This window comes from Sciurus vulgaris, assembly GCF_902686455.1.
Source record: "Sciurus vulgaris genome assembly, chromosome: 12".
Taxonomy (NCBI): Eukaryota; Metazoa; Chordata; class Mammalia; order Rodentia; family Sciuridae; genus Sciurus; species Sciurus vulgaris.
This window is the reverse complement of record NC_136473.1, coordinates 7,589,104-7,733,282: the sequence shown is the minus strand read 5'-3', so window position 1 is coordinate 7,733,282 and position 144,179 is coordinate 7,589,104. Positions and strand designations below refer to the sequence as shown.

The 144,179-nt window shown below is 39.5% G+C and overlaps 1 protein-coding gene across 2 annotated transcripts; it reads right to left on the bottom strand.

The window, feature by feature from the left end:
- Window positions 1-68,595: 68,595 nt before the first annotated feature.
- On the bottom strand, window positions 68,596-138,970 carry WDR37 (WD repeat domain 37). Of its 2 annotated transcripts, none has more exons than XM_079107807.1 (14): window positions 137,213-138,970; window positions 127,638-127,815; window positions 122,580-122,676; window positions 119,965-120,060; window positions 119,591-119,655; window positions 115,941-116,076; window positions 114,525-114,596; window positions 112,236-112,280; window positions 109,936-110,012; window positions 98,751-98,991; window positions 97,431-97,572; window positions 78,701-78,835; window positions 78,074-78,188; window positions 68,596-71,571 (listed from the first exon to the last, which is right to left on the bottom strand). In XM_079107807.1, exons 2-14 carry the CDS (start codon window positions 127,773-127,775, stop codon window positions 71,440-71,442), a joined length of 1,491 nt encoding a protein of 496 aa, XP_078963933.1. In that variant the 5' UTR covers window positions 127,776-127,815; window positions 137,213-138,970; the 3' UTR covers window positions 68,596-71,439. The 2 variants fall into 2 exon arrangements, with proteins under 2 accessions (XP_078963933.1, XP_078963932.1); XM_079107806.1 differs by lacking the exon at window positions 137,213-138,970 and adding an exon at window positions 136,639-137,200 and having other exon boundaries at window positions 68,597-71,571.
- Between the last annotated feature and the right edge of the window lie 5,209 nt (window positions 138,971-144,179).

Sequence of the window (144,179 nt, the reverse complement as noted above, 5' to 3'; positions counted from 1 at the left end):
CTTGAGCTGATGCACACAGCAGGTTGATGCTCAGGTGGGGACTCTCCCAGCCTCTTCTCATGACACCTTGACTGCAGGGGTTTGCCACCATCTTTTTAGACTCCTGGAACACATCCATTCAATCTGACCTCCCACCAAAAGATTCAGATGGCCACATTTCTGGAAATTTAGACCCAACAGTATCAACCCTGCAGGGAAAGGTACACCGTACCAAACCCTGGTGAAAGGAAGTTCTTATTTCCCAACTCATCATTTTAAACTGAAAGTTGGAGAGATGAAGTAACCTTTAAAAATGAATATAAAATTATCTGGATTCTAGTGCCTCTTTTCATGCAGACACTAGATTTCTATCACTCTGCAGTATATGCATCAGTTTAAAAAAAAAAACTTTCCCAGCAGTGCCCAATTAATTTTCAGCATTTTTTAAGCAAAATGAACTTAATAGTCATTCTTAATTGAAGGTTGTACATAAAGAGCATGATTGAATGGCAATATTCTACCAATGGATGTACATTTGTAATATTTGTAAAAAATACAAAACCTTAAAATATGAATTTACATATGTTAATTTGCCTCTAAGTTCTGTAAATTGCATTTCAGTGATATCTGATAAGTGAATGTTTCTGTTAAGTGAATAAAAATATCAAGTAAAATTGTTCTTTCCTGGGTTGTGGGGCCTTTTTCATCAAGCAGAGTTCCAGGGGTCTCTGAAACCCTAGGATGTATAGATTTAGCTAGAGTGCAATGAATGTTGGCCCACTCTAAAGAAAAGCAAATTCAGCTCTCAGAGATTTTTCTTTTTGTAACAGTTATGTCAGTCAGCAGACTATGCAAGAATGACAATTACTAGCTCAGATGTTACCCTATGGATGTAATGTAATGAACTAACTAAATTATCACAGAACTCAGAATGAAAAGACTTACCTTTGAGCCTTGAATCAGCACCTCATTAATGGTGTAAAATGAATCACTTCACACACAACTTTACACCTCCGTGTTCTCACTGTCAAGTGTGGGAAATAAGATTTACCCTAAAACTTCACAGGATTGCCAGGGGGAATTGATTAAATCAACATGTTACAATGTTTTGAGAAGCTAAGACACTATGAATATTTAATATGCTCTAAGTTCTCCACCCAAATTTACCATAACATATGAAGTATAGGTGCAACTGATAATTTCCCTGTAAATTTTAAGCCAGATGGATAAGAGAAAAACCCCAAACATCACTTGGGTATGTTGATCATCTCAACTCTGCATGCACTAAATGTTCCAGAATTCAGTTGAGCATTAGCCCAATAACATATTTGCTCCTTTCCAGTGATATAAGTTTTGGACACAGGTATATCTAGAATGGTAGATAAGTTCGCTGACTGAAGGGAATTTGATTTTCTTATGTCAGTCTAGGAATGCACAAAATTATAAGTATGCTGCACATAGATCTGTATACTATATTAGAAGTAATCACAGATAAGTTTTCTTGTTTGAAAGTATTCCTCTCATCCATCAAAATTTCAGACACAAAAGAATCTGAAATTCTACCACACATTCCCTTCAATACAGAGTGAGGATTTCCTCCATTTTTTTTTTTAATCTATAGTTATTTCCCATTAACCACAATTATGTTTATCTCAAAGGAGAGCACATGAGATCTCAGGCAGAAGGTAGAGGTAGGAGTGTGGGATCTGACAAATTCCCTTCATCCTCAGAAGGGGGCAGTTGCTCTTTGTTGAATATTAGTGTTCTAGAAAGCTTCTTAGTTTTTAAGTCTGATAGTAAATTATTCCTAATACAGGGGATAATTAGGGGCCAGGGTTATTAATAGGAAGTAAAGGAGAAATGAAGTATCAATAAGGTTCAAGGCAAATCTCAAAGGCACCTAAGTTGTGATCTGCCTCAGAAGTCATCTGGTTTGAATTATCAAGCTTTGAGAATCTGAGCATCTGGGACAAGGATTATTTATTAGCCAAAGGAGACAAAAGTCTCCAAACTAATCTTTTAAGGCCTCCCAGAATTGATTCACAGGGTTGGTACTCAACGTCTGCTGTCACTCACAGAGGACCCCCTCCTAAGGAAAAAACATCCATCGTTCTTGGAAAGGACTGGCCTGATTCTTGGTAACCTCTTTCAACTTGATGGTCCTACATATATCCCCAAGCCATTCTTCAAACCACTCAAGTCCCTGCCTAGCCGAGCCTGGAGGACAGCCTCATTTCCTGTGGCATTTTTCTTTCTTCTTGGGAATTTTTTTTAAGGCATGAAACATGAAGTTTATGATATATTGTCTTAGTAAAAGGTTTCATCTAAGTGCGTGTTCCCAAGGAAAGTAACTAGAGTCGACTCTGATTCTTAAAATTTGATAGGTGTGCATGAGGGTTGAAGGACAAAGTGGCCACAGCCGTGGTTTTAAAGCCTTATGATTGATCACACCCTTGTCCACGGTGGAGCTATTAAATCAGGTTCCCTGAGTCAGGTTTAACTGGATGACAGAAATACACTCTTCTGAGTGTTTCAGAAAGCCACTGCTCTTAAAGGGCCAGTTTCCAAAGAGTCTTTTTAATGACCAAGATGAAGCCCAAACAAAAACCAAGGATAATAATGATGGCAACAAATACTGACTTACCCTAAAGCAGTCACCCTAGCCCTCCAGAATTATAAATTACTTGACTGACCCTAAAATAGAGTTCACTAAGAACGTCAGTAGTTACAGCCCCCCAATCACTCGAAGTCAGGTTTGCTATAAGAGAATTTTGACTAATGTCCTATGCTCAGCTTTGGGAAATAACCTAATGAACTCTTCAAAGACAGATGATTTGGCTCTGTGAGGAAGTAGGCTCAGCGTGAGATCATTGAATTGTGATGTCTTTCAAAATCAGAAGGTGGTACACCTAGTCCTTGCTCTACAGTTCAGTAAGTTCTGCGACCTGGGTTAAGTAACAGTACTTTTTCAGGGACTTCAAATATAAAATGGAGTAATCCCCTATAGAATGATAGTAAAGATTGAACCAGATAAAGTGAAAACTCCATTATACTGAATGATGTACAAATATCAGTTGCTTTACTTCAGAGACATTGAGCACAGTGGGCAGGTGTCTCAGGTGAGTGAGCTGCTTTCAAGGACTGCTCCACTTACAGACACTGCAATTTTAACGATGAGAGAAATATAGCTTCCCAACATTAGAAAGTATTGGGGCATGGAAAAAGGAACTGGATAGGTAGTCCCCAAGAACAAGGTGATGCAATTTTTATGGAAAAGATGATCAATTGTGTAAAAATATTTTTTAAAGAGGAATATGAAGACTTTGAAAAGATCATTAACAGCCAAGAGTATGTCTGTGAACATTAAAGGAAAAATGTCATCAGAAGATTAGAAGCAGTATTTTGACACAGGAGGTAAGGTGAAGTTATTACCAGGCAACAGAGATGGTAAGCATAGATGGTTGGTTAGGAGACTTAACTAGAAAAGAAAAAGGGAGCTGGAGTCCTCAGTTGAAGAAGAGTACTGTCAACAAAGGGCTTCTGAGCATACAGGGTGCACGGTGGAATGCGGGGTGCTTGGCATAGGGAGCTGAGGGAGCCCAACAGGGACAACCAGCACCCTCGGGGGGAGCACAGAGGGAGACTCCAGAGCTGGCCTCAGCATGGTCATTGCTTCTGCTTCTAGACTCACCTCGCCCTGGACACAGTGCAGGTGTCATTATAATAGAAACGTTCTGAGAGTTTCTGCAAGAGAGTAAACTCCACCAGGGCAACAATTTGGGGCTGCTGGTTTTGTTGTGTTAATTTATTTGTTTGTTTGTTTACTGATGTGTCCATGGCACCTAGCATTCAGTTGTGTTCAATAAATAGTTGTATAAGCATTTCTTCTGATGAGGAGGGGAACAATGTGGGGTGTGGAATCAGGACTTGAGAAAGAGAAGGGAAATTCTCTTCAGGCACCCAGCACAAATGCAAACTTTAACGGTCTTTTAAATTCAGATAACACGGCAGACCCCATTTGTAAACAAGCACATTCCAATCTGAAGAGGGTTGTTCTTGCAAATGCCTGCACATTTCCCTCTCTCTCTCTCTCTCTCTCTCTCTCTCTTTTTCCCTCTCTCTCTTTCCCTCTCATTCACAACCTAATTTCATCTTACAATTGCATAAAAAAATCAAGCCACTGCTCTGAAAAGGGCCCTGCTTTAAAAAGTACCTGCTCACACCTATCTCCACCCATTCCATTCCACAAACACAAACACAGAAGCCTGTTGAACAACATCACATTTCTTTTATGCCTCTTAAATTACACTAAGTAGATGAATGTCCTTTATAGCCAGACCCCTGCCACCAGCTAATGTGGCTATGTCATGCCCCAGCAGTCAACTGACACCTCCACAGAAGTCAGTGTGTCCCCAAAGCCTGCCCATTAGGCCTGTTGGATCATGACCATCAGTTCCCCTTTGTGGGTCACATGGTCTCCACAACACGTGATTAGTGACAGAGCCCCCTAAAACCTTCGTGCGGCTCAATCAGAGTCCCCAGACCACAAGAGTCTCCATGTACTCAGCAGGAGCCAAGAGAGGTTCAGATTTCAGTCCCTTCAAAGTCCTGCCAGATAAACCAGGAAACTCCATTGTCAAAATGGAGCCCCGGGTTTAATGAAGTAATTGACTACTTTTTGAGCAATGGCAATTTGAGGTTGGACATACGATTTCTCTGCTCTCCCCATAGTCTATGACATAACAGGCTTCATTATTTTCAATTTTGGTCATCTGAAATGATTGAATTTAAAAAATTGTAAAAATTCTTCAGCAAATGTGCCTGATAACTATCAAGAGAAACTGCCAGAGTCAGAAGTTTTTAGTCAGTTTAAGGCCTGCAGACCTTCCTAAGCTACACAGGTAGACTTAATCTATGTTTGCTCGTATGATTATCTATCCCTAAGTAACAGAAGTATAGAGATCTCTACTAAACACAGGTTATACCAATAAAGGGATATTTTACAAAAATTAGATGACATTAAGTAGCTTAACTATATTTTCTGGGGACATCTATGACATTAAGAGTTAAATGTTGTGTTTACATTCCTGATAACCTGGACAATGTTAAAATCCCCAAATAAAGACCTTGTCCTCTCCAGCCTTTGCTAGGCCTAGTTATGGGAACAATTTCTCAGTTCTTCCACCTCCTGGTGAGAGATTGACTTCTGTCATTTTCATGATACTCAGTGGCATGTTTCAGATGCTGCAACATTTACTTTGTACTAATCTCATTTCAGTACTCATGTCTTTTTGTTCTTCTATCATAGAAGCACCCACCCCCCAGATGACTTTACAACCTGCTCTTCCCCAACCAGACTTCTACCTTGGACCCCTCAATTGACCCGATTTTTAAAAAAGGAACTCCAAACTGCTTGCCCCACGCCACCCACTTCCAGCTCGAAGAAGCCAGAGCGGTCATCGACACCCTTCCCCAGCAGCATGGAGTTCCTAAGATTAGAGGGGGGAATGACGCCAAAACTGGGGACAGGCAGTTAGTATAGAAATAGGGGATTGGGTCAAATCAAGGAAATGGAGGCCATAAAGTCATCTGCCTCTGGAAGTTGGAGACTGCCCCTAGAAGAATGGAATGTCAAGGATCTCTGGAGGCCATTGATTACCAAATTTACCTGCCTTTATCAAGGACTGCAAACAAGGGGCTGCTAATTGGTGCCCCCTGGGCCCTTAGCTGTCTGAATCACCTTGGCTCTCCCCCTGCCCGTGGCTTTTCACTTAATGCAAAACCAGGCATAGTCATGTAGGCAGGAAGGAGAGATAAGGGGGGAAAGAACTGGAGAACAAAAGAGAATTTAACCTATAAAAGATGTAGGGTGCTCTCACTTCTTGGGACTTTTAGAACATCAGCCATGGCCCCCTTCTTCCTGCCGGGAGAAGTCTATATTATTACCTTTAAATAAAACCTGCTTAATATGCTTGCCTTGGAAAAAAAAATAAATTGTAAGGTGCTCTGCAATGTTGAGGACCAATAGTTGGCAGGAAAGTGGTCGGCCAGCCACCCAGGAAGGTTCAAAGGTACAAAAGCAAAGAACCTTGGGCCAGGTGACTGTCCTGGGTGGCTCCTTCAGCATGAGGTTTTGGTCACCACCACATTTCAAAAACTGGATGCTCTGTCCACTTTCCAGGTGGTATTAGACATGGAAAGAGACATGAATTGTCTTTTAGAAAATAAAGTATTTCATCCCTAAGGAGTCAAACCCCAAGAGTTCCACACACCTTGTGCTTTTTGCTCTAGCAGTGCTCACCTGTGAATGGAGTTGAGCATCCCAGTTACCCGGCTCATGCTGTTCCTACACATCACATTAGTCAGGGGTATCTAGAGACACAGAGCCAGCAAGGCAGGTGGATATTATATAAAGGGAGAGAGATTTACTTACAGAAATTGGTTCACACAACGGTGGAGGCTTGCTCCATCCCAAATCTGCAGGACAAAGCAGCAGGTTGAAGACCCAGAAAAGAGGTGCGGTTTGAATCCAGTGGTTGTATGCAACAGAAGTCCCTTTTCTTTGGAGACCTCAGTCTTTGCTCCTTTCGGGCCTTAAACTGATTGGATGAGGCCCATTGACTTCATGGATGGCAATCTGCTTTACTCAAAGTCTATCATTTAAATTGCCAGCCTCAACCAGAAACACTTTAACAGAAATATGAATAAAAATGTGTGACCAAAAATCTGGGCAGTCAGATTGGCACATAAAATTAACTATCACACATATGAAAGGCCCTTCCTTGCCTACTCAGCCTTCATGCTCACTGGAAGGTATTACACACTCAAGAATGGCCCTAAGAAGTATACTACACAGATGGGATTCTACTATTGGATCACTCTCTGGCAAGCTGGCTTAAAAGGACTCCCTGACTAGTGGCAGGAGTATTGATGTTTCCCAGTGCTGCTATTAATATTTTGGCCAGATGGGAACTGAACAAGATAACAGGGGAAGAAGATGCACTTCTTGGTGCAATATCTACGGCATTTGAGCAATAATTCAAAGACTGCTGGATTCGGTGATTATTTCTGGGTACCACTGATGCCTTGAAGAGAGACAATTATGGAGTAGGATAATAAATAATAAATTTAAAGCAAAGTGCAACTATCAGAGAGCTTCTTTGGTAGTCATTTCAACAAATGCTCACCTCCTGCAGCTGAAAGATAGACAGAGCTGGAACCAGGCACAGAAATTAGCTTGCTGAATTCAGAGGAAGCTAAATTTAATAGAAGTAACACTCCTATCTCCAAATTAGGAAGAAGTGGGATCCTAAGACATGAGATGGTATATCTGGTTAGATTCACTTAAGAACTTTGGGACCCTGGCTTACCCTGAGCCATCAGGGCCTGAGGAAATGGCCTATTTGCTGGAAGACTAGGTGGAAGCCTCAAATGATTATGTGCCTTACAAAACACTCCTAACTCCCCAGCTACTAGATGAATAACCAAGGTCGAAATTTCATACAGAAGAACCCAATAAGGAAGGAAAGGGATCATATGCCAGAGAAATAATAGGACCCTACAAGTATGTGCCAGCAGGAACTGGGAGCAAATGCCTGGAAGTGGACTCTGAGAACACTACACTACCAGGTGGAATGTAGAGTTGCATAAAGAGATGTCTTCCACAAGAAGGGGACTCTTCCATGTTTCAGGCTCTAACACCTTGTGTATTATTCAGAGTTCTCCAGAGAAATAGTCAATGGGATGTGAATGGACAGAGACAGAGAAAGATTACAAGAAATTGACTAACATGATAAGGGAGGTGGCAAAGTCTAAATCTGCAGAGTAGACCAGTAGACTGGAAACCCAGGAAGAGAGTTGAATCCAAAGACCATCTGGAGGTAGAATTCCCTGTTCTTGGGGAAATTCAGTCTTTTTTCTTTCAGGCTCTTCAGCTAATTAGATTATGAAAAATAATCTACTTTACTCAGCCTACTGATTTAAATGTTGGTCTTACCTTAAATAGGGTAAAAACTCATGCAATATCTAGATGGGTGTTTGACCAAAAGTTGAATACCATAGCCCAACCCAGGTAACACATAAAATTAACCACCACCCACCCTGACAGGAGCCACCTAAGAGATAGTTCAAATGAGTGGAAGAGTTGTCTTGGAAGATTAGGAAAAGCACAGGTGTCAATTAAATGAAGCAAAGACACCGGGACTAACATAGAAGACTATGGAGAAAATGGTCCAATATAGCTCAGATTGATACTAAGAGATGCTGGACTGAATCACTGCATAAAAATGGACTGACTTGCTCCTTCGCAAGGTTCTGGAGACATGTCATTTACCAAGGCAATAAGGTATGTTGTCTGTGGCTGTCCTCTAGAGGCTAGGGATGATGGTGGGGAATACTGTTACGGAGTTGCCTCCTGAAACACCTGTCCCCAAACTTGCTGTGCATTAAAATCACCTGACTCCCACTCTCAGATTTTCTGACTTCAGGGTATAGGTCAGAGTTTCTCAAGCTCAGCACTACTAATATTTGGAAATATATAATTCTTTGTTGGGGAGAGGACAATCCTGTGCACTAAAGGATATTGAGCAGCACACAATATCAGTAGCATCTCCCTCCTTTGTTTTGACTCTCAAAGATGTCTCCAGACATTGTCAAATGTGCCCCCAGATAGTTGAATTACCCACGGAGGAGAATCAATAGGGTAGGTACAACTTAGCCTTCTAGATTCTTTTTTTTTTTTTTTTTTTGAGGGGAGGGGTACCAGGTATTGAACTCAGTGGCACTCAACCACATCCCCAGCCCTCTTTTGTATTTTATTTAGAGACAGGGTCTCACTGAGTTGCTTAGCACCTTCCTGTAGCTGAGGCTGGCTTTGAACTTGGGATCCTCCTGTCTGGGTCTTCCAAGCTGCTGGGATTACAGGCATGCACAGCGCACCCAGCACCTTCTAGATTTTGTAAGGCTCTTCAGGTAATTCTAACTTGTAGTAAAATTTGAGAACCACTATCTAGAAGAAATGGCAATGGTAGAATCCTGGAAGAGAAGAGTTGGAGTCCAGTTGGCAGCAGGAGATTATCAGAAAAAAGGATAGTATAACTGTTGTGATGGGCATCCATGAGCACCGGACTATGAGGATCTGCACTGATGGCTCACAGAATGTGCTGTTCATAGAAGAATAGATGGTCAGTCACTGAGGATATCGTTCAATATCAATAACAGAAAGGATGAAGAATGAATAAGCAGAAGACTAAGGTCAACCACCCGAAGGAAAGTCATGATTTCCCCCATAGTATCCAGCTTTGAGGTAGCTCTCAGATATAGAAACCATCAACTGAACATCTCAGAATGAAGTGGTGCATTCAACATCTGTCATAAGCTTTGCCAGAGTGTGCAGGTAACTTCACATACAGGTGAGCTATTCTCCCATAACATCACTGCGGTTGCCCAAGAGCCTAACACTGTCTACCTGTAACCTCCTTGGGGGTTCCCAATGACCAATTGATCAAAGAGGGAAAAGGCTGTGCTTGGTTCCCAGATGAGGTGACTTGGTACATGGAAGCAAACCACAACTGGACTTCTCTGCTCCACAACACCACTTAGGGGCAGCATAGAGAAACTTCAGGCAGTGAACCTGGTAATTCACATAGTTTGGAGAGAAAATTGACCCAAGGTAAGAATACATGCAGATTCATAAGCAATAACAAATGACTCACCTGGTTGGTGAAGGGCCTAGTAGGAGAAAGGTTGGAAGTTCAAGGACAAGGAGATATGGAGAAAAGCCAAGCGGGCAGGCCTGCAGGAGCAGGCACAAAGTGTGACTTCGTGTATTTGATGGTGATGGCCACCAGAGAGCATGCACTGCAGACAGAATGACTCAGATAGTGGGCTTCAGCTACCCTGTGTCCTCTGATATCCCAGGGCATGCCCAAGGATCTCATGGACAAAGTAGCCATGGTGTGGAGGTGGAGGCTATGTATGGACACTTAGCATAGCTTGCTCTCATCCAAGCTGGTCCAGTTACTGCTGATGCTGTATCCTCAAACCTGACAGAAGAAGAGCCCAATGATCTTGCCCTGGTTGTGCTCCATTCTTAAAAGAGAACAATGAGTTGGTTGGTGACAAATTGTCTCCATCAGGACACTTCTTCCCTGGTTCATCTGCAAATGTAAGTTTGCCTTTCCTGGTGTTGTACCTTAGCCAAAACCCTACTCAGGTACACAAAGTACATGATCTGACAAATATAGCATCACCTCAGACCAAGAGACCTGGTTTACATCAAAGAGAGTATGACAGTGAGACATATCTGACCATACAGAGCGGTGAAATGGATTCTTTCCTTACTGTTGTTTTTATGTTTAATTATACATGACAGTTGAGTGTGTTTTGACATATCATACACACATGGAGTATAACTTCCCATTTTTGTGGTCATGTATTTGTAAATGAACATAGGAAAGTGATGTCTGATTCACTCTACTGTCATTTCCATTCCCATCCTCGTCTCTTTCCCCCACTCCCTCCTGACCAATTGGGTGAACTTCCATTCCTCCCCCTCACCACCACCTATTGTGAATCAGCATCCACATATCAGCGAGAACATTTGACCTTTGGTTTTGGGGATTGGCATATTTCACCATTTACCTGCAAATGACATAATTTCATTCATTTTTAAGGTTGAGTAATATTCCATTGTGTATATGTACCACATTTTCTTTATCCATTCATCTGTTGAAGAGTATCTAGGTTGGTTCCACAATCTAGCTATTGTGAACTGAGCTGCTATAAACATTAATGTGGCTGCATCACTGTGGTATACTGATTTTAAGACCTTTGGGTATAAATTGAGGAGTGGGATAACTGGGTCAAATGGTGGTTCCATTCCAAGTTTTCTGAGGAATCTCCACACTGCTTTCCAGAATGGCTGCACCAATTTGCATTCCCACCAGCAATGTATGAGTGTACCTTTTCCCCACATCCTCACCAACATGTATTGTTACTTGTGTTCTTGATAATCGCCAGCGAAATGGATTCTTGAAGATGCAGCTGAGGCACCGTGGGGTCACTCCCCAGAGGGGTGAGATCCTGTCATTCTGGGTTTATTACATACTATAAACTGATGGCCATCATATGGTCTGTGTCCCCACTGGCTGTAAAATACAATCCTGGAGACCAACTGGTGGAAGTAGGAGTGGATCCATTCCCGTAATTCCCTTTCACACCTAGAGAGTCTGTGCCTCTCAACCTGCAACTCCAGGGAGGCACATCAGCCAGTGGACACAGTAAGAGACACTGTTCTTAAAGCAGCTGCTGCTGTTGGGTCCCTAAGGGCTCTTTGTGCCCGTGGACCAGCAGAGCAAAGGAGGTGACTGTATTGGCATCAGGAACTGACCCTTGACCCTAATCACTGGGAAGCACATGCTGGGATCAAGGAGGAGTGTCTTCTGCCACTTAGATGTCTCCTGGGGCAACATGTGCTGCCTCGCTTTGTGGCATCAACAGCATGGACAGCGGCTGCCCACAGAGAGGAGCACCTGGAACGAGTGATGGCGGAGGGAGACGCCGGCCATCAGGTCCCACTGCAGGACGGACCGCAGCAGTGGGAGCTTCCGCCATCCTCTGGACAGTCCTCTGGAAAGTTTCCCGGAACTGGTGGCCAACGAGAATCCTTGAGAGGCGACACCCACGCGGAGGGCGGTCCTGTGAGGAACAGGCGCCAGCAGGCCGAGGGGTGGACTGGGTGGACGCTGCTTTGACCCACTGAGACCCCTCAGCGAGCTGGCGCCCCGCTCCAGGGGCTGCCCTCTCCCCAGGCGGACGGCACCACCTCTCCGCCCCGTCCCACAGGGGAGCCCCGGACCCATGGAGGCTGAAGCAGAGGACCAAAGGCTGACGCTCTGGCCTTAGGGGCACAATTCTTGCTCCCGATCTCCCCCGAGGATCAGGCTGGAACTGCCTCCCGTGCTTTCCTCGGTTCCTTTGTTCTGAGAGCATTTGTCCCCCGTGGCAAGGAGACCCCCACCCCCACTGCAGAACACAAGGACTTCGAAGGGGCTGCCCTTCCCAAATTAATGTGTAGGGCAAGGGCCAAAGAATAAAGCTTATGGTGGTAGCGAGGCTGGCGTGGCCTCCAGCTGCCCTCCCCGGGCCGCTGATGTCTTAACCTCCTCACAAAGACCCCAACTCTCCGTTCTTTCTGGCTGAAGCCTCCTGTGAAGGGAAGAGTTTAGCTTCTCATTGCATGAATTTAACACAGCCATTAAGCTTCTTCACAGGAATATCAAAGACGGAGTTCCTGGTATTTTCTTTGCCTTATGAAGAACTATTTTGCATTTCAAAGGAAAGAGCACTAAGCTGTAAGCTCGCTGGAAAGACAGGGGCTCCTAAATGGCTGGCGTGGTCTCATCAAATCCGAGTCAACTGCGGCAATCCAAACAGCAGAGCGAGATCCCTGGGCTGAGACCCAGTTTGCCTGCACTCTGCTGGCTTGAGTTTTGTTCAGAATCACACCACGTGGTTTTCGTTGTCACTGACCTGGACCTATCCCCGATGTTTGCCTGAGTTGACTTTCTTCTAACGAATGAAGGCTGTCGTCACCGAGACAAAGGCATCAGAAAGACCCATGTCCACTACGCGGCTCTCAGCAAACTCTCTGACTCCCCAGGAACTCCAATTCTTCATCTTTTGTAGTAGATGGACATTTGTATCTGTTCCTAGTAGAATAAAAATACCTACATTGAAGAATCATTATGAAGATCCAATAAGATAACGTATGTAAAAGGCTAAGTCAGCTCTCAATAAATAGCAATGGTAATGATAGTAGTTATTAAATGAGCAAATATATAAAGCATGAGTGAACATATAAGGCACAAATAATTGACATGTGTTTGCGGGACAAGTGAAGCTGAGGAAATACTTCCCCTGAGAGGCAGCTCACTGATTGAGCCGTCATTACTCAATGTTAGGAGGAAAACCCTGCCTAGGGTCCAGGCTTACAATTGTCCTGCTTTGAATAGGCTGCACGCCAAAATGTGGAATGGTGTCACCTAACCACGGGATGATGTCATCCTGGGACCCAAATCTAAGAGCACTGCTGGAGAACCTGAGTACACCAGAGATTTTGAAAAGGAGTCGGAGTCCTGCCTTGGTGGGTAGGAGCAAAAACTAAAAAAAGTTCGAGTTACAGTAAAAGTAAAGACAAGGATTCAGTCATGGTATAACCCACCCTAAGCAGGTTGGCTGCCCTGGCTGAGCAAGCCAGGCCGATGCCAGCAGCTACGTTATCCGCTGAGGCTTAACCACATGGGGAAGCAGCATTTCTCCACCTTCTAAGAAGTGTCCAACTACCCTCTTTGTTGTCATCAAAGAACTTTTATTGAGCACTGAAGGAGAGTGCTGTGCAAAGAGAACAATAAAACAGGCAGAGCTCCCATTATCCTGCAGCCTGCCATGTTCCACAGGAAAGGCTAGTCGACCTCTCTGGACAGATGCTGGTCCGCATCTGTAGTAGGAGAGGACCGCTCCATTCAAGGCCCTTAAATCCAAAATAAGCACCAAGAATCTGCAGCAAATGCCTTCCTACACAAAAGTCAGGGCACAAAGAGGGACTCAACCCACGTTTACAGCACATACAGTCTCCTCCCTTGAGAAACCTCAGACTAATCAAGGGAATAAAGAGCCACTCTGGTCTCTCCTTTTCCCATTTCTAGTCTGCAACTTATTATCCTTAAACTAAATCTCCCAAACACCCGAAGTCAGAATGTGCAAAGTTGCAACCACGATGCTTAAAATCCTGGCACGTGGCAGGGGAAGCAGAGTCATGCCATCCTCTCTAAATCCAGAATGTGTTCTCGTTCAGGGAGAAATGCTGTCTTATCAGCTGTGCCTCCCTAGCGCCAGTTCTCCCCAGGCCCCGTCACCTCCCATCTACCCTCTACATCTATACTTTGCCTGCTCGAAACATTTCATATAAGTGGGATCTTGCAATACATGGTTTTTTGTGTGTGGCTTCTACTAAGTATGCCAGAATGCTCTAGAATCCATCCATGTTCTGGAAGGTATCAGTACTTCATTTTTTTTCTTTCTCAGTAACATTCCTTTGGGATGATGCCACACATTTTGTTTTCCCACTCATCAGTTGATGGAGTGGCTGTTCCCACTTTTTGAAAATCAGGAATAACGCTGATGAAAACATTCACGTACAAGCTTTTGAAAAGGCATGTGTTTTCCTTTCTCTTGAGTATGTACCTAGCAGTGGAACTTCTAGGTCGACTAGTAATCCTATTTTTAACCATTTAAGAAACTGCAAAGTCTTCTGAAGTGGTTGCATCATGTGACACTTCCACCAGCAATGCATGAGCATTCCTGTTTCTCTACATCTCTGTCAATACTCGTTTATTATTATTATTATTATTGACATCTAGTGGGTGTAAAATAGTGTCTCATGTTTTGATTTGCAGTTCTCTAGTGACTAATGACATTGAGCATTTTGTGTACTTATGTGCTGCTTCTGTATCTTTATCTTTTGGTCATTCTTTGTTATTTGTCCTTTTATTGTTGATTTACAAGATTTCTTTATATATGCTGGATACTACTCCTCTACTAGATATATTACAAAACCAGTAAATATTTCCTCCCATTCTGTGCCCTGCTGTTTCACTTTCTTGATAACCTCTTTTGAAGCCTGAAAATAGTTAACTTTGCTGAAATCCAGTTTATTTTTCTTTTTTGTTTCTTCTGTTTTTTCTTTCACATCTGAGAAAGTATTGCCTAACCCAAGGTCAAGAACATTTACTCCTATGCCTATGTCTCCTCCTAAGAGTTCCACAGTATTACCTTTCATATTTGTAATCCATTTTAAGATCACCTTTTGTGTATGAAATGAGTTTGGGATCCAGCTTCATTCACCACTGAATGGCCTTGGCATCTTTGTTGAAAATCAATGCACTATAAATGTAAGAAATTATTTCTGTTCTCTCAATTCTATTATATTGATCTCTCTGTCTATTCTTACACCAGTGCCACTATTTTTGTTATTGTAGCATTGTAGTGACCTTCGAGATCAGGAAGACTGAATCCTCCAATTCTGTTTGTTTTTTTGAAATTATTTGACTTTTCTGGATCCCTTGTAATTGCAAAAGTATTTTGAAATCAGCTCATCAGTTTCTGGAAACAGGCCAGCTATAATTTTGATAGAGACTGCATTGAATTTATACATAAATTTGAAGAATATTGCCATCGTAACAATACTAATTCCTCCAATTCATGAACATGGTATGTCTTTTCATTTCTTTGGTTGTTGTTTAATTTCCGTCAGCAATACTTTATAGTTTTCAACGTCTAATTTTGTATCTCTTTTATTAAATTTATTCCTTAGCAGTATTTTTGAAGCTATTACAAATGTAATTGTTTTCTTAATTTAATTTTTTGATTGTCCAAAACAAGTGCATATAAATACAATAAACTTTTGAATATTTACCTTGTATATTGAACTTGCTGTAGCAGTTTCTTGGTATGGCTTCCTGAGTATTTTCCATATACACTGAGTGCAGTGGCACATGCCTGTAATTCCAGTGGCTCAGGGGACTGAGGCAGGAGGATCACAAGTTTAAAGCTAGCAACTTAGTGAAACCCTGTCTCAGAGTAAAAAATAAAATGGGCTGGGCTGGGGATGTGGATTGGTTCAATCCCTGATGCCAAAAAAAAAAAAAAATACACACACATTTTCTATGTACAAGGTCACATCTCTGTAAACAGAAATCATTTTACTTCTACCTTTCTAATATGAATGTCCTTTACTTATTTTTCTTGCCTAGCTTCCCTGATAAGAACCTATAGTACGATATTGAATAAAAGTGGTAAAAACAGACATATTTATTTTGTTCCAAATCCTGGATAAAATCTAATAAAAATGGACAACATTTCTGAACAGAACATTTACCAGCGAAAATATATGGTTAGCAAATAGGCACATGAAATGATGATCAACATCACTTGTCATTAGGCTAATGCAAATTGAAACTATAATGAGATACTGCTACATAACTATTAGAGTGACTGCAGTTCAAAGGGGAAAAAAATAACATCAAATGCTTCAGAGGTGAAAAAACAACAGAAATTCTCACTCATCACTGATGCAAATGCAAAGTGGCACAGTCACCTTGGAAGACGGTTTGAGAGTTTCTCTTAAAGTTAAAGGTAGAGTTTTACTACCCATAACTCTCACACATAGGTGTTCATCCATGTGAACTGAAAAAAAAAAAATAATGAAAGCACAAAAATATACAGACAAATATTTATAACAGCTTTACTCAAAATTACCAAAATATGGAAACAATCAAGATGTCCTTCAACAGATGAATGGATAAACATTTACATTTACACAATGGAATGAGATACTTACCTAACCTTTCTTTGTCAGAGTTTTCTTATCTACAATATTGAGATAATGACTATAATTAATCATCCTCCGCAGGATTAAGTGAAGATTGTCAATGAGGTTAATATATGAAACACTTGGAACAATGCCTGACCTGTTTATCAGAGAGGGAAAAAACCTGCTGATGCACAGAACACAGGTAGATCTCAACTCTATTTTCCTAAGTGAAATATGTCAGACCCAAAAGGTTATGTTTTTGTGTAATTCCAATGATATGACAAAGTGGAAAGGGCAAAATCAAGAGGGAAAAATACAGAAGAGTGGTTCCTGGGACATGGAGAAAATAACATGGGAATTTTTAGGCTGATGGAACTGTACTGGGGTGTTGGACATATGCATCTATGCATTTGTAGAAACCATAGAACTTTGCGTTGTAAAGAGTAAAACTTAATAAATGCAAAATTAAAATGAAATCCCAATATGGAGGTAGAATCTGAAAAATAAATCTAGCAGGATTATAAAGGTATGACATAACCTCACTATAGAGAATGAATAAGAAGTAGACACTGACCAGGGTAAATGTTGGTATTTTTACTGAATGTGGAAGAGAAAAATAAATATACATAAATATTAAACTCTAGTCTATATGTTTGTTCAAAACAGATTTAATAATCCTGAATGAGTTTACACCTATACTAGAGTTGGACAAATAAGTAAATAAATGGTATATATTGGAGCTAGATCTCTCAATGCCATAGAAAAAAGTTTCAAATAAACAGGGAATAACATTGGGATATACCCTGGAGTAATGGCTTAGAGTCAGATACATCTATTTAAATGTCCATTTAGTTAATATCATCTATTTAGTTAATAGATGATAGATATGTGTGTGTAATCATACATATATATCTTGTGGGTCTGTGTCCACATTCCTGACATAGAACTCCTACATTCCTTATAATTTCCTGAGTGATAAAGGTGATAGAGCATCTTTTGTTATGATATTTGGTTCTTGTACAAGGTTTCTAAAACTCTAAGAATTTTCTAAGTGATTGGAATAAACATTGTTACTTACATTAATTCCTTTCAATCACAGGTGAGACTGTACTAATAATATGACATGGGGTGAGACCCTTACATAGCCTCAGGCTGGGGCTGGTCCCCAGAAAGACCAAAGGATTACAGAATTAGGGGACTGATACTTCCAGTCCCACCCACCGGCCTCCAGGAAACAGGGGAAGGTGGCCAGAGACCAAGCTTTATTAAAACTCTTGGACAATGAGATTCAATGAATTTCCAGGTTGATGAAAGCATTCAAGTTCCCTCGTGGGATGTGCCTGGACTCCACAGGAATAGAAGCTCCTGGACCCAAGATCATTTAGACCTCTCCGCACTACCTCTTCTCTGGCTGTTCATGTGTATACTTGTAATATCTTTTATAATAAACCAGTCAGGCTAGGTAAAGTAATTCTATGAACCTTTCTAACAAATATTTAGAGACCCATAGTGGAAACCCAATGTTTCCAGGAATTAGATCCTGTTGGATAGTATTAGAACTGAATTAAATAATACCTGGTTGATGTCCACTGAAGTATTGCTTGTTGTGAAGGGAAAAAACTACACATCTGGTCACAGAAATGTTTGTATTGAGTGAGGGGAAAAAACTGTTTTTTCTTTAGCAATAAGCACACAAGCACCTGGATTTTGGTTTCTAAATATCATTCTTCAGTGAAGGGAAAACAATATTTACCATGATTCTTTAGTGAATTGACTGACTCAAGAGCAGAGACAAGGAAAATAACTTTGGTGGTCCTAGAATACCTTACTGTACCAGAAGGTAAGAAAGCATCAGCACACATGCACACACATAATGGTGGGTGTATGTCCAGGGGTAGAGAAGACAACCTGAAGGAGTTCCCAGTGGCCAAAGCTGGAACAATTTGAGAAACCCAAAAAATAATGTAGTACTATATCATGACCCAAAGTACAATATAAATACACACATCCATACTTACATACATACACACATCTATACTTATATAACTAAAATAAAGGGTGAGGGAAGAGATAGATCTTTCTTAGAAAAGATTTCCAATAAAATAAGAAGATAATTCTTTCCTGTAGAAGGTGGAGCTGAATCTTTACCCTACCCACTACCTGAGGATGGGCTAGACTTAATGAATAATTTCCAAAGAACAGATTATGAAATGGAAAACTAGTAATTATAGAGTGGAGAGACCTAGCTGATATCACATTAGCCCAGGTTAGTATCACCAGTGGTAAGACATGTCAATAGGATGTAGCAAGCATGCAGCACTCTTCCAAAAACCCATAACCCCTATGTGAATGTGAGAAATATATCAAAGAAATCCAAAGTGATTGACCTCATAGAAAATAGAGGAGCAATACTCTTAAAAACTGTCAAGGCCATGAAAAATGAACAGAGAAACTGTCAGAGACCAGAAGAGACTTGGGAGACATGACAACTAAGTGCAGTGTGGGATCTTGGATAAGGACCTGGGACAGAAAAACATAGATGGAAAACTTGCAAACCCAAATCAAGTATGGAGTTTGGTTATTACTAATGTGCTCTTGTCAATCTGTTAATGTTGGAAAATGTACCCTGGTCACAAAGGATGTCAACACCACTGAAAACTAGGTGACAGATACACAAAATCCCCTCTATGTATTATATTCTTGAATTTGCTGTATGTCTAAAATTACTCCAGAATAAGTAATGCGTGACAAATGAAGTCGGGAACTATAGCTCATGCCTGTAATCCCAGCAGCTTGAGAGGCTGAGGCAGGAGGATCCCAAGTTCAAAGCCACCTCGGCAATGGCGAGGTGCTAAGCTAATCATCAAACCCTGTCTCTAATTAAACCAAAAATAGGGCTGGGGATGTGGTTCAGTGCCCAAGTGCCCTGAGTTCAATCCCCAATACACAAAAAAAAGTATGAAAAATGAAAACAAGACTTTAGCCTATTTAACAATTCAAAATCAATACAAAATCAATTTTATTTCTCTGTGAGCAACAAATAGTAAGAATTTTTTAACTTTTGAAATGCCATGTACATATGCATCAAAAATATGAAGCACCTAAGAGTACCTCTAACAATATGTGTTGAATATCATTATGAAGGAAATTATAAAACTTTATTTAAATGGGATGGATTCAAACTAAAAAGTTTTTTTCTCAGCAAAGCATACAATCAATAACGTGAAAAGAGAGCCTACAGAGCGGGAGAAAATCCTTTGCACATGCACTTCAGATAGAGTACTTATCTCCAAAATTTATAAAGAACTTATAAAACTTTATACCAAAAATACAAAGAACCTAATCAATAAATGGGCCAAGGAACTGGACAAACAGAAGAAGATACACAGGCAATTAATAAATATATGAAATATATATGAAAAAGTGTTCAACATCTCTAGTAATTAGAGAAATGCAAATTAAAACAACTCTAAGATTTCTTCTTACTCCAACTAGAATGGCTTTTATCAAGAACAATAATAGATGTTGGCATGGATGTGGGGGAAAAGGCACACTCATACATTGCTGGTGGAGTTGCGAATTGGTGCAGCCACTCTGGAAAGCGGTCTGAAGATTCCTCAGAAAACTTGGAATGGACCCACCTTTTAACCCAGTTATCCCACTCCTCAGTTTATACTCAAAGGACTTAAAATTAACATACTTCAGTAACTCAGCTACATCAAAGTTTATAGCAGCTCAATTCACAATAGCTAGAATGCAGAACCAACCTAGGTGCCCTGCAACAGATGAATGGATATAAAAACTGTGTATACATACACAATGGAATATTATTCAGCCACAAAGAAGAATCATATTATGATTCATATCATAATCATATCATAATCATATTATGGCATTTGCAGATAAATGGATGGAATTGGAGAATATCATGCTAAGTAAAATAAGCTAATCCAAAAAAAAAACCAAAGGCCAAATTGTTTTCCCGTATAAGTGGATGATGATACATAATGGGGGTGGGAAGGTGGGGGGTGAGAGAAGAATGGAGGAACTTTAGATTACGTAGAGGGAAATGAGAGGGAGGAAGGGGTGGGGGTATGAAAGATCGTGGACTGAGACAGACATCATTACCCTATGTGCATGTACGATTGCACGAGTGTTATGAATCTACATCATGTACAAGCATAGAAACGAAAAGTTGTACCCCATTTTTGCACAATGAATCAAAATGCAGTCTGTACAAATAAAAAAAACTTTATTGAGAAATATTTAAAATAAAAAGATCTAAATAAAGTTATCCCAAGTTAACATATTAGAACACTTTTTATTTTAAAATGCCACTACTCTCCAAATTGATTTCTAGACTCAGTGGAATGCAAATCAAAAATCCCATTAGACTTTTCTTTTCCTTTAACTCTGGGCATGCCTTATTAGAAATCACGATCTATTAAATTCAATTAATTAAGACATTAACAGAGGAATTAACAATGAAACAGAATAGGAAGCCCAGACATGGATGGGATATTCGGACACTTGATAAATGACAGAGGTGGAATTATATAGATCGTTGATGCTGGGACAATTAAATATTCATATAGAAAAAAACAAAATTTTATCCCTTCCAACTTCCCACCATATACAAAAGTCAATTCCTATTGTGTTGGTCAGTTTTCCATACTATGACAAATACAGAGACAATCAACTTGTAAAGAGGAATGGTCTATTTTGCCTCAGTGTTGGAGGTTCTAGTCTATAAGCAGTTGACCCCGGGGCTGTTGGGCCTGTGTCGAGGCAGTATACCATGGTGAGAACACAGAGTGGAGCAAACCGCTCACTGCATGGCCAGGAGGCAAGAGCAGGAGCACGGGGCCAGGGCCACACAGGCCCCTGGAGGGCACAGCCAATGACCTAAGGACCTCCCACAAGAGCCTGCCTCCTGAAGGTTCCTCCCTACCAATAGTGCCATCTGCGAACAATGTCTTGGACACATGGGCCTTTGAGGACACTCGAGATCCAAACTGTCACACCTGTATGAATGTTTTCACAAGATGAAATACAGCTCTACCTCACCAACCTTGGAGAAGGAAGGATTTCCTAAATAAAACCTCTAAAAGATTGATAAATTTGACTACATTCGAATTTTGTGAATCTCTAGAATGCAAAAGGTATTCACAACATATATAACTGACAAAGGAGTTCCTATGGATCCAGGAAAACCAAAGACAACCGGATAGGACCCAGAAAACAGAACGTAAAACAGTATGATATTTCACAACCAGGGAAATGGTCAACGAAGACATGACACCTTACTGATGACCAGGGAAATAGAAATTAAAAGCCACAATGAAATCTCATTATGCAGTCATCGGCTTGGCAAATATTTGACGGTCTGAAAATACCAAGTGTGAGCGAAGATGTCAAATGTGAGGAACTTTCCTACACGTCTGGTGGAATGTAACCTGGCCAACCACTTGGAAAGCTAGTTTGGCATAATTCACAGGACCGGCCACCTCGTTGATCCAGTGCAAAGTGAAAATGCAGGTCCCCTATTGAGAAAGAGTCAGAAAATAAAGAGAGCAACAGTAGCACATTGAATCAAGGGAGGCACCCTATTGATGGCACAGACCGTGTGCCCAGGAAGTCAGGTTTGATTGCAAACTCCTGACAACCCAGCAGTTCAGTGTCTGGGTAGATACCCAAAAGAAATTCTGTACATGCACAGCCGTAGACTTGTGCACTGCTCATAATAGTGAACCAGTAGTGACTGGTCGCCAAAGTCACCTCTCCCAGGGGAGCCAAGCCTCCAGGAGTCTGTCTCTGTCTCTGTCTCTGCCACACCAACCCCCTGCATTCGATGGGGCAGGCCTTGTGACAACAATATGGTGGGTGGAGATCTGTGTGACCACAGAGGTGAGTTCGTCCAGAGCCTTCTGAGTCTTCTGGAAGACTCCAACGGTCAGGGTCCTCCTCCTAACCAGGCATCATCCCATCAAAGGCCCAAGTCAGGAAATCATATGGTCCCTATTTTCCTTCACTGCCCCAGGGCTCCTGATGACATCCTGCATCCCTCCAGGTCAGTGAAGGAGGAAGCCTTATTGTCATCTCAGGAGCTGTTGTCCTTTTAGTATTATTTCATATCTAAAACAACAGCACTCATCACACATTATATATATCCTGTGGCACGTGGCTACTTACAACAGAAGGTCTAGAGTCTAGCCACCTGCATTCACGGGGACTCCCCACCTGTAACTTAGGTGATGACTTACTCAGTCCATACTTTATTCTTCAATCACAATAAGGTCATTTAAGTGCCTACTCACAGAGACAGGGAAAGTGCTCAAATCTGCACCTGGCCACCAAGTTAGCAGTCAGCAAGTATCAGCCATGCTCTGTGAGCTGACCTCCTGGACGTCCTTTGGAGTGCTATGACCCGATTGTGCCTGCACACACTCTCTTAAGCAACAGGGTTTTGTTAACAGAGCCCTCTGCAGCACAACCGTCTTTTGGCAATACTTGGGTGTTGTGCTCTCTGAACAAGGAAGAATTAAAGAGCCGTTGGAGATAGACGGTCTCCATAACAAGCCCAGAGCCACGGGGCTGCTTCCTGTCAACCTGACCCTCTGTCAGGGACCATAGGGTTAGGGCCTGGGAACACCGAGCCCCTGGATCACCCCGAGTGGCTTCCCACACCTCCTGGATGGCACACAAAGCAACCTGGTCTCATACAACAGCTGACTCCACACTGAGTCATTTCTCAAAATAAAGCAAAGTGTCAGGTTGGGTTTCAGAAATTCCCCGACAGTCACAGCAAAGGAAAAACCAAGCCCAGGGGCTCCCACAGGTGTGGGAAGGAGGCCAGAATGGAAGATGTGTACAGTCAGAGCCAGGACATCCTGAAGGTTGAAATTAACCACCAGATGGTCCCAGAAGCTCATTTTCCTCACTCAACCAACACAAGTGGAAATTGTGCAACCTCATGAAGCAAAAAAAAAAAAATGAGCATCTTATGTAGTTTGAGAGTTTAATTGAACATACATTAAGCACCTATCACATATGAGATACAGGGGTACATAGGGATAGAGATGGATAAGCAATTCTGCCCTCAGGTAGCAAGTGTCCCAGTGCAGAGAACGGTCCAGCACGGTGTGCAGAGTACAGGAAGATGGAGAAGAAGCCCAGCCCCTGTCCATTTATCTGCAGAGCTGATGTCTCTGTGGCTAGCGGTTCCCCATATAGAAGGAAAGGGGAGCCTCACAGCTTTTGCTAGGACAGACCAGATAAATCAGTGTCCCAAAGGGCTCGTGTTGGGCTCATTTGTATATGTAAAAACCACCAGCTCCTGAGAAGACCCTGAGATGTTTTAGATGTCAATAAGCAACATCACCACATGAGACCCAGAGGACACTGTAAAACGAGAATCGTCTTAAAGACCTGTAACCTCTTCCCAGTAGACCCTGTTTAATTCTCCCCCTTTCTAAATATTATGACCTTTCTACACCCAGTGATTTTTTTCCCTAAATGCTCTGAGCCTCCTTGCGTAGACCCTGTAGCCACTTCCCAATCTCCTTCAGACTCACCATTTAAATCAAACACCAAGGTGACCAGCGAAGTCTGCGTGGGAGGAATCAGAGGCGGCAAAGCGCAGGAAGAGAATGGGGACAGAGACCGGTGCCAGATGATGGGGGCCGGGGACTGAGCCCGTGCTACTCTGGATATGTTCAGAAATTTCCATAATAAGAAGTTTAAAGAGGAGAGAAAAGAAAAGAAAGTGACCCCTATTGCTGTCCTTGAGCCTTGAGAGTCCAAGTGTTTATCGGGCTATCTTCTTTCTTGCAGAGAAGATCTAAGGCAAGATGGCCTGTGTCTGAGGGGACAGAAAACAGAGGGGGAGGGTCGAGGGGCTGCTCGGCTGTAGTGAGAGAAGGAAGAGGCCCAGGGCTGAGAGAGGAGAGGGGAGGAGAGGACAGAAGACTCGCCATGGGAAAGAGGACTTCACTGAATTTCCACATTGAATGTGTGTTTCAGTCCCTCCTCTGAACCCACTAGGAAGCCTTCTCGTTTTACTCATCTGTGAGTGTTTTTGAAGCCTGATCTCTGTTAGGGGTGTGTGTGTGCGTGTGTGATATGTGTTTTGTACATGTATACAAGTGTTGCACTGCCTGTGTATACACCTGTGTGTGTACTATGTGAGGTGTGTGCATGTGTGTGTGTGTGTGTGTGTGCACGTGTGTGTCCTGGATTTAGCCAACCAGAGGCACCGAGAGGGCAGGTTCCGGGGCAGGTGGTCAGGGTGCCCGTCCCCACGCCTTCTCGCTGGCTTCCTCCTGCCTTGTTACTCCCTCCAGGTCCTCAGCACCATCTCTCCCCTGCTTTTCTTCTCTCCCCAAATACCCACAGTGCCACAGCTGTGGACCTGGTCAGTTTCACCAAACCCTTCCCACGTCTCGTTTGCCCCTCGGTCACCCACCACCGGGGGGCTCTCCTTCCCTCAGGGCCTTCCCTGACCCTGACCTCCCCCAGCCACATTCCTACCCATCCTGCTGGCGGCAGCTCAGTTCCCTCTGTCCACAGTGGGGCTCCAGACCACACGGAGGATGGGCACTATCCAGCCTCCAGGGGCCCTGGCTGCTGTTTTGGTTTAGACTTTTGTGCCAAGTATGGTTTCTTAGAGGTGAAGAACGTGGTGCCTTTTCTGGGTCTCCTGGAATAAACACCCCTGTGGGCATACGGCAATGTTCTGTGTTGGAGAGAAGAGGAAAGAGTCTCGGAATAAAACAGGCTTGGAAACTGATCCTCTCTCTGCCATTTTCTAGCTGTCATTTTTAAATTCTATTTGACTTCCTTAAGTTGGTTGTCATTCATACAATCAGGTTGATGTTGATGATAATTACTACGATGCCTGCCTCCCGGACAGACCCTGAGGATGAAAGAGACGGTTCTGGAAAGCAGACTATGTAGAAAGCAGTTAGTGCGTAAACCAAAAAGAACTAGTACCGAAAAATGCTGGCTGAAATAGCCCTCCCAACACCAGTCCAGGGCTCCACATCCACACCTAATTCTGTCACTTTTTAGTGACATGATTTTGGCCAAAGTTGTTCGCCTCTCTCTGAGCCTCCTTTTCTCATCTCTAAAATGGGGTTGACATCATGGTCAAACGAACCACCATATGGAAATTATAAAATGTAATGAGCTACACAACAATTAACCGGCAACAGGCATTGTATTCAGTGTATTGTTGTGTATCCCAGCAACATCCGAAGAGCATGCCCCTCCGTAGGCTGGTGGACTACGTGTCAGGGGCATGGCATTAGCACCGATAAACTCTGACACTTACTCCAGCCGTGTGGTCACAAGCACGTTCTTTGTCTTTCTGTTTCCTCCTCCATAAGATAGGAGCACGTATGGACCCTGCCTGGTGAAGGTTTGGAAGAACCCTACTGAAAACACTGAGCCCAGCATGGACACACTCAGGGCTGAATTAATGTTTCCACTGATGCATTTTGATGAGGAGGAGAAGTGAGAGACCCCAGAGCCCCTGCACTTTGGGGAACTGGTGACCTTGGTCACTGGACAACCAGGGAGGACCACAAGAGTCAAAGCTGCCTTCCTCCTGCTTCTACTTGGTCCCCCTGTGAGGCCAGCTGCTCACACCTCGAGATAAATCAGCAAGATCCAAACGATGCTGCTCTCTTCTGGAAACTGCTGGAAACTGCACAGTTCATGTGAACACGATGTATCTTTAAATGAAAGATGAAGGTGACGGCCTGTCTTATAAACCAGTACATTCCTGTAGATATAATTCTCCCCAAAACCAAAATATAAATTTGGACACACTCTGAGCTATACACAGTGTGGGTCACCCATCACTCAGGTGGACCAGCCAAGGAGAAAGAGCCTGGCCCATTTAGGATATGCTCAAAACCCACCTCCCACCACTACGGAACCTGCTCCAAGATCTCAGCTCTTCCAGGCCTAATCAGACAGTGAAGATTTGAAAGAGGGACAAAAAAACCTATGGAGAGTATATTCAGCCAAGTTTTACATGTTTCTGTGTTGAGACATGGTTTCAGCTGCTTTAGCAAACAACAGAGAGAGGCTTATTACTCTCCCCTGGAACAGCGTGAAGACATGTGTGGTGTTGGAGGGGAGAGGAAGGTTGGAAGTACACCATGTTCCTGTTTTGGACTCATGCGCTCACTGTCTCACTAAGGCATGCTGGGAACACAGACAAACATAGACATTTGATAATGAAGACAGAAGGCTGGACATCAGGGGACAGGCAAAGGGTTTCCACAGTGGGAACTGACCTGGGGTGCCAGAGGACTGCCCTCCTGCCCACTGCCATGTCAAAAGCCCGGTCCCCACCTCTGCTTCCCACAATGATTCACTCAGGTTCAAATTAACACACCTTTCCTTTCCCTGCTGTCCTGGACCCTCTGAGGCAGGATATCATGTTCTGATAAGCCTGGTAAAGAGTAAGCCCTCAAATCCTATTTTTAAAATAAATGCATAAAGTCATATAAAGCCAAAGGAAAGGCAGTCTTCTCAGTGCTGTCTTTAACAATTTCTTCAGCTCACCTGCCCCAGAGACCCATTATGAGATCAAAGAAAGCTACGCCAGAAAGCACTTAGCAAACCGCCCAGGCACACAATCTCATTGTGCACCCCACACAACCCCCAAGGGGTGCTGCAGACGTGCCAGTACAGAGCTCTTGCATGCTAGCATCTCTGCCAGACCGTGCCAGCCACGCCTATTCTACAAACCTAACTCGGCACCTACTCACAGAGTCCTTGGGGCCCAGAGTATGCTCATGTCATTCTGCAAATCAAAGCATTTAAAACTATCACTCTATGTAAATATGCCCCCCTTATCCGACCGCATCAAATAATACCTCTTACTAATTAAATAACAGCACCTCTCTTGTAGGGTGTTTGAGAGACTAGAAATAAAGTATACAAAACGTCTGATAGGTAATAGTCATTAATAAATAATACTTATTAATTAATTTATCTGTGCCCAATAACTCATTATTGATAGTGGTGTGGATTAAGAAGACCTCATTTCAGAAGGGTATAATTTTATTTCAAGTGGGTATAATTTTACATACATTTGTCTCACCTCTAGATAGTGATTTACCTGAAAGCAAGGAAACTATTTTTCTCAGGGCCTTAATATGTAATTTTCAAATCAATGGGCATACACTTTGTCTACATAATCAAAATTTATAGTAGGCTCCTCAAGTTAAAAGGATTTTTATTGGTGCTTATTAATTATACAGAATGGTGGATTTTATTTCTGCATATTCGTGCATACACACAATTTGATGAGTTTCACTCCAAAATACTTCCTCCACCCCTCCCACATCCCTTCCCTTCAGCCCCTGCCTCTACCCTGCTGATCTCCCTTCTGATTACATAGGGTCCCTTTTTTCTCTCTCTCTCTTTTTCTTCTATTTTCCACATATTGTGAAAACATCCAGGATTTTTCTTTGAGTCTGACGTATTTCACTCAAAATTATGATCTCCAGTTCCATTCATTTTCCTGCAATAAATTTGTTCTTCTTCCTGGCTGAATATAACTCCATCGCACATATATGCCACATATTCTATATCCATACCTCTGTTGACAGACACCTTTGCTGATTCATAACGTGGCTGTTGTGAATTGTGCTACTATAAACAAGGGTATGCATGTATCTCTAAAATAAGCTGACTTTAGTTCTTTGGGATAAAATACCAAGGAGTGGTATAGCTGTTCATGTGGTAGATCTATTTTCAGTTCTTTGAGGAACTTCTGTACTGATTTTCACTGTGACTTCACTAATTTAGATTCCACCAAGAGTGGATGAGAATTTCCTTTTCTCTGTATCCTCATTTATTATTATTGCATTCTAGATGATTCTCATTCAAGCTGAAGTGAGATGGAACCTCAGGGTAATTTTGATCTGCACTATCCTGATGACTAAAGAGGTTGAACATTTTTTCATACAATTGTTGGTCACTGCACTTCTTATTTTGAGGATTCTGTTGGGTTCATTTCCTGAGTTATTGGTTGGGTTGTTTGACTTTTGGATACTGAAGTTTTTCAGTTCTTCATGTATTCGGGATTTTAGTTCCTCTCTCAAAGGCTAGAGGGTAAGGATTCTCTCGCATTCTGTCCGTTTGCCCTTCATTCTGTTGTTCAAACTCTTTGTATTTGTATAGTTTCCATATTTCTCCTTGTTGATGATTCTAATTTCATTCATTTCATTATTATTAAAAATGCAAAAAATTATTTATTTTCTATTTACTAAGACTCACTCCATCGCTTAATATATGATCAGTTTTGAAGAAAGTCCCATGAGCAGCTGAAAAGAAAGTATATTCATTTTTTTGGGTAAAATATAATGTAGATGTCTGTTAAATCCAATTAATCTATACAGGTTTAAATCTGATGTGTACTTGATTTACTCTCTGGATGATCTATTAGTGAGAAAGGTATATCAAATTATCTCACATTTATTGTATTGGGGGGGGTCTTTATATCTAGTAATGTTTGTTTTAGGAAAATGAGTCCAAAAACTTCGGAGCATAAATACTTAACAACAATTAAGTATTATTAAGTTAATAATTAAGTATCAACAATTCTTGTTGAACCGTTTTCTTTACCAACATGTAATGACCTTGTCTCTTTTGACTCATATTGGCTTGAAGTCTGCTTTGTCTGATATGTGAGTGACTTGCTTTCAGATTTCATTTTCTGTACTTCACTTTGGGTATACAAATGCCTTTGCAGCTGAGGTGTGTTTCTTGGAGATAACCTACAATTGGGTCTAGTTTTATAATTCAATCTGCCAAACTGTCTTTTAATCGAAGAATTAAGACTGTTTACATTCAGTGTTATTATAGAGAGGCATGTGTTACTTTCTGTCACTTTATTTTATTTCTGTATAAATAAGTATTTGAATTGTTCCTAATTCTCATTTGGTTATTATTTTTCTAAAGTGGTTCATGCTTTCCCATGTTTTTATCTTCCTCTGTTGCATGTAGGACTTCCTTAAATATCTTCTGCAGGGCTGGCTTAGTAATCATGAACTCTTTTAGTTGCTTATCTTGAAAGTTTTTCTTGTATTTTTCTCCTTTGATTTTGAAGAAAAGATTTGTGAGATATAGTAATCTAAGTTGGTGATTGTTTTCTTTTATAGCTTGAAATACATTATTCCTTGCCTTCCTGGCCTTTAGAGTTTCTTCTAAGTAATCTATTGCTATTCTGCAGGTTTGACTTCATAAGTGATTTGGTATTTTTATCTTGCAGCTTTTAAAAATTTTTATTTGTTCTGAATTTTTGGCATTTTAGCTACAATATGTTGGGAAGAAGTTCTTTCCTGGTCCTGTCTATTTGGAGTTGTAAAAGCTTTCAGTACTTCCATGACCATCTCTTTCTCAAGATTAGGGAAATTTTCTGATTTTATTTTCCTGGATGCGTTTTCTATGTCATTACTCTGTATCCCCTCATCTTCCTCCAAGCTTCTGATTCTTAAGTTTGGTGTTTTCACATTGTTCTTGCATATTCTGTTCATACTTTTTTTTTCTTTATTACTGTCTAAGGGCTCTAATTCCTTCATCTTATCTTCCAGCCTTGATCTTCTTTCTTCTGCTCGATCCAGTCTTTAGTGAGACTCTCTCCACTGAGTTTTTTTATTTGATTGGGTTTTTCATTTCAAAGATTCCTAAATGGTTCTTTTTCAGAATCTCTGTCTCTATTGAAATGCATTTTCATAGTGTGCATTTTCTCCCTTAGTTCATTCCTTGACTTTTCATTTTAACAATCTACTTTTTATTTTTTGTATTGGATATTGAGCCCAGTGATGCTTTACTACCGAGCTCCATCCCGAGTCCCTTTCTTATTTTTTATTTTGAGACAGGGTCTTGCTAAGTTGCTCAGGGACTCACTAAGGTACTGAGATCGACCTTGAACTTGAGATCCTCCTGCCTCAACTTCCCAAGTTGCTGGGACTAGAGTTGGATGCCACCATACCTGGTCACTTTTTGAATTCTTTTTCCAGCATTTTCTTTACTTTAGTATTTCTGGGTTTAGCTGTTGGGGAGTTTTAAAGTTTTAAAGGCATTTTATTGTCTTGTTTTCTTGTGTTATCTGTTTCCATGTTGAAATTTGCTCTTCTTTTGGAATGGATATCTCTACTACTGTTATGGTAGGGTCTTTTAGTGAGCTGCTTTCTCTTTACAATGTCTTCCAGGCAGAGGGTTTATCTCAGCCTCAAAGTGTTCATTCAACGTCTATGTTCAATCCCCAGATCTGCTCTGAGAGGAGAAAATAACCGTCAGTAACAGCTACAGCTTGAAAGCAAACCATATATCAACACACAATAAAAAGCTACTGAAAATGTTCTCTACCGCTCCTTTAACCAAAGAGAAGGAAAGGGAAGTGATTATATAGAATAAACTGAAGATTAGGTGATAAAGTAAAAACAATATTAAACTATATGGAAAATAGAGGGAAAGGGGACAGAAAGGAAGAGAAGAGGAACAAAGCAGGAGCAGGAGAAGAAGGGGAAAAAACCAAAAAGAGGAAGAAAGAAAAGGGAGGAGAGGAAATACAAATGAGAGAGTAGGAAAAAAACCTAACTACAAAAATTTTAAATACTTAAAATTATATAAACATATGAAATAACAAGTAGTGATGGGAAACCAAACAAACCAACATAGAAGACAACACAGGTGAAATTAAAAACATTTATGAATGTTAACCCTAAAAGCTTTAAGGATTTTGGTCTATGATTTCAAATGGGAAACCATTTACAAACGTGGGGAAGACAGTGAGCACAGTAGGTTGGAAGGAATGAAGATCAGGGATTTGTTTATGAACTAAATTTGAATTTATGTTACATTTATGTATTCAAAAGGAAATGGTGAGGATGGAGTCAGATATCAGAAGAAATACAGGGCTAGAGACTGAAATTTGGGAGTTTTGTTAAATCTTCCTGCATCCTTTAAGATACAGCTCAAAAATTACTCTGTGAAGTCACTTTACCAGATAAAATTAATTTCATTTTGTTTTCTTTTATAGTACTTGTCACAATCTAACTTACATTAAAAAACATTTTAAGTATACCTGTCTTTCCCATCCGGAGATATGAGAAGAACAATGTCTCTCTTACCGTTTCAACAAGTGTTTTCTACTGTATATTACATATGGTGAATAAACAGTAAAGACGAACTTGACTCGTAAAAGAAAAAAAACATTCATGAAAAAGTCGGAAGATCTCCTTGTCGAATATTTAACACGTAGACCCTTCTCTCTGGTGCTTCAGTATTGGAACAGCCAGGTTCAAAGGCAGGGCCAACATGCAAGCCCTGGCTGTATGTCCTCTGACTCTGGGCGTGGAGGTGGTGTCTGCTGAGCCCCGCTCTGCCCTGGGGAGGGTGGCATGTCTGTTCTTTCTCACATCTAGATCAGGCTCCCGCTTCCAAAAACCACATGGAGCTCAGAACAATTTTAGGGAAGAAAAGTTTATTTGAAGGCTCACAGTTTCAGAGGTCTCTGTTCATAGAAGGTGGACTCCATTCCTCAGGGCTGGAGGTGAGGCAGAACATCATGGTGGAAGAGTGTGGCAGAGGGAAGCGGCTCGCACGATGATCAGAGAGCAGACAGAAGGAAGTCTCCACTTACCAGATACGATTATATACCCAAAGCCACGCCCTGATTCCACCTCCTCCAGCCACGCCCCAACACTTCAGTTCCCACTCAGTTACTCCCTATCACGGGATTAATTCACTGACTGGGTTCAGGCTCTCACAACCCAATCATTTCTCCTATGAACCTTCCTGCACTGTCTCACATGTGAGCTATTGAGGAACTCCTCACATCCAAGCCATAACCCTGCGAGTTTTCAGTGCACAAGAAGTGCTGGTCACCCAGGCAGTGGTGTGCACCCTGCTCTGATCCCTCCACCAACCAGCAGTGTCATTGCATCAATCATTCAGATGGCTCGCCACCAGGTTCCTGCATGGCATTCTCTGCTAAGATCTCTAGGGGACGTGAAGATGCAGAGGAATTATGTTTCCCTAAGGTGCAGGTTTAGGGAACACGGCTTAGGGAGCCCCAACAAGATGCTCCCTGCCCCAGTTCTCCACTGATAATTGACAGACGCAGAATCCTTCTCATGCAGCTTCCCACTGCGCAACTGCGGATGAGTTAAATTCAGACAGACTTCCCCTCCTGTCACTGCTTCCCTAACAATCCTATCGGATATGCCTCTCTCACTCTCCCTGTGTGTGACCCCTCTGCCTGACCTGCCTTGGATTCAGAACTAATGCAATCTTTCTCACCCTCTGTTCCAGCAACCAGAATCTGAGTCTCGCAAGTCTCTGACAGCCCACTAGCAAACCTCAGCACTAAACTGGAGAGGAACAGGGATGTGCAGCCTGTGTCTACACCACCATCTTCCCAGCCTGTTGAAAAGGACTTTTTTTAAATACCTTCTCTTCTGGGGGCAGGGGGAGAATAAGAAGTCTGAGAATATTGATTGTGCTTTCCTGGTTCTTGGTAATGAGGTAAGGTATCTACAGATCTTAGATTATTGTTATCAACACAACCAGCTCACCATGCTTATCAAACCCTTAGCAGAGGATCAACATGCATAACAACACAGATGTCCCTCGGCCAAGGAACCTGAGCCCCAGCATCAAGAGAATGATGTACCTCCTCTTCAGAAAACCCAGCACAGGAAATTCTAAGTGACTCAGTATCTAAAAGCACAAAGGTTTAGGGCTAAACTCCAGTTGAATCCTATCATTATTTAATAAACAGGTGAATGCTTTTCTTATCAAAGAAAACTTTTCAGTAATAATTCCACACCATTGCTCCTAAGGTATGTGAGTACATTTAAGGCAAGGTTTCATCTTCTGTGATACCAAATATAAACCATATTTTATGAAATTGTCTTGTGCATAAAATGAGACCTTCTCATATTTTGAATAGCCCAATGATTATTGGAGAAATTCCTATCCTAAGAAAATAGCAAAACCAATCCAACTGGGGAGACACCTGCCAGTAGACAGAGATTATAGAGTAATTCTTTTGTGAGCCTAAAGAGAAATACAGATCACATGGGAGATAGGCAATAATATAAAAATAAATGTTTAAATATGATAGATAAATAAATCATGATGCATGCCAAAGCCGAAATACCACTTCATGTTTTATCACAATATTCCACGGTAGAGGAAAGTGTTCCTGTTCTGTTGTCAAATGGAAAAGTGTGTTTCCATTGAAGATACCCAACTAATGATACTCAGCTGTCATCAGTGTTTTTGAGTGAGGGGTTTGTGGATGGCATTTTTAAAACTCAGACATTTTGCACTTATAATTATGAAAATTAATTATTTTTTAAATAATTGATGCCAACTTTAGTTGTGAGAGTGATTAGCCTAATATTCCAATACAATGCAATAATAAAGAACATTAATGAAGGCATTTCCCTTTTTAAGATGAAAGTAGTTGTCTTTGGAAATATTTCTTCTCTCCTACTCAGGGGTCTTCGTGAACCCCTTTCGTGTGAAAGGAGATTGCACTGGAGCTGACCTCCATGAATGACCTCTCTTGCCCTCCTTGCTGCTGTCACACTGTGGTGCACCCGCTTTTGATTCCATGGGAATTCACTTAAGGGGCTTGATGAGATTTCATTTTCCTGGTTAAAAACACCAGCGCTGTTCCCACATGGGACCAAAGCTCTTGGGAAGCTGTCTCATGGTGTCCCAGATGCCACACTTCCCTGAGCCGACAGCCAGACATCACCTCGTGCGTAATGGGTCAGTTCACAACTGGAGAACATGTCTCAGTGACTTAGTCAAGACCCAGTTCATAGGAAGCTGCCCTGAGCCACCAACCAGAAGAGGGAATGCTATTGGGAGGTGTTGGGGAGAAAGAGGCTGGGGTGCCCTTCACCAAGTCTGAATTATTCCGTGTGCACAAATCTTGAACTTTGAGTGATCGGCAGGGGAGACAAGGTTGGAAATCAGACCTGAACTTCAACCTTGACCATTCAGCTTGCCAGCTGTGTGCATATATGGTGCACGACATAGTAGTAAGAGTGAATGAAAATGAATCCCACCCTTGAGTGATATTTATTTTGAACTAAAACTTACCAGTTTCTTGACCACAAACTAGGCAACTGCTACCCACTTTGCTTTTAAACCTTACAATTTTAGGAAGTAGATATTTGGGACCCTTCATCATAAATGAGAAAACTAAGCCTTTGTGAGCTTTTAACTAAGCCTTTGCGAGCTTAAATAACTTGCCTGACCTGTCACAGCTACGAAGTTTGAGCGCTTGACTGCCATTCATATGCATTTCGGCTCTCTCCAGAGCAGCAAAGGACTTGGGGCATGTTATGGTTTAGATCTGTAATGTTCCCCCAGAATTCATGTGTTCAAAGTATGGTCCCCTCTGCAGCAATGTTCAGAGGTGGAGCTTTTAGTTAACGATTGGATCATAAGGGCTCCAGTCTCATCAGCCGACTAACTCATTCACTAGATAGACTAGTAGGAGGTGGGAAGAAGCAGATCACTGGAGACAAGCCCTGGAAGGATTTAAGTTTTCCCCAGCCTCCCCATACCATCTCTTTCTGGCTGCCATGAGCTGAGCAGACAGAAAGGTAGCATGCTCTACCATGCTATGATGTTCTGACTCACCTCAGGCCCAGGAAATGGAGCTGGCCAACCATGGGCTGAATCCTCTGAAACTGTGAGCCAAAATAAATCTTTCTTCCTCTAACTAGTTCTTGTCAGGTACTTTGGTCATGGCAATGAAAAGCTAACACAGGTGCATGAATGTTTTCTTTAACATGAGGTTCTTCCAACCATCCACTGAGAATCTATGGTTCTTCCAACAATGGCTCTGAAAGCTTCTTGATTTTATAACCACAGCTTCCATCCGGAAGTCAAAGAAATACATGACATTTGGGGCCTCTGGTCAATATCAAGGAACATGTTGAGGTGTGAAATATTGTGACTACTCTGTATTGATGTGACACGGTGCCACGTGCCCCTGAGGAACACAGCGCTCGTGTTTGAGTGATATGGGGCACATCCACTCCTAAGAATTAGTTTGGGACCCTAAGTGGAAAACAAGAAAATGTTTACCTACCTCAAACTTTGTCATGTATAGAGAAAATATATATGTACATATGTCTATATATATGGATATATGTGTGTGTATGTATATAATTTCTGTCTAAGAAATTTTTTAATTTTTAATTTTTTTTAATTTTTAATTTAATTTTCACCTTCACAAGACAGGTCACTTCGGAGAAGCAGAGCCTACAATGACTCTACTCTCTGAGTTATTGATGACATTCCATGTTCATTAGTACAATCATACATAACTCTTAGGAAAGGTCTTAAAAATATCATGCATATGTGTGATATCATCAAACACATTAAAAAATGGATACTTTCCCAACAATTCAATTTATTAGACTGTGGAAATAATTTGCTAACCAAGCCAAGGGCAGAAAAATGCATGTGGACTAATGATCCAGATGTCACCCTTACATCATCACCGCTCATAAATGCCTACCATTGGTCAGAGATGCTAGGTGAGAAAGTGCCATCCACCAACTCATACCAACCACAGCTATTGTTAACACACCACACGCAAGCCTTGCAATGAAGCAGTCCCCTAGCTGGTCTAGTTAGATCACCTCTAGCATCCAGAATCTACCTTTGCCATTCAAATCTCAGCACCCATCCCCATTCCTATTTGCAGTCTGATGTCTTGAGGAATTTCCTTTCCCACATCCTTTATTGATTTGATGTGACCATTTCTTGTCATAGAAGTCAGGAGATCTAGATAGACCCTCCCTCTCCTTCAGCTAGGAGAGAGGTGGGCATGTGGATCAATCTGTAAGACACTTCAGAAACTTATCATCTTAAGCTGAGGATACAAGGAAACACCAACTAAGTGATTTCTGCTGAGCAATCTTGACATAGTATCCAGTTTCTTAGTCTCTGAAAGTGCTTGAGTTCTTTCATAACAGTCAACATGTCTGGAGATTCTGTGAGACCCTGATATCCTACCAACATATTCCCTCTGATGATCCACAAGTCAGTGTCTGTTGTTTACATCTGGAAACCCCAATGATCAACAACCCACAGCCTGTTCAAGAACTGAAAGTAACATCATTAACCTACCAAGGCCTCCACCACAGGTGGAAGGTCTTCCAGACAGAGCTGTGCTGGATTTGAGAGGTCTTTTCTCTTCAACAGAACTAGGCTTCAAATTTGTGCGTAAATGGAATAGACACTGGACAATGCAGTTGAAGAAAATGGACACCACAAATCTTCACATACGGTGTTTGAGAAAAATATCAGTCATCAAAGTTGTAAGAGTGTTTTCCTTTTAGAAAATTCAGAAGCAGCAAAATCACTCTGGAACAAAAATGTCAGCAATACACAAAGAACACTGAACAACTTGCAAGTTAGCTGAAGTCAACACAGTTTCCTCAGTACATACGCATTCCCTCTTTCACATCAATTCTTTAAAAATTGTTAGAAAATGAATATAGGCTCATCCCAAAGAGCTGCAATACAAGCCAAGTGACATTAAAACTCAGAGGTCTTAATAGGAGATTTCAGTTTTGCTCATTTCCATTTCTTGAAGTGTGAGTCCATCATGGTTCATCAAAGCAATGGCCCACAGGCTCCTCAAGCCCTTGGAAAAACAAAACTCTCTGTAACATGTGTATTTCCTATTTCCTGTCTGCTCAGTATCACCCCTATTCCAGCCCCCCACCCAAAGCATACTGTTATGATTTGGATCTAGAAAAGTCCTCTAAAAGGCTCAAGTGTCAGGCAATGTAGCAGTGTTCACAGGCAGAAAGATTCGATGGTGAGGACCATGACATCATCAGTGGATGAATTCATTTGATGTATTAGTAATTTGAATGGACTACTGGGTGGAAACTGTAGACAGATGGATGCGGCTGGAAAAGGTAGATCACTAAGGATGTGGTCTTAGAAACTCTATCTGTTCCCTGGCTCCACCCTCCCCACTCCCCAGTCTCTCTGTTCCCCAGCTTTCTACTGACACACCTTCCACCATGATGTTCTGCCTTGGAGCTGGCCACCCATGAACTGAACCTCTGACACTGCAAGCTGAAATAATTCTTTCCTCCTCTAAATTGTTCTTGTCAGTTATTTTGATCACAGTGGCAAAAAGCCAACTAATACACATATATTATCCCCAAATAATCCAAATATTCCCAGAGAAAAACAAAACAAGTTTCATCTTTCTGCTCACCCCCAAGAATTCACTGGAGCCCACATACTACCAGGCTTCAAATGGGGGCTCTTGGTTGTCCACCTAGTTGTCTTAGAAATATCTGCATAGAAGGAAGGCACCAGTACCTGGTCATCTAAGAAATCAGAAGTTGCCGGTGTTCACAGTGCTATCGAAGCCAAGGAGACATTTTCATACATGCAAACCTTCATACAGCTTCCTCTGCAAACACGTGGTGAGCACTCACTGAAACTCCTGCTCTACCTCCAAGCCGCTGAATGTGTTTTCTTATTTCCTTTTATTTATTTCCTTATTTTTGTAACAAGTCAACCAGGTATAATAGCAAATTGATTTTTATTGAGGCAGCTCAATTGCATGCTAGCTAAACTCCCATACCTTCCCACTATTTGGAACATCAGAGTCTTCCTCCTTAAAGATGTGATCTGAGATTTGAAAGTCTTATCTCTCATCAGCATCCTAACTGGATTTAATTGTTCTGGAAGCAAGTAGCCCAAATAGACACAGTCTTCTGAAAAGGTAACCGTGGGTACTGAAAAGCAAAGCCAAAGGGTACTGTGGCTGCTCCCAGTACAGGGGACATCTCTGGAAAACAGCCCTTGACTTCACTAAATGTGGGTGGCAGCATTGGTCTTACCCTTTGTCTTGCTCCAGTTCTCCCACAAGCAGGTCCTGAGCCAAGGGTTTTGGTGCAAAGAATTTACTGAGAACTGCTCTCAAGGAAAGAAAATGGTCAAGAATTGGGGGAAGAAAGGAAAAGAAACAAACCAGGTAAGAGAGTCACCTGTGCACCTAAATATAACCATCTGCCAAAGTGCCAGCAGACCGGCTGTCAGCAGAGGTGGTAAGCAACTTCCTGGAACGGTCCTTACATGGAGTATACGTGTAATGTTTGGAGTAGCTAGAGCCATCTTGAACCATGAGATGGCCCTGGAAACAGAAGTTAGATTTAAAACTTAGAAAAAAGAAAATCTGCCTTCCAGACTTCATAGAGTTCACACTAGGCCTTGGTAGATCACTTCCAAACTTAAATATGAGAGAGAAATAAATTTCCACTTTTAAATCAGTCACCTGAAGGTCTCATTAAAATTCAGATTCTCATAAAAGAACCCCAGATTGGGACTGGGACCATCCATCTCTAAAAAGTCCCCAGGTAATGCTAATGCCTGAAGTGTAGGCCACACTTTGAACAGCAAGGGATTAAGCTGCTCTACTTGGGGTTTTCCATCATTCACCACTGAAACTAATCCCGACTAATTAAAACATATTTTCTCACTTGAGCGAGAAATAAATTTCTATCTTCTTTCAATCCCTTCAACTTGAGATCTCTCCATTAAACCTCAAAAAAATTAATATGCCGCATTTCCACCTAATTTCATTTAGGACACAAATGAAAAATAGAATCGCACAACTCTTTGGAAATTGAGCTCCATCATCATGGCTCAGCTCATGAGGGGACATTGAGAAAGACTGAGGTTTGGTGGTGATAGGATGGTGACTCCCAGGCGTTCCCATATTTTAAAAATCAAGAGTCCCACACAAGATTTGCGGGATTTACTGCATGCAGTTTGCCCTCGGCTGCACCAGTGCGTGCAGCCTGGGAAAGGAAGGGACTCTGGGCGTTTTCTCGGGGAGTCTGCGTTCCCTCTCTCACAGGGCTAAGCGTGCAGGCTGGCTCGGGGCGTGCGGCGCTCTCCTGAGGACCCTCAGGCTGTGACCACCGGGCGGACGCCAGTGCACTGACTGAGGCCGGAGTGGCGGCCGGGCGGCGGGAGCGCAGCGCAGAAAGCAAGAGGGGCGCTCGCCGCTCCTCCGCAGCGAGCCTCTTGCAAACACTCTCTTGCCCGCGGAGCTGAAGGCTCGCTGAGCTTCCGCCTCCACGGGCTGGGCTGCTTTGATGCCGAGGAAGGCCGAGGGTTTGTCTGGCTGGTGGCATCGGGCACTCTGCTCCGAGGATTTTAATTGGGTCGTTTCTAAACACACAGCCCTGGGCTCGCTAGAGGCGCAGCAGAGGCTTTCTTCTCGGGTTCGGCGGCGGCTGCTGGCAACTAGATGTTTAGAAAACCAAACTCTTCGGAGAATTATAAAGTGAGAACTGGGGACTTCGGCTGCAGGAGTCGCTGCTGTGTGTGTTTGCTGGCGAGATTGAAAGGACGGACCCGAGAAGGCTAAGGACCCAGCGGCCGCAGCTGCTGCGCACGCCTGCTTGTTCCACTGCCTGCAAATGCAAACGCCTATTTTGAGCCCAAATGAAAAAAGTTTTAAATATCTTTCTACGAGTAGGGAGAACGGTTTTGTCTTGTTTTGTTTTTTTCTTACCAAGTGTATTTTGGTTAGCAGATTGAACTGGTTTTTTTTTTTTTTTTTTTTACTTTTGAACATCGCTGAAGTCTTTCAACCTGCTTATTACTTTTTCATGTACTTTAATTAATATGTTCTTTTAACGATTATCCAAAGAGACTCCAAAACCCTCTTTCATAAGTGAAGCACCAAGACGAGGTTAACACGAGCCTCTTCTTGTGCATGTTACTGTACTTTAGCAAAAACTTAAAGAAAATGGAACTTCTACCTCTGCGCAGGCCACATTAAACCTAAGGCCGCCTGTCCAGGTGGGATGCAGTTCCTCACTTCTGTGCCTAAGGGAGTCAACAAAGGGCACCTCTGTTCTCACAGATGGTTGGGAAATGAACCACCAGCCATGTGCCACATAGATTTCAATCCAATATCTGGAAAAATGAACTCTTTATCTTTCATTTTTCTTCCCAAGAACAGTGCTTTTCAGTTTCTTCCAGGTTACTTCCCCTTCCTGGAGTCTCCATTTCCGACATTTCCTTCTCAGAGCATTTTGCAGATACACACTCAACAGTTCAGTTTTAATATGTCCCTTTTGTGGTGTTTGCTAAATACTCCCACCATGGGATGGTCGAGATGGGGACATGCACGCACTGCTCTGGCTTCCGGGGCCTGGCTCCTTCTACTCAGGAACTCCCACCCAGGAAGCTCACCAGTTTCCCTTTGGGATGCTCCCCATCTAGAAGAGAAGAATGAGAAGAGGGAAAAAGTTCAAGAAAGGATAATCTCTCAGGATCTCTGCCTGAGGCTCAGGGTTGCTTACTTAGATATGTGTATCAACAGATAACAGAAGGGGACTTTCTCTCCAGAAGGCTTTCCATATGGACAGCCGGTCTGTACTCAGAAACTGGCACTCCCCCCACCCCTTACAGCAGGAGAACAGGCAGGAGCTTACACATACACACAAATAAACTGATCACAACATCAAAGTTTTGCAAATCAGCGTCAACTCAAAGGCACCTCTTTTCTACATTCATGCTTGGAAGAAGCATTTGTTACACATCACATCATAAAAATGATCTCATATTTATGGGGGAAAAATCATCAGACGCAGCAAAAATGCTTTTCAGGGCTCAAAAGCAAAAACCAAGCTGCTGTTTGACGAATTTGTTCTGTGCTTCTAAATACGATGTAGAAAAAGTTAATGAATGAGGTCCAGGTAAGCCTGGGGGGTTTCTTTAAATCAGGGCATCAAAAGTCACAGCACATTCCCTGCAGTTTTAAGAGAGATTGTTGATGGACATATTTCAAAGCAAACAACATCACTGCCCTGACAGGCCAATTATATTACCTTACAGTGCCTACAGGCACATAAATTATACACTAACATGTTTTAACCTACTCCTAAGAAAGCAAATGTGGACCCGGGATGCTCTGGCGTCCGCTGGCACGCTCTGCCCCCTGGTGAGCTCTCCGGAATCTGCATCCCCAAGCTCAGCAGCCCCGAGCAGCTAGAGACCCAAACAGATGAGCTCAGAAGATGGAGGGGGGCACGGGTTCACGCGACTCTTAGAGTTCGAGGGGAGACGTCAGTGGTCCAAAATGACAGGTATTTAAGGCATCTTCAGAGAAACCGAAGCCGATTGAAAACAAGAGCCCAGAAAATTGGCAGGATGTGGCTGGGTAGGGAGGAGGGACGTTGTTAGAATCAGGGAGGTTTCCACACGACAAGGAGGCATCCAGCTTGGGAATCGGAACAGAAAGAAGCAGAAACAAGAGGCGACGTCACCAGCAGATTACTGGAGGGCTGAGGAGACATTCTGTTCATCTGTAACATTTTAAAACGACAAGAGAAGAGTTTATTCATTTCTCTTTGGGCTCTGTCTTCCCCAATAGACAGCTGGTCTGGTACTCAAATGTCACACGGTGTGAGGGTGACATCAGGAATCCAATAAAGTGCCTCAGGAAGCGTTAGAAATCTATGAAACTTCCAAACAACAAAAGAATCCAATCAGGTGTTTTGTCCCCCCACCCCCCAGTTTTCTGAATATTGCAGCCAAAGTCTGAACAAAGTACGAAAGGAACCCACTCAACCCCATCTCCATCTATTTCCACTTCCTGCAGTTACAGGCCCTGGATGATTGCCAAGCCGCTGCCTCAAAATGCAAGTCCTTATTTAGATTCACATTTTCAGATAAATTATTTTTGCATGAACTACTCTCCCTTGAAAACTGACATTTCAGTCAAGAGAAAGTCAAATGAAATTATAAGCAGTCTTGTAAATTCTCTCAGTTTTTGGAGAGACCTCCCCACAGATATTGTTTGCAACAAAAACTCTATTTTGTGACTCTAATGTTTCTGATGTATTAGCAAGAAGTCCAGAAATCTCAGTCTAAGAGACACTGAAATTGAGACCCAGAGAACAACTTGTTCCTGCTAAACAACTTTTGTCTCTTTTGAGGGGAAAATGAAACAGGACTAAGGCTGGCAAGTACAGTTTTAGACACTTGTTGAAGATTAAAAGTGGAAAACAAGAAGCTTATTACAAAACTGGTGGCAGCTAAAATGTCACACACAGAGAGGTTAAAATGACACTGATATTTGCAAACATGACACAAATAATGTAGTTCACACCACGGCCATGGAAAGAAAATTATTTAGAAAGGATTGTGTAAAATTTATACCAGCTTCAATGGTCAAAATAACAGCCCCTCTCAGATTTCCTCATCCTAACCCCCAGATCCTGCAAGTTTCCTAAGACACATGGGGAAGGAGGTGACAGAGTCAAGGGGGTGGGGGCAGAGGGTAAGGTGCTAATCCACTGGTCTTAGAATAAGGGATTGTCCTGCATTGTCCCAGTGGGTCCAATAAAATCTCCAGGGTCTTTAAAGTGGAAGAGGGAGCAGAAGAAGTAAGGGAGAGGCTGAACCCCGTGGAGAGATGCAACAACCCTGACTTCAAATCTGGAGGGAGGACCTCTGGTCCATAGGACTTTCCTGGCCCTAGAAAGTAGAAAAAGCGGGAATCAGTTTCTCTAGAGCCTTCAGAAAGGAACTCAACACTGCCAGCACCTTGATTTTAGCCCAGTGACCCCCCTGTTGGACTCCCAACTCACAAAATTGTGAAATAGTGTTGTTTTAAGCCACTACGTGCCCGGTAATTTGCGACAGTAGCAATGGAAAAATAATGCATGGACTTTCACAAAATTATAGCTTCGCCTGTTTGTCAGGGAGTCCTTAAACTACCACCCTGATGTGGAGACAGGAAAAGGTGAAATATATAGAAAAGTTCAAAATACTGACTTTTTGACTAATGGTAATACATTTGCCCAAAGTTTGGTCCAATGGAAATTTTACAGTATATTTCATTTCTCCATCCCTTGATTAGTGTCTTTGAAGATGCACAGAAGTAGAATTTCATCAGTCCAACTTGAGGCAAATGATCATTTATTCTGCACAGGATTTAGCATCGCCTGACCTGTCTCTGTTAACACTGAGCTGGTAAAACATCCAGAGCCATATGTGGGGAAAAAACGTGAGAACGCAAGGAGTGAAAAAGGAGCAAGAAGAAAAAGAATGCCAGAGAACACAGGAGAAGAGCGGGGGGGGCCACAGAGAACAGAGGAGAATGGCAACGATGTTTCAGCAACAGGATGTTCAGACATAGAAATAAAAGAGTCTAGAGACACCCGAGCAGAAGATCAACAGAAATGCAGAGAGGCAGACGTGTTATTCCCACCCAGACCATGTCCTGCCCTGTGCCCACCCCAGCCCTGTCTCCCAGGGGGCAGAGAGGGTGAACAAAAAGGAGGCACAGGCAGCTAGGCGGGGCGGAGAGCACGGACGCAATGGCCACTGGGTTGGCCTTCTCCACCCTAGGCACCTACGTGAGTAAAGTGATCTACTACACAGCCAGACTGGGAGTTTCTTTAAAAAGAACTTGAAAATAAAGTGCAATTCTGAATCTCTCCCTCCTTCACTAGAAGTCTTCAGATATGACTAAACCATCAGTGGATGAACATATATAGAAAACGTGGTCCATGTACACATGGGATTTTATTCAGCCATGAAGAAAATGGATGGAACTAGAGATCATCCTATTCAGTGAAATAAGTCAGACTCAGAAAGTCAAGGGTCGTACGTCTTCTCTCACTGGCAGAAGCTAGAGAGGAAAAAGGAAAAGGTGGGTTGTATCTCATGGAAATCAAAGGGAGATCAGTAGAGGAAAGGAACTAAGGGCAGGGAGGCAGGGAGGGAGGGGAAGTGCTGGGGACTGATATTGTTACATTGTGTGCATGTACAAATATGTACCGACAAACCCCATCAATATGTACAACTATAATGCACTGGGAAAAATATGGACTGAAGCCAACATCATTTTCTATACCTAATATGTGTCTGCATTCACAAACAAAGCAATTTCCTTTTTACCCCAAATAAGCAGGAAGAAAAACCAAGATCTAAAATGTTTTGTCTTCTATAAGTATTTCCACCTGAGTTTAAACTACATTTATCAAGCATTGAACGCTGGGATGACCACTGAGAAACCAAAGTTTCTTTTCATTCCTCTTTGGTCTCTGATTTGCAAAAATAGAAATTACTCCAGTGGAAGAATAAGGTCAGTTATCTCTTTAATGCTGGCATTCTTAATCGTTAATATGTTTTTTTAGAAATACATTAAACTTTCTGGACTCTATGATTTATTCTGTATAACATTTACGACTACCAGACGTGCCATGACTATTATATCTCTGAAATTTGTCCAACTTCCTAATCGATCATCAGGAGCAACACACTGAGTCCCCTCATGCCATTTCCCATCAGCAGAAGTGCCTGTGTACTGAGGTTTGGAGAAATTGGATTTGGGTGGTTGGGAATTTGTGATTCACCCAGTGCCAAAGCCAACTTTCTAAAGTTTCTAAATGGGACAGAAGCCAAATGGTTGTACAAATTTAACTGCTCATTGTGTGATTTCAGTTGCCCAGTGAAGAAACTGTGAAATTTCATGTGTGTGTGTGTGTGTGTGTGTGTGTTGACCACAGGTAGAAATTGAGTGAGACTTCTTATCAAGTTATAATTTAGGAAATTTAGGAAATGAATATTGGAAAGACATTCTATCTTTATTCCTTATGGGGCTTTTAATTTTTTTTTTTTTTTTTTTTTTTTTTTTTTGCTGTGCTGGGGATTGGACCCAGGGCCTTGTGCTTGCAAAGCAAGCACTTTACCAACTGAGCTATCTCCCCAGCTCAACTTTTAATTTTTTGAGGAGAGAATCATTGTTCTGTGTCCACCTGTGGTGTGTTAATCTGGTTGCCAGCATCTGACTCCCCTCTGAAATCTGGAAAGTCCCCACTCCAGTGTGAGTGTGTGAACACCCCCAAGCTTGGGCCAGCTGTGGGTGTGCTCCGTTAGCAGTTGTGAGGTTATGAGGAGCAGTGATCTTGACCAACAGTGACAGTCGGGAGTATATAAATCCACAGAAATGCATAAATTGCAGATATGGAATTTGATCGATACATCGGAGTACATACTGAGCAATCAATAATGGTAGAATTTATACCTGGTAAAAGTTCTACGCTCTGTTCTCACAACGCCTTTAAAGCTGAACAACACCCCACTCCCTAAGACATTTCTGCTGTTCACATGGGCAGCTCTCACTATCTAATGATGGCCCTGTTGAGTCAAGAACGGAGAGGAAACTCTTGAGACAGTCATCAGTGTTCCTGGCTCGAGGACATTTGGGTAGAAGGACATTGGGGCCCATGTCTAGCTGAAGGGTTGGTGTGCACACAGCTTACGCCCTCTCCTTCTCTGGACAATGTCCTTCTTCACGTTTCTTTCCTCATTTCTCAGGAGGCCATGAACAAAACTGGATGATTAAAGAACCCAGATCTTTTTTTGACGCATCAGTTCAGTTTGCAACTCGGCAAACCACCTGCTGAACCATTTCAAACTAGACCCATCTTTTATTTTCCTCAAACTCCTGAACTGAAACATGAGGAAAATTTCATAATCTGAAATGCAGCTTGTTCTTTGAAGCTTCTGACATAAAGGACAAGCAGTGTGTCATTTGCAAACAACCCATGTGGCCGTACTTTCTGGAATATATCTACTCGGTGCCATGGCAGACTCGGCAGTAGGAATGGTATTAACTGTTCCCTCCCCACCCGCAGCTCATGAGGCCCGGGGTACTTGACCAAATTCTGATGTCATGGAGACGTGGCGGTTTCCCTTCATGCCCCAGATAGATGCCGGAACACCACGCACTCTTGGTTCCCGGCAAGCTTGCCTCGCGAAGGGACTTCCCAGACGGAAGCTCCACAGACTGCGCCTCTGGGTTGTGTCCTCTCTGCCTCCTTGAGACATGCTGGGTTTTCCCATGACAGACCCTCGTCACTGGTGCTCCCCAGGGAAGATGTCTTCGGAGGGTACAGGACACCCAGCACTCTTCACCAGCCTCCCCCGCTGGGCTAGGCCACCTCATTCTCTGATCCTCTTCGGCTTCTTTTCTCATTGGACTCCCGCCCTCTCTCTTGTCCCCTCCATCTCCAGACACTCCTCCCAGGACACTCTGGGGGTTTCCAGGGTCTCCTCCCCAGCTCTTTCCCCCTTTAATTCGTGAAGACCTTTGTTATCATTATTATTTGGTTTTGTTGGTTTTTTGCCAGGACTGCAGATGGATCTGAGGGCTGCTCAACCACTGAGCTACATTCCCAGCCTTACACATTTAACTTGTTATTTATTTAATTACTTCAGACATAGAGTCACTAAGTTGCCCGGGCTGGCCTCAAACTTGCTACCCTTCTGCCTCAGCCTCCCGAGTAGCTGGGATTACAGGCCTGCACCACCATGTACAGCTCCCAAAGGCCTTTGCAAGTTCAACCATGAAGCTCCTTGTCCCACTGAGTGTACCTTCTGGTAAAATGTGGATCGGTTCCCACTGCACACTCATCCTGGAAGGCAGCCCAATATCCTCCTCCAGGAGTGTAAGCCCAGTGGAGATGTACAAAGAACAGCCTCACCCAAAGCTCCACTGGGCTTACACTCCTGGAGGAGGAGATTGGGTGAATTATTTCAATACACCACAGGCAGGCAATGAAACAGGGTGAGGGCAGAGAGGCATCTGCAGTTGGAAGCACAGAGGAAAAGCCCAGGGTGTGTTGTAGTCAACTTTTGCATTGCTGTGACCAAAATACACAACAAGAACAACTTAGAAGGGAAGCTTATTTGGGGCTCAGAGTTTCAGAGGTCTCAGTCCATAAATGATCAACTCCATTGTTCGGGGTCCACGGTGAGGCAGCACGTCATGGGGGAAGGACACTGTGGGGGGAAGCTGCTCCCCTCATGGCAGCAAAGAAGCAGAGAGAGAGAAGAAGGGGCCAGAGGGAAGACGCACCCTTCCAGGGCACTTCCTAAGTTACTACCCAGGCTGTCAAACTCAGATGGACCCATTAGATCACAGCTCTCAAAATCTAATCTTTTCACCTCTGAATATTCCTGCACTAATGGGAGATTTGGGGACACCTGTCCAACCATAAGAGGGTGCCTGTCATGTGTGTGCGCATGCATGCTTAAGTGGTTGTATGTACATATGTGTGTACATAGTTGTACAGGGGTGTGCTTGTTTGTGCATGTGCCGTGTATGTATTCATGTGCTCTGTGTAGGCATGTGTTCATGTGTGTGCTTGTGCACACTTACATGTGCATTGTGTGGTGTGTTATGTGTGTGTAAGTGTGTGGGCATGTGTGTGCTTGTCTGTATCCACATGTGTGCATGTGTCAAGCATTTGCACTGTGTGTTCTTGCATGTGTGTGTGTGTCGTCCACGTGCGTGCACGTATGTTAGAGGGGAAATCAGGAGGACATGGATATCCGAGGATGGATGGGGAGGGAAGCGGCCGTGGGGAGGGAGCTTGAGGACAAAGCAGAAAAATCTATCATGCCTAGGCGTCCCCTGCAGAGCCGCCCACCAGTCCAGGCCCGGCCTCTCCACTGCACCCAGGCTCCCGAGACCAGTTAGAATGTGTCTCCTGTCGGGAGGATCAGTGGTCTCAGAATGGCAGAGATGGTGGAAAACAGCTCCTCTTTCCTTATCTCTCCCTCTTCCACAAAGAGAGGCTGCCGCAGCCACTCCATCTAACAATAGATCAGTCCTCCCACCAGGCACTGATTTGCAGAAAGGGCTAATGTGCAGATTAGAAATGGACACTGCAGAGGGAAGCAATTTCCACCCTGCGATATTTGAAAACACTGATCACTGCCATAGTAACCTACTCCCTGCCTCTCAGCTTTCTTTAGCTGTGGTCTTTGCAGCCGTTTATTGTGGCCAAGAGGTTAAGACAGCGTAACTTTCTAAAGCTAGGCAGAAACGTGGCCAGGACACTTCAGGGGAGTTTAATGCTTCCGAATTTAAAGGGCTATGGATGCAATTGTGTGTGTGTGTGTGTGTGTGTGTGTGTGAGAGATAGGGACTAAACTCAGCACCCAAGCACTCTGCCATTGAGCCCTCAGCCCCGAGCATGTTAAATGTTGTCATAAAAGCTAAGTAGTAGAAATATGGATTTTTATTGTAAAAGTCTTTCAATTCTCCTGTAGGCTTGAATTTTTTCATAATAAAAGGCTGTAGGCAAATGGCTTTTGACATAGCCAGCACTTGTCATTCAGGACATCTGAGATATGGGGGTGCAGGGCTCAGCATAGAAGTAGGCTCATCTAGAACGTATTCAGCATGTGTTTCACAGAATGCAAGCTCAGGATCCTACAGGAGCAGCAGGTAACAAGACTGAGCAAAGTGGGCACAGGAAGCCAAACTGACCTCAGTCCTGGCTCAGCTGTCCACACAGGGAAGACCCGCTTCCACTCCAACTAATTGGCTAAGGTGGGTAGATATGCTGGCCCTTTTTGGTCTGGCATTATAATATTTAAAAGAAAAGGCAAAAATATGAATTGCAGACTTTCAGTTTCATATATATTCATTACATTTAAAAGTTAATTAAAAAAAAAAAAAGTGTATGTTGTCTGAAGGCATCCTTGGTGGCAGCAGTCACCGGGATGCTAGCAAACCTCTTTCCTTATAAACCTGCTGGGATGACTGTTCCACCCACCACCTGGGGAGAGCTGTTCCGGTCATATGCCCTTTCCTGACAGCCTTAAGCCCTCTCTCCAGGTGACCCAATTGGCCTATCTAATCTTCAGAAGAGCTGCACAGTTTTTTAGGAATTTTACATCCCCTAGGTATTAATTAGTTGGATGGAATTTTGCTGGATTTCTCCTTCCTAGCACATCTGAAAATCTTTGAAATAAGGAATATGACCGCAAGCTGGCAAAGTAACAGAAAATACATACTGCTTCACAACTATATCAAACATTAAATGAGTTCACCGTGTATAGATTCTGAAAATTCCTGGACAATTTCAAGCCCAGGGCCTTCTGTGTCACCCAAAACCACAACATTGTCCCCTTTCCTGAGTAGTAATGAAACAACTAGAGAAGTGTTAACTGAATATCGGGAGGGGTGACAGCGTTATCCTCCCTTGTTTGAAGTACTCTGAAGTCCATGTGTTTCTGACAGGTGCCTTTAAAAAATCCACAAGGAAAAAACGGATTGAAGCTAATAGTAACAATAAAAGCCTAGGACTTCTTTTTAAAATGACAGCATTAACATCTCTTGGAAAAGAGCAATAACAAACAGATGGAACAGTTTCAAATCCAAAAGCAAGATGGTAGATTTAAACATACCCATATGAATAATCCCACTACATGTAAACAGTCTTCGCTCTGCAATTCAAAGGCAACAAAGCACTACGATGAATTATAAAAAATATAAAGCCAAACAACAATATCTTGATTAAGAAATGCACTGTACACATACAGACACAAATGGTGACATACAAGGATGAGAGAAATTATGTCATATGAATCCTGCCACAAGAAAGCCAGAGTCAAACTATCAATGTCAGATGAAGTGTACTTCAGGAGAAAGAATACCTCCGGGGATGAAGAAGCAGATTTCACGAAGAAGTTCACTGCACACTAATAAAGGATCAATTGATCAAGAGAACATTATAATCCCAAAAGTTTATGCACCTAATAACAAAACTTCAAAATACAAGGAGAAAAAATAAACCGTAAGGATAGACAAGTTCACAATTACATTTTCTTTCTCAATAACTGATAGAACGAACTGAACAAAAATCTGGACACAGACATTGGTCTTCACTATCAACCAACTTCACTGAATTGATGTTTACATAATCTTACAAGTGACCACAGTAGAATACATATTCTTTCAAATGCACACAAAGCATTAACCAAAAGAGGCTAGGGCTGTAAAAGAAGAAGACTCAAGTCCTCCGAAGGACTTACAGTGTAAAAAAAAAAAAACATTAGAAGCCAATAACAGAAAGATGTTTGGGCAATTCCTCATATTTAGAAGCTAAATAACACACTTCTAAAAAGTCAAAGAAAAGCCAAAAGTTAGAAAGTATTGTGTGACGTGGATGAAAATTGTAACACATCATGTCAAAATTTGTCAGATGCTGCTAAGAACTTAACATTTTAGCACTAAAGCTGGACGTGGTGGTACATGCCTGTAATCCCAGCGACTTGGGAGGCTGAAGCAGGAGGATCACGAACCTAAAGCCAGCCTCAGCAAAATTGTAGCACTAAGCAACTCAGTGAGACGCTGTCTCTAAATAAAATACAAAATAGGGCTGGGGATGTGGCTCAGTGGTTGAGTGCCCAAGTTCAATCCCTAGTACCCAAAAAAAAAAAAAAAAAAAAAATTATAACATTAAATGCCAAGAACAGGAAAAAGGATTGAGGACCTCAGCTTTCCATCATAAGATTGTGGAAAAAGAAGAACAAATTAAATTCAAATTAATCAGAAGAAAGGAAATAATAAAAATCAAACTGAAAACAAAAAGTATAGTAGAAATGTCAATGAACTAAAAAGCTTGTGCTTCAAGAGCATCAATAAAATGTATAGACCCAGCCAGACTGATCTGAATAAAAAAGAAAGATGTATTTATCAATATCAGATTTGAGAGTGGTGACATCATTACAAATAATGCAGATATTTAAAGATAATATGGGACTAATTTGAACAACTTTATGCCAATAAATTCAATCACTTAGATAAAAATCAAAACATTTCTTCATAAATGAAAACTACCGAAGTTTAACTCAATGGATAACCTGAAGGTCTTAGTCCATTTTCTGCTACTATTACAGAATACCACAGACTGGGTAATTTATAAATAAACGTATTTTTCACGGTTCTGGAGGCTAGAAGTCCGAGACCACAGGGCCATGGCTGATGAAGACCTTCTTGCAGCATCTTAACGTGGCAGATGGCACGGCGAGAAACAGGTGAGATAGCAGGTGAGAAAGACAGAGAAAGGGAGGCTTTTATAAGAAAGCCCATCCCACAGCAATGGCATTAATCTATTCATGAAGGTGGAGCCTCATGATATAATCATCCCCTCCCACTCTCCCATACCATCCCAGTGGCAATTAAGTATCAGCATGAGTTTTACAGGGGACATTCACATCATAGCACGTGGACTAACTAAATTTAACTTACAGTTAAAAACCTTCCCATAAAGAAAACTCCATGCCCATATTGCTTCACTTACAAGTCCACCAATATTTAAGAGATGAATTCTATACAAATTGTATCAGAAAATTGAAGCGGGCAGACTTCCCAAATTATTCTAAGGGCTGCAGAACACTTAACGAAAGTCAGTTATGGGGGGGAAAAAATAGGTGCTGTGGTGTATGCCTGTGATTCTAGTGACTTGGGAGGCTGAGACAGGAGGATTGAAAGTTTGAGGACAGCTCAGCAACTTAGCGAGGCCCTAAGCAATTTAGTGAAAACATGTCTCAAAATAAGAAAGAAAAGGGGGTGGGGATGAGGCTTCCTGGTTTTCATCTGAGAAAACATTGTTTCTTTACATCCACAGGATAATTTGTCTGGGTACTAAATTCTACACTGATGGTCTTTCAGTGTTTTAAATTTCCCTCCATTCTCTTCTACTTCTGACAAGAAATTTTATGGAGGAATCCTTATTCCTCTATGGGAAAGATGTTTTCTCTCTGACATCTTTTGAGTTTGTTGTTTTTTTTTTTTTTAAACCAGGGGTTGAACCCAGGGGTGCTTAACCACAGCGTCACATCCCCAGCCCTTTTTTGTATTTTATTTAGAGACAGGGTCTCACTGAGTTGCTTAGGGCCTCACAAAATTGCTGAGGCTGGCTTTAGAACTCACGATCCTCCTGCCTCAGCCTCCCGAGCCACTGGGATTATAGGCGTGCACCACCACACCCGGCTCAAGATTTCCTTTTTGTCTTTGGTTTTCTGCAGCAGGAATGTGATATGCCTAAGAATTTTTGGTATATATCCACATGATGTTCCCTGAGCTTCCTGAACTTAGCCTTAGTTCTTTTTCCTCTTTGCATTTCAGACAGGGTAATGTCTATTTATCCATCTTGAAGCTCGCTGATTCCTTCCCCAGCCATGTGTGGTCTATTGAGTGGCCCATCAAAATCACTCTTCATCTGTTACAGTGTTGTTGGTTTCTAGTATTTCTTTTTATTTTTTGATCCTTCTCTCTGACCACATTCGTTTTTGCCTGTTACTCACTTTTTTTCACTAGAATCCTCAGGGTGTTAATCAGACCTGTTTTCAAATTTCCCGTCTGATCCTTCCCACATCTGTGCCTCCTCCCAGCCTGACCCCATGCTGCTTTTTTCTTGCCTTTTAGCACACCTAGTAATTTTGATTGAATGTGAGACATGATGTATTGATGGAAAGGAACTGAGTGGTACCTTTTAGTTTGGGGTGTTGTTTTTCCTGGTAAGGTGTTGGGCAGTTTTGTGCCGAGGTGACAGAGGCTTCAGTTGCCTCTAGTGTCTTTGTCTCTGCCATTGTCTTGGCTTCCCTTGACGCTCCTCCTTAAATAGTCTGTGCCTGTGGCTCTTCAGCTCTAATCTGCCTTCACTGTGCAGGAAATCTGTTCTGGTGCTGGTAAAGCAGGGGCTGCTCAATCCCATAACTGGGTCTCAGGGGATGTTCTTAGTGGGCCTGATCCACTAGTGACTCTCAGTGTGTTTGGCCCTCTGCGAGACAGTGTTTTAATGGGCTGCTGCATTAGTGTGACCCAAATACCCAACAAGAACAACTTGGAGGAGGAAGAGTATATTTGGGGCTTATAGTTTCAGAGGCCTCAGTCCATAGACAGCCAAATGCATGCTGGGGCCCAAAATGAGGTGAAAGGAGATGAAAGCCACTCGGCAGGTGACAGGGTCAGGAAGCGGGTGGAGGGGGACACAGGAAGGTGCGGCCTCCCCATGCCCGCCGGCCTTGGTTGTGGAACTCAGAGGGACCGGTCAGCTCACAGTTCTCGAAGTCTGATCACCTCCCCTCTGAGCATCCCCGCGTTATCAGGCGCTTTGGGGGACACGCCCGGTCCAAGCGACCGACAGCCAGGCCGCGGGGTGCCGCCGAGAGTCCCGAGGCGATGAGGCTCAGGAGGGGCCTCCTCGCCGCAGAGCGGGACCTGGCGCAGACGGCGCGGCCGGCTTTGCTCCCCCTCGCCCTCGCCCCACCCCGGCCAGTCTTCTCCCGTCGTCTCGTGGGGCCTGGGCTGCTCCTGGACGCGACCTGGGAGACCGCGCAGCCTGAGACGCGCCCCAGAGCCTGCGCTCGCACAGCGCGCCCGCCAGGGTCCCTGTGCGCTTGGCGCTGCGCTTCTGCCCGCAGCTGTCCCTCTCCTGTTAGGGGTGGGCTCTCGCCCCGACCCCGACTCTAATGGAGCTAAGAACACAGGCTGACTTCAGGATGATTTCAGTGTGTGTGTGTGTGTGTGTGTGTGTGTGTGTGTGTGTGTGTGTGTAGTGACAACTTCCAAGTGTGTGTGTGTGTGTGTGTGAGGAGTGACAACTTCCAAGTGTGTGTGTGTGTGCGTGTGTGTGTGTGGAGTGACAACTTGCAAGTGTGTGTGTGTGTGAGAGAGAGGAGTGACAACTTCCAAGTGTGTGTGTGTGTGAGAGAGAGAGAGAGGAGTGACAACTTCCAAGTGTGTGTGTGTGTGTGTGTGTGTGTGTGTGAAGGAGTGACAACTTCCGTGTGTGTGTGTGTGTGTGTGAAGGAGTGACAACTTCCGTGTGTGTGTGTGTGTGTGTGTGTGTGTGTGTGAAGGAGTGACAACTTCCAAGCTCTCCACATGTGGGAACAGACACCAGAAGCCCCCAGCACAACCACTGTGGCAAACTGTACAGCAGGTTGTTAAAAAGTTACTACACCAACTGGACCAGGCACAGCAGGGCATACCTGGAATCCCAGCTGCTGGGGAGGATCACAAGCTCCAGGCCAGTGTGGGAAAAATACAATTAAAAAGCCTGGTGGCGGGTAGTACAGTGGTAGAGCACCCTCAAGTTCGGTCCCCAGTACCACAAATATAAATAGATATACCAACTGTGTGATTCGGCCATTTCATCCTGAGGAATCTATTCCAGAGAAATGAAAGTATATTTAAATACGAAGACCAGTTTTATTTGAAGGGGCCAAAAACTGGAAACAATATGAATGTCCAAGAACAATGGGTAATCAAAAGTGGTAGATCCACACAGTGAAGTACTACTCCACACAAGGAGCACGTTAGGAAATGCAATAACAAGGATGAATCTCAAACGAGTTTTTCTGAAAGAAGCTCAAAATAAGTATGTAAGCATATATTCTATAATCGCTTTCATATAAAATTCCAGAAAATGTGAATTCATCCTCATTGACAGAGTAGACCAGTGGTTCTTCAGGGATGGAGTAGGGCCAGAGAGGAGAAGAACATTAAGAACAAAGATGTATGATCCTTTGAGTAACTGACATTGCGTTCTTTTGACTTTAGTGATGAGTGCATTGATATGCTTGCGTGCACTTGAAAACTTACCAAATTTTATACCTTAAATATGTTTGGTATATTGGACATCCATTATACTACAATAAAGTTGTTCAACATAGAGAAAAAGATGAAATGAGCTACAGCTAACAAGGATTGGCTATAAAGCATAGACAGACTTCATTTTATCAAGGAAGAAAAACAAATTAAATTTACCAGTAGAATATTTTACATTGTTTATTAAGAAGCCCTTCAGAAACTAGAAATTTTAATAGCTATGCATTGCAGAAAATGATATTTTTGGCAAATATTCCAGTTTCCACCTATCCAAATAAATGCTGTTTTCTCACAACACAGGCTGTGAGAATAAAAATCCTTATTCCAATATGTGGTCATTGCTCAACACGATTTTTGGACTGTCTCCTGGATTTGAAATTATCTTCGCCCAGTTTATGAGCAACATAAGAAAACTACTTTTATTGTTTTATGAGCACACCTGGTAAATGAAATCCTTATTACATTTCCTACTTGAAAACTAGAATTTCTAAAATGTATTTGAAAACAGCCCAATTTTGACACACGGTAGCACACTGCCTTTTTTACAATTTCCTCAGTGACCATTTTTTCAAGAACATTTTCCTGGGACAAAATTGACTTTGTGTTCCCTCCTATGCAATGTGCAAAAAGCCAACATTTCAGAAGCATAAAATCATGTTTGTAAATGAAAAAAAAAAATAATATCTGAAGTGAATAAAATGTGAATATACAGTAAGTTCGAAACTAATGCTGTCAAACATGAGTAAATTACTCCCACTTTATCAGCGTTCATTTTATCCATCTTTGACATACACACACTTTCTCTTTAGAATTTTTATATTACTCTTTAATTATAAGATATTAGACATTAAAGGAAAATGGTAAAAACATTTGTTATGAAGTGTGAAAATTGAACTGCTGAGACTTGTGTTCTCACCATTCAAATTAAAGACAGAACGTTGCCAATTCTTTTTAATTTTTTAATTTGTTCTAGTTGGTTATACATAACAGTAGAATGCATTTTGACACATTTCACCCAAATGGAGCATAACTTCTCATTCCTCTGGTGTAAGTGGTGCTGAGTCACACCAGTGATGTAATCATACACGTATAGAGGGTAATAATGTCTGTCTCATTCTACTGTCCTTCCCATCCTCACCACCCCACCCCCTCCCTTCACTCCCCTCTGCATAATCCAAAGTTCCTTCATTCTTTTCTATCCACCCCCCACTATGGATCAGCATCAACTTATCAGGGAAAACATTCGGCCTTTGGTTTTTTGGGATTGGCTTATTTTACTTAGCATGATATTCTCCAATTCCATCCATTTCCCTGTAAATGCCATAATATCATTCTTCTTTATGGCTGAATAATATTCCATTGTGTATATGTACCACAGTTTCTTTATCCATTCATCTGTTGAAGGGCATCTAGGTCGGTTCCACAATCTAGCTATTGTGAATTGAGCTGCTATAAACATTGATGTGGCTGTGTCACTGTAGTATGCTGATTTTAAGTCCTTTGTGTATAAATCGAGAAATGGGTTAGCTGGGTCAAATGTTGGTTCCATTCCAAGTTTTCTGAGGATTCTCCACACTGCTTTTCATAGTAGTTGAACTAATCTGCAGTCCCACCAGCAACAGAACATTGCCAGTTCTGAGCTCTTCCCTGACCCTATTCTCTGCTTGCCTATCCAGCCCTCCACTCTTGGGCCAGAGTTACTCCAGGATGGATTTTATGTTTGCATTCCCTTGTCCCAAGATACATGAAGATAGAGATAGATGATAAGTAGGTAGGTAGATAGATAGGTAGATAGATAGATAAAGAGATAGATGGATGAATACATGATAGATGGATAGGAGCATTAAACAGTAGTTTTGTTTGGCTTTTGTGCCCTATAAAAATGATTTAATCTGTGTATAATCTTTGATGGCTTATTCCTTCTTTCAATATTATATAGTTGTGTAAGGTTCCTAGCTCTTTAACTATGTTTTTAGTTGTAGATGGACACAATACCTTTATTTATTTATTTATTTTTACATGGTGCTGAGGATCAAGCCTAATGCCTCACACATGCTAGGCAAGCACTCTACCACTGAGTCACAAACCCAGCCCGGTTTCTTGCTTTTTATTACTGTGTAATATTCACTGTGTAGACATGACAATTTGCCTGTCCCCTATTGATGGGTATTTGGGTTGCTTCTTTGGTGGTATAACCTTGCTCATGGGCAAGAGGTCCATCAGGACAGTAGTTCTTAAACTGAACAGCAGAATTACATGCAGGAGCTTGTTTAAAAGGCATGCCTGTCTCATCCCCAGCAATTCTGAGTCAGTAGCTCTGGGATTGAGCCCTTCAAACCAGAAGTCTCCATTTTAACTAAGATGCTCAAGATGATTCTCCAAACACCACATTGCAACAAACCCTGTTCTAAATCCACACCTAACTGCAGACAGGCAGACAGGGAGGCATGAACAGCCAGGCTCACAGGACCGTGGTTTCTGGAAGTCACTGCATTATTCTATACCCAACAGTATTCAAAAGTTTCAGTAGTCTGTATGCTCTAGCAATAATAATGTCACTATGAAATGGCAACTCATTTTGCCTTCATATTCATGTTCCCAATTTCTATATTTTACTTATTGACTATATTTTATTTAGTGACATACCTATTTTTATCTGTTGCCCAATTCCCAACTCTCCTATAGACATGTAGAATTCTGCTTCATTTACTATTCTGAATAATAATCCTTTGTGAGTTATGTATGTTGCAACTATGATTTGGGATATTAACTTCACCCTTTCTATGGTGTCATTCAATGAATGAAACTTTTCACTTTTTTTTTTTTTTTTTTTTTTTTTTTTTTGCAGTGCTGGGGATTGAACCCAGGGCCTTGTGCGTGCGAGGCAAGCACTCTACCAACTGAGCCATATCCCCAGTCCAACCTTTCACTCTTAAGATAGTTGCATTAACCAATCTTTTTTAGCATGGTTAATATGGCTAATGCATTTTTTGATAATTGCTTAACTGTCTAATAAACCAAAAGTTTTAAAAGTGTTCTTATTTTTTAATTTTTTTCCTTTAACATATCTTTTAATAGTTAATGCTGGAATTGATTTTGGTGTGAGGTAGAGGTTCAAATTAATTTCATTTCATATGGATATAGTAATTAAATAGGTCACTTTGTCAGTCAAGATTCTCCAGAAAAACAGAACCAGTAAGATATATAGAGATTGCTAGAAAGAGATTTATTGTGAGGAACTGGCTCATGCAATTATGGAAGCTAAGAAGTGTCACCATCTGCCATCTGAAAACTAGAGGTCCAGGGAACCTGGTGGGGTAGTTTCAGTCCAAATTTGAAGGATTAAAAACCAGGGGAACCAACTGTCTAAGTCTTTATCTGAATCTGAGGGCCCGAAAAGCAGGGTCTCTGATGTCCAAGCGCAGAAGATGGAGGCACCAGTTCAAGAAGAGAGATGATTTACCCTTCTTCCATCTTTTAATTTTACCTGGGCCCTCAATATAGAGGATGGTGGCAAAAAACATGTGAGGGCAGATCTTTACCCAGTCTGCTGATTCAGAAGTCAATCTCTTACAGAAACACCTCAGAGACACACCCAGAAATAACATTTTAGCTGCTCTCTGGACACCCCGTAGTTCAGTCAAGTTAACACCTAATTAACCATTACATTCACTTTCTTCCCACTTATCTGTGATTGTACATGCTGAAAACCTCAAATTTTAATTCACATGTATATAAAATGTTTTTGATTTCTGTTCCTGTTTCATTGGTCGATTTTTTCTTTTCCAATGCACACTTCCATAATTACTACTTTACCATTCTTAAAGCAAATCTTTTTTTTTTCCATCTCCTTTTCCTCCTCTTTTCTTGAACATTTTGCTCACCCTGACCTTTGCTTTCAAATAAATTTAGGAACCATATTATCAGATTCTTCAAACAACTGTGGTGATTCAAATTGGAATTGTATGGAGCCTAGTTGTCAAAATGGGAAGAACTAACATCTTAATATTGTCTCTTCTTACCAATGTGATGATCCCTAATTTTATTAGTGTCTTCTTTTATTTCTTTTTAAAGTTTTAAAATATTCCTATGGATGATTTCAAGCCTCTTATTTTTATTTTTAGATTCTCCAACCCAAATAGATTACGTAATTTTATTACTAGTATAAAATGGAGACTTTTCAGTTACTAGGTAATACATTTTCATGGTTCTAAAATAAAAACACTAGAAATAGTGTTGTCCTTTCCTCTTCCCTTTTGCCTCATTTTCCAATGCCCTTTAGTGACTACTTTTTCTTTCCAATGTGTTTAAGTGGTTATATGTGAAATTTTACTACACACATATAACCACTCCAGCAAAGACGAGTCAATCGCTATTTCAAAAGTATAGTCAAGTAATAAAAGACAAGTAAGTCACTGACTCTAATCATATATTAATTTTACAAAAGTGTTTGTTGGTATTTTGCAAATTTTTGAAAGCACTTTTTAAAATTTTTTTTAATTGTCAATAGACCTTTATTTATTTATATGTGATGCTGAGAATCAAACCCAGTGTGTTACGAAGGCTAGGTAAGCACTCTACTACTGAGATACAACCCCAGTCCTTGAAAGCATTTTTGTCATAACTTACTCCTTTTTTAACCATATCTCCTTAAAAAGTTCCAGTAGGAAATATGTAGAAAGCTTTTTTATTTATTCCAGCATGTCTGTTTCACACTCACTCTTGAAAGGTAGTTGTTTTGCTGAATATTTAATTCTAATAGTGTCCTCTTAGGAATTGGAAGTACTCACATGATTTCCACACTAGAAACATGGACACTAATCCCTGGATTCTACAACTTACTGCAGAAACTAGCTTCCTATTCACATTGTAAAATTTTCAAGGGAGTTTCCTGATTGGGGGGGAGTTTGGGTTAGCTGTATCACCCCTCGACCAGTCAATCATACCTGGAAGAAGAGTCACATAATAGGAAGTGACTCTTCCTACAGTATCCATGTGGGTGAGAGAAGGACAAAGTGCCCTAAGTGTAAGAAAGTGATGGTGTTTGTGAAGTGGTGGTGACAAAATGCCTCTTGGGGAGAATTCAAGATGGCGGATTAAAGGCAGCCTGTATTTCCAGTTGCTTCCTGGCTCAGGAATCAATCAGCAGGACTATCACGTCTCAGCAAGGTAAGTGAATCAAGAGGGAAGCCACTGAAATTCAATCAACATCAGTCTCTTGGAGACTCAGAAATTCAGGTGTATTGAACAAAAACGAATACATCAGAGCCAAGCCAGCTGAAGCAGCAGCAGCAGCAGAAAGAGTTCAGCACAGGGGGGAGGGATAACAGAGAGAGAGAAACAAAAGGACAAGCCTAGAACTGAAAAACCTGTGGAACAGAAAAGCGGCCTGTAGTCAACTGAATCAAGGCTGCTCCGTGTGCTGGTGTTTGAAAAGTGTGCTGTGATTCTCAACTGGCAAGCAGAAAGCTGAGGCAGAGCCAGCTTGCTGGTGCACCAGCCTGCGCCTGGGAGATCACGGCAAACATTGCCACACTGTCCTCACAAGTACCTAGTGGCCTGGAGCATACCTCGCAGAATGTGATCAAAACAGGAAGAAGACTGTGCTCAGGGGGATTCAAGTCAGAACTTGGAGAGGAGTGCAACTCGCTTTCCCTTTGAGTTACAGCTCACATGACCAGCCAGAGGAGGTCAGGACACTGGACAGGCAGGTGTGGACATTCTCAGCCACTAAGCCTAGGAAGGCCTTGTTCATGCACAGCAGAGTGTGTAAAGTGGGCAAAGGGTTGGCTGCTCTGCCCTGTGATTTCTTGGGAGGATCCTGAGATCCAACTCCCAGCAGAGATCCGCATCTGCCTGGAACTCGGGGTGTGTTGATCTAATCAGTCCAGGGTAGATACTACTCAGCCAAGTCCCTAAGCCCCAGCTAGGGCTCTGCAGCAGCCCCCACCTAGGAGTGCATGGGTCTGATCTGCCTGGACACAACTGTAATCACCAGTACTTCCCACCCATCCTGCCTCAGGCTGGGGAGAAGGAATGAGAGTTACTTCCTCCAGCTTCAGGTTTAGGCCACTCCGGCTGGCACTTAGGAAACAGCACAAAAGGTGGACGGGTTTAACGACCTTGTTCTAGGGGTTCATAGTCCAAGACGAAACGGAAAAAAAAGGGAGTCGGGCACAGGCAGGGATCATCCATCCTTGTCAACTGTTCCAACCACCCCAGTGGAGACGATTCTTTCATTTTTCATTAAGAATCTCTGCCTGTGTGAGTTCTTGCTATTTCATGGATAGACAGACATATACCTATTCTTTTTTATGATTCTTACTAGTCTTATCTGCCGAGGGTCAGGGTTGTTTTGACCTGGTTTGGTGTGGTTTTTGTTTGTTCCTCCTTTTTCTCTCCTAATTCCTCCTCTCAGAGCCAACCTCTCCCGTTCTCCCTCTCCTGTGAATTTTCTCCTCCTTTACAGCCATCACTTCCTAGATGTCTTCTGCTCTCTGTTCACATTTTGAACATTCTAAACTTTCTTTTACCTTCCGTCACATTTTCTCTTCTCTTGATAAACTGAATTTTTAAGCGTTGTTTAGCACTATTTGGTTAATGTGACTCCTGCCCATTCGTGTTGCTGCAGCTCTTAGTGTGGACACCTGCTGTTTAATGTCAGGGCTAGAGCGCAGGTATTTGTTTGGATGGTTGGCAACTGCTGACCCCACCATTCCTTTTTTGTGGTAACTAGTGTTGTTGTAGGAGACACTGGGGATCTATTTCATATTAATACTACATATTGTTCTGCTATCGTTTGTTTCCCCTTTTTCTGTGAGGTGCCGGGAACCCACTGGGACACAATTTCACAGGAGACTTTGCTGCTGAACAGCCCACAAACTAACCACACTCAGACTTCAACAATACATTAATTCAGAGAAGAGACAAATACCCTAATGACCAAGCCCCAAATAGGAGTCAGGGAAGGGCCTCAGGGCCCACTCATGGACATCCTCTCCTACAGCAAAAACAGAATTAACACAAAGGCTTCAGACACCACAGCTACAGAGTCACAATTTAGCTCATTCCCATACCCTATTAGAATCCAGAGGTAAGTGAATAAGATCACAAAGGGTGTGCCTCACATACCCCACTACACAGAACACAACTGCCAGAACTCCAAGAAGGATTTCATTCTTCTGAGACCTAAAGAGGAAGTGGAGTGGGCTAGGGAGATAGCTCAGTCGGTAGAGTGCTTGCCTCGCAAGCACAAGGCCCGGGGTTCAATCCCCAGCACCACAAAACTACCAAATATACTAATCAGCACCAAAGAATTAGCAGGCAAACTACACTCCAAAACTTATCTGAAAATATGTTGACAAAGGCACTAACAACCTAATATTCCACTTCTCTTACTTCTCTTACACTGGTAAGAGAAGGCAGTGCCCTGAGAAGGCCCACATAAGAGTGGAAGAGAAATTCATCCTTAAGATGCATAAAATCCAACAGAACAGTGGCTCAGGAGGCTAAGGCAGGAGGATCGCAAGTTCAACACCAGTCGCAGCAACTTAGCAAGGCTCTAAGCAACTCAGTGAGACCCTGTCCCTAAATAAAAATAAAAAAGGGCCTGGGGATGTGGCTCAGCAGTAAAGTAGCCCTGAGTTCAATCCCTGGCACCAAAACAAAACAAAAAACCCCCAACACAGAATACAATAAATGTGAAAAAACAAGGTAACATGAAATACCAGATAAATTCAAAAGACTGACTATAAAAATGATCAATGAAATCCATTGAACACACACACACACACACACACAAAAACAACTGAATGAATTAGGGAAGTGAATACTGGATATAGATGAGAAATTCAATAAGGAGATAGGTATACTGGAAAAGAACCAAACAGAAATCTTGGAAATAAAAGACAAAACAAAATGTCCAGTTGAAGTCTCATAAAGTACATCATGCTGAAGACGGTATCTCAGAATTGGAAGACAAAGTGGCCAGCCTTGGACATTCAAACAGTATTAAAGAAGAGAAAGAAAGTAACCATGACCAGAATATACAAGAACTCTGGGACAACATAAAGAGAACAAATTTAAATATCATTGGAACTGAAGTGGGTTGTGAGATGATGAAGGCTAATGGCATGGCAAACCTCTTCAGGGAAATAATGGAAGAGTTTTCAAACCTTGAGAATGAGATGGACATCCAGAGGGGATGCATTTAGAATCCCAAATAGACAAGATAAAAAAAAAAAAAAAAAAAAAAACCTGCCTAGGACACATTATAATTAAAACTCCTGACATACAAAACAAGGAAAGAATTGTAAAAGCCACAAGGGAAAAAGAAGTTAGGTCATACAGAGGCAAGCTAATCAGAATTGCTTCTGATTTCTCAGAACAAACTCTTAAAATCCAGGAGAGCTTGGAACAATGTATACCAAGTCCTGTAAAAAAAAATATTAACTGTCAACCAAGATTGCTGTATTCAGCAAGGCTATCCTTCAGAATCAAATAAGAAATTAAAAAACTTTCCAAGATAAGCAGAAAGTTAAAGAAGTTATATTACTAAGCCAGCACTATAGAAAATACTTGAAGAAATACTACACACAGAAGAACTAGAAAACAAACCCCAGAGTTTGCAAGTGTATGCATCTTATTTGAAGTGTAACTAACAAGAGAACCAGGACCAAATTAAATATTAGAAATTAATCAAAATTACAGGATTTAATAGACAACTCTGTAATAGCACTGAATGGAAGTGGTCTCAATTCTCCTATTAAGACACAGACTGGCAGAATAGATTAGCAAAACAAGACCAAACTACATGTTACTTGCAAGAGACTCACTTTACAGGCAAAGACAGTCACAGGCTCAAAATGAAAGGACTGAAATTGATATACCATGGCAATGGAGCCAAAAACAAGCAAGAGTTAAATTTTTGTCATATTCAACAAAGGAGACTTCAAGCCAAAATTAATCAGAAGGGACAAAGAAAGTCACTTCATACATGGTAAACAGAACAATACTACAAGAAGATGTAACAATGGTAAATGTTTATGCCTCAGACATTGGTGCACTGAATTACATAAAACATACACTACTCAAAGACCCAGACAGACCCTAGTACAATAATACTGGTTGATTTCCACACAAATCTCTCACCAACAGGTCACTAAGACTCGAACTCAGTAAAGATTATTTGGACCTAAAAAATATAAAATCAAATGAACATAACAGACATCTATAGACTATTCCACAATAGCCAAATTCACTCTCTTCTCAATTACTCATAGAACGTTCTCCAAAATAGACCATATTTTAGATCACAAAGCTATTCAGAAAATATTTTTTTAAAAATTATATCATCCTTTGCATCTTATGACCTTATGCATATTATGAAGATGATCCCATCATCATAATGGAATGAAATGCAGAAATCACCACCAAAAAATTTAATCAATAACACCTGTTATGGTTTGGATGTGAGGTGTCCCCCAAAAGCTCACATGTGAGACAATGCAGGAAGATTCAGAGGAGAAATGATTGGTTTAAGAGTCTTAAAATCAGTGAATTAATCCCTGATGGAATTAATTGAAGTGGTAGGGTGTAGCTGGAGGAGGTGGGAATTGGGTTATGGTTATGGGGGTGTATATATATATATATATATATATATATATATATATATATATATATATATATTTGTATCTGGCAAGTGAAGTGTCTCTCTGCTTCCTGATGTTGTAAGCTGCATCCCTCCACCACCCTCTCCCGCCATGATGTTTAGCCTCACATTGAACCCCAAGGAATGAAGTCAGCCTTCTATGGACTAAGACCTCTGAAACCCTGAGCCCTCAAATAAACCTTTCCTCCTCTATACTTGTGCTGGTCAGATCATTTAGTCCCAGCAGCAAAAAAGCTGATTAAAACAACCCCCTACAGAACCTATGTAACTACATGGAGAATGAACAATAAGCTTATCCATGATGAATGGATAACAGAAGAAATCAGGAGAGATATTTAACAATTTCTTAGAATCAAACAATTATAGTGTTTGATACAACATACCAGAACTTCTGGGACACTTGAAGGTTGTTTTAAGAGGAAAGTTGACAGCTATCAGAACCTACATAAGAAAATCACATCCCAAATAAACAACCTAATGATACTTACAAAGGCCCCTGAAAAGCAAAACCAAACCAATTCCAGGAGAAGGAAGAAAATAATTCAGAATTAAACAAATTAAATCAATTAAAATAATTTTTAAAAACACAAAGGCTCAATAAAATGAGCAGTTCTTTGAAAAGATAAACAAGATTGATAAACCCTTAGTGAAACTAACCAAACAGAAAGACCCAAATTAATAAAATTAGAGATGAAAAAAAAAAAAAAAGAAATCACCACAGACACTACAGAAATCCAGAGACTATTAGGGGACTTTAAAACCCAGAATTTATAGGAACATGTGACCTGCCAAAATTGAATCAAGAGAACACAGAAAATCTAGGCAGTGCAATAACTAGCAATGAGATAGAAGCAGTAATAAAAAGCGATCTCAGTTCAATTCTACCAGACCTTAAAGGAGGACTAATGACAATTCTCCTCAAATTATTCCATGAAATAAAGAATGGAGTACTTCCAGATTCATTCTACAAAGCCAGTATCACCTTCAGTCCAAAGCCAGATAAGGTCACATCAAGGAAAGAAAACTATAGACCAATATCTCTGATGAACTTAGATGCAAAAATCCTCAGTACTAGCAAATTGTATCCAACATAGTAAGAAGACTGTACATCATAACCAAAATGGTTTTATCACAGGGTTGCAAGTAGTTTGATATGGGCAAATCATAAATGTACTTCACCACTAAGTATAATTAAGGACAAAAATTACTGTCATAACAGCAATTATCAAGAATGCAAGCAACAATAAATGTTGGTGAGGATGTGGGGGAAAAGGTACACTCAAATACTGCTGGTGGGAATGCAAAATGGTGCAACCATTTCAGAAAGCAGTATGGAGATTCCTAAGAAAACTTGGAATGGAACCAACATTTGACCCAGTTATCCCACTCCTCAGTTTATACCCAAAGGACTTAAAATCAGCATACTACAGTGACACTGCCACATCAATGTTTATAGCAGTTCAATTCACAATAGCTAAACTATGGAACCAACGTAGGTGCCTTTCAACAGATGAATGATTAAAGAAAATGTGGTATATATATACAAGATGGAATACTACTCAGTTTTAAAGAAGAACGAAATTATGGCATTTGCTGGTAAATGGATGGAGTTGGAGAATATCATGTTAAACAAAATAAGTCAAACCCAAAAAACTAAAGACCAAATGTTTTCTCTGATATGCAAATGCTAATTCACAGTGGGGGTGGGGATAGGGAAGAATAGAGTTACTTTAGATTAGGTAAAGGGGAGTGAAGAGGAGGGAAGGGGTCTGGGGTAGGAAGAAGAGCAGAATAAAAAAGACATTATTATCTCATGTACATATATGACTGCATGACCAATGTGATCCTACAATATATAAAATCAGAAAAATGAGGAAATTACACTCCATTTATGATTTATCAAAATGTATAAATGTATTCTACTGTTATGTACAACTAATTAGAATAAAAAAATTTCAAAAAAATTAAGTCATCTCAACAGATGCAAAGATAGCCTCTGACAAAATTCAGCACCCATTCATGACAAAAACACAGACGAAACCACAGATAGAAGGAATTTACCACAATATCATAAACATTATATACGACAAACCCAATACAAACATCACAGTAAGTGGGGGAAAACTGAAAGCATTTCCCTTAAAATCCAGAACAAGACAAGAATATCCACTCTCACCAGTCCTATTTAAAACTGTACTAGAAATTCTAGCCAGAGAAATTAGGTAAGAGAAGAAAATAAAAGTGATAAAAAAGGAAAGGAAAAGTCAAATTATCACTGTTTGCAGATGATATGATCCTATACTTAGAAGATTAAAAAAATTTCACCAGAAGACCACTGGAATAAATAAATAATTCAGAAACATAGGTTACAAAATCAACATACAAAAATCTATGGTTTTAGACACCAAAAAATGAATCTGCTGAGAAAAATACCAGGAAAACAATCCCATTCATGGTAGCCTCAAAAAATAATAAAGTGCTTAGGAATAAATCTAACCAAGGAAAGACCTGTGCGATGAAAAACTACAGAACACTGCAGAAAGAAACTGAAGAAGGCACAAGATAGAAGGATATCCCATGTTCACTGATAGGAAGAATATCGGCAAAATGTCCACATTACTAAAGCAATACACAGATTCAAGGCAATTCACATCAAAATACCAATGCCTTTCTTCAGAGAACTAGAAAAAAGTCCTAAAATTCATTTGGAAGAATAAAAGACCAGAATCACCAAAGCCAGTCTCTTTCACCTGGATGCCTACATGGCTCCCATATCTAATCTTTACCTTGTACAGTTCATACAAAATAAAATTCACTCTTCCCCAAGGCCTCTGAATGAGATGGTGCCTGTTCATCACCCCAGCATTGTCCTGGACCATCCACCCTTCATACTATGCTCTGGCTGCACTGTTATTTCAGTACTTGCAACATGCCAAGTTCTTTTCTTTCTCACCATTTTTGTGTGCAATTTTCTCTTTGCCTGGAATTATAATTTTCTGCACACACCCAACAATTTTTAGGCTTCTGTATAAATGTCACTTCCTTGACCAAACTATGTAATGTAGGATTCTCTATCTCAGTCCACGAATCATAAATGGGTCCCCGCAAAATGTATCATGTCTTTCACACAAGTTCTTACAACTCCAATGTTGTTTAATCTATTTTCATCTTGACCACATGCTGCTTAATTCAAGTTATTTTAATAAAATTAAATTAAAATTACAAATTTCATCTGAGTTCACTTTCAGCTTTTCTCATAAGGACTAGATGTCATTGTTGCATATAATAAATGAAATGCTTCCAATTTTTAAAAAAATAAAAATTTGAAATCATTAGTGGAAAACAAAATTTATAGATAGTACAAGAGATATTTTGCAACATTTTGATGAAATTGGAGCAGTATAAGTCTTTTCTTTTTTATTCCTTATATTAACATAACATGAATTTTTAACTGAAATTATAAATGAAATCTGGACAATCACAAAAAAGAACGTTAAATGGGAGAAATTTCTTTCTCTTGCCCATGTGATTTAGGCAGTGAAGTTTACCAATGTGAAAAAGAATCCACTACCAAGCAAAGAAATATCCAGTCATACTTCAACACCTTCTGAGGTTTCTCTAACAATCACAATGCCTCACTCACTTGAATTAGAATATAACGATGTGCAAGTAATCATGGCCAATCTTGACTTGCATTCTTCCAAAATGGTGTCCGACTTTCTGTAACAGTAATTTTAACTCTCAAACAAGCTTGCTGTAATAAGAATAGTAAAAGCATTTTAAGATACTCTTCACCAAAAGCTTATATTAGAACACTGTTAAAGGTTTTAGAATGGTATAGGAAAAAAACAAGCATAATTATGTATCATTTAATAAAAGATGAATAGAAAATATAATTCAATTGGGGTTTCTAAGTCTAAATTTTTAAAAATGGGCAATATTATAAATAATTTGTTTAAATGCTAGGCAACTGTATTTTTTATATAATTATTAACAATATTTCACAAAGTAAAACATGATAAAAGCAAAAATAATAAGACTCCCAATAACATAAAACTTGATAATAGTAATTATGGAACATAGATGTTTTAATGAATTTCATATTGCAATGTAGACATTGAACACTTAAAAACAATTACATTGATACAATAAAAATAAATGATTCCACAGAACACTTAAAATGCATACTTTTTCCTCCAAAGAAACTTGTTTTCACAGACTTAAGTAACAAATGATTTACATAGTCTTCAGATTCCAAAATATGTACAGAAATTTTTGACTCTACAAAAACTGATGTGCAGTGATTGAGCAAAAGAATGTTGCTTTATAGAACAACAAATCTCTTATGATTTTTTTTGTATCAACACATTTTCTAGTAACCACATATTTTCCTTCCATTATTAAATGAAATCCTGGACACGTCAGCACATAATAGTGTTCCTATTTCCAAACACTATTTCAGATGAGATTACATGTGGCTGATAACACAACTTAATTTTAGCCACATACATACACACACACACGCACACACGCACACATGCACATACATGAACCACCCCCCACTCCTTGAAGATAACACTTGTGGCCACAGCAGCAGTAAGATGAGATCACGTTAGAAGATGACACAATAGTTAATAGTAAGTCACATCCTGCTCCTGAGAACTCTGCTCGAGCACCGTTAGGGTCTTCTGCCCTCGTGAAAATAAGTGAGGAGCCTCATTTCTGGTGTTAGAGGCTGGTCCCTCAAGTTAACAAGAAGTGAGCAGCTATTGGCAGTGAAGGTCACTAGTCTGCATAGAACTATGTAGCCATTATAAATATATATTTTTAAAAGCTTCAAATCTTTTTCATCTAGCAAAGACCTGCATCTTGAAATTTGATTCAGTTATTTGTATACATTTTTCATTGTTTCTACCATTCTAAGACATCTAGATTTTCAAACTAAAATATAAGAAACCCAAGAACATAGCCTGCGCAGCTCATCGATGCCCTTGCATAAGCAGATGTGAGGGGATCTCTCGCCATAAGGTAAAATTAGGCCACAGTAAATATTTCGTTGCAGTACTCCATCAGGCAGAATACACTCAGGACAGCAGAAGCTGGAGCTTGAAATTCTAATCGACCACAGTGACCAGTTGACTTCAGTTCTCAAAAACACTGTGTCAAACTTGTGATCAGAACATGTTGGATTTTAAAAACACAACAAATATTTTAGCTTAAAAACCCAAATTATTCTAAAACATTTGTAGTTTGTCCCTTAGTTGTTGGTTATTCTTGGGTCCCTCCTTTCTGGCTGTTTGTCATTTCAGAATTATTCTGAATGATTCAGCTCTGAAGTTCCTAAGATCAGCTCCTGTAGGACCCAAGTGAAAGGTGCCAACAATGAGGTGTTTCTCACTGTTAGTAAGCTCCACCAAAGGACACCTGAGCATCCTATGTACTATACCTAACCATTAACAGCTCAGGTGACCTCCTACGTCACCACAAAACAGGGGGAAACACAAGGAATTGGGGGAATGGACTATCCCCATGAGAGTTTTAAATACTATCTTCCTGTGCCTCTCCAAATGATTAGCCGCCAAAGGGCTGTATGTAAAGGATTAAAAATGTGAGGGGAAGTAACTGAGATGTATCTTTATCAAAACTATAACTCAATAAGAAACATAAACTTAACAAATATCAGATGAACAGTAATTTCTAAGAAGGCAAGGATAACAGGCTCACTCGTGCAGTAGTAGGATTGGCACTGAGAGGTATCCCAGCTACTCAAGACAAAAGTATCTTGTTACCTATGAACTATGTTATATTTATCATCCTATTAGCCTAACTGAAGAACCTTTTACCTTCAGGATACATTTGGTAGGATTGTCTTTCTTGCCTTCTAAATTGATTTCAGTATTCCAGCTATGAATCAAAAAGTGCTTTAGCTAAGCAACAGTGAGACTCCAAAGTTTTCCAAATGTTTATTTTTGAGGTAGTACTCATTTATTTGCATTGTTGGCTCTCAAATACCACCGAGGAAGTGAACCCATTTAGATATATGCAAACCAAAGATGTAGAAAATAAATAAGATTTTGTTTTCAGGTAGCAGGGCCTTCTTATAAAGGTCAAGTCACATTCAATGGATAAGTCATTTGAAACTTCTAAAAACTGTTTATAACCACAGCTATAAACTAAAGTGCTTAAAATTTTGCTTAGTATCTAAAATCAGTGATTAGAATCATTATATTTTAGAATTTGCTAGTATGAGACCTCAGGCAACTGAAATGATTTTCTATAAAAAGAGCAGGAACTTTTTCTTTTCAAAAGAAACTCTCAGAATGTTGCAAATCCAGGCTATTTTTACAGAACTGTAATAAAAATTAAAATTGAAATTGAATTACACAATAGCACATGCCAAAACTTCACACATAAGTGAATATGCAGCCTTTGATCATTCCTGCCACTTATCGGCCAATGCAAATGCAGCTCTGTACTCTTCCCAGTACAAGGTAGATATGTATAATCATTCCAGAAAATGCAACAGACTGTTTATGCCTCACAATAAGTACATAGGTTCACATTTAATTCACACAAATGTAATGCCCTACTGTTCATCTGTCAAATGTCAACAACTCACAAGCATTTTATGTACTGCATGGGAGGTGAGCTTCACTTCTACTGACCAGAGGATTCCAATATATACAAACACAAGACAAAAATAAAAAATAAGATCACATATTTTCTGTACATTTCATGCAAGCTGGGCACAATGTGAAGAGAACACATACAAAGCACCCTTCTCAGGGTCAAACGCTCACAAAAATGGCTGATTAATATGCAGAAGAGACTGCATGAATCAAAGGTCCATGGCAAACACGAAACTAAGGAATACTGGTGACCTTATTTTTCTTGTAACAATGCAGGAATGTTGATGTTCCAACCAATGGCTTGCCTATCAAACCCACAGGTGAACAGGTTGCAAATAGGGTGGTCTTCACTCCACGCTGAGCAGCACACCATTCTTCTGTGGCCCTATTAACAAACCAAAGTTGGTATGTTATTCTTAAAACAAGATTTATAAAAATTCATTCATATTAACAACTATACCACTCAAAAGATTAAAACAAAAGGGGGTGCTAGGTGCAGTGGCACACACCTGTAATCTCAGCAGCTCGAGAGGCTGAAGCAGGAGGATCGCAAGTTCAAGGCCAGCTTAGCAACTTAGTGAGGCCCTAAGCAACTTAGCAAAACCCAGTCTCTAAATAAAAAATAAAAAAGGAAAGGTCTGGAGATGTGGCTCAGTGGTTAAGTGTCCCTGGATTTAATCCCTGGTATCAAAAAAATTTTTAAAAAGGTGAGGGAGGAGACGATTCACAGGATTAGCCCAAGTCACTAAAAACTATTTCACATGGCAAGCTTTCAAGTGATAGGCTAGTAAAGCCATGATGAAATGAGTGACATCAGAACACAAGATGAATGAAGTGGGACTCACATCAGAAGTACTTTATGATTCTTTAAGAAAATAAGATTACAATCAGAAAAAACAAATGATCAAATGACCAACTTGAAATTTTTAAATGAATAAATGAGGCTAGAAGACAAGGTTATATATAGCTCTCTGTGTGTGTGTGTGTGTGTGTGTGTGTGTGTGTGTGTGATGAAATTTACTCAAAGATCTCAAGTACCATTTTAACAAATAATTGATTCAGATAATAAATGAGCTAGAAAGAGACACTCGGTGATAAATAAAGACAAATAAATGGCCTTTCAGGGAGATTCCAGCCATCATCAGGAATTCCAGTTAAATATTGGAATGTTGGGGAAATTACTGCAAACTACTTGACAAAGTTTATAATGTGACATATTTAATATGAATATAGATAGAAGTGCTTAAGATAATACCCAATATGAATATATCCGAAAGCAATACCTTAGGAATCATGCATACTTTCTAAATTAATATGATAGCTCTAACTGTTATATCGTCAATAAAATACAAGTCACTATTAAGTAAAACTGACATTAAATAGAAGAAACACTCAATTGGTTCAAAATTTTCCTCTGCAAAGCATTCACATTGAGGAGAAAACTACAATAGTCCACAAAAAAAAAGTATTAAAAAAAAAAAAGACCATATAGAAAAGGGTTTCAATAACTTCTTTGTTAATAACAAAACAACAAAAAATCCATTAATCGGCAAGAAAACCAAGCCTTTAGACGAGAACTGACGATACACGCAAGGCGTTCATTGTAGAGACACTGAAGTCATGTGGCTGGCAAGTGAAAATATTCCCCTGGAGACAAGCAATTCAGCTTCCCAAGGAGTTGGGGAGTTGAGAAGCTTTGGTTAGTTACTTTAATTTCATGAGAAATTTTTCTATGATAAACACTCGAAGAATAAAAAGCTCAATAATTACCTTCAAACAGTACACTTATATTCCATTGGGGGAAGGGAGGAATGGCTGAACTGCCCCTTGCAGTAAGGACAGACAGTTTTCAGAAACTATCTGTTGGGCTGGGGAGACAGCTCAGTTGGTAAAGTGCTCGCCTCGCAAGCACAAGGCCCTGGGTTCAATCCCCAGCACCACAAAAAAAAAAAAAAAAAAAGAAAGAAAAGAAAAGGTATTGCTGTATTGCTGTATTAGTGGCAAATTTCCACTTCACAATCTCTCTCCATAATTGCTCATAAGACTGCAGTTTTCAAAGCACACGTCTAGTACACAGATGCTCTGGAGCTCAACAACTGTTCTGCGAGATTTTACACTGAAATGAGACTAGTATCAACAATAAGGAATCAAGAGAGGAGCAGCCAGAAGGCAGCAACAGTGGGGAATGTTGTACAGGACAGCCAGCAATGCTCAGAGGCGAGTGCACACATAGGCACAGACAAGAAGACTGGTGAGATCAGGGAATGGATTGTTTGCTTCTTTTTGGAGCACTGGGGATTGAACCCAGGGTCTTGCACATGCTAGGCAAGTGCTCTAACACTGAGACATATTCCTGGCATTCAGAAAATGAATTCTTAAACAGAACTAATTGATTTTTTCATCACAGAGATATCACAACGACCTTCAGAAAAGATCAAAAGAGAACAAAACAATGGTTGTTTGTGGGACTCAATTAAACACAAAAGCCTTAATAAATGCTGCCTCCACAGTAAGGGAGTTTTTGTTTATTACATTTATCTCCACTACACACAACTACAAGAGGGACTAACCAAAGTTATCCACAGCTGAGACTTAGCTGCCAACTTCAAAGGGTTTAGAACCAACCAGGGTATTATCTAAATGCAGGCTCCTGGGTGTCACTTTAGGAGGTTCTAATTTCACTGTTCTGAGCTACTACTACAAAGTCTTGATTTTTACCATGCACTGCAGACAACTCTGATGAGGTAGTCTTAAAACCACACACAGAAACACCCATCTCACTCCCCTATGCCACATCTGAAGTCAGCAAACAGCAATCCCTTAATTTATAAGAAAGTAACATTTAAAATGGAATTTCGTCTTCTCATGACAACCTGCTATTGAAAGGAGTTTTTCTAGTTGGAGAAGAAGGTAAGAATTCCATCTCAAAAAGCTCCCACAGTGGATAACTAACACTGCTCCTGCCTGACTACAGTAACTACTTATCATTTCAAACATTTCCATTTTGTATAAATTCAAATGAAAAATATCTGAGAATGTGCTTTTCAATAGGGCAGCCACTAATGCATGTGACAAGCTTGCCAGGTATGGTTATAGAAACCAATGAACTGAACATTTGAACTTACCGAATTTTAAACTTAAAAATTTAAACACAGGGTAATGGGAAACACTAAAAAGGGCATGGAACAACTTGAGTATGTTGACTCCATTTTTTTCAACTTCAAATTTTACAAACTCAAAATAGATCCAGTACTTCCAATAAAACTTTAGCAACCAGAAGATCCAAGATGGCAGACTAGAGGAAGGCTGCATTCCTTGTCGCTCTGTAACTCGGGTTTCAGGCAGAGGAAAATCTGTTTCCCTGTGAGGTAGTCTTTGCTGCTCATGGATCCCCTGCTGTTTACCCAATTTGTCCACCTCCATCACCTGCAGTCTACCAGCATATCGACTACTTTTTGAGTGCAGATTGCTCACTGCTGCCTATCATTCACCATTTGCCTGATGACCTTCCTCTTGCCTATCGCCTTTCACCTACCATCACCCACCACCAGAGGTCCACCTGCCAATCGTCCGCCAGTAGCCTGCAGACCACCCTCAGACCGCCAGTGGATCACCAGCTGCCGCTGTTGACTGGAAATCCACTGTCACAGTACACACAGGTTTGGTTACACATGGCTGCCACCATTTTGGGACAACAGCCAGGACCTGCAGGACCCACAGCTTGACCGATAGCACCCGCCTCCAGGACCCCTGGCTCGACTGACTGCTCCCCACACAGACTAGGCACCCATGCCCTGTGCTGCAGCTCCCCAACATATTTGGAAGCCAGTACAGTCATCTTGAATTATCCTGGAAGCAGAAGCAGCCATCTATAGGTGGGGCCAATTCGATCCTGAGACATCTGCTAGAGACTGGAAGTTCATTGTCAGGTATCTCTGATGCATCAAGCTACTAAAGACTGGGAGGTTTGAATAGTATATGTTATAGTGTAGATTTTTTTTTCTCCTTTTTGAAAATTTTTAAGTTTTTATTTTTCTCACTCTATTTTCCTTTTGTTTCCTGTTTCCTCAGAGTCTCTTTCTCCCTTTTCTCATGCTAACAACCAACTTCTTTTGATTCTACTTTCACTCTTCCTATGATCTAGTACATCCATATACTCTTTTTTTATCCCATTAACAGTTACATCCTATGCCCCTCCCCATCCTCTTTGTCCACCATTAGAAATTGTAGACCTCACTGCAAATCTACTTGTTATACTATAGAAAATAATTGAACTCATCCTCTCTGTTTATGATGACAATATTGTTAACATCTTAATAGGGGTTATTTGGTTTAGGGCTGCATACTGTCTATACTGGGTGCTGCTAATATTGATCTCCCTCTTAAAGAAGACGTTTTGGAAACCTGCAGGGTCACTATAAACCTATGGGGGGAAACTGCAATACCCCAGATCTGCACTGCTAGAGGGGAAGATACACAAACAACATGAAAACACAAGGGAAGAAAGAGTTCCAAATAAACCTAAATTCTACATTAATAGAATCCAATTACAGTATGGTAGAAGAAATGTCAGAAAAGGAGTTTAGAATATACTTAATTAAAATGATTCACAAAGCAAAGGATGAAATAACAGAGCAAATGCAAGCAATGAATGATCACTCCAATAAACAGTTGAAAGAACAACTGCAGGAAGCAAAAGATTATTTCAACAAAGAGAGATTCTGGGGGGGGGGGGGGGGGGGGAACAAGCAGAAAGTCTTGAAATGAAGGAAAAAATAAACCAAAAAAAAAAAACCTCAATGGAAAGTATCACCAACAGACTAGATCACTTGGAAGACAGAACCTCAGACAATGAAGACAAAATATTTAATCTTGAAAATAAAGTTGACCAAACAGAGAAGATGGTAAGAAATCATAAATGGGATTCTCCAAGAACTATGGGACATCATGAAAAGACCAAATTTAAGAATTATTGGGAAAGAGGAAGGTACAGAGAATGAACACCCTATTCAATGAAATATCAGAAAATTTCCCAAACCTGAAGAATGAAATGGAAAATCAAATACAAGAGGCTTACAGAACACCAAATGTACAAAATCACAAAAGATCCACACCAATGCACATTATAATGAAAATGCCTAACATCCAAAAGAAAGAGAGAATTTTAAAGGCTGTGAGAGAAAAGCATCAGATTACATATAGGGGGAAATCAATACGGGTATTAGTAGATTTCTCAGCCCAGACCCTAAAAGCTAGAAGGGCCTGGAACAACATATTTCAAGCTCTGAAAGAATATGGTTGCCAACCAAGAATCTTATACCCAGTAAAACTAACCTTCAGATTTGAAGACAAAATAAAAATCCTTCCATGATAAACAAAAGTTAAAAGAATTTACAAATAGAAAGCCTGCAATACAGAACATTCTCAACAAAACATTCCATGAGGAGGAAATGAAAAACCACAATGTAGGTCAGCAAAGGGAGGAATTACCTTAGAGGAAAAGCCAATCAAAGGAGAAACCAAGTCAAGTTAAAAACCAAAAAGAAACCAAAATGACTGGGAATACAAATCACATCTCAATAATAACTCTGAATGTTAATGGCCTAAACTCAAAAATTTTCTATGTTTCGAAAGGGTTATGATTTTGTCAATTTACATGTTAGCTCTTTTTTTTTGGGGGGGGGGGGGGGGCTGGGAATGGAACCCAAGGCCTTGTGCTTACAAGGCAAGCACTCTACTGACTGAGCTATCTCCCCAGCCCCGGAAGGATAGCTCTTTGTGATATGAGCTATAAGTATCTCCCTCAGTTGCCTTTTTTAAAAGTTTATGATGCTTCTTTCCATAAAAAATTGTTTTTTATGTAATAAAAAGTACCAGTGAAACAATTTATGACTTGAGAATTTTGAGTCATGAAAGGTTAGATAGTTTTTGCTAACTCCAGATTTGTAAAGAAAAAAATTTCAAGTTTTCTTATTATTTAATGGTTGTGTTATTTAAAAAATTTCTTTGGTACATATGGATTTTATCATGGTATATAAGGTAAGGCAGTGATATTACTTTACTTATCCCTATAACATTTACTGACTACTTCCTTTTCCCAGTGATGCTGTCTTTTTTATACATTCAATTTCTAAACATATCTGAGTGAATTTACTTCTGGGCTAATAGGCCAGTATGATGCTTTTAAATTATTTATGCTTTTAAAATGTGTTTTAGTGCTGGTTCCACTTCTATGTTTATTTTTTTCACTAAATTTAGCATCAGGTAACATGGCTTAAAACTGTTAAGTTTTCACTGAGGTTTTGTTAAATTTACAAATTAATTTACACAATAATATGGTCCTTCTATTTGTAGAAAGGCTATTTTTTGCCTTCACTGGTATTTTAATTTTTATTCTTAGTAGGTCTCACATTTTTATTGGCAAACAGTAATATACTTTTTGTTACTGTTATATATGAAATCTTTTCTTCCATTAAAGTTTCCAAAAGATTGTTTGAATATATGTAAACTCCTGATTTTTATATGTTGATTTTGTACTTGGTAATCTAATTGAGCTATCTTACTGTTTGTAGTAGCTGTTAATAAAACATCTTGAATCCGAAAAAAACAAAATTCAGTGTCCAAAAACTTAAGTGAAAAAACACAAATGTAAAACAGTTCTAATATTTTTACAATGATTACATGTTGCAATTATATTATTTTGGGTGTAGTTGATTACAGAAAATAGATGTTCATTTATCTTTTTTCTCTCCTTTTTTTAATGTGATTATTAGAAAATTTAAGATTACATATGTGGTTCACATTATAGTTCTATTACCAGACAAGGATTTAAGGTGTGAAATTCCAAATTCTCCTGTAATGTGATTTATAAACATCTTAACCATTACCTGTCGACTGCTCCGGGGAAGTCGTGCTAGTCGCACTCCTGACATATCAAACAATCGCACTTGTCGGTTGTCATGGGGGAGGGCTATGATTTTTTGGCCAACACATACATTGATCCTGCAAAGAGGAGATAAAAAAGATTTGTGTGTAAAACAGTGACAATGTAAATTTTCGAATTTACAAATAATGATGTAGTAGGATATTGCACATAATTCACATTTCAGGCAAACTAAATTAGCAAACTACAGGCACTGTCTATTAGAAAAGAGACCAAGATAAGTACACATAACTGCAAGACCACACAGACCCCATACACATATGCATGATATAGGCACACTGTGCTCAACAGTAGACATAAACCCACCCAAAACCAAGATCAATTCCTTTTAGTAAGTAAACAAAAGCCCTACAACATCTGACCATAAATGGCCCAACTCTTATTGTCATAAATTTTGTTGTATCAACCTGATTTTATGCTGAGGAAGTTTAAGTACATATGGAATAATGAATTTGCATTGAAGGATCAATAAAATACATTTTCCCAGGTATCAAAATCATTTTTCTCAAGACCATATCAATTAAACACTAAATCTATATAAATAAGGCATTAAATTACAATCAACCCTTACCTGTTAATGGCCGAGTCTGTGCGAATGGTTGCAATTGGGGATCTCATATTTTTTAAATCCCAGACTTTCACTGTACGGTCATCGCTGCCTGAAACAACGTTGTCTCCCACAGTGAACACAGCAGATGTTACAGTACTACAAGTAAAGGGTACAGGATCAGACCCTTAATAGTATGGATACAGGATGCGCATCTTCCCACACAGCACGATAAACACACAGCCCTGTTTCCAGAGATGGCAAGGGAACAGAGAGAAGACCAGAGACATGCAAGCTTATAGTGGTCTTCTACTCTGTAACCTGCTCCTGTCTCTTAAACTCTATATTCTTAGAATAGAAAAATAGTTTATTCTACCATATCAAGGCAAAGAACAAAGAAAAGTTAGTAGGAAAAAAAAAACACAGATTAAAAGAAACTTGTCAAAATTTCCATATATTTGGGTCTGTCAGAGAACTTTAAAAAAAAATTCCAACTGCCAGTCTCAATTTAACATAGAACTTAGAGAAAAACACTCAAGACAACTCAACAACAATTCAAAAATAATATTTCAATAGACATTTTCCCAAAGATATACATATGGGTCAACAAGCACATGAAAAGATGCTTACTATCACCAATCATCAGGGAAATGAAAATCAAAACCACAATAAGCAATCATTACACACCCATTAGGATGGTTATTACACAAAAACAAAAAGCAGATAATAAACAGTTAAAAATGTAGAGAAATCAGAACCCCTATGCACTCCCAGTCATGATGTGAAATGAGGAACCTCCATGGAAAACAGTATAGTAGTTCATCAAACAATTAAATACAGCATTAATATTCAGCAATTCTATTTCTGGGTATATACCCAAAATAACTGAAAGCAAGTATTCAAACAATGTTCACAGCAGCATTACCAACAACAGCCAAAAAAGCTAAAAATAACCCAACATCCAAGAGCAGAGATTAAAAAAAAAAAAATGGTATATGCATAATAACAGAATAATATTCAGTCATAAAATATAAGAGATAAAGCACGGACGAAAGTTTAAAACACAGAAAGATCCCATTTATAGAAAGTTTCTGGAAGAGGTAAATCAACAGAGATATAATTAGAATGGAGGTCATCCAGTTCTTGGAGGAGGATGGGAATGGGGAGTTTAATGAGCCTCAAATTTCTGTTTAGAATGATGTAAAGTTTGGAAATAGTGGTAAAGATTGCTCAACAATGTGAATTTATTAATGCCACTAACTATAAACCTAAAAGTGGTAAAAATGATATATATATTTGATCACAATTTTTTTTTAAAGTTTGAGAAGAAAAACTCAACATCAGAACCACTCTCTCTGAACACCTACATAATCAAAATAATGATAATTTTTCTTTTAACTCAAATATAAAATACATGACTGGGGGTTAGGGGTTGAATTTCATGAGAACAGAGGAAGACCTGAAATGGCAAGACAAGGAAATGAAAGAATTCATATACCAAAGAGAAGTATGTGATTCCTGATGAAGCTGTAAAAATATATGACAAAAAAATTTCATTTAGTGCTAAGTCATTTCACAAACTCTGTCCTTGAAATGTGTTTAACAATACCTGTGTTAAATATTTATGTTCTAACAAATGAAGTTGAATTAACAATATAAACAAGACCATGAAGAAAGGATAATACATACACACACACACACACACACACACACACACGAACAAGAGGTAAAATATCATCATTTGATTGCATCTCTGAAGAAACTCAATCAAAATCTTCAAAGAAAACTATGTCTCTCAACTGGCTGATGCTGTCTCAATCAGTGATGCTAACCAGAAATGCTAACCTTCCTCTCAAAGGAAAGTCACGAAGTCACCTATTAGAAGATAGTTAGGACTGAAATAATATAACATTTGAGAAGAAAAGCTAAAATTCAATCAACTCTCTGCTCACTGGCAAAGATCAGTAAGAAAATGTGATTTAAAAAAAAAACAACAACAACAACAAAAAAAAACACCTTACTTTTCCAGTCCACTCCAGACCAAGATACTTCCAGTGTCATGTAGAACACCTAAAAGGCATGTTGAATTATTTTCTTTATAAGCAGATGAGTTCCCATTTTTACCACGCATCTCTTCAACAGGCCTGAACAGGACTTGTTTCTTGCCTAGTGCAGTACCAGGTGTCCATTTTGTCCAATGTATTAATAACAAATGACCCCAGGACTCATCCACCCCAGAAGACACTGCCCAATTTCAGACCAGAATCTGTAGACACAGAGATGTAGGGGCAAGAGCTTCTCAGAGAAATACAGGCCTCAGAGCTCCACCATTGTCTCCCTCAACTACAAAAACTGGGGTCACTCACTCTGCACAAGGGCTTAAAATATATCTCAGTACTCACCAAAGCACCTAAAACTGCTCTAGAAGAGAACAAATATATCAATTTCTATCAATGAAATAAGATGTCCTCTTATGTTCACATCACAAATCACTAATTTGCGTGGATAAAAGTTTTATTTCTACATCCTGAGTTTACATCTATCAGCTGCGTAGACTTTAGTAATTCCAATTTAAATGCCAGTTGTTCTGTCACTGAAGCTGTACTTGGAGATGTGACAGCATGTTCTATTCAGACACCTGATGAGATGGACACTTCCCAGTCACTATGTCCCATTTATGAAAACCCTCTTCATTTATATGGACACAAGTGAAGTTCTAATTAAGCTCTGCTGCATTAATACAAGGTTTTTAAAAAAACACATCAAAGTAGCTGGTAGGAATCAAGGCATCTCAACAATGCCTAAAAACAAACTGTGACATAACACTGAGTCCCGTGAACACAATCACAAAAATATGATGGTGATTATACTTTCACAGCCTGCCTCCTCGAGGCGGTCTTTTTCACAGCACATGTTCTATAGCCTAATTCGCCATGCTAATTCCTCATGGTGGAAATGATGCTGGGTGGGCGCCTTCTCTGGTGGGGGCATCCTGTGCTCTGCAGGGCTCAGCAGCCTCCCCAGCTCCACTCATCAGAAACCATCCTGCACCACCTCCCCACATGTGACCATCAACATTGTTTCCAGGAAGGCAGAACCACTGTCCTACGTGTACAGGGGCAAAAACGAAAATACCATCCTGCACACAGCAATATACAACAAAGAGAAAAGTGGACTGACAGAGTAAATCTTTAAAAATGAACCAAACTGAATTCTTTATTTAAAAAAATAACAATGTATGGACATGACTATAAATTGGGTATTGTTCCTTGAATGCAAAGGTTACAATAAGGCTTCAAGAGTTTCAATTACTAGTAGACATGTCAAGAGTGGAAGGTAAAGAACACTATTGACTTCTCTTTGGCCTTAACAGTCTTCAGGAGGTTTGGGCCAAGTTAAATTTCAGCTAACATTCTACTAAATCAATGGGGATTCTACTAATCAACAAAAGATCATCTAACCCTATGTTAATGAAATGCTAAAAGGCATTAGGTTTTTAATAAATCACAATCTTGACAGGTATTGTAGGACATCAAAAGAAAAAAAACTGGCACAGAGGCAGTAGTTTTAAAGGCACCCTTAGACCACGGGTCCCACGGGGAGGCTGGTGAGCTACAACTGCTCACTGGAAAAGCTTCAGACTCTGCCAAACGCCAGCGAAACTCATTTATCTTGTCGTGGAAAGCAGCAGAGCATGTACTTCCAGCTGACAGTATGGTACCTTCTCACCACACACCACTGCCCGATCTGGAACATTCTGCTCCCTCCGTGGGTCTCAATCAACGGAAATACTGTAATGCTAGCACTCCTCATTAGGACTAACAGCTGTCTTCCCAGTCACACAGAGACACAAAACTGCTTTGCATAACAATCTGCCGAAATTTCACGGCTAAGAAAAAAAATATATGATGTGGAAAATGCTGGACCATGAAATGCTAATGCAGTGTTTTTCTGGCACCATGTCAAAAGTTGACTATAGAATTTCCATTTCTCATTTTTTAGATGTATATTCCTACACAATAATGTTTTGATAACTAAAGAGCAGACCAGTGTGTTTACAGAGAACAAGCACCCCCCAAATAGAAACAAGCATATGGGCCATCCCTTTCCTTGACACACAGGCCTATCTTGTTAAAGGTACACAGACGTCATCTTTAAAAAGACTACCTATGAAGATATCATTGGGACATGATCACTTTGGCCAATCAACTGTTACAAATATAATGCAGTACTATAAAACAAGTGCAGGTACCACACCTAGTTCATCCAGCTGATCCTGTCCTTCAAACAGTACTGTGTGGAACTGGAAACAAAGTGTGCTCCCCTGAGCCAACCCAGAGCCAGCCAACACACCTGCACAAAGCACACACAATGCAAGGAAGAACGCGGCACAACTGCATTCCTTACTGCAAAATACTCAGACTGCCAAATTCTTTCCTGGCTATCATTTTCCAAATTTTATATAAATTCAAACACCTAAGAGATGAAACAAGACCTCAGTCTTAGTAGCCAGACAGTCTTAATAAGCAGACACTCTAGGATCTTGGTGTCTTTTCTATCACATGTGCTTATCAGAGTTCAAAGAACTCACATGAGCCTGTATGTTAAGAATTCAGATACCTAACTAAAAAAGTCGTGTCCAAATGAAATACCTTTCTGAATATTCCTTGATGGTTAACTCTCCTTTAAAAAAAAAAAAAGACGGTGAGATTAAAAAAAACGCAATCAAAGGAAAAGGAAAGGTCAAACTTGTATCACATAATTATTCTTCAGAATTTAAAATTCACTATTCCCTGGGGAAAATAATGAATTCACCTAATGTGTAGCATTACCTCAATATCCTCACTTGGTTACACTATTCTCTAATCCTCCTTTTTCAGGAATAAAAAATATCTAATCTAAATCAATGATAAATTTGTATGTACTACAGAACTGTTTGCTCAACAAGTATTTACTAAAGCACCTACTGTGTGGCAGGTCCTACTGAAAGCACCCAGAAACCACTCTGGACACGGGAACTCATGCAAGAGGTTTTATTAAGCGGACAGGCAGAGTGTCTGTCCGCAGGATGAGAGAGAGAAAGAGAGCGAGAGAGCAAATGAGCGAGAAAGACAGTGAAATATATTTAGTAAAGGGAGAGGAAAATGTTTCTGGGTAGGAAAGTCTTTCTGTGATGAAACCTGGGATGGGATCCATGGTCACTGCCTGCTGGTTCTCCCCTCATGGGGATCCAAGTCACCTTGACCATGCCACCTCCTCCTGGCCAATATCCACCATAGGGTGTTTCTGCCTCTTGCTGTTGCTGACCTCCTCACTCACCACAGAATTTGACTCTGGACAGTCTTTCCTCTACTGGCGGTGAGTCCTCAGAGACCCCTGAGAACTCTTACCTATGGGCTCTGCCCAATCTAAAATGCTCTGCGACCCCCACCCCCTTGGCCATCTCCTCCATTTTCTCCCTCTCTCCTTCTCGCTTTAGACTCTCTCCTCCTCACTCTTGCAGGTGTGCTCTCTCTCTCTCTCTCTCTTTCTCTCTCACCCTGCAGGGAGACACTCTGCCTGTCCGCTTAACAAAATCTCGTGTGTGAGTTCCTGCGTCTGGAGTGGTTTCTGGGTGCTTTCACCTACTCTGTTAAAAAAACATGCAACAGAGAAGAGGGTAAACTGCTGCCAGTGAGGCCTCTATTCTAGCAAAGAAGACAGCAATATTCACCCTGTTTTTAATCAAATACAGTTCAGTTTCGGGGTACACAATATTAAATGGCCCAAAAACAAGTAATGCTGACAATCATCCTGCTGAATCACAATCTTCTATAATAACCATACTGATAACCATAGACAAGAGCTCCTAATGTGATTTCAGAGCATATCTAGGCAATATGTTTAGTTACTGGGCAAAATTCTTAAGTTTTTATTAATTCTATAAGTGACAATCTTAAAGATGACATTTCAACACAAATTTTTTTAAATTATTACAAAAAAAATTTTTATGGCGGCTAGGGATATAGCTCAGGTGGTAGAGTACTTGCCTCGAAAGCACAAGGCCCTGCGTTCAATACCCAGCACCACAAAAAAAAAAAAAAAAAAAAAAAAAAATTTAAATGAATAAGAATTAAACCATAAATTCATTCTTGCATTATCATAGGTCAATATTCTTATTTACGTTCTTAAAATCTGGTCATACTCTTTAATTCTTATTACACAGCATGATACTCAACTGTAAATAAGTTCAGAATATTTATAATTGCATCACTCTCTTTAAAAAAATCCAAGAGAAATTTATTTAAATAGGTAAGGAATGACCTCCCTCAGGTTTTAATGATCTAACTTTCCATTTCACGTCTGTCACATTTATCAATTAACAACAGCCAATACTTCAATAGTATTCATTATGTAGTTCTGTATATTAAAAGTTTTGAAGGTTTCCTTTATTTTTGAAATATTACAAGAGAAAATGATATATTACATCAGTTTTCATGATAATGTGGTACAGAAAAGACTTATTCATTAGTATGATTAGGAAAACTGAGGGCTGGGGATATAACTCAGTGGCAGAGTGCTTCCTCACCAAGAACGAGGCCCTGGGTATAATCTCTAGCAATGACGCGCGTGCGCGCACACACACACGGAGAGAGGGAAGAAGGGAGGGAGGATAAAGTCAGAACTATATTGCACAGCGAGATTTTCTCAAATGCTAGCAGATTAACCAAAAACTTGCAAGTAAAATAGTCACTCTTGCTTTAATGGGTAAACAAAAGATGAGCCAATAAGCGACATCACATGGAGCAGAAAGTAACAGACGGGGCCCTTGCCCTAGTCAATCTGTTCCAGGGCCTGGGAATGTTGGTTTATTCACTTGCAAAATAAAGACATGGACCTGAAATGTTTCTCAAACTTGAGAACAAGGCAACTCTCTTCATGCAACAATGGACAACGTGCCCAAGAGGCCTCACAGCTTGAGGACCAAGCAGGGTTGAACTCTGTCCACCATGAGAATGACCATCATGACATGTACATGTAACTGTGTATAGTTACATATGTACGTCCATGTGAACATGTTACATGAGCTGTAACTAAACTCCCACTGACACAAAAATGGATGCTACTGAGAAAACTGTGCTAAGGAACAACTGTTTTTTAAAGCACGGTGCACCTGATTCTGCTACTCACTGAAGGAGGCTCAGAAGGGAACAGCAGATGGGCACCAGAAGGCACCCAAGGTTTCCACACTCAGGTGAGGAGGGCAGAGGGAAAGTCAAATGTCATGTAAAGGTTCAAAATAAGCTGTTATCACAGTCCTCCAACACATGGCATTTTCTTAGAGTCACCCAAGGGATAGCCACGGCTTTTCTCCTAGCATGTATATAAGTCATGCTTTGTATATTGTCTGGCCATCTGGAAACTGACATTTGAAGAGTACCATTATACAGGACAATCAAAAGACTTCTGTCCTCTACTACCCTGGGGAGGTCTCAGGTAGGTAAATGGCCCAGTGTGCTTCAGACCCACAGAAGATCAGACTGCTTACAAAAACTACCAGAAAAAACTGCCCCTCAACTTGGAAAAGAAACACTTCTCCCTCTACACACCATCAGCTTCAGACTGTTACAATAATGGGGGAAGGTTTGACTGGATGGAAAAATGTTTGCTTACTGCTTAAGTTCATCAAGCGGTGGCCAATAGACTCCTTCTAAGGTCACTCAACTCTCTAAATTCTGCCAAGTTTGTTCTCTGCCATCTTCTGCATTAGAAAGATGCCCACCAGCACTAACAGGAAGGGAAAGGGAGTCGTGGTACCACCATATTCACCAAAAAGTTCCAGAGCCTGACCCATATTCAGATCAGACTCCAAGGTCAACTTACCAGTCGCAGACAATCACCACAGTTACACTAATGCACACACCTTCAGTGTCCTCAGGACTGCTGTTTCAGTTTATCACTTAGGAAAACCACAATCTAGTTTCACCAACTCTGCATACTCCACACTTGCCCCTGCACAGCTGTCACAGCCATGCTCTGCGTTCCATGCCCTGCACCAGACCCCATGCTGCCCACATTTCCCAATGCCTACTCAACAACTTGCTCTTTCATCTTTTACCTAAGGACACTTCCACACCTAACTTTCAGAAAAATAAAAACAAAACACGTCAGGCAACGGAGATTTACATCCACCATCACCTGCACAAATATCCCCCAACCTCTATCCTCTGACCCAGGTCCATGGTCACAATGACTGTCTCCCCTCTTCTCTCCCACCACCAAGCACTCACTGCCACTGAATCCTTTCCACACCTCCCTATCTGAAAACGAATCCTCTGGACCCTTTTCTCTGGGCTCCTCTGCAGCAAGCCTCCTCCAGAAGGTGATGCCTGCCCAGAAGTGACTTGGCAGGGGCCACTGCTCCCATCTTGACACTAGGAAAGCTGTATGAGACCACCCACGATGTAGCCCCACTAACTGGACCTAATGGCTCAGGTGACAGCTGACCTCTGGATTCCCCTTCTTACTAGGCTGCTCAGCACTTCACTAGGCATGCTCCTCTTACCTCACTGACTGTGCCTATCACGTGCTAGAAGGAATTAATATTTTTGATTTGTTCTTTTTAAATGGCAACTCACAACTATAACATATTCACCAAAAAAAGATGTTTTTTTCTCAAGAAACTTTATAGGTGTATAACAGATGTGATATATATTAACTCACTTACTATAAAAGGCACTAGTGTAAAAACAGTACCTTAACTCATCATCCTATATAGAATTAAAAACCTGGGACTTAATGGGTTCGTTTTTTTAAGTCTCCTTCAGAAACTGTTACTTGAAAAACTAGGATAATAATACTCTACAACATATGATGCCTTCTTTTTCAAATCAAACAAACCAGAGTTTGAAAAATCTTTGCAGTTGTTAACCAAGTTAAGTTGTCTTTATGAAAGTGTTGATACTTACTATTCTAGATGTCTAAAAACAAGCCTGTAAGTCCACCCACTGACACCGTGAACACAGCAAGAACTCCTTGGGTTATTAACTAAGCACGAAAGAGTACATCTTGGCTGTTACATAAAAAGAAGTGTTCATCCTAGAAATGCCAAACAGTAGTGTCTGCACTAAGTAACACAGCACTCAGCTCTGTGCTCTGGAGTCTAAGTAACCGCACTCAGCTAAGCTCTGTGTTCTCTGAACTAAATCACATAGCACCAGCTCTGTGCTAATAGCTCTCAACTAAGTTCTGTGTTCTCTAGATTAAGTAACACAGCACTGAGCTCTGTGCTCTCTTAATTTGCTCTGTTTCACATACTGGTCTTGTCTTCCCAGAAGATCAAGGTTAATTAAAGACTCATACCATTTTTTACAACTACATGCAGGTTCAGGGGTCTATACATATGTTTACAAATGTATGCTCTTCGATTGTCTTGCAGCATGACCTTACAAAATATAGAAGGAAATTCCTAATGTGCATACATTCAATGTTTTTTCTTTACTAAAAATGTTCTTTAGGCTTTTATTTAGTTAGGGTAACTTTTATTTTTATATCATCTTAAAAGTATCAAGAGCAATTACTAAGAAAAATTAAAGATCAGCAGAGAAACATCATTAGACACTAACATGAAATTAGCAAAAATCAACAACTGACTTCCAGAGAAGTCAGAACAAAAATGAAACACAAAGCAGAGACACAAAACTCAGAGTAAATGCTTGGGGGAACATTTAGTGTTGGAAAACAATATAATAATACACATAAGATTCCTGAAAGCATATGTATTCCCCTTTCTCTACACACACCAACATACACAGAGCTTAGAAGAGTTAAAGTTTTGTTGTTGTTTTTTAAGTTTTGGTTCTTGGGGGATTACTGGAGAACTCACTTATGTGGAACATCTCACTCCCCAAAGATGGGAGTTAAATGAAGTGTTACTCTGCTCTATTACTGAGTGTCAGAACCCTGCAGCTCAGATGCAAAGCAGAGAATTCTGGCAGCAGCTGAGTGTGACAAGTCATGAAAGCAGCTAGAGATGTAACCACGTGGACAGCCTCACCTCAGCTAAGCATGGGATGCCCATCCAGCATTGGCCATGCTAGGACTAAAAACACACACTACTATCACTACCATGTTTTCCAAAAATAAGCTAACCCTTTGGTAATAGCTCTCTTCCCCACACTGCTGGTTCTATATAATACATGGTGGATTGAGAGATACTCTCACCTGTCTCAGTGAATCCATGTTAAAGTATCTCAGAAAGTTTCTAGTCTGTGTCAATAAAATAACTGCTGATTTTTAGGTCATCTCAGTAAAAGGGTTAGATAGCTTGCAAAGAATCTGTCAGGGAGAACAATTTAAATGCCCTAATTTTCTTTTTTTCTTTCTTTCTTTTTCTTTCTTTTCTTTTTTTTTTTTTTTTTTTTTTTTTGCAGACTGCATTTTGATTCATTGTACATGAATGGGGTACATCATTTCATTTCTACGGTTGTGCATGATGTAGATTCATACCATTCCTGTAATCATACATGTACACAGGGTTTTGTTTTTATTAGTTCCTGAACAGTCCTTTTTTTTTTTTTTTTAGAGGGGGTGGGTAAGTATTAAATTCATTACTTTTGAAAACTATGTTATAAATGGGAAGCACTTTAAAATATATCTAGGGAATGACTCAGTAAATTACTGTCTATTCAAATTATAGAATAGTAAACCCAGAACAGGGTAGCTCTGCAAAAGCTGACCAGAACGAGCGGTAAGTGAAATCAATGTCCCTTCACTCCAAGAAACAACTGTGCGCACACACTCAAACATCCCCCTGGTTGTTTCTGTAGTCACAGACACAATGTTCACTAATTAATACAAAAGAAACACCAAAACACACTTGAACACAACACTGCAACATCCCATTTTTGCCAGCTACTGCCCATTGCATTCCTCTATGAATCTTTGCAACCTATTTAGGCTAATAGTTAAGCTGGGGGGAAAAAAATAGGACAGTACATTAGGAGTTTATACCATTAGTCTATTTATTAGTCCTTAGTTATACTCAGCCTTGATTTTATGATACCCATAGGTATTGACCAACTATGGCTAGGAATCTATAAACTTTCTCAAAATAAAATTACTTTTGCTGGGCACAGTGGCACACACGCATAATCCCAACAATTCAGAAGGCTGAGGCAGGAGGCTTGCAAGTCGGAAACCAAACTCAGCAACTTAGCGAGGCCCTCGGCAACTTAGGAAGACCCTGTCTCAAAATTTACAAAAATAAATTAAAAGGTCTGGGTAGCTCAGTGGTAAAGCACCCAGGGTTCAATTTCCCATACATACCTCCCCCCAAAAAATTGCTTTTGTCCATCTAAACTAAAAGGAAGATACAACAACCATGCTTAAGGTAAAGGAACGCAAAACTGAGATGAAGTTTTAATTCAAAGGCAGAAGATGTGGTTTCGGGGCCACTGTAATCTATAGGTTATTTTATTTTCAAATAACCATTTCCATCTTGGGAAGCATTTCTGGAGTTGTCCTTCTGTCCCTAGAAGACACTGCTCAGGAAATACCTGTTTTTCCTCCTCCTCCTCCTCACAGAGGAGGGGTTTAAAACCCATCACTAAGAGAAAAACAGAATTACAAAGCTACTGCAGTCTTCCAAAATTTGCACTGTCCAAGGAAAAGGTGGCCTGCCTCCCCATAGTCTACACACCAGGAATTTCTGTATCCTGACTGAGGAAGCACAAAATTCAGTTATAACTGACTAGCATCTAAGTAAAAAATGTCATTTTCCAAACATTATTTTTCTCTTTAAAAGCATAAAGAAAACTGTTAATATCATAACACAAAATTCAATGTATTAACCATGGTAAGCATATGATCTAGAATTTAGTACTTAGTACTAAACATCTCTCCCAGGTGTCTGGCAATTAAAGCGTATGAAAAACGTTATATGTTCAAAACAATCATCATCATTTTCAAGCTGATTCTTTTGTTTTATTTTGTTGAACGTGTGGCTTTTTTTCTTTAGAAGAAAGCATCAAAGTTCACATTCTGAGGACAAAGTTATAATCATGGAAAGAAAACAAAACAGAAGGAAACAAAAACCCCGTGCATTCTCTAATATTTCACCCATGTTGAGCTAATTTCAGATTTTTTTCAATACCAAAGCTTATTCATATTTGTAAATAAATACCGTCAGCCGGGTAATAAACTGGAGTCATCTGCCACCCATGGAGTAAGCTTAATGACCAGTGACTACATCAACTGTCAGTTCCTTTTTATAGTAACTGAAACAAAATAAAGTAAAATGGGAAATGAGGTTAGGGTACAGGGACGGGAGGAGAAAAAAGCTCTTATCAAACTCCTACAGAAGGTAGCAATGCCAAGTTGAATCTAAGAGAGCTGAAGGCAGCAGGGTCCTTCTGCTAAAGAACAATCCAAATGGGGATCTCTCATACTCCTTTCAAAGGACGGCTAGTGAATTTAACCTAAAAATAAGTTACCTAAGAGTAAGAGACTCCTGCAAATGTGTACTATCCATAGTCCACACAGTGAAAGCCACACTTTGTGGAGTTCAACTTGGTCCAAGTGTGCAAGACACAGGAGAGGAGAAAGAGCTGGCTTGTGGAACAGCAGCTGAGCTTACTGAATCACACTGTCAGTGGGAGAAACACATGAACATATAAGGACCTAGCTCAGTTCAGGTAAAAAAAAGCACTGAATTATAAGTTTGAGTTCTTGATGATTAGGATAGAAATATATGAGAAATAAACTGTCAATAGGTGAAATTCCTGAGACATTCTAAAATTCTCAAACATTTCTATTATTTACAAGAACAATATACAGTACAATTTTGCATTTCTGCTATAAGACAATGTTATATAAATTGGTACACTCCGGGCTAGTAACACCTAGTCAAATAATAACAGTTACACAAGTAGCTAGACCAAGTAAACACTATTATGGCAGAATTCCTATTAAATGAAGAGATGTCACGTACAGAGTGAAAATAAATGAAACACATCAAAAAAGAAAAAAGCTTTAGTCCTTTCTAAAATTTATGATAAAAGCTTTAAGCAGAGCATACATCAAGGAGCCCTATCACTATCCAGCAAAGATAATGACAGTACAAATTTCAAGGGGATCCATTTGGTTACAGTTTTTTTATCTTACACTGAAACACTGCATCTCAAACTCTAGTTTTTTTCAGAAAGGTAGAGAAGTCATGTAAAAGTACAGAGATAACAGAGAAAATGAAAAGGGGGAAAATATCTCTCCCAGTTTCTAAAGAAATTAGATTACAAAACTGAGCTAATAATCCTGAAGCCTATTTGTTACATCTTGCCTGAAAAAAAAAACCCAAGGTACAGAAATTCAAATTAACTGGACAGTTAAGTCAATTATTCACATTATAAAAGGCACTAGATTTTAATATACCTTACTAGAGAATTTACCCTGAGCTCCCCTGAGATAAATGAGAGTTCCACACCATGTTAATGTGAATTACACAAGAAAGGCTTCTGCAGTCACTTACACTTGAGAAATACTGCCTCTTTTAAAGCAATGATTCACTAAAAAACACTTTCAACACCACTCTTCAGGGCTGTATTAACAAGGACAGCACACTTCTTACCGTAGGTCTGAGTTTAAGTTATTGAGGAAGAGAACTGAGTTATAAGACTCAAGAAAATCACCTAGAAAGCCAACAGAGTTAACAAAGACCAGAAGACAACACTGTCGGCCTAATAGTGCATTTCTAGGAAAACATTTCCACTTACTCATTAAGGTGACAGACACTGTACTAGATATTAGACATGCAGACAGGATGGCTACTCCCCTCAGGCGGATTAATAAACCAGGAACACACTGGGGACTCATGGCTCCCTCTGAGGATGCTGTGGACCACTGTAGAAAAGTCTCAAAACAGAGGATCTGTCAGACTGTTAAGGATGCTGGGAAAAGGCAGAAGATCCAGGGCTTGTTTTCATAAGTCACCATTAGAACATCCTAGGAAAGCAATTAAACAGAAGACATACTGCAGCCATTGATCATTCTTCTGCTCTTAATGAGGAATTCGATCTTCATGTTTGCATTTAATAAAAAGCATGCCCTCGCATGGATACACATGTGTAAACATTTTTAGATAATGCATTCTGTAGGTTCTGTCCTATGGGCTCAAACATACAGAATTTATGACAGAGACAAAAATCCAGTTACTAAAAAGATTCCTCAGATGAAACCCTGTAAAATACATTATTTCCTGTTTTTCTAAATTTGAGGTATTTCTACAGGTTTGCTGCTGATGATATATTTTATTCAATAAAGATGTCTATAGCTCCACCTGCTGACCACGTCCTAGGCCTGCATGAGGAAGGCTAGAAGGCACACCAGGACAAGCCACCCATCGTCCACTCAGACCCTGAAAGCGGAATTGAAAATTGAGCCTCCTAACTCTTCTCACAACCTGCCAATTCAGAAAGGCCTAAAACTGAAAACTTTCCCTATTCTGACACAGAAGAGAAATTAGTACCAAAGAAAACACTTTCTGAAACATGTTTCTGGATCTACACATTAATAAAACATGGTACTTCATGTTTGAATAAGAAAAAACACAAATAATCTGAGTGACACGTGTACCTATATTCTATTTTCAATAAAACTTTCACTTATCCTCATAGCTAAACTGAATCTAACCATCTAACTGGGTAGGAGAAAGAGTTCACATGAATTATATACCACATTAATTCTACTAACATCATTAAAAAAAAACCCTTAGAAATTGTATTTTGAAATAAGAATTCCTTCATAACCAGTTACATTACTCATATCTCTTTTAAAAAATGCCATTATTTATCAACTGCAAAAATATGCTGTAATTAAATAAATATTGAAATAACACAGGAATATTCACTATGTTTGAGAATCCAGACACAAATGAGAAACAATACCCATAAAACTAAAACATGTATTTCCATCAACTCCCAGTAATGCAAATATATTCTCATCTTTTTGCACAAAAGTAAAATTTTTCGATCAAATAAAGTACTGAACACAGAATGTGATGAAAAAGGCCTTTAAATAACATCATGAGGAAATAACATCATTCCAGAAGCTATTCTAGAATCACTCTGGCAACCCTCAGCAAATCACCTGACTGCCTTAGCCTCAGTTTCTCTCCCTAGAGCAAGGATGATGCTAGCCAGGCTTTGACAGGGTCACCAAGTCCAATCTGTGAGATGTTTTTACAACACCTGGCCAGGTTACAGCAAGGACTTACCAAACCCTGGACATTCTGTACCCCCTCTCTGGACACAATGCTCCAGCCTTCCTTGGGTCCCCTGTCTTTGCAGGTAGCAAGCATAGTAGAGGCGGACTGGCTGGCCTCCCCAAGCCCATGTCTGTTCCATCACATGAGGAGTACAGCTGCCTGCTCTTTACACATAAAACTCTCTTTGTCACTCAACTCTCAAATCTCAGAAGGATTCTGCTTGGTCCAGAGTACAGGTTAGCAGAGTCAATTCAGTAAGAAGCTGTTGGCACTCTTTAGCCAGGGCATCTCACTCTATTAGGACAACAATGCTCAGAGACCAAAGGGTCACATGGAAGGTACAGACAGCCGTAAACCAGTATGCTAAGAGTCAAAAATAAAATGACAATAAAGCACTATGGCTACTGAAATGAGGGGAAAAAGACCACAGTCTAAGCTAATATTGAAAAAACAAAGTGCCAGCTAATGAGTGCAGGAAGAAGGGCACAATTAGAAACATCACCTTTTTTTGCAACACTCACTATACTGAGGTAAAGATTAACAATGGCATTAGACCCAGCAGGAAAAAGGCTCCTGGAAGTAAGTATTCTCATCTCTTGAAGTGTCACTTCACTAACTTCAAACAGAAAAACTGCCTTTCAATGAAGAAATGTGGCATACGCCATCAAAAACAAGGGATTCAACTCAGCACACCTAAGAGCAGGACACCTGGTCCTATATGTGTTCTGATGGGACACAAAAAGCACACGACTAAGGCTGAGAGGCACTTCTGGCAGAAAAGGAAATCAGGAGAAAAATGCAGATCATGAGGTATTCTACAAAGGAGTTGGTGGGGATGGGCCTAGTGGTGCATGCCTGTAATCCCAGCAATTTGGGAGGCTGAGGCAGGAGGATCACAAGTTCAAGGCTAGCCTCAGCAATTTAGCAAGACCTTATCCCAAAATAAAAACAACAAGGGCTGGGGAGGTGACTAAGTGGTTAAGTGCCCCTGTTCAATCACCCATACCAAAATGGCGGGGAGCAGTAGTGGGGGAGAGGGTTGCCTTGTATTTTTCACAAAAATAATTAAAAAGTCATAAAATACAACAAAAACGTGTGGAGAACTGTCACAGAATAAGAATGACCAAAGAACATTATATCTAACTGCAATGAGTAAATCCTTATAAAACCCTACATTTAAAAAAAATATCAAAGACATATTAGGAACAGTTGGGTCAGTATGAAAATAAGCCAGACACTAGCTGGTATTAGAGAATTTCAGTTAATTTTCTTAAGCTGATAAGGTACTGCATAGGACAATATCTTAATTCTTAAAAGATAGATGCTCAGAAGACTCAGTCAAAGAAAATAAGTGTGTATTTTATAAATATATAGTTGGTGCATATGTGTACACAAGATAGAAAGGCACACAAAAAAAAGTGGAATAAAAACAACAGGTGGCAGGTTACGGTAGTACATGCCTATAATCCCAGTGGCTCAGGAGGCTGAAGATGGAGGCTCACAAGTTCAAAGTCAGCCTCAGCAACTTAGTGAGGCCCTGCCTCTAAATAAAAGACTAAAAAGAGATGGAGATGTGACTCAGTAGTTAAGAGCCCCCGGGTTCAATCCCCAGTACCAAAAAAATTTAAAATGAAAAGTATATAAATAAACAAACAAACAATAAGTGAACCCAGGGGGAAGGGTAAATGGGCATTTACTTGTTATTCTTTCAACAGGCTTAAGACTTTTCAAAATTAAAAAGGCTAGAAAGAACCTGCAGGCTTACGTCTGTCCTCTGGACCTCGGTCTGCCTTCACTGTGGGATCCAGGGAAGAGCAGCACTACAGCAGGAAGGGCCCTCCATGCCCACCCCAGTGTGCAGGAAGCCAAGTGCAACCTCTGCATGTGGGTCCCTCCACAGGTACTGGACATCACATCCAGGTTCATTTAGTTTGGCAACAGTTGCCCTCCCCTGCTTTGGCCTCATCCCCAACCCTAAGTGTGGCAGATGGGACTGAGGTGGACATGAGATGGAGTTCCACACTGGAGCTCTCAGGGGTCAGGCTGGGCTTGGCCTATTCTGCACTGCAATGAAGTGACAACACTATGCTGTGCTCAGTCACTGAGAAAGTGAAGATTTGCTCTTACTGTGGCTATTGTTACCTGAGATACTAGAATAAAAGCCCATCTCAGATTAGGATTAAGTAATTAAAAACAAGAGCAGCTCCTGGAACAGATACATTCATACAATAGAATATCAATACTTTCACCATTAGAGACCACAACTATAAACAATCCTTGTTTTCTAAACTCAAGCTTCTTTAAAAACTTTGTCCTATTTTCCTTTCACATATTTTATTAACATTTTAAACATGAAACTAAGACTTAATGTCTAAAGCTAAATATGTGAAAGAGATTGTCATATTTTTCAGTAGTCAAATGAACAAGTATTCCTTTATTTAAAAAATGGCAGAGTGTCAAACAGAACAAGCTCTGTCATCCAGGTCAGAGACAGTGAGATTCTGAAGTGGGCAGTGGTGCAAGGGGAACAGCGGAGAGAAGTACTAGGGAGGTGTGCCTGGACAGGACTCTTTTTTTTTTTTTAAATCAGAGCAGTTTAGTTATACAAAAATAGGTTCATTTGTATGACAAAAATCATAGAAGCATGTAAACTGATTTCATTTTCCAGTGCCCACCCTTTCCCTCTCCTCTCTCTACCCTACTGACCTTCCTTTCACTCATTTGTTTTTGATTGGTACTTTATATATACATAAAGGTGAAATTCACTATGATATATCTATACACGCACACAGCGTGATTTTGCTAAATTCATTCCACATTTCCTCCCCTTTCTCAATGGACAGGGCTCTTGCTGATGGACTCGGGGGCGTGGGGGCAGCGTAGAGAAATAGGAAAAGAGAGATTTTAAAAGAGAATCATCAAGAAATATTTCAAGGTCTATGTCACAAAGAACTGACAGATGGTCTCCTGAGGATCAGACTGGAAGAACAGGCTTGTGGAAAGAAAGAGTAACAGACACCCTCACTCTCGAGACGTCTCAGAGAAATCCAAGCAGAGAGGGACACATGCTAGTTTGTGCGTCTGTGTGTGTGAGAGAATCTACCTTCTACCAGAACATACCCTGAGAACACATGTAATAACAAAACAAAGTAGACTAAGGAAAGCTGCACCAGGAAAACCTGGGAGAGTCCCTCAGCAACTGCAGTCAGAACCTCTCAGCGGAGGATGCAACCATCCTTCCCTTGACCCGTGCACCAAGCCTAGAGCACTTCCTGATTCTTCCTTTTCCCTTCCTTCTCAATACCCCATTCTAATTCCCATCCAATTTCTTGAAAGAACATTAGAGTCTTCTCTTAATCCCCTAAAAATTCCTTGAAAATGCAGCTAAATGTTAAGAAAAGCATAGTCATTTTGAAAGAGTGAAAAGGTGCAATTACTGAAAATTAACATTAAAATTAAGTTTTAATGGTAACCCATAAAACTTATTTCATAAATAGTTAAGATCTCTGAACTCACTCCGTGTGTCCTTGGAAAACATTCACGGAGTGAATGGAAGGGTCCCTGAAATCCCAGAGACGGAAGGTCGTGTCACGGGAGGAGGTCACCACTAGCCGCTGAGTGGGGTGTGTACAACAGTGAGTTAACTCCTGGTCATGCCCTACAATCAAAGATGACAAAAATGCAAGATCATCCACCTGCAGATTCACAATTAGAGTGAAACTTTTTAAAAACACAAAAACTTAAAAATACCTGTCCTTATAAACTCCACTGCTAACAGCCAGTGGAAAAGAAAATCTAAAGGAATCACATAATAACATGTGCAGTCATGGTGGGACCAGTTTTCTCAAAGAAGCTGGAAGTCACTTCAGTCACCCATTTTAAAGGAGCAGGGAACTAGCAATATGTACAACCCATTTTATGATCCTAACAGGAAGTCAGACAAATCACTAACAGGCTGAGTAACAGCTTAAGTCTTCGTTCTTCACTTCTAGAATATTTTCTAATGGCATAATATTCTGGCCCTCAGTAAAAGGCATGCACTTTAACAATGCCCTGCCCTTGCATTTGGGCAAAATCTTTAAATGAGGTATCTCCTGATAATTACGATACATTATAGAGCAAACAGAACTCCCAGATGTAATTAAGGTCCCTAACAGGGTTGACTTTGAGTTATGAAAAGAAAGGTTGTCCTGGGTGGCAACATCTAACCTTTGCAAAGGGTCCAGGCCCTTCCAAAGGTGGGAAAATTCAGTGCTTCTGGTGGCCTGGAAGAAAGCAAACTGCAACACGGGGCAAGGACTTTAGAGGGACCCAGAGCAGCCACCAGCTGCTCAAAGTAGTCTCCAGCTGATGGCAAGAAAATGGGGTCCTCAGCCACATGGCTACAAGGCAATGGACTCTTCCTACAACCAGTAAGCTTGGAAGAGGACCACAAGCCCCAGTGAGGTCCTGCCTCCACAACACCTTCACTTCAGGCTGCAAGCTGCTGAGCAGAGGAGCAGCACCGAGCCACCCAGTAACCCAACCAGGAAACCATGAGATGGTGAATTCCTGTTGTATCACGTCACTATGACTGTAGAAACAGAAATTGCCACAGAAAAACAAAACCAATACAACCATATTTCAAACAACAAGATACTATATGCTACAATATTCTAAATATAAATTTAGCTATCAATAAATTTAATTAGGAATTATCTCCAAAATTTACAATGGAAGAGCCAAGAAGACTAAAAATAATTCTGGCCAAAAAGTCATTTGTAAGATCAGACATAAATTTGCAGACAAAAAACTGAAAGAACCTACTAGGAATTTAACGTGTTGACATTAGGGTACCTGTCAGAGAATGAACAAGTTCGGACGTCTCAACATCGTACAGGTTTGCTGTTCTGTCCCACGAGGCTGTCACTGCCTGCTTCCCTCCAACTAGCCAGTCAGCAGCTATGACCACTCCCTGGTGGCTTTTAAGAGATGTCAGCGGAACCCGAATAGTAGGGCAGTCACTAGACACGTCTCCATCGATATCAGGCTCATCTTTATCAGAGCACTCTATTTCGTCTTCTCCAGATATTTGTTGCTAAAGGTAAAAAAATCACAAAAGAAAGATTTCCTGGGAATCTCGAATTTTTTCTGTCACAGTTACACCATCAGACTGGTGTCATCTATCCTTCTAGGACTTACTCATCATTATGACCAATACAAACATAGTATCTGATACATAACTAGTGCTCAATGAATGTTTATCATTTTATGATTGGCTAAAACTGAAAGACAAATATTTTTAAAAAGGCCACTATAACATCAAATGAAATACAATCCATTTTTACTAACCAACAAGACAAATAAAATAATTTTTGACATTTTAAGTTTTTGCCACTTATTAGTAGAAATGTAATATAAAACCAAATACAATTAAACATCACTAACATCAAAAATGCATTTCGAGGGCTGGGGAGATAGCTCAGTTGGTAGAGTGCTTGCCTCGCATGCACAAGGCCCTGGGTTCAATCCCCAGCACCACGAAAAAAAAAAAAAAAAAAAAAGGCACTTCGATTCTCAGGAGTCAACACATGCTTATAAATCCAAGATAATTATAGAATTTTATTGTACACTAATATGAGAGCTCACTTTATTTTCCTGGATATCAGTGAAGAATTTGTCAAATGCCAGAGATAAAACAGTCATCTAGGCTTTGATCCTTTAAGAATATGCTTAATCATTCTACAAATATTGATCAGGTGCTTACAAAAAGACTTGGGTACTGTTTACATGTAAGACTATGTTCATTCTAGGGGGTAAGACTGTTGGAATAAATAAAACTGACAAAGTCCTTGCCCTCATAAAACTTCTATTCTGGCAAGAAAGAAATGCATGCACACACACACACACACACACACACACACACTAGTCTGACTTAGGGCCAACACTACAGCTTACAGGCACAGGCAACAACTTTCTCAACAATGCCACTAAAGCTCAGGAAAAAATGACAAGAGTTAATAAGTAGGATGGCACGAAATTGAAAAAAGAAAAAAAGGACTGGAGAGATAGCTCAGTGAGTAGAGTGCTTGCCTTGCAAGCACAGAGCCCTGGGTTCCATCCCCAGCACCGCAAAAAAAAAAAAAAAAAAAAAAGTTTCTGCACAGCAGAGGGAACAAGAACGTGAAGACGTGAAGAGAGGATCTACATTTTACAGAATGGAAGAAAATCTCTGATAGCTATACTTTTGACAGAGGATTAATATCTAAAATAAACAAAGAACTCAAAAAACACCAATAAAACAAATAACCCAATAAATAAATGGGCAAGTGAATTAAATAGACACATCACAAAAGAAAAATAGCCAATTAGTATATGAAAAAAAGTTCAACATCCTTAGTAACTAGGGAAATACAAATCAAAACTACACTGAGATTTTATCTTACATCAGTCAGAATGGCAGCCATCAAGAATACAAACAATAATAAATGCTGGAGAGGATGTGGAGAAAAAGGAACATTTTTACACTGATGGAGGGACTATAAATTAGTACAACCACTATGGAAATCAGTAGGGGAGTTCCTCAAAAGACTACACACAGAACCGTCATATGATCCAGCTATAGCAACTCCTCAGTATCTATCCTGAAGAATTAAAGTCATCCTACTATATTAATATATGCATAACCTATTCACAGCAGCACAACTCACAATAGTCAAACTATGGAACCGGTCTAGGTGTCCATCAACAGATGAATGGATAAAGAAAGGGGGGTATACATACACAATGGAGTTTTATTCAGCCATAAAGAAAATGTCATTTGCAGGAAAATGGATGGAACTTAAGACCATCATGTAAAGTAAAACAAGCCAAAGTCAGAAGGTCAAGGATCGTATGTTTTCTCTCATATGTGGAAGCTACAGAGGAAAAGGAAAAGTGGGGGATTCATATGAAAAACAAAGGGAGATCAGTAGAACAGAGGAAGGAGACCAAAGCTGGGAAGAGGGGATGGGGAGAGAAGCAATGGGGAGAGTTACTGACCAAATTATATTGTTATATTGTGCGCATGTACTAATATGTAACAACAAATGCACCATTATGTATAACTATAATGCACCAATAAAAAGAAAAAATAAAGTTCACTCTGTTACATGTGACATACACCCACTAGTATAAGACTATGTCACACATGCACAAACATGCAAGGAAATATATCATACGTATGTTCTAATATGGGACTATCTGTTATATGTACATGTACACAGTCAAGAAGTGGTAGGTGCTGTGAAGAAAAAGACGACATGGGGGCAGTCAAGGGCTGCTAATTCACTCAGAATTACTGACAAAGGAACGGCATTTGAGGCAGAGGAAATAGCATAAAGTTCTGCTTGTGCTACAAAAAATATGAGTTTGCCAGTGTGCGGGGGAAGAGTAGACAGACATAGGTAAAGCGGGGTAAGACCTAGGAGACCATGAGAAGACTTTGGAGGGGCTGGGGATATAGCTCAGTTGGTAGAGTGCTTGCCTTGCAAGCCCAAGGCCCTGGGTTCAATCCCCAGCACCGCAAAAAAAAAAAAAAAAAAAAACTTTGGTTTTATTCCATGTATCATGGAAAATCATCACACAGTTTTGAGTAAGGATATGAGAGAACCTGATTCATGCTGTGAGAACAAGGGGAAAAGTAAAAGGAGGTTAGGAGACTGTTGTGGGTGGGCCTGTGTCTCCTGCAATCTCATGAGCCAAGCCCTAACCCCAGGACCTCAGAATGTGACTGCATTCAGAAAGAGGGCCTTTGAGAAACTACCAAAGTTAAAGAGAGTCCATTATGTTGGGCACTTATCCACCATGACTGGTATCTTTAAGAGGAAATTAGAGGAGAAACGCACAAAAAGGAATGAAGTGAGAAGGTGCCTCAGAAGAAGAAGCCAAGAAGAGAGGCCTCAGAAAATCTTTAACTTCCAGTCTCCAGGACTGTGATAACCGAATTTTGTTGTTGAAGCCTGTGGTACTTGGGTATGGCAGCCCTGGAAACAATAGGGAGAAACTGGAAGATTACAAAGGTACAGGTAAGAGAAGACAGCCTGGACTAGGACAGTGTGATGGAGATAAGATGATTAGAATATCCTCTGGGTGAAGCTTCAGGATTTGCTGACAGGTTGATATTCATATGGAGTATGAGAAAACACAAAAGTTCACAGACAATTTAAAGGTGTATAGCCCAGCTGGTGCCATGCTGCACACTTGTAATCCCAGTGACTCAGGAGACTAAGGCAGGAGGATCCAAGTTTGAGGCCAGCCTCAGCAACTTAGCAAGGCCCTGTCTCAAAATAAAAAGTGAAAAAGGTTGGAGATGTGGCTCACTGGTAAAGTACCCCGAGTAGGAGAAGAAAAAAAAAAAAAGGTATACAATCCAAACCACTGGGTAGAAGGTGACATTTCTGGGATGGGTAGCACAATGAAAGGAGCAGACGGGGCACGAAATCCAGAACCCAATTTCAGTAGGTCTGCAGTGGCTATGGGACACCCAAAGAGAGATGGAGTGAAGAGTCAGATGACTACACCATACAGAATTCTGAATTCACAAAGAGAGCCATATAGAGTATGCACTTTTGGGATCAGCAGCAACAAAGAGTCCATAAAGCCATGGGTGCTGAATGAGATCAGTTGGGACTGGTGGGGGAGGACAGCAGGTGAGCAATGGCATGTCAGGAGAAAGGAGACACACAGGTGAGCAGGCAGAGCATCAGAAATAAGAACAGAGGTGTGAAGAGGAAGACAGCCAGACAGCAAGATTCAAAAGGAAGGAAGAAAATGAAATAAGATGAGAGGTGGGAGGAGGACCACAGTTAATAAGTACAATTAAGGAGCCTAAGAAGCAGCCTGAGAATGTCCACAGGGTGGGCAACGTGGAGGGGATGTCAAAGACAAGGTCCAAGAGAGTGGCAGGGGGCACAAAGCTGGTCCAAGAGAACAGTGCCTCAGGAGGGAAAGCAGCACAGGTGACACTTCTGAGATCAGTGTGGGAAGGCTAATGGAGTCCTGGGTAGGCTGAGGGACAGATGTGCTACTGAGAAGGACCCAAGAAAGGAACCTTCTGATGGCACAGAGCAGAGGGAATCATTGCTAGTGCAACATCCCAGAAGAGGAAAAGGAAGAGGATGGTGATGGGAGCAAGGTCATGACCCATGACTGCAGGACAGCTGGTGCCATGACACATGCAGCTGGGGGAGGTGGGTGCAGAAGTTCTTTCCAACTGGTTCATCTTCTCAGAGACTAGGAGGCAGACGTTCCAGTTGTGGAATGGTGGCAGCGCAGGGCCACAAACCCAAACCAGGCTGTCAACGGGGCGCTCACTGCTCAAGTCAGTAAAGGGACCAAAAAGGAGATTCAGCCAGAGGTGGGACTCCTCCAGGAAGAAAGGATTCACAGTCTAGTGAGAGTGCTCAACAGGAATGACTGTACAGTGCACTGCCCATTTCAGATGATGCTCAACACCATGAAGGAAAAGACGCCTTGAGAATACACGAGGGTGGTCTGACCCTTAAGGAAGCCACATCTGAGCAACACGGGAAGGATGCGGAGTTCGTGTAGGTTAGAGGGAGCACACTAGGCAAAGGAGAGAACCTGTTAAGTGCAGGGCAGTGGGAGCATGAGTTCAGCTGAGGCTGCAGAGGACAGGAGTGACAGAACACAAGGTCAGAAGGGCTGGCAAAGGGCCATCAACACAGAAGGCATTTTGAAAGGACTTCCCCTTGAAGGCAAAGGGTAGGCATTGAGGTGACGGCGTGTTCGTTCTAGGAAGATCATTCCTTATGGACTACCAAAAGGGAGTGTGGTCATGGGCAGCCACACCGGAAGCAGGGAGACTAGTTAAGTCGCAACCTCAGTCATCAGGCTGGAAAAGATGAGGGATTGTCAATCTGTGGAACAGCAAAGGGGTGACAAAATTTCTTTCCTCCTGCAAGAGATGACAGTTTTGCTCCTGAGTCATGCTGCTTAAGGTAAAAATGACTCGGTGGATAAGCTGCACCGAGGCAGGGAGACAGAGATCCACATCATCTTAAATTCCTAACGGGAACATACAGCTCTCAGTCTGGTGTCCGGATGACTCGTCTCTGGTGCTGCTTATGGAACCATTCAGGAGGCAATGGCCTCAAGGCTGTAAGGCTTCCAGCTCCCTCAGCTGCTCCTGAGTCCTACACCTTCCTGCACCTGCACCGACCCTGGGTGGGGAGATAGAGGGGTCCTGGTGGAGACCTCTGCTGTATACTAGAGAAGCAGTCTCCCAGGAATAGAAAAATATGGCTTTAAGAACGGTAATCAGTAAAATTCTATGGACTGGTTGGAAGTGGAGGAGGGGGAGGATGGGAGGATGAGAGGAGTTTGTCAATGAGAATTCCAAATTTTCTGAGTTTTGTTAACCACTAGACCCCTGACCTAGAACAGTGAACCCAAGAGGCTATTCAGTATTTTTTGATGGAAGGAAATAAACAACTAGATATACAATGGAACTACTTCCTCACTCAGGAAACACCTGAGAGGGTTTGGTAGCAAGATCATGGGTTAGAGGTTTGAGTCACATTAGTGTGAGGCACTTCATGTTCAACAGAGGGACTGAGCATGAGAGTGGACATGCGGGAGCTCGGGTGGGAGCTCTGGAGTCCCTGGTTGTCAGGATCCCTGTTTAAAAAGGTGAAACAAAGTTAACACCTTATGCAAGTAATTCTTCCACTACACAAGACACTGAAAGGTATTGTACAGTATAAATGCAATAAATTCCATATTAAGAATAATTATATATTACTCATCCATAAAAAATAATAAAATTATGGCATTTGCAGGCAAATGGATGAAACTGGAGAATATCATGCTAAGTGAGATAAGCCAATCTCAAAAAACTAAAGGACGAATGATCTCGCTGATAAGCAGATGATGACACATAATGGGGGGTGGGAGGGGGGCAAGAATGGAGGAAGGAGGGACTGTATAGAGAGATAAGAGGGGTGGGAGGGGTGGGGGTGAAGAAAAAAAAACAACAGAATGAATCAAAAACTATTACCCTAGGTAAATGTATGATTACAAAAACAGTATGCCTCTACTTCATGTACAAACAGAGAAACAAGATGTATCCCATTTGTTTACAATAAAAATGAGTTAAAAAAAAAAAGAATAATTATAGAGCTGGGGAGTACTTGCCTAGCAGGCACAAAGTCCTGGGTTCAATCCCCAACACCATCAAAAAAAGAATAATTATAAGCTCTTTTAACTTCATTTGACAAAGGGCAGGAGACAAAAAGGGTGGAAATTCATATATATATATACATATATATACACATATATATGTATATATTACCATCTTAGAGCTAATTAATCTACTTAATTTTAATGATTTTACTGAGGGCAATATTTTAACACAATGTCCAGAAATTGCTGATATAATACTGATAAAGTATATACTGAGTCCTCCGAATCAAGGCGTCACTGAAACAGTGTTTTAATGTAGCAAAAACCACACTAGAAGCCACTTAATTAACTCCTTTCCATTCCCCCTTTCAGATGGGAAAAATTAACCCTACTAGTTAATTACTGAATGTCACATAAACTCTATTTATTTAGATGGTAATCTAAATCTGTTTTTTTTTAAATATTATTTTTAGTTGGAGATGGACACAATACCTTTCCTCACACATCCTAGGCCAGTGCTCTACCACTGAGTCACAACACTAACCCCTAAATCTGTTTATTCTACACACCCAAATATTTCTTTCTCAACACTGGATGTCAACTAAAACTCACTAATGCAAATTTTAAAAAGATAACATCTACAGGAAAGCTGTACTGATTCAAGACAGACACAGAATTTAACAGATTAGAGTTTGTCCTAAAATCTAGGTTTAGAATTGCTAAGCAAATCTGAGACAAGACTGGCCAGCAAAAGTGTAAGAAAACAAACTGATTTCAATGTAAGAAGCAATACTACAGAAGAGTACTGTCGACTACACCGTGAGGTAAGGCAGGAGCTGTCCTTGACAGTGCTTCTGAAGCTATTCAAGTTAGGAACACAGCAAAGGCTCATCTTTAATTCAAACCAAGCTCCTCCCACTCCAACATTAGCACCAAATATGGATGTAGCAGTAATCCAGGAAAAAACTCCTGTGTTAAATGCAAGTGAAGTAATGAAGAGAAAAGTTATTTTAATTCTCCAAGTAAAATATTAAATGTTTTTTAATTTAAGTAACTGTACAAAAATTTTTCCTCTAACAATATCAGTGCTTTTCAAATTTTATTTGGAAAACAATCCTCATGATGTTGATTCAGTTTGTGAGTTTTCTGAACATAAATCCTCAGTCTCATTTTTTTGCCTTTGTCCCCCTCAATGGTGCTCAATTTGTTTCTTAATGCACAACTTAAATATACCACATAATGAAAGTTTGGTAATTCCACAGGAAGAAAAAAACTGTTAAACATATAATTGTCCCACCATATCTGAGGGTGATATGTTCCAAGATGTTCTGCAAATTCTTGAAACAACAGATTGTACTGAAACTTATAAATACTGTGTTTTCCTATACACAGATACTTATGATAAAATTTAATTTATAAATCAGGCACAGTAAGAGATCAACAAAAACTAATAATAAAATAGAACAATAATAATGGTATTTGTTTAAAAAAACTTATTTAAAACTTAAGAATTATTTATTTATGGATTTCTCCACTTAATATTTTCAGACTGTAAGCTGGGCATGGTGGCACATGCCTGTAATCCCAGCAGCTCGGGAGGCTGAGGCAGAAGGATCTCGAGTTCAAAGACAGCTTCAGTAGAAGTGAGGCACTAAGCAACTCAGTGAGACCCTATCTCTAAATTATATACAAAATAGGGCTGAGGATGTGGCTCAGCAGTTGAAAACTCCTGAGTCCAATCCCCAGTACCAAAAAATAAAAATAAAAAATAAAAATTCAGACTACAGCTGACCATAGGTAACCGAAACCTGAAAGCAAAACTGTGGACAAAGGGGGAGCCACTATATATTCAATTAAAAGTGAACTGTTAAGAATTTTTAACTGAAAGAAACATTTATTGCTGGAATTAATTGCTCAACCTGCCTCCAAATACAATGATGTTTAGAATGTTTGCAAAGCAGAAAAGTAAATTAATATTCAAAGACAGAAATATAAAAACTAGATTACTGCCATCCTCACAACAATCAAAGCCCAACACAAACTGAAACCTCACAGACTTGCACTTGACTACATAAAATCATTTGCTGTCACCATTTCTACCTGCTTATGCAGCACAGGAAGGGACTGACCATTGTGATGACAATATCGCTAAAATTTACAGTGCAACAGAAACTGGAAGGATAATTTTCATTCAAACGATAATTAAAACCGTCATGTGATCATAAATCTATTGACTCAGAATGAAGTGGTACAAAAGTATCCAAGAGTATAAGGCAAACAGTAATTTAAGGACATGTGGATTCTTTCTTCTCAATGTGCAATATCTTTTTGTTATACCTATGTTAAAATTTTACCCACATAAAAATGATACCACAGAAGTCATTAATTGACATGGTAATAAAAATCCACAAAAGATAAACAAGGTGTCTATTATTATATATATAATAAAGAAGTATAACCTAAACATAAAATTTAAAAGAAAGAATGGTAAATGTTTAATATTTGTGGAAATCCACGTATGAAGATACTTTTTAGCTCTTGTCCTGGCCTGAGCTGCTATAACAAAATACCACAAACTGAGTGGCTCAAACAATTTATTTTCTTAAACAGCCCTGGAGAACAGGGCACGATGAAGGTGCCATACAGTTCAGTTTCTGTTGAGGGCGCTCTTCCTGGTTGGCACACACTCCTTCTTGCTGAGTCCTCACATTATGAGGACAGAGAGAGAAGGTTAAGTGGTCTAGATGTCTTTTCCTTTCAGGACACTAATCCTACTGGATCAGGGCCCAAGCCTTATTACCTCATTCAACCTTAACTATTTCCTTAATTAAAGACCCTTCTTCCAAATACAGCCACATTGGGGGTTAAGGTTTCTACAGAGCAATTGGGGGGCAACACAAAACTTAATCCATAACATACCTGGTCCTCCAAATTTAAAGATGTTCTTACATGGCAAAATACATTCATTCCACCCTAAAAGCCCAAGTGCATTATTAGCACTAAAGCTAAAGTCTGAACAAAGTAGTATCTAAATTAGGTACAGGTGAGGCTTCAGATACAATTCTTCTAGAGGCAAAATTTCTCTCCAGTTAAGAACTAGAGAAACCAAACTAGTTTTATTTTCATAAAATAAAGTGGTGGGTCAGGCATAGAACAACATTCCCATTCCAAAAGGGAGAAACAGGAAAAGCAGAAGAGACAAAAGGTCCCAAACAAGTCCAGAACTTAACAAAATATTTTGCAGTGGATCTTAAGGCCCCCAAACAATCCTTGTTGACTTAATGGTCTGTCCTCCAGACCCACTGAGGTGGCATCATCAACCCCCTTCCCCAGGTCTCATCTGGGCAGCCCCACCTTGGCACTGGGCTGTGGCATCCTGGCCCCCAGAAACAAAAAGCCTCACCCTTTGATACTGAGAAGGAACTAACCCTGTCCCCTGGGTCTGTGGTACAAGTAGTGGCCCTGTCAATCTCCAACTCTCTCTCAGGTCCTTCTTCCCATGTCTTAAAGGACAATGAGTTCACAGCCAGACAGCTCTATTTTACAGTGGCTGTAGAATCTCGACAGTCTGACAGCCTGCATTCATTTCATCTCATTTTCTCTATTTCCTTTACTCCCAGATGGCAGTGTCTCTGCTAGTATAATCACGTCTCTACTCCTAACTGTTGCTGAAGGGGCTAATTAAATTTGCAGTTCATGCCTACATTACTTCTTTGTCAAATAGTTCAGTCAGGCCCTTAATCTTCCCTTCAGAACAAACTTTTTTCATTTTTTGTGATATGGATAGGCTGAGAATATTCTAAATCTTCAAGTTCTAGTTTGTTTTTTTTTTTTTTTTTTTTTTTGTAAAATAGTTCAGTTTTTCTCTCTCCCGCTCACATTGTACTCTAAGCATTTAGAAGAAACCAGGTTACACCTTTTATCACTTTCCATACAAATCTTCTCAGCTAAATATCCAAGTTCATCCCCAAACTGGAAAATCTACCTTCCACAAACTCTAGACCACAGTTCAGCCAAATTCTTGTAACAAGACTGACCTTTCCTCTAGCTTCCAATAACCTGTTCCTCATTTCCTTCTGAGACCTCATCAGAATGGCCTTTAACATGATGATATACATACGTATATCTTTAAGAGGACAGGATAGAGGCTTCCTTCCCAGCTCTCCTCTTTTCTTCTTGAGCCCTCAATGGAATCATCTTTAATATCCCTATTTCTGCCAACAATCTCTTCACAGAAATCTAAACAACTCACAGCATGTACCTCAAAATGGCTCCAAACCTCTACCTATTAATCAATATCAAAGCCACTTTCTCATTCTTAGGTATTTCTTATGTCAGCATAACCACTTTTGTTGCCGGATCTTAGCTCCAGCTGCCATAATGAATTACCATAAGGCTGTGTGACATACAAACAACAGAGACTTATTTTCACACAGTTCTAGAAGTCAGAAGTATAAGGTCAAGGTTCCTGCCAATTTGGTTTCCAGTAAGGGCTTTCTTCCTGGCTTTCAGATGACTTCCCGCTTTGTCTTCAAATGATGGAGAAAAAAATGACAGAGCAAGGGAGAGTGTGCGAGTATACTAAGCAAGCACACGCAAGCTCTCTGGTGACCTTCTTTGAAGGACTCAGGTTAAGACTCCATGCTTTTGATGTCATTCAACCTTAACTACTTCCTTAGAGGCCCCAATTCCAAATATAGTCACATTGGAGATTAGGGCTTCAACATATGAATTTTCAGGGGGGTATAAGCATTCAGTCCACATCAGATACTATAAATGTATTCTAAAATTTGCAAGCACCCAGAATTCTACATTAGGAGGACCGTGTTGAGTTTTGGGGGTAGGTAAATGTGCTTACACTAGTGTCGGCAACAGGCTGAGGTGTCGGCAGCTGTACCACATATCTCCAAATATGAGCAGTCTGATCTCCAGAAGCTGAAGAGAGAAATTGGGGAAAATTACCCAAAGTACACACCATACATAAAATGTGCTCTTTGCTATGCTCTGGCTAAGAAACATTGGTCAGATTTTTCTAACTTAGTGATTATTTAGTGCAATAAATGTATTTGATTTAAATAGTTATTTCACAGACTGCACAATTCTATTCAAAGGACTAAATGTGCAAAATCAGGATTATGATTATTTATAAAAATATTTCCCCTTTCATTTTAGGGTAGAAAGTTTTAGAGGGTCAAAGAAAATTTACAAAAAAGAAGATTTTATATTCTATTTAATAGGAACTTTATTACACTATAACTTATGACTAAAATAGATTCTGAGATGTTTTAGCAACATGATTAAGACATTTTCAACCATTCATCATTGATAGGACTTTACAATTTGCCAGGCACCTATCACTGTTACTTATTTGTGCTGCTTCCCTATTCTTCTCTTTTCCCCAGTTTGGAAAATGCTTTGACTCAGGAGTGAAAAGACTACAAGACCCAGAATAGGCTCTCAGATTTACAAAAATGGTCTCATCTTACCCCTCAAAAAAATCATTTTGGCCTTCATCTTCTCTTCAGTGCTACAGAGCTTCATAAAGAAGGTACTATATGTTAATGGTAGTATATTTTTTATGGTGGAAATCAATTTACTGCTCTAACTTGCCAATTTTTCTTCAAATCAACAATACACAGAATTGTAGTCTAAAGCTCTTTTCTATTCCCATTACTTTAATTATCACCAAGTTTCCATCAGTACCTTTTTTAAGCATCTCGTGGTTTCACCCCTCCTTTCTAAACCATTGATTTATACATCTAGACATATCCAACACACTGGTCTCCTTGCCTCCTTCCCCTTTTCCAATCATACAACAAACCACCGATTTAATAAGGTATAAATTCCTTGCCTACTTTATTCCTCAGTTAGTTATTAAGGCATAAATTAGCTAAGATGGTCTAAGCCTGTGAAAATATTCTCAGATTAACCTGCCCACCATATTTCTCTTACATATAAAAATTCTCTGACCAGACTCATTGACTTGCTGCATCTCACACATTCAAACATTCAAAGTACTCAGTGTGGGCTCCTTGCTTAAATAATTTCACCTGCACAAAGCACCCAGTTATCTCAACTTTTGTGTTGTATTTTGAGATCAGCAAAATCTGGTCTGTGTGCCAAATCCAGGAAGCCAATTTTATAAATAAAAGGTCATCCCCTCACCTGTGCATTGTCTCTGCTGTTTTCATACAACAGTAAGATTGAGGCGTTACAACAGAGACCCTACTGTTAAAAGATGAAAATATTTACTAACTGATGGTTTATGGAAGGTTTGCGGACCTCTGATCTATCAAAAACCTACACATACCCTTCAAGATTATCAACAGTTTACTCCAAAATATCACTGGGCTCTACAATTATCTTGACAATTCTTTTAAGAAAAATGCTCAGGACAATAATTCTACCTTTCAGAAGCAACAAATTAAATTAGACTTTTGAAAAACACTACATGAAATGTAGGAAATCCAAGTTATCACAGCATAGGTAAATTGTCAAGAAAGCCATGAAAATGCTGAATCTGGAAAATTGCTGTCTCATTATTATTTTTTTTTTTTTCATTTCTTTACTTTGGATTCATACAGGTTTAGGAAATACAGCGGTAATCACAGGGTTTCAAAATACCTATATTACAATTTATTGAAAATCATATCAAGGGCAATAATAAAATGCTTTATAAAAAAGACTTCAAGACAATTACAAATTGAAGCAGAGCACAGTGGTATATACACCTAAAATCCCAGCTACTGCAGAGGCTAAGGCAGAAGACATAAGTTCAAGGCCAGCAATGAGCAAGACCCTATATCAAAATAAAAAGTAAAAAGGGTAGGGAATGTAGGTAGAGTGTCCACAGAAGTCAATCTCCAGTTCTGCCAAAAAGAGAGAGGGAAGTAAAGGAGGAGAAAGGGGGAATAAAAGAATATGAACTGATTTTAATCTCACAATAAATTCAAGTAATTCTAATCTGTGATTCACTACTATTTTTTAAAAGTACTACTCAATGTCCTTTTCTTTACTCTTTCTCATTTAATTCATAAAATGTCTAACTTTCATAAAAGCCATTGGATAATTCAGGTGCTACCAATAAAAGAATACTTATAGTTGTTTTACTATTATCAATAATTTTGTTCAATTAAAGAGAAAAAAAAATCAACATACCAGTTAGAGCCAACTGCTCTGAGGGATGAAATTTTATAGAATTTACTGCAAAATAAAAATATTATACAAACACATTTAAAGTAACAAAAACATTTCATCAGTACTTATTAGTCACATATGTATTTGCAAAGTTAAAATTTAAAATTAAAGGCACTATGATAGCTCAATATTAGATCCTCCCACTCGATTAAACTATGAATAAATGTGTTAGAACTGAGGTACAATAAAAAGTATATGAACTGCCAAATTGCTAAATATAGGAAACACAGAAAAAGAATATCAATAACCTACTACTTTTTAAAAACAGGGGGTTATTTAGAACTAAAAATAAACCAGGGTAAAAAAAGAAAACATCATATGACAATAGACAAAGGCACATTACAGTGTGCAGACGCTGCTCACTATTCACTCACTGTTTCCCAACTGACAAGCCCCACCCTGCTCTCCTTCCCAGCACACAGAATCCCAATCAATTCAAGACCAGTGGAGACCAGGAGGGAATTCCCCCAGCCCAGGGAATAAACTGGGACTGGATTAAACTCTGATGACAACCTCTCATTCTTCTTATTCAAAAGATCAACAACACAAAAAGGGGAGTTCAGTGAAGGTCTTCTGAGTAAGCTCTCATTTTCTAAAAAAGTAGCTGAAGCTAGAGAAGTCTCAGCAACTCATTCCCCCTGCTTTCTTCCTTGACTGCAGATGGGATAATTCAATGGGTGGTCAACAAGACGGTAAGCACAAGGACAATAACCCAGCACACTGAGGCCACGGCCAAATGAACAGAGCTGCTCGGCTCCTAAGGCAATCTTGAGCCCACCAACCCACTTAGGATTCTCAAGTAAATCCTAGGTCTTACACCTGACTGAAACCACCACTGGTCAGTCAAATAAGAGCTAAACTTAAGTCACTCTGGGGAGCCCAACCCTCATTTCCACATCTCGTGAAGAAAGCACACATCCCTTACACAGAATGTAGTAAGAGTTTCACCAAACCTCAATCAGTTATCTCTACCAATGAAATCTTATTAGCTATGCCATTAGAACTGTGCTTGCCTAAGAAACTAAATGAAAAATGAAAGAAGATATTTTTAATCTCAACATTAAAATACAGGTAATTGGGGGAAGAGCTGGTAAAAGTGTGGATAACTTTTAAGTAATAAACTTAAGCAATGTATCATGCTAAAAATAAACAAATGTATTTAAGGAATTAATTTGAGTTGAGGACATAGAAACAATACAACCCTCATTCTTTTAACAGAGTTGTGTTATATTTTTGAGCACCTATTATATATATTCCAGGCACTGTGTTAGAAAATTACAGGCCATGCAAATGTGCCACAGACAAAGACTGGTGGAAGTGCCAAAAACAAAGAAGGTGGAAAGGAAAATAGGCAAGGAAGCAGCATGGAAAGAAGATGTTTAATATAGGAAAGGTATGAGCCTGTCTACACGCTAAAGAGGGAAAGCCCATGGCAAGAGAGAGAAAACAGAGGTGACAACAGGAATAGCTGAAGGACAGAAGGTCCGAAGAAGGGAAGAGATGGGGCCTGTAGCTCACTTGGAGCCCTGACCTTGGATGGGAAATGAAGTGAGCAGAAAGGCACCCAAACAAATCAAGTGCGTAACTTTGTACAAGCTAAGGCAATGATGACTCTGACTCTGCCTACAAAGATTAAGGATACGGAGTCAGTTGGCAGAGGAGGTGAGTAAGTGGCAGCCTGCCTCTGACAGAGGCTAGCAATGAGGACGTTCTAGATAGAAGAAAACTCAAAGGGCATTTGGGAGAAAAGTGAGAAATGAAATTTGGTTGGGATGTTGGTACATGCACGGGTAGAACTGAAAAGGCAGAAAAGAGTACTATACACAGCATTAACTACAGACACGAAGCGCAATAATAAGGTGTAGCCTTTATTTAGCCTGAATATATCACTACGTTAAAAGTGAATCTCTAAACCAGATATTTTATATTAAATAATGCACACATTTATTACAACAATTAAAAAATTTCCTACATATGGTTTATATACAATATTAGATAAAATGTAGACTAATACGACACATGCTTTGTTCAGGGAGCTAAGCTTTCTCCCTTAAGTCCACACAAGCTAAAGGAACATCATTTATCATAATCTCAACATACCACACTGTCCCTGACAACCAAAATAGTAAAACCGTCTATCCAGCATATAACTTTCTATCAATATAGTTGACTTTATCATTAAAGATTTAAAAAACAAATCAAAAAGGAAATAGCTTCAAAACTACAGTACTAATTTAGGTAAATGCTTACCTGAACCCACATGGCCTGTATATTTGACAAGGCATTTCCCTGTCTCTATGCTCCACAGCAAAGCTGTGTGATCTGCAAGATCAAAACAAAAGAGTTGTAGCCATCATCAATTTTACAGTCTTTTTCATAAAAAATAAATCATAAGACACACCAAAAACAAAAGTTACACTACTACTAATGTTTCTTGCAACTATGATTCTACTACTCTAGAATATTCAATTGATCTAAAAAAAAAAGTTTCCAACATTGGAAAGATTGTGACTTGTTTAAAGCCATGGAATTGGCAAATGAACAAAATCATGACTCAATTTCTTAGTCTACACTGTCTGCATGTATACAGAAGTCGTCCAATCACAGCTTCATTGGTTCTTCTTTTCTGTGCAGAGCTGGGTAAAGAACCCAGGGCCATGCACATGCAGGGCAAGTACTCTGACACTAAGACACATCCCAGGCCCATGTGGTTTCATTATTTTATGGAGATACAAAATATTTCAAAGCATCTTTCAATATATTCAAATTCAAACAGCATCCAAGTCCAGGTAGTTTATTTGACACAAAAAAGTATTCCTTTAAGCCTTTTCTCTTAGATACATTAAAAGTGGGGAAAAAAAAAAATTAAGAAAAATCTGATAAATGCCAATTCTCCAAATAAAATTTCAGAAATATTAGAATCTTTTCATGTTTTAATTGTAATTCCCAAAGCAATCTGAAGTGCTCATACATGAACATAGTTTCAAACAAGACACAGAACTTTTCTTTACCACTATAACAAGTATATCATATTCTATTTTCACCTCTAAAAAGTAAAGTCTAGTGAATAATTAACTCCTCACATGCTGGGAAATCATTTTCAAAAAACTGTGTACCACTTTAAATTTTAGCAATTTTTATCTGAAGCGGTACTGCATTATACCATACCTATACCGCCTTAGCTTTTATAAAGTCTCCTGTCTATAGTGAGAAGAAAGGAGTCTTTCTCTAACACCCCATCCCCATGACTCATGCAGACAAACCTTAAGGGACACCAGACTCCACTGCCGACTAGGCTCCCTAAATAATGTGCACTTTCCAGTTATTACTACAACACTACCCACAAGCTGTTCTTCACTAGTGAAAGAAAGATGTCAAATATACCTACAAATCAGAAACATCTGGATATGAATAACAGGAACAAAGTAAATCAAAAAATATCTAACATTTTAAAAATATCCCACTTACATAGCCAAAAGTTAACACTGATTCCTTAACAGGATTAAGTTAAATTCAAGAATTTCCTTCTTTAGAAATTCAAGTCCACCACTGGCTGTCATCCTATCCACTGAACTACAGAAAGGCCCTAAATCACTGACAGTCAATTCAGTCAGGTTGCAGGCAAAGCCACATCTCCATAGTCAAATGGATCAGGGTGCAACTCACCAGCAGAGGCAGTGCCAAGCACCACTGGCTGTGTCCTTGCAACACTGACATCCCAGATACCATCCCTGTGGCCAATATACTCCTTCACAAGCTGGCAGACAGCCCTGGATGTGGTAGTCTTAAAGCTGGAGACAATCTAAAATTAAGAGGGGAAGGAGTATTTTTAAACATTTACTGAAGTGAATTTTTTCTAAGCTAAAAAGGAAAAACAAAAATAATCTCTTGAAAAAAAAAAGTATAAATCACTTAATCAAATATTGTAAACACTACAGGAACACAACAAAAGCACGAACAGAACTGAAACACTTTGCATAGTAAAGTTAGGCTCATTCAGCTGGGTATCAGAGAATGAAGCCTTTCCAAAAACTTCAGAAGATTTCCCCCACTTCACAGGAGTCAGGAAAGTAATCTTACTACAGAAGAAAGGTGTAGGTAGGCATTTCAAGTCACTCCTCCACAAATCCGAAACATCAGGCAAAATTCCCAAAATTCTTTAAAAAAAAAAAAAAAAAAAAAAGCTAGCTAGCCAGCCAGACATGAAAAAGTCAGGAAAGATACCCGAATCATTAATATTAATTATTGTGCTCGACGAAAACCTTTCATTTTTTTCCTGTTTTTGATCATTTACACCGATCATATTTTATCAGAAGGGAAAAAAAGCCCATGCTGGGAAAGGAATAAAAAAACGACACTTTCAACTGATGAGCAGATTTATTTGAAATTGTTTATTGAGCTCCTGCTCAAAGTCAGACACTGCACTAGATGAAAGAGACAGAGCTGAATGGACTCCTGGCCTTTTTGAAGCTCACAGTCTAATGGGAGACAAACATGAAAACAATACAGACAATGAGGTACACACACAGTAAGATATTATCTCATATAATGACATATACAACAAATAATTCTTGTTTCCTCTTAGAAGGAAAAATAAAATGAGTGAGGAAGAAACTAAACACAAAGATTTCTTTGAAATTTGGTTTTTAAAGTGCTGTTAGATTTAAACAAAAAAAAAAAACCTTCTAGTTTTTAAATAAATCAGAATAATGTAAATTATTCAGAATAATGAAACCATAAAACTAAATGAAAATCAAAGATTGGTGGCATCATACAACTTCAACACTGGTTTAACAAAGTCCTGAAAAATGTTTCTGAATTTACTCTTAAATAAACACAAAATGCACAATCCATGATCCACTGTTACATCAATTCAGGTATGTGCATTCAAAGTATTTCCGAGATACACTGAAAGACTAAAGCAAAATACCTGATGAAGAGTCTGACATTTTTACCAATAATATACACAGATTCCATTTGAGTTAGTTTAAATTTGACAGAAAATATAAAAGGCCTTATTCAATCTCAAATCCACGATTATCTTCTTTTGTTTCTGAGGGTTGTTCAAACTGTTTAAACCAGCAAAATGATCCCTTCCACAACGAGAAAGTGCTTTTGCTCACATAAAGTGTCCTTTGAATATCAAATATCACAACATTTTAGTAGGGAGTGAAGTTAAAGACACACAACTTTCTCCATAGTAACTTGTAGGAAATTTCATTTTCCAAGTCTCTCACCATTTCTAATATAAACAATAGTACTATAAGAAACCACTTTTTCACTGATCCCCTTCCTACAGTAAGAACAGAGGGGGCCACCACTACTACCCCAAGAGTCCAACTGTATTCTTAGTGTTGTTTTACAAGCAGGAGATAATGTGATGTTTATGAATACTATATATAACATATCATCTCATGTGTTTCTTCCAAAATGTCCACTACATTTTGACCATCTTTTAACTTTAACTCTTTCTTTAAAACACTGACTTAGTACAGGTACAAAGAGGCAACAAAACAGACTGAATTACTTAGAAGGAACATTCAAACAGTAAAGCAGCAGAAAAGCAGCTAAATGATACTTAGGGTTATCATCCTAAACCATCTCAACTGAGATGCCATCTAAAGAACTTTTGAAAAAAATAAGAAAGGTTCTTTTTTCCCTACAATGAAAGATACTTTATAAAAATATTGATAAACAATTTCACAAGTTTCTTTAAAGTAGTTCGCAGGTTAGACTATCTTACCTCCCTCCCAATGAAGCATTAGAAATACACCATTAGCCACCCAGGAAGGGGAAAAAACCTCTTCTGGGTTTACTTAACACACTTGTGTTCCCACTATCTCACCAAACATGCTACTTGCCTTTCATGGCTCTGAGTCAGAAGGAGGGAAAGTAATGAATCTAGATTGTAGCATTTTTCTTGTTGCATTCATGCTTAGCTTTAATACCAAGAATCCATGCTGTAGTACAAATCAGAATATTTTCTGTTACCAAATTATTTCTTCAATTTTCAGATAATGTTATTTCTTAAGATGAGTACACGCAGTGTGCAAATGCTATTAAAAATCATTTACTGTTTCTTATAAATTCAGATGAATTTCTAGTCCTAAAATGACAGTCTCTAAATATCTCCAATATGTTTTTATAGCAGAATATTAGTATACATATCCTTACCTTTGTCCAAACCTTATTTTTTATTACTTATGGTAAAGGATAACTTTATGTAATTATTTCTTCCTCTACTTCAGAAACAATCAGAAAGTTTCAGAATTCTAAGATTGCACATTATATACATACGACTGTAAGCACCAGAATAAGCAGTCATTCAAGATAATGTTACAAGAAATCAAACCAGGAAAAACATAATTTCACACTTTATTTTGAAGAAAAGTTAAATTTATTAAAACTTTCAAAACAATGTGGGCTAGATATTATATGAATCAAAAATTAATATTACATTCTAGATGCTATCAAAACAAAGAGTAGAAAATGTCAGCGACACTCCTATTTTCTTTTAAATAATAATTATCAAAGACTTCTAAATAAGGAGAAATAATAGAAGCACTGATTTCTCCCTATTCATTGCAATTAATGTCACTATCGCTGTCATACTATACAACTTTAAGCTCAGAGAACAAATTGGAAAAATAAAAAGCTAATATAACTGCAATCACAGCAAATTTCAACTTTTTCCCTCCGGGTTAGCCAAAGGAATATACATTCACCAAGGTTAGGTAATTTATCTTACATACTCAAAATATTCCCAACTACAGATACATTCAAAATTACCTCAAAACATTGCTTCATCATTGACAATGTTCCAAACAATTAAATCCTTACCCATTTCAATGTCAGCCGAAAATACTTTAAAAGCTAAATTCCCTGAATTTATGTCCCTTATTTACCTCGGAGACAGACCTTTACTTCCTCATCACACTTAGAAAAAATTTAAAAAGATAATGGTAACTTTAGCCCAGAACATAATTTTAATTGTTTTAGATCTATTTATTTGCTTTTTCCAACTCAGAGCCTTTAAATCAAGCCAAGTAAAAACAGAAAATATATTTTTCCTCTACAGATAATAGATTTGCTAATATATAACATATTGATCTCAGTAAGTATTAGGGTGACTTAGTGTCTATGTGTCTGCTTACTTTACCCAATTAACATATTATTTTAAAGATTAAGTCTTCCTAGAAACCAGACATTTATCTTTTTCTATTACACATTTCTAATTGGAAAATATGCAATTTAAAGTACACATCTGCACACCTTAAACACCACATGACTGGTTCGAGAGCCAGCGCCCTGCATACCTTGCTGGTTGAAGCCTTGTAAGTGGTCTTTAGTTTCTGAGAAAGCTGACTGGTACTGTGACTGGCTGCAGAGACAGAGAATCAACAATCAAATACAATCAAACCACCCAAGAACCACAGCATCGCAAAGTGGATCTTTGTCTTACACAGAAAGCAAGTGAAAGAGAGGGCTCATTTGCCCACGATGACAAGGAGATTAAAGAGATGGAACAAGGACCCAAGCATCTGCTTTATTCCTCTAGACCACACCTGAATTCCATATCTTTCTAAAGTTTTGCTGACATCAAAAAGCAAGTGAGTTAGTGTCTTCATTAAGTTTCAAATTTCCTTGATAAATAATCTATAAGAGAATACTTCAGGATCATTCACCTTACCTTTTGTTTTGAGCTGGCCCTTACTCAGTTCTGCTCCATCAATTGCTTGTCCTTCAGCAGCTAAGCGTTCATTGAGAGTATCGATTTCTCTACGCACTAAGAATGAAAACAAATTTTCAAAAATGTAAAAATGTTTTTATGTTTAAATATGTTCAACACTTCTAAAACCTGTACACATAAAAATCTTATATGTTAATATTGTCTATAAACAAAGATACAAATAATACTAAAAAAGGAAGATCACAATTTATAGTTTCCAATAACTCAAGAGATCATTCTAGATATCATTCAAAAAATAAAAGCTTGGGTGGGTGTGGTGATGCACACCTGCAATTCCACCAATTTGAGAGGCTAAGACAGGAGGATAGCAAGTTCAAGATCAGTCTCAGCAATTTATCAAGTTCCTAAGCAACTTAGTGAGACCCTATCTCAAAATAAAAAATTAAAAAGATAGGGAATATGAGGCTGGGGTTGTGGCTCAGTGGTAGAATGCTTGCCTAGCATGTGTGAGGCACTGGGTTTGATCCTCAGCACCACTTAAAAATAAATAAATAAAACAAAGGTATTGTGTCCTCCTACAACTGAAAAAATTAAATAAAAAAAAAAAAAAAGGGAATGTTGCTAAGTGGTTAAGCACCCCTGATCAATCTCTGGTACCAAAAAATAAAATAAAAATAAAAATGAAATGAAATGAAAGAAAATAAAATAAAAATCTCCTAAACTCTTGCTACATCATGAAGACACAACTCTAAGAGACTTGGCCAGGGAAGCAACTAGTCTAAGGACATAAAGCTACTGATGTGACACACCTGAGACCCGACCTGCACACAGGTATACCCAGCTCAAGAGCCTACACCCTTGCCACAACACTATGCAGCCTCCTAGGACTCTGTGAGGAGACTGCTCTGGTCAAATGTTAGAACAAGGGAAGGTCAACACTAAGCTGAGAGCTAAAGACTCTACACTACACCCCATCAGAACAAATTAAACTTTACCTTAAGGATAGTAAGGAGTCACCAAAACTATAACTGCTACACAATGCAAACTCAATTTCAGTGTCCATAATTTGTAATTGTATAGTTTTATGGTTTGGGGGAGTGAATCCATGCCATGGCCTTGTGCATGCTAGGCAAGCGTTCTAACAGTGAGCAACCCATTCACTTTTTCTATTTTATTCTGAGACAGGATCTCACTAAATTGCCCAGGCTGGTCTTGAACTTGTACTCCTCCTGCCTCAGCCTCTCAGCTGGGATTACAGCATATGTCACCATGCCCAGGATAATCCTATAGTTTCCCAAACAAACTACATGAATTTATAAAATATATAAGGCCTCAGATCACAATGGAAACTCAATAATTTGAGTTCAGTGTTAAAACTCTTTAAAAAAACAAACAAAAAACAGAATAAAGATGCAGTACATGACACCTACTTGGAATCACTCCTCCCTCTATAAATTTTCAAGATAAACTTTAAAAAAATAAAAAAAGGAAAATCCAGGTTTAAAACATTATATATTTACCAACAGCAAAGTTCAAGTGACATAAAATTATATTCTCATTATTTACCTAATCAGTTATTTAGTTATAAAGTGAAAAACTAATAATACAAATGCAGCTTGTTAGTATTTCATTTTTGGAATCAATTTATAGATAAACATGAAAGAATGAATGATACTGGCATAATAAAAAATTAATAAACAAAAACTCTATGAAAATAAAAATTAGAAACTAATGGAGGAACAAAAGGTATTTAGTTCCTAATATTTCATGGTGAAACATTTATGCATTCAGCCTAAACTGTGTAGATCTAAAACTAAAAGTAGATTACTTATATTTAAAGAAATAATACCAGAAGAACTAAAAGTGAAAAATGCAAAACATGGTTTCCTTTAAAAAGTTCAATATGGTCAAGGACAATGATAGATATCTTTTTTCTCTTTTTATTGTTTGATATTTTGTAAGCATATGTAGACTTTACTTCCAAATAAAAAAGAAAAACTAAAGTCAAGTTAATTAAAAAATGTATTTGATTTACCTCTCATAGGTTAGGTACTGCATGCATTTTAGAAAATTTTGAAATGATGGTATAATAAAATATGAATCAGTCATCTCAATTTACTTGGGGTAGAAAAAATAAAATGCATTTATTTCTTATAAAATCACAACTTAGACTGAAAGGGACAGAGGCTGAAAAATGGCCCAGAGGGCTCAATCCAAACACATCTCTATGAATGGAGGACAGGCAGAAGGGAGGGTCACTGACAACAAGAGGATGCATCACTAATCCAGGGAGGAAATCCTATGAGCCAAGGAGTGTGGCAAGGGAACATGTCCCAAGCACAAGGAACTGAATCCTGTCACAGTACCAACAAATAGGAACTGTTCATCCCTAGGAGCCTCCAGAAGGGAACAGCTCTGCCAAGACCTTGATTTCAGTGAAAATCATGTCAAACCTATATGACCCTAAGACAATAAACATGTGTTATTTTAAGTCGCTGTTTATTACAGTTGAAAATTAATACAGTGATGAACACCTACCAACAAATTTTACTCTCAATATTTCTACACATAGGTAAAAAGTTATTTATAAAAATGTTAAGATAGGAGATACTCACATTCTAAGTTTTCAATATAAAGGTTTTCAAATTCTCTTTCTATTTGACCAAATAGTTCCAGAAGTGTGGTGCGAACCGAGGAAGGTAGTTTAGAATCCTACAGAAGAGAAAGATTTTGTTTAAAATGAATGAATGAATGGGGGCTCTAATACCAAGTACCAACATACTTTTTTCAAAGTCAATTATCTTTTATCTTAAATTCTTACTTTATATCACAATGTATTTTATTTCTTATATACAACATGCTTACAAATTTTAGTGTTGCTCAGTAGTAGTGTGTATTTTTAGTATGCACCAGGCACAGGGTTCAATCCCCAGCACCAAAAAAAAAAAAAAGAAGAAAGCTTCAAATTTCCACAGAGGAAACTATAATCAAATTGTATAAATGGCTACCTAGGGTAATAAGAGATTTAAAAACAATTGTTTCTTCAAAATAACATAATTTTTCCTTTTACAAGAAAAGATAAAAACCTACCTATGCAAAAACTTCCAAATTTGTAGAGAAGGTAATACCCATAGGTGAAATTATATTACAAATAGCCTTTAAGCTCTATCAATACTATTATCAATGTATTTTAATATGTGCTTTATCATCTCATTAACATACACTGTGCTTCAAGCAAAATCCACTAGGTATTTCCTATAACTATTTAATACCTAAAGGAGTGCTACGAAAAGGGAAAAAAGGAAAAATCTCACCTATAAGAGCAAAATGTCTATTAGTTAAGTGAACACATTTAACTTTAAAGTTCCCCGTTGGGCCACATTCTTCATGCCTTTGCATATCTTCTCTCACAAATCCAGTCTCTGTCTAAAAGTCAAAGGAAGGCAATGGGAAGAAGCGACGTCTCGGCTGAATTTTGAGTAGGGTCAAATAAGGGAGCAGCATCGCAGACATCAAACAAGTACACAAAACATTTCTTTTCCTGAACATTGCTAATAAACAGAAGACTGCTGGACATCACCTACACTCTAATCTCCAGGGTCTGGCCTACATGGGTCCTTCACTCACCCCAGCATTCAAGAATAATTCCCCCCAAAAAATTCTCAAGAAATATTTCTAAAATAATGTTTCACTATTTAATTGCTATCAGTGTAGTTTTCCAAGTAACTTCTCAAATTTATATATAGCACAGATCATAGCATATCTGTAAGTTACAACTTTTTTAAAAGATATGCTGTTCATTAAAATTCCTTCTCAGGTTAACTTTTTGTTTTGTTTTGTTTTGTTTTTGCACTGGGAATTGAACCTAGAGGTGCTTAACCACTGAGCCACATCCCCAGTCCTTTTTTATATTTTTATTTAGAGCTAGGGTCCCACTGAGTTGCTTAGCCTTGCTAAGTTGCTGAGGCTGCTTTTGAACTCAGGATCCTCCTGCCTCAGCCTCCGGAGCTGCTGGGATTACAGGTATGTACCACCATGCCTGGCTCAGGGTAATTTTATAGGAAAATAAATTTTAGGGAAAATGATAACATTTTAGCAATTTGAGTTTTGTATTAATCACATATATCCCACAAAAAAATTGTAAACCACTTAAAAATATATACATGTAAAGTTACTAATTTAAAATTTGAATCTGGCAGAACTGGTAATCTCAACATCATTCTAAAAAGCAGATAAAGAATGTGAAATAAACAAAGAAAAACTTAAAATCACAATGGAAATGTAAATTAAGCCAAAGAGGAAATTCCATAATTATAAAACACGAGCTTGAGAGCTGAGAAGTGGATTTAATATTTATTTGCCTTGCCCCATGTTCTCTGCGTATTCCACTCACTTCCTCTTGATGGAACATTCCCTCCTCCCAAATGTTACCTTGGAGAAGCCATTCTGACTCCCACACAAGACCACATCTCCTCTTACATACACCAATTCTACTCACCTATACCCATAATGTTTTAAAATCTTTATCATGCACAATTAAAATGTATTTCCTTGAACATCAAACACCTCTTAAAGCAATTAAAAAAAAATATATATATACATATGTATATGTATATATATAAAAGCAAGTGTTATAGAAAACAAAGCTGAGGTGCGTTTTGGAAAACAAATCATAAACCCCACTTTATCAGTTCTCCTTTTCTGTGCCATTTAATTTCACAATCCCTGAAAAAGGTGTTCAACTTTCGGTCCCACTTGAGAAAATCCAAGACAGAAAAGTTACGATAATTAAGTAAGGATTTTAAATGAATTTGTACTTTATCACATCAACACTGACATACACCTGAAAAAGTAGCTCTTCAAAAACCACAGGCATGTGGCACAGAGGTAGGTAAAGACAGAGACTCAACAGTCCCCTGTAATGACAGAATACCATTCCTGCACCCTAATCACTGCTTTCTAAACTACTTATGATTTACAAATCTAACATGTAGAAAATAAAACCTAATATCTCATTCAGACTAATTTTCACTTTTTTTTATTCTGCTCCCCAAGTGAGAGAATATTACTAGATACTTTGCCTAAGACAGAGATTACGCCTATAATTCAATTTACTGGTAATCAACACCTCCATATTCTTAATCATTCCACTTTTACCTACCATGCCCACTGCATACACCAAACACATTACTCTCTACCCTCTTGCTGCAAAAGGAAGGCAGAGCACCTTACACTGGCCACTAACAGAACATGCTGGTTGGTTCCACTACAAATTATTGGTACTCTTTCAACAAATAAGTAGTGTCTAGGTGGGAGCCACAAAGAGGGCCATAGAGCAGCAGAGGACTAAGTTGTTCAGCTGCAGAATTCTGAATGACCTTCATAAGGTTACTGAGATATGCAATTATTTCCTTGTATTACATCATAATGGAGGACAAGAACTCAAGAAGGCCAGGAGAACACATTTATATTTACCTTGTGTGGGAGGTAACTAGAATATATCAGCAAGAGGTTGTAGAATTCTCACTGCTAAAAGTGTAAGTAAACCAAAAAAATTTTCAGACTATCTTAGACTGTTTACCTGCACTGTCAATATAGTAGCCACCAGCCCAATTTGACTATAAATTTTAATGTAAAATAATTTAAAGTTTTAAAAAACTAAATCACACCAGCCACTTTTCAAGTGCCCAATAGTCACACGTAGTTGTGTTACTTCCTTATCAAATAACACACAGAACATTCCCACCATCACAAAAATCCTCCTACATAGCTCTGGTTTCACTCTCAAATGGCTAAATTATATCCCCCAAAATTCATATGCTGAAGTCCCAATCCCAAGTACCTTAGAATGTGACAATATTTAAAGATGGAGTCTCAAAAAAAATAAATAAATAAATAGGGTCTAATAATAATAAATAAATAATATTAGTAATAATATTACTAATAAATAATAATAATAAATAAATAATATTAGTAATAATAAATAAATAATAGAAGTAATTAAGTTAAAAAGGAATCACAAAGGTGGACCTTAATCCATTATGACTGGTGTCCTTACAAAACAGGAGATTAGGACATGCAGTGAGGAAAGATCACGAAAGGTCACAAGAAAAAGGCAGTCATCTAAACCAAGGAGAAAGGCCACAAGAGAAACAAATCCTCTCTATTCCTTGACCTAAGATTTCAGGCTCCAGAAGTGTGAGAAAATAAATTTCTGTTGTTTACGTCACCTAGTTTGGGGTACTCTGTGACAGTAATCCTAGCAAAGTTACACAATAAGAATACCAAAGTTATTATTATCAGTTTATTTCCATAATTACCTCAAAATGTAATCATTTTTTATAGAAAGTAGCACCAGGCACAGTTGAACCTCCACATCTGCAAGTTCTACACCCATGGATTCAACCAACTACAGGTCAAAACTATTTTAGTGGAAAAAAATTGCATCTATATAGAACATGTACAGACTCTTTTTTTTCTTGCCATTACGTCCTAAACAACACAATGTAACAACTATTTACATAGCATCTACATTGTATTAGGTGAGTATAAGTCATCTAGAGATGACTTACAGTACACAAAAGGATATGCATTTGTTACATGCAAATATTGTACAACTATAAATAAGGACCATGTATTTTGACATCCTCAGGAGATCCTAGAACCAATCCCCCAAGGATACTGAAGGATGACAACACATAAAAACTACATTTGAACTGATTATTTACTTTGTGGCAGCAGCTATGTTGGATTCAGTGTAGACACTACTGCCCTTGTGGAGGTTGTAGCCTAGAGGACCCAACCATAAAATGATCAGCAAGGTTCTAATAAGACTTAATATTAACAAGAAACAATTCCTCAGATGTAGTCTTATTTTCCTGCAGCAGTATATCTGATGAATTGGTTATAATTTTGAAAGAACAGTTATAAAATTATGTATTTATATACACACATATAAGCATTTATATCTCTAGTTTATTTTCATATACTTTAGATTTTACAATAACAATCATTAAAAACTCAAACATTTGCATCATCTATTAAAAAACGAAGTATAAGCAAAATTTATCAATAAGATTAATGCATTTAATCAAAGGACAGTATGCTCACTAGAGCAGAGACAAGGATAAAGGCAAGTTACTATGAGAACTAATTCCAGTGCTGGGGTTGTAGCTCAGCAGTAGAGCACTTGCACAGCATGTGTGAGGCACTGGGTTCAATCCTTAGCACCACATAAAAATAAAACAAATAAAATAAAGGTATTGTGTCCATCTTCAAATAAAAGTATTTTTAAAATATTTTCTTAAAAGAACTAATTCCAAAATCTTCTGAAAACAGAAATTGCTAACTATATGATCTTTTTTTCTCCAGATAGGAAAATGCAAAACTATACTGTCAGTGAACCTGTACAGGGAATAAAAACTAATTTGTACTGTCACACTTCTTTCTTTTCGTTAAGTGTTATCAATACATTAATCCAGAAATCTAATTCTATCTCTGTGTAGCTACCATGTGTGACAGTAGTTCTAATGGATTTATTTGGGAGGAGTTTTGATAAAAAGTTTTGAGGACCCAAACCATCTTTTAGAAATCCGTACATATTAGGCTATTTTTATAACATTATAAACACGATCAACATCTTTAAAATAAGGTACTGATCAATATTAACTTACTTGTCCTTCTAGCATTTCTCTTGGTAGTCCCGTCCTCTCCTGTTCTGAGCTGTTAGTTCTTCGAATAGAAAGGCTATGTGACTTGCGTTTTTGTTTTGCTTGGCGAGCAGTTGAACAACTTCCGCTTTCTGTGGGCATTACTTCTAAAAGGTAGTATCCTGGTCACTCCTGCAATAATCTAAACAACAGCAGAAAAAAATAAGTACTTTATTTCTGATACAGAAAAATTGAAATAAAAAACAGTGGATAATTACTACTTTTTATTATGAACTTTCTTACATTGGTTAACGTTTATATATAATTTACACCACAACAGATTGAGGAATTTTAAGGTAGAGACAACAGCCCTCATTAAAGATGTATTTTTTTGATCAAATTTCATCAACATTTTTAAAATAAAAATAGCAAAGGGTTTAAAATAAAAACAACTCTCCTTTAATGCAACTTCCTCCAGGCTCAGTCTACTGCCCCCACAAAGATAACCAACTACAATTGCAAATTCTAAACTATGGTAGATTCTAGAGTAATTCAATACAAGAGACATACAATACAAGCTACCTACATAATTTTAAATTTTCTAATGGCCACATTCTAAACAGTAAACACATGTGAATTTACTTTTAATAATTTACTTAACCCAACATATCTAAAATATTTTACTGTTGATATAAAAAAACATTAATGGAGCTAGAAATGGAAGTCTAGTTGAGCACTTGCCTACCACACATAGTGGTCCTCTCCCCTCCCACCCCCACCCCGCCCCAGGTTTGTTCCCCAGCACAAGAGGGGTGGGTATTTTATGTTGTTTTCATTATTACTTCCTCAAAATTCAATGTGTATTTTATATTCATAGCATTTCAACTTGAACTAGTCACATGTGGTTGAGTTTTTCAAATCTCAATAATTTGAACATTGTGATTTACTATTTGTACATTTTCTACCTGTCTTCTGCTATTATTCTATTATGCATTCCTCCTATCAACATGATCACCGTTAACACCGGTTTAAGTAGTATGTTCACATATTACACCTTTCTTCTACTACAGATTAACCGTTTGAAACATCACCTACTTATTTTGCTCTAACTAATCCCTCCTCCTCTAAAGACAAGCCAAACACCATATCAGTTAATGTAAATGCTGAGAAGCAGCACTGCCTTCTCCCCTCCCCCACACTGAGTAAGGCAAAACAGGACACATTCATGACCTCTAAGAAATCAACATGCCCACAATTCTCTTGATTCAGAAAGGAAAATTGGCGTAAGTTCATTAGAGGAATGATTCTACTAAATGCATAACAACTTGATAGAAAAATGCCTTTAAAATAATCCTAAGGCCTATATAAATATCCATATTCTAAGCAGACAGCTAAAACTGTGACTTAAGTGACTGCAAAAAGATCTGTACCCAAAGGCAAGACTTATTTCTACTCTCCAGCCTTCTTCCTGACTCCTCAGACTACCAGATTCAACAGAAATTCCTGAACTGTTGTCCCTTTCCTCCTAAATGGATTTCAGGTAGCAATTTTAAGACTTCCAAACTTTGTTACAAATTATTTATTTAAATTATAATATTTTAAGATCGCCAGCACTCTTTTCTTTTTAAATACTCCCTTGTTTTGAAAGAAAAAAGTTTATTCAAAAGAAATATTATAACAAAAATAGGATGTATTCACAGAAAATTTCAATGTCTCCCAAAAGGTTATTAATAATATGATCAATGAGAACCTTTCCTATTTGGGTACTGAGCATTCTAATTACAATCTTAAATATCAAATGTGAAAATATTTCTTTCCACGGGAGAAAACATAAACTCAATCCATTTAGATTATTTTATAGTACTATCATTAAAATAGTAAAAATCAATATATCTTAGAATATAAGACTATAATTCTTTCTTCTAAACAGTACTATATGAATGCACACACACACATACACAGTTTAACTAGTTTTGTTTGCCTTTTATCATACACTACTTAGAACTCTCACCAATATAGCTTGTTATTAAAATTTTTTACCGACACTCCTAACCCAAAACTGTTGTGAGAAATCTAGAAAACAGTTTACCTGTTAATTATTTAAAAGTCTTTAAAATTTTTAACTCATGCATAAAGCTTTCAACAGCTCTTAACCAAAACTTTTGTGTTAGTTTTGAAGTTACCATTAGGTTCTTCAGGGAACCTAGAACCAATATTCCATAAGCAAAGACAACTACAAATGGAATTATGATTTTATCTCTTTTGTATAACTTTGTTAGTGGCTACTTCATGGATTACATTATACCTCCACAAATTATAGTCAATAAAAAGTGCCAAAACCTTATCTATGGTTTTGCCCTTCCCCATTTATAATATCATCTCTTGAAATGTTTATTTTATAACACAGAAGCAGCATTTCAGATAGTTATGCTTCAACTTTCAGACATAAATTAGGAAAGTCTAATGAATTTACCAATATTATTGCTCGTCCCATTGTTTGTTCTTCCCTACTAATTCCTTTTATCATTTCCTTTGTTTATATTGCATTTTTACTTCTTAAATTTCCATGCTTCTTCTTTATATCCTGTATTTTCTTCCTAATATTTTTGTCATTTTGTCATTTTGAAAATATTACATACATGAGATCATAGAGTAAGTACCCTTCATAATTGCTCGTTGAAGGATTTGTAATTGCTCATTGAAGTATTTTTAGGATGGCCACTTTAAAATCTCTGTCAAACATTTCTAACATCAGTGTCATCTCAGTGTTAACAGTTATATTTTCTCATTCAGGTTGAGACCTTCCTGTTCTTCAAATGATAAGTGATTTTCAACTGAAACCTTGACATTTGGGGAATTACGCTATCAGATTCAGGATACAAAGGTCTTGTTACAGTAATGCTGACATTGTTTCAACAAGAAAAAAGGGGGCTCCCTTGTTTTGAAGTCAGTGTTCCTCACTTAGTCTTCACTGAGTCCTATATAACAAGGGTACCTCCTGTTACTACCAGGTGGTGGAGTGAGAATTTAGCCTTCCTTTAGGCCCCCACTCACACCACCATGGCTCAATCAGGGATTCCTCTTTACTGCTTCCTACACAGCCACCTTGACATCACAGATTCATTCCTGAATTCCTGGTAGGTCTCTGTGCCACCTCAGCAGGAAAAAGGATAGGCCTGGTTACCATCCAACAGGTAAGAAAACCCAGCTCCTCACCCAGCCTTCTCTGATACACCCCTTCAGAGAAGGGCTCCTTATTACTACTTATCAAGGGTGAAAGTCTAGACTCCCTATCCAGTCTCTCTGATCATCAGGATTAAGGCAGAGGCTCTGCAAAGTTTTCTTTGTCATTTGGCAGGAATAAAGCACTTGTTGTCTAAAAGTTTTCTAGTTGGTAGGCTGCCCCTTTCCTAGTCTTTTAGCTAAGGAGAAAGGTTTTCCTTCAGACTTTTTAGTCTGAACCAATTGGTGTTTCTGGGTTGCGAATTTCTCCAAAACCAAGTCAGTATACATGAGGCAAAAAGAAAACCCAGGGAGCTAAGTTCTCTGTCATTTTTCAGGGCCCAAGGTACAGTCTCTTTTCTCTATCTTTCAGCCTTATATTTGTTTTACTTATAAGGAACAATGTTTTTAGCTTTGCTTTCAAGCAAAAAATAAAGGGAAATGTGTCAACTTCATCTTTCCATAAGTACAAAGCCAAGGATCATCTTTTGTTTCTCAAATTGCCCACGTGTAGGCCTTATCCTAAAATGGCAACAGAACCAGACACAGTGGCACAAGCCAGTAATCCCTGCGAGACAGAGGATCAAAAGTTCAAGACCAGTCTGGGCAACTTGATAAGACCCTAAGCAACTTACTGAGAAACCTGACTCAAAAAATATAAAGGACTGGGGTTGTAGCTCAATGCAGAAGTGCCCCTGGACTCAATCCCCAGTACCAAAAAAGTTAACTAATTAATTAATTTTGAAAATGGCAGAGACCAAGTCTTACTTTACAACACTGAAAACATTCAGTTACACTACAGTTTATAAAGAATATTTTGTAAAGGAAAGAAAAATATCAAAAACCTGTGAAAGCTGTGGCCTTAGAGAAAAATATCTACATTTAAATCAAAAGTGGTAAAGGGTTCCTCTTTCCTTTATTTATTTGTTTTTATGTGGTGCTAAGGATCAAACCCAGTGCATCTCACATACTAGGCAAGTGCTCTACCACTGAGCCACAACCCTCTTTCCTCTTTTTAAGAACTTCATCAGTAGAAATATTCTGTTAACATTCTGTTAAGTATAAACTGAACAAGTAATGCATTCCAAAGATTATACAAGTTGGTTACCAAAGAAGTGAAAAAAAAAAAAAAAAAAAAAAATTGCAGTATCAATTCTTCAAAAACCTCAAAGTTACAAGTTTTAGATCACTGACTTAATCTCAGGTATGATACCACTGACTTTTTCATGCCCTCTAATCCCACTAGGAAATACGCAGCCCTCTTGACAACTAATTTTAAAATCCTTACATTCTGCCTTTTATCCCCTCTCCCCCCACCCCTCCTCCCTGTAAATCACATGATGTTCCCTATGACTCTGCTTTTAATGTCACTTCACCAAGTCAAAATGGTGGCAATCTTTTTCCACCAAACAACTTCCAACCAAATACATGCATTACAACTACCTGCCCAAAACCTGGTACCGAAAGATTTTTTTTCATAATTTTGCCTTTTAGCAACTTTCTAAATTCTGTGAAATCATATCTGAAAGATGGGGTCATAATGTCTGTGCCATATACTGTTGATAATGTTTAAAGATTACTTGACTAATTGAAGTTCTGCCTCTTTCTAAATTTCTTCAGCTACTGTTCACCTGCCAATTCTCCAAAATTAGTTCTGTGGTTTCCTAACCTCTTAAAATTTTTTTTTCTATTAATCCTCTTTGTCACAATTTTTTCCTACAATTTTTTTCTATTTTACTTTTGTCTGTGTATTCATACCCTCCATCTTTTTCCCCAGCAGTCTGCACTGGTCCTATCATCACTTCCTTTCACACAAAATCCTCCATTAAAAAGGAGGATGCAAGAACTAAAATCTTAAGGACACAGGTACTACTGTTTTCATCTCAAGTCTGTGTATTAGAATAGAAATATTTAAATATTTGATTTAATAAGAAGTTCAGGGTTTTTTTAGGTTGCAGTCATAAAAAGAGAGGGGTAAGGAAGTTGCAGGTATTTTTAAAATGAATACTGATATACCACAGAATCTAAGCTAGACAAGCAAGATGAAAGAAAAAAACTGCTGAGATACTAAAGGAAAGTGAATGGATTAGCAGATCTACCTGAGGTTGAAAAACTACTACATACATGTATGATTACACCACTGGTGTGACTCTGTACCACATACAGTCACAAGAATGAGAAGCTGTGCTCCATTTATGTACAATGTGTCAAAATGCATTCTACTGTCTTGTATAATTAGAATAAATTTTTTAAAATTTTAAAAAGAAAAAAAAAAAAGAGCATTCCAGGCATTTACCTTCACCAACAAAAAAACAAAAACTACTAAAAAGGTCTGTTATGAGACTAAAATAAAAAGTCACTAATTCTCACAATATCCCTGTTAAACAGAATTCCCAAATCCAATTAATAGTCTGATAATATCTGATAGACTAAACAATTTAGTAAATTAACCTTAGATCTATAAAGAGTAAGAAAATTTTCCCACACTAAAAATAAGGTACTTGCGGGCCAGGGGGATGGATCAATGGTACAGCACTTGCCTAGCATGCATAAGGACATGGGTTTGACCCAAAGAATGCAGAAAAACAAGGAAGTGAAAATAAAAAACGATCTACTTTAACTATTAGACACTGTTTTGCCTGAATACAAACTAAAACAGAAACCTAAAATTCCAAAAGAAAATTACTCTCCCTCAAAAATATTCACATTAATAAGCCAGTCCCAGAAACTCAAAGGTCAAATGTTTTCTCTCATACATGGAAGCTAGAGTAAAATACAGAGAGAGTGAAGGATAGACTATCATGAAGATACGGGGAAGATCAGTAATATAGAAGAAGAAGACCAAGAGGCAGGGATGAGGGACAGAAAAGGGGTAGAAACGCAGAATGAATTCTTTTAAAATCATGTTATGTGCATATATATATATATACATACACAAGTAATTTCACTTTTATGTATAAGTAAAAAGAATCGATCAAAAATAAATAAATGAGCAACAGAAGTCTAGCAGAGGAAGGAGAAGGGGGATTGTGAACTGAAACCAAATTCTTTATATGTATAATTTTGTCTGAATGAACTCAACTACTATGCATAACTATAATGATCTAATAAAATTCTTCACATTTGCCCAATATTATAGGACAAATGACCACATTAAGTAGAAGACTGAGGTAAATAAAATACCTTCATTTTTTATTTTTTTTTTATTATGCTATGTTGGCGGTGGAACCCAGAGCCTCCCACATGCTAGACAAGTGCTCTACCACTGGGCTCTACTGCCCCTCCTTGTTTTTTAATAAACATCATTCTTTAAAATACTATAAATAGTCCCTCTGAAAATCCAACCTCCCTATCCTGTCATTCAAATAAACAGATTTAATATAAACTCTACTTCTTAATTGATTTATGGTCTCATTTGTCTTTTGTGCTGCCACACATCATCCCCCCTATTGTTTGTAAGCAAGACAAAAACATACACACAGTTTGGATGCAGCAGTGCTGTGCACAGAGCAGGCACTGGCCAAATATTTAATAAACTAATGAAATTCATAAGCATACTGTATGTTAACAAGCAGAATTCCCACCTCTGTAAATGCTGTAATATTAAATATCATCAATGAATACTTAGCCTTCTATTCCCTTCAAATGGCTCTTTTTAGTGGTCCCAATATTAATAGCCACTAATAAATTATCAGATTCTTCTAAGTACATATAATTTGAGGACAGTAGATAGCCAAAATGGATTTTAAAAGCTACAACAAATTACTAATTTGTGCCTTTTTATGAAACAAAAAAATGCAAAACATTACTTTCTACTGCATATTCAGGGAGATTTTAAATATTTTTCTTTCAAGAAGAGAAAAACAAGTGCTTAATTTCACAAATGTTAATAATATGTAAAACAATGGTTAAAGGACATTACATGCATGTGAGGTTAAAGAATATAAAATGTGACTAAATCTCAACAAGTTCAAAAATTCTTAGTAATATTTTACTGTAATAGCATTTTAGGTGAATTTCTAGAGAACTGGAACACCAAACACAATATGAGGAGAGAATGGAGAGAATGGGAAGCAACCTCAGAAATCTGTCATCAGTATCAACCTGCTTAAAATGTTTTGTGAATACATGCCCATCAATTCTATGGATAATGCTGAGCTGGCAGACATCAATTAATTGGAAAAACGGCACCAAAATTTTTTTAAAGATCTCAACAGCTAGAAGAATTAACTCAAAACAAGGATGAAACATTGTAAAATCTTTTCCTTAGGAAAATCATGATAGGAGTATTAAGAAAACTTGTAGTATCACCTCTGGGAAAAGGACTGAAGTAAAGATTTTAGCTCAGGACATGCACAAAGTAAGTGAATCATCTAACATAGCTACCCAAAAAGAAGTACTAAAAGAGGCTGAGAGAAGAGGAAATAAACATTACACAAACCTCCTGCAACCAGCACTTTTCAAGAATGCTTGGCATATATGATATAACCTTTCCAATAAGAAAAAGAGGTTGATAAAAACCACTTTAGAAGGCAGGAAATTAGGTCTTAAATTTTCCTTGGCCCCAGGTCATATTGTTGTTATAAATTGTGGCCAATATCCACTACCCTGTCTCCTGTGTGCAGCATTAATAGAAAAGTAGTGTCCAAAGCAAAGGCCTAAGGTGCCACTCCTTTTATTCCACTTCGGTCACATTTAAATACTGGGTTCAGTCGGCCTGGCGCACGCCCTTAACCCTAGTGACTCGAGGCTGAAGCAGGAGGATCACAAGCTCATGGACAGGCTAGGCAACTTAGTGAGACCCTGTTTTAAAAGAAAAAAAGTGAGGGGGGATGTAGCTCTGTAGTAGAACACTCCTGGGTTCGATCCCTAGTAGCACAATAAATACATACATATATACATACAGCGTTTAAGTCCGTGGACCACGTTTCAAATGGAATTCGGACGCACTCGAATTTGATCAGGAAAGTAACCCAAAAAGCAAAGAGTGGTGTGGTAAAGCGGTTCTTAAAGGAGGAGAAAACATCCTGGAAGTACGTAAGAGAATTATCTTGAGCTATCTGATTTATTTAGAGGTAAATAATTCCTGGAATGCTTTTAAAGGCCATGAACTCATTGGCCAAAATACTGAATTTAAGGGAAACCCATCTGAGCTTACAAGAAAGTTCCAAGCAATCAGCACTCATGGCAGAAGACCATGACATCAGCGTCAACAGACCCAGCCAAGCCTAAGGAATGTAATAGAGTAAAAACCTGGCTGGCCAGAAGATACTTGAAAGTTGAAAGGCTTATTTATGCAACTTTGGCAAACAGGTCTATTACCGGTGCTGCTGGACTACTCCAAAGAACAGCGGCCTCGGCGGTGGCAGCGCGAAGGGGAAGGCAAGAAGTCTTGAGAAGGGGAACCGAAAGCACGGCGGGGTCAACCACTTCAGCATCCGCTCACCCCGCTCCCCGCCCCTCTCACCTCCCTTCCCAGCGGCCCTGCCAGGGCCCTTCTTCGGAATCGAAGACCGCCGTCTTCTAACAGCCTCTTAGTGGCTTCCCGCGCGACACTGGCAGCCTGGCCAGGTGCCGCTCTGAGACACCGGAGGAAAGGGGAGCCGCGACCCCTCGTCCACCTCGAGCCCTGGTCCACGCGACCGTGACACCGCGTCCCACGCCCGCGCTGCCTCTGCCGCACCGCGACCTCTCTTCCGCTGCATCCTCCCGTCCACCTCGACCCCTCCTCCAGGCCCACCCCTCCTCCAGGTACGGCGGGAAGGACACGGAGCCCAACAGCTGGGAAGATGGCGGCACTTACCTGTCACAGCAGCTGTACTCTCCACCGCCCGGAGCCAGCCCAGGTCGCACTCAGCCCGTAAGTCCCCACGACACAGCCCGCAGAACTGACCCGCAGACGTGCAGGACACCGACCAACTCCGCACTGACGCGACCCGACGACCCCAACCTGGCGTGCCCGCACTTCCGCCGGAAGTCCCGCCCTGACCACCGCCCACGCCTGGAACCACCGGAAGCTCCGCCCAAGCCTGGCGCCGCCGGAAGTCTTGTCCTGGCTTCCGCCCCGCAGGCCTGGTTCCCCGCGGGTCTGTCCGTTGCGCTGCGGTGCTGTGGTCCCCGCAACCCTAGCTAACCGTATCTGGGCGCGAGTGAGGACCGATCCAGGGACCTAGGAAGGGGAACGAGTACGGCGCCCCTTGGGGAGGCGGGCCGGCTCTGCGCCTCTGGCGTTGGAGCTTCCCGGAGACGCCCGGACCTGTGCCCAGAACGAGCCCAGTCCTACAGCCCCAATACGATGCACCCGGGCGCCCAGGGGACCTCCTCCCTAGGACCCCGGAGCGCCTGTAACCTGGGAGCTAGCGCACAGATCTACTCACCGCTGCAGGGGTTCCGGTGGGGGTCCCCGGTCAGGCAGGTTTTAAATCCATTTGTCCTAAAAAGTCGCTCAAGCCTAGAACTGGGGACGAGAAGAAAAATAATCCCTTAAAATGCAAGGTCAAGTATACTGTTTATAACAATTTCGAAATCTTTCGAATCCACACCGCTTTATTCGCTGATTTGCTCTGAACCGCTTAACTGGCAGGGCTCTGTGGTCGTCTTGCTATTTGCCTGCAGGGGAGCCTGATGGAGATAGAACTATTAATATTTCAGCTTATCTGCAGAAGATGACTCACCCAGTTTCCTTCTGAAATATTTGATCACCATTGGCTAAAAAGAGAAAACAGAATCAGCTGTTCTCTGCAAAAGGTGGGACTTAAGCTTTAATCTAGGTTGGAAAACTACATAATAGACTGGAGCCATTACATAAACAGCCATCTCTGCTTTGCAAACAACTCTACCTGAGCAGTTAATGCTCACCCAGAGTAAATCAAAAGTATGAAAAGCATTTTTCTTCTACATGGGCTAACAGTCTTGCTCCTGCCCTTAAAAATAATACTCGAGATTCAGATTCAAAAAGCAGTAATATGTTTCTTGGAGAAGCAGCAAATTTAATGTATTTGGGGATTCAGATAACCAAAGAAATACGTAAATTCAAAAGTGAAGTTACTTCTGCATTAAGTATAATAAAAGCTTATCACTGGAAACAATTTTAAGATGAACTAAAATATTTGACTCCTTGGAGAAATCATTTCCAAACTTGGAGGGTGTTAACATATATTATACAAGACATTCTGCTAGTCATGATAGCCTGCATTATCATATTCAACTAACTCTCTACTAGGTGACTTTATTTTGCAAAACAACATCCACAATTTGTACTCAAAGATATTGTTAATGGGAGTAATATTTTTCTTTGATATATTTAGGATTCCACAAGTCACTGGGAAATATTGAGTACATTATGAGGTATCACAAAACCAAGAGAAAGGAATCAAGTTTTGAGGGCCAATCAATTCACATAATTTGTAATTAATTTAATCCTCAAGACAATAAAGTGGAAACTGCTAAACTGAATTTTAACTAAACATGAGAACATTGAAATGACTTCAGAAGTCAAAAAGATAGTATGCAACAGAGCAAGGATTAAGATCCAGATGCCAAAGCCTACATTGTCTCCACTGTGTATAGTTTGATAGTGCTGCAGTAACAAAATCACAAAATAGGTGGCTTAAAAATAAATTTACTGTCTTACAAGATCAAGTTGTTGGCAAGATTGTTTCCTTCCAAGAACTGTGAAGGTGAATCTATAATGCCTGTTTCTGAAGTTTACCATTGATCCTTGGTGTTCCTTCACTGTGGCAATATAAAATCAGTCTTCAAATGGCATTCTTCTTGTGTCTGTTTCTTCACTTGGGTGACTGATGAGGACATTAGTCAGCACTGACTTGCTGACCTAGGTCACCTGGACCTCATCCATGACACTGGAAGAAGAGCTGAGAGTAAATGCTGCCAGTCTCATTGAAAAATAATATCACATTCTCTGTTCAGTTTCACACACCAAGTACTTGACATCTTTTCTCATTCTAGTTTTTTAGTAGAGCCTGTTTCTTTGTGTGTGTCCATGTGACAAAAGGGGACAACTATTCTAATGTCATCAAGTATGTTTGGTCTTCAGACTTTGTAGAAATATGTTTGGTTCATGTCTGTAAAAGGAATTTGCATCATTTTGCATAAAACATCTGCATTGTTCTCATTACCATGATACCTAGTTTTGTTTTTTTTTTTTTTTTTCAAAATGAAGTAATAATTGGGAAAAATGTTGGAAAATTCTACTCAATAAACAATCAAACATACATTGTTAACCTGTTCCAGATGGTGTTAGAAAACCTTACTTACCTCTGTTGGTAAAAACTACATATAAATGAAAAAATACTGTAAATAACTTCATACTGTTCTCTAAACCATAGCTTATAACCCATTTATGGAAAATAGCAGGGCTGGGGTTGTGGCTCAGTGGTAGAACGCTTGCCTAGCATGTATGATGCACTGGGTTCAATTCTCGGCACCACATATAAATAAATGAATAAAGGTCTATCAACATCTAAAAAAAATTTTTTTTTAAATAGCAGTGCCCAGTTATTGAATGAGGTATTGTTATACCTTTCTTAGGGCAGAGGTGCTTCAAGATACTTAGTAACTAACCCAAGGTAACAGACTAAGTGATTGAGGTGAAACCATCTCCTAAGTCTCCAATTTTTGTTAATATTAACCGTATGAAAATATATGAATCTGAATTGGATAAGGCTATGCATACATAGTAAACTTTGTTGTGGATTAAGAATCCTGCATTTTTCCATATCAAGATTACACACAAAGATTTAATGATGGAGCTACTATTGTGCTCAATCTAATGGCAACATTTTCCAGAACAGAATCTTCAAAGTGGAGTGTTGAATGCAGATATGTAGCCTATTACTAGGTCCATAATATGTAGTCACATCAGTCTATGTTATAAATTATAAAACCAAAGAAAAAATAAGACTGTCTAAAAGACAAATATAAAAAAGCCAAACCTGTGATCCTACCTATTCAAGAGACTGAAGCAGCCTGTGCAACTTAACGAGACACTATCTCAAAATAAAAGAGATGGGTATGGGTCTCAGTGGTACAATGCTCCTGGGTTAAATCCACGGGACCACAAAAAATATATAAATAAAATTAAAAGCACTGGAGCTGTCGCTCAATGGTAGAGCACATGCTTAGCATGTGCTAGGCCCTAGGTTAAATCCCCATTACCACAGAAATAAAGTGCAAATATAGGAATCCTTCTTTCTTGCCCCCTTTTTAAGGATTCATGTTATTCATTGGGAGATTTGGGAATTGTTTATAGTTTTTTAAAAATTGCAATAAATTTAAGGCTATATTGGCTTTTATTAGAGATTCTAGAATTAGGAAGCATCTTGTTCTAAAAAGAATGAGTGTTCCTTCGAATATGACAAAAGAGTTGATTTTTGTCCAGTGGGAACAAAAAAACAACATAAAAAGTAGATTGGCTAACATTGGTTTGCTATAGGTCACTTTTCTTATGGTTAAAGAAGATGAGAATTTCTTATTAACCTAGTTAGGATTGTTGGGGCCCTTTCCAAGTAGTTACCGTGAACCTTCTATTTTCAGGAGAAACTGATCTGCAAATGATGGCCTTCTGTAAATTTTATTGAAAAATGGAAAGAGTAGAAGATACTATAAAAGATATTCTTTTTAAATGGTTATGTATATGTTTCTTTGTGTGGTACCTTACTGGCGTCAAGTCCAACAACAACAAAATCTTAAAGTTCTGAAAGCCAGAATGGTTTCTGTCTTTTCACTGTTATCTCTAATATGCTAAGTAGCCACAAAAGTTAAGAAAGGATCCTATGCAGGTATAATGGATCCTGCCTGTAACCCCAGCAGCTTGGGAGGCTGAGGCAGGAGGATAGTCAGTTCAAAGCCAGACTCAGCAACTTAATAAAGCCCTCAGCAACATAGTGAGACTTCACTTTCAAAATATAAAGAGGATCTGTGTACATGGTTCAGTGGTTAAGTGCCCCTGAGTTCAATCCCTGCTACCTAAAAAAAAAAAAAAAGGATCCTGGCACCAGTAACATTTCCACCATGAAACATGGCTTATTTAGTTGGCGTTCATTTTCCCATAATTACCTTTGCATTCATGTGAAGACACAAACGATATGTGATCCCAGACTTCAAAGAAATTGAAAGTCACTTAAAGTCGAACTAATATTATGAAACAAAATAAGGTCCGTTAAGCATGAGCATGATATTAACTATAAGTGCATTCATAGTATAAAAAAGAAAAATGAGAACTTTTTGTTTGAAATAGTTGAAGAATACCCAAAGGAAATTCAAACTGAATTTCGAAGGTCAAATAAGACATTGGGAGAGAAATGGATGAAGTAGTGGCACATTTCACAGAAATAAAAAGATAGAAAGGATGGATAGAAAAGTGACAGCAAAAAAACCGGTGAAACTGGCGTGAGTGAAGGTTTTGTTCCAGAAAATAGTGAAAAATGATTCTGGAAGACCAGAACATGGGAAGCCTTTACAATGGAACCACTTGGTCTCTGTGAAATAGGTACTGAGGAGCTACATTCCTGAGAATGGAAGCAGGTAAAGAAAGCAGAAGGCAGGAGTAGGATTCCGCTCCAGATGTGCTCTCTGCCTTTCCTCTTACCCATTGGCTCCTCAGCAGTCCACACGCTGTCCTTTTCTACTCCCACTCCTTCTTGTATCCACTCTTCAGTTTCACCTATAATGTGTGTGCTTATAGATGCAGATCCACTTTCAGCCCGCAGCTCTCTTTCTCAAGACTGGGACTTGTTTAATCAAAGAACAGTGTTCCTTTACCTGAAAAGGTAGTTGAGCATGTGACTAGAGCTCGATCTCCCAGGTTCTAATCCTAAATTTTGCTACTTACTGGTTGTATTTTCTTGGGCAAATTGTCTAACTGTTCTGTGCTAACTTTTACTAGTTAGCTTTTACTGTTTTCCTACAGAGGTAAACATTGTCTTTTGCAGTCATATTAATCAAATGAATACATGTGAAATATTTATACTAGCACCTGAGGCACACTAAACATTCAAATGGTGTTCACGTAAAACAACACTGCATATTTGTCAAGGTTTTTATGAATACAAGAGACAGCAAATGAACTTAAACTTGACTGAGGAAAAGAGGAATTCACTGATTCTTAAAATGAAACTATGAGAAAAGCAGGAGTCCAAGTGACCATAGACTCCCTGAAACCAAGGACTCTTTCCATCTCTATCCTTTGCTTCTCTCCACCTATGACCTTCAATCTCTTCTACTGGAGATGGTCTTTTTCCACAAGGCAGGTTATCATCAGCTGGCAGTTGACAGGATCACATTCTCAGTTTAGCTACCAAACAGGCAGTGAACATTTTCCCCCATTGCTTCAATTTTTTAAATCCAGGGAGAGAAGTACTGGATGGCCATGTTGAGGCCTGCACTCACCCAACCTTGTGTTCACTGGGCTAATTGCTTTTTGCTTAAAAATCATATTGTTAGAGCAGGTGGAGGAAATACTCCACTCTAATGATATATGCATGCCCATGTTGCAGCAGCACAATTCACAAAAGCCAAACTACGTAACCAACATAGGTGTCCATCAATGAATGAATGGATTTTTATAAAATGTGGCATATATACACAATGGAGTTTTATTCAGCCATAAGGAAAAATGAAATTATGTCATTTGCAAGAAAATGGATGGACCTTGGGAGTGGTGAATGAATTACAGGTTTCTTTGAACCATCCCAATGCAGAGGTGGGGCCCTTCTGAGAACTCTCAGTAGATACTATCGCGTGGATTGAGACCACTCAGTCACTAGCAACGCCCTGTTCAAAGGGAAAATTCTGTGTCTCACAGAATCAATTGATTCAAATTGCCTTGGGGTCAAACACCAACTGACGAGAGCTAGAAAATACATGGGCATGCTCAATAGTCTTGAGACACCAGAGATATCAGCCCAAGCTGATAAACTCCAATTAAGTTGCTTTTCACTCACAACTTCATTTTATCTATCATGAAGAAGCTTTCTCCAATAAGTCCTTTTGAAGTAAAAACCTATATAATAAACATGCAGGCCGGGTCCAGCCCTAGCAGCAGTCGGGGGTGCTAGGTGGATGGGAGGCATCAGTGCATTGGAGAAGCAGCAGACAGAGACACCAAGTGTTCTGAGGCTGAATCTGGTTTATTCAAAATCTTTGAGCATTAATATACTGTAACACTTAGCTCAAAAAACACGCTTGTGGTTTTCATAGTTAGCTATTTTTAACAATATTTTTGCCTACGAGTACATTCTATAATTATTAACAAAAGAAATCAGCCTTTAGACAATACTAGTTCCTTATGCCAATTATTCTCTGGTTAATAGCAGACTAAAATTATATTTTGACCTTTAAGGTGTTAGACATAAGAAGGTAGAAATCATATCTGTGGTTAATCCATAGCACTTTCTGAACTAACTATTGATCTGTCTAATGAGAGCTCTTTTTTGCTCTTTTGTCTTTAAGCACCAACCAGAACGTCTTAGCCTGTCCATAAACCCAAGTGTTTGAGCATTAACCCATCTACCGTTTTTGTTTTCTTTTTCTAACTATGCACTGTCCTTCATCACTATATACACCTGTATAAGGGAGAGGAGGATCAGTATGTGGTGGCCAGGTGTTTTTATTCACATCCATGCCTCGAGGATGATACCAGAATTTTCCTTTTATTCTATATGCAACATTTGGAGGTCCCTATACTGTGGGGACCATGGGTTTTTGTTTTTGTATAACTGGAGTCACATGAGGAATGGCTGGAGTTGTTATTTGTGGTGCTCATAAAGCTGCTTGTCTTAGCTTATCCATGAATATACCACTACTTATATTAAGGGGCAGATCTCTCCCGATTTCACATAACAGAGATCCATTACATTTTATTTTATGTTCCAATACAGTAAAATTTCCCTGGGGATTCTATGCTGTTTTCTCAAAGAGACTTGTGATTATTAACAGTATTCCAAGAAAAGCAATCGCCCACAGGAGTATGCCACGTCTATGATTTCCAGGAGGGTGATACCCTCTGTTCCAACAGAGCCCTGTCATATGCTGGAATGGTGGGACATAGACGTGGCACATGCAGAGCCTCCTCATAGTCAGCCAGTCTTGCTGCCACCAGAGCTCTGGTGAGCCATCAAGTCCTGCTTTCCTCTGTGTTTGCTTGTTTGTCTTTATTTCTTTTATTTTCTTTATTTCTAATTCACTCATCGCCTACGTTCAGAGAACTGTTCACACCTTGCACTGGACACAGCACTATCCTTTAAATAAAACTTGTTTTCTACACTTGCTCAGTGTTTCTCGAGTGTTCAATATTCGACATCTGGGGAAACAGAATTTGGCCCT

What these genes read in the sequence shown, in the direction of transcription:
- WDR37 (XM_079107807.1), bottom strand. Translation starts at nt 127,775, where the DNA reads ATGCCCACAGAAAGCGGAAGTTGTTCAACTGCTCGCCAAGCAAAACAA. An exon ending in ACAGACTCGGCCATTAACAG is followed by an intron (nt 78,189 to 78,700) that starts GTAAGGGTTGAT and finishes TCCTCTTTGCAG; the next exon opens with GATCAATGTATGTGTTGGCC. An exon ending in TTCCCCGGAGCAGTCGACAG is followed by an intron (nt 71,572 to 78,073) that starts GTAATGGTTAAG and finishes GTTTGTTAATAG; the next exon opens with GGCCACAGAAGAATGGTGTG.